At 38.1% G+C, this 144,179-nt stretch overlaps 1 protein-coding gene and 1 pseudogene across 1 annotated transcript; both read left to right on the forward strand.

Moving 5' to 3' along the window:
* Nucleotides 1-18,433: 18,433 nt before the first annotated feature.
* LOC148027013 (uncharacterized) lies at nt 18,434-111,641 on the forward strand (annotated as a pseudogene).
* Nucleotides 111,572-115,199, forward strand: LOC148027014 (uncharacterized). Its single transcript, XM_087691563.1, has 5 exons — nt 111,572-112,039; nt 112,506-113,221; nt 113,552-113,660; nt 114,052-114,375; nt 114,574-115,199. Exons 1-5 carry the CDS (start codon nt 111,887-111,889, stop codon nt 114,628-114,630), a joined length of 1,359 nt encoding a protein of 452 aa, XP_087547689.1. The 5' UTR covers nt 111,572-111,886; the 3' UTR covers nt 114,631-115,199.
* Nucleotides 115,200-144,179: the final 28,980 nt, after the last annotated feature.

A 144,179-nucleotide genomic window follows, 5' to 3' on the forward strand; every position in this document is an offset into this window, starting at 1 on the left:
AACGGATCTTAAGCAGATCCTAGAAGAAAGGATTCTTGGAAGTAGAATTGAATTTACATTAGGTGAAATTCTCAGAAATGCAAAATGAGGATTTCATGATGTAATAATTGATGTAATTAAATGAAAAAGACAATATGTTGGTGAGGAAACTGAAGAATCTGTGCATGCTTTTTTGCAAGCACTTCATGTGTATTTGCAGGATGAAGAGAAGCTGAAAACTCAAGGGATTCGATTAGAGGCAATCAAAGAATTGATTGCAGCCATAGAAGCCAAAGATGAAGACATCTATGAAGCAGAAACTAAAGAAGCTATTATGGTGGGGACTTCTCAATCTAAAGTGCAGCCCATGCTTAGGGAAGAAGCTCAACTTCACAACATGCAAGAAGAAAGTGATGCTCACTTTATTCCTAGTAGTCATTACTCCCCTACCCATTGGGCAAGGGCGATCACTGAAACCGTTGTTAAGATCGGAGAAAAAGAAACTCGATGCATTGCTCTTATAGACCATGGCTCGGAGATTAATGTCATGTCAAGAAGTCTCTACGAGAATGGCGGATAGCCCATTGATGTGGACCCAGGATGGTGCATGAAGGCAACCAATAACTCTTCTGGCGATCTTTATGCAGCATGCCCTTATGTACAAGTTACTATTGGTAATGTAAAAGATGAATTTCATTTCTTTGTTCAAGATTCCTGTAGCTATCCTATCATTCTTGGACAACCTTTTATTTCTGAGTCTTGTTTAGAGCCGGACCTCTATCATGCACTCAACAACCCCCCGGCCTCGCGGCCAGGAGCGTGGATGACACATACATCATCTTCCTAAACATCTTGCGTTTGTATCACGTCTCATAGTCCAACTCTAACCCAATTAACACTCCTCAGAGGGAGTCCCAACACGTTGCCAAATAGCACGAAGTACAAACATAGGAGGTCCTCCCATGGCTGACTGCCGCTACCTCACTGCGACTCTCCTACACCTTGGGGATTGGCCCCTCGATGCATCGCTAAATATATATAACACAATATCGCACATATTTCCACTCAAGGTACCAATTGATCGTATCCAGGAATGTACCATACCTCACTTTCTTTCCCTTTAGACCCAACGCCTAGCCTATAGCTTGGGATATCCTGTCTCTCACTCAACGTTGGTCATGATCCTCTAGAAAGCAATTGCCATGCATCCAAGAGGTATTGTCTGATACCTTTTATCATTTTATGCTTCATGCAAATTGTGAATGTCCATGTGCTCAAAAAATTAAGAAAATCAGCATTTGTGCACATGTGGAAAACATTTCTTTAAATGATTTTGACTATCACTCGTATACGACGTTGCATGAACCTAGCACCGAGAAACCCTCGTGCTACTAGGTTCTTAATTTTTAATTATCGACCAACCTAAATGATATGCATAAAAACCAACAAGATTTTCATCATTTCATTCAACATTTCAGCACCTTTTATACACTCTACCCCCTCACCCATTTAGGTTATGCATTATTGATCGGTTTAGGGTTCATTTCCATGTTTTTATTGTATAACAAGCCATAAAACTCACTAAAACATAAAGGTAGGGCTGAACTGAGGCTAAACCTCATACTTCAGACCCCCCATACATACACAAACATAAATCTTATTTTTCCTTAATTTTCGGCACTCAATATCCATTTTTCCCTTATTTTTCCCCATTTTCCCTATTTTTTGTATTTTTTTGCAATATTAAATAACTAAAAATACAAAATGAGTTGTGGGCTATGGCCCTTAGGTTCATTTGTAGTAAAAACACAAATTTAGTTGGTGTGTCTTATTATATCTTCCATTTATTTATCAAAAACGCCCAATTTTCCCTATTTCGCGTGTTTTATGGGTTTTACACCATTAATTTCAGTCACAACACTTATGATTTTCCAATTTTCTAAGCATAAACTGATCAAACTCATAGCAAGCAACAACATAATGCATAATCATCCCATGGGAACAAATATTCATGAAGCAAATTGCATACAACATCCATTTCCTTTGTAAAAATGAGATTACCGTTCTTTGCGGGTTGCGGGTTTTTATTTGCCATGGCTCGGGACTGATGTCTAGCAACCATTAATGTCCATGATAGTCCACAATCAGCAATCTTCATTCCTCTTGAACCACGGAGCAATCTGGTCTTCATTGGACAAGCATCCATCATTCATTCTTCTTCTTCTTCTTTACCACATGAATCTGCCCTTAGAAGAGAGAGAGGGAGGAGAGAGAAATACTGAAATCAGAGATCTTCATAGAGACTGCCATTGGAGGAGCGAAGCACAACGATATGACCGGCAGGCAGAGGGGAATGAGGGGCAATGATCATTTGCAGGGGTTGTATTGAGGTTGCATCTTCCCTCTCCATCCATCAAGCGCAAATTTCGGCACTCCTACAGGCATCATTTTCTTCCTCTCCAAGATACCACGATTTCATGCTATCAAAAATTTTGGCATAAAATGCCCCTAGCCCCCAAAGGTCACCACTCCTTTGGCCAAACTTATGTCCACCTTTTCAATTCTTGGCCATTTCCCCGTCCGGACTCCGAATTGAGCTCTGAAAAATCCTGGGCATCCGGCTTGACATCCCGCATTGGCCAGTAACTCTTATCAACCCGTACGATAGTCTAAAAAATTATGAAAAATCAACAAGTGTCTCTCGGGCGCCTTTAAAGTACTTTGATGCTTAAAATCGTCCTAGGTCGAGCCGCCGCCTTTGACGTTGAATATTTTTCCCTTGATATTCGTAATTTTTAGCTATTTTTAAGAATTTCTCAGCATCAAAATTCTGCTCTCATTGGCAACCACGGGATAGGGCAACTCAACCCCTCGAATCCCACAACAGATCTGCACAAAAACAACCAAAGGAAGTATCAAGCTGATACAAAATAGATACATACTAAACACAGCACAGTGCTCATCCTACCCCCCTGACAGAACCAAGGCATGACATCCACAAGGAGTAGGCCTAGCATAATCTGATAGAAGGTCCCAAGCTAGTCATTAACCAACTGCTCCAACACGGCCAAACTAAAAAGAACTATCAAAGAGGTTGCCCTAAGTGGTGGTCTGAACTACCTACCTAACTAAAGACAACACAACTAGGAGCTCCTATTAGGCAAGGACTCCTATAGCCTGATCAATAAGTATTTTCTTGTAGCACATTTCTTCTTTTAGGGTTTTTATTGTATTGACATACTTGGGCATGTAAAAAGGAGGGAGCTGAGCGTAGTGACACAAGGAGAACAGGGCATCGGCCTCAGGTCCTATCTCGGTACCCAAGAACCTACCAAGCCCTCACAAGGCGACACTTAATCCTTTTCTCACGCTCACTTTTATTTTCGCTCCAACCTTCCTTAATTTCTTCTTTTCTAGCAAGAAGCCACCCCTAGGAAGACAAGGCATCGGCCCCGGGTCTGACTCGTCCCCAGGAACCTACCAAGCCCTCGCTAGGCAATGATCAACTGCTTCTAAGATTTTTCCCCTTTCTTTTCTGTTTATAGGTGTTAGAACCCCTTTTTACACACCTCCGTATATATATTTGTTGTCTTTAAGATATTCAGGTTTTTTTCCCTTTACCAGCTTTATTTTTCTTTTGGCAAGCTTCTCTAACTGCCTCACAACTAACGAGAAATCCTAAAACGGCTGCCTAGCAGGCTAGCAGAACAAGGTCACTAGAACTTCCTTCTAAAACAGGTTCTTCAATGCCTGACAATGTCTTTATAGGAGGTAATGACTACTCCGACCTCCCTCAAACACACTGAACCTAGCCTTGGGTACTTCATGCCTTGGATGCCGGTCCCCAACAAGAAACAAAAAACCCCTTAACAAGTACACAACCACATATAACATAAAAACCACAATACTCATAAAGGAGAGATATCACCTGGATAGGGCCACGAGAAGCTTCCACGCAACAAAAGGCTCCTTCCAAGCTCTTCTTCCAAACCTATCTAGCACAAAACTGAAACAAGAAACCATTAACCGCACTTGCACTAAACAGACAACTGGCCCTCTTGGCCTAATGAAATAAAGCACTTCACTACAAAACTTAATCGGCCCTCTTGGCCTAACAAAATAAAACAAAATAGCACCTACACATCCCTCCCTGGAAGAATCTAGATATACAGGAATAGGCTCCCTTCCAAGGAGGAAAAACAGGCTCGTAGCCATAAACTAAATGCATAAGGTTATGACCCATCCCTCCTGCATAGATAGCAAGAGGTGTACGCATAGCATGTTGTCTAATTAACCTATGGGTCCAGGATAATAATGGTAGATTGGTCTCGACAACTCTTTGCATCACCCATATCAACCATCATCTGCCATATATTGCATGTTCTGATAACATACCCCACAAGCGACCAGGTCCTGTTTCATCATTGATCACAATATCCAAACTAGGACCACAATTAAAGAAGAGGTCTTTCTCATAAGCAAGATTTTCCAATGAATCCGCAAACTGATTCCAGTAACGTGGAATCAGCTGAAAAGACACTCTCTCAAACTCTTCAAGTAGGGTCATCGCAGTCCGATGATACATACAAAGAATGGGATTCCGCACTGTGTATGTCCCATCTAGCTGATTCAGGATCAACTGGGAATCCCCTTTTACTAACAACCGACGAATACCACCTTGTTTGGCAATATGCAGTCCCATAATCAAGGCTTTATACTCCGCCATATTGTTAGTGAATCCTACCCCGAGATAAGCAACTAACTTCATCGTCACTCTACGTCGGGGATCTCGGATTACTACTCCAACACTTCCTTTTTTATTAGGGTCCCTGGACGCTCCGTCAAAATATAATGTATACGTCCATAATGTGTTTACACAGCCTACCATCGCAAACCCCTCTACTCGTAATTATGGTAATCAAAGTTTAGCATGTTGAGAGGATGAACTGACGCCTCCATCCCACCTTCTTCATTGAACTCAATAGGAATACTCGTCAACAGTCGTAAGCAGTGATGGCAGAATACTTTAATCTCCCACATAAAGGTTCCGTCTTCTTGCTCCATCACTTTATAACCTTTGCTCCACCAGATGAGTTTCCCCTGATGGTATCTCTGCTCTAGATATGGGTGCTCCAAATAAGGGATTAACTGACCCATCAACCAACTTTAAGCTCTTTTCCGCAGGTCTCAGATCATTCCTAGCATGGACCTGCAATGCATTTTCTTTGTATTAGCATACTTAGAAATAATAAGGTTTAATCTTATTAAGATTAACCTTATTTTTAAACTCTACTCCCTGCAGATCAGCTAATAGGGCCATAGACCTATTCTTCCCTAACCTAACAATCTTGTAGGGGCCATCCCATTTGTTTCCAGCTTCCCTGGAAACAACTCCCTACGTGCATCATAATAGAGGACTAACTGTCCTTTTTTAAAGGTATATTTCTTTGCTCTAAGGTCATGCAACCGCTTCATCCGACACCTAGCTACCTCCTGGTGTAATAAGCTTTGCAACTTCAACTCATCCAGGTGGGCTAAGGTCATGAAATGTTAAAAAAGGGAATCCTTATCTCCCAAAGAATGGTTAATTGCAAACTGTATGGTCGGCAATTCGATTTCAAGGGGTAACACACACTCTTCCCCATAAACCAATTTGAATGGAGTATGGCCGGTAGCTCGCTTAAACATGGTATTATACGCCCATACTGCCACATACAGCTTCTTGTCCTAGTCTCGTTTCTTCTCAGAGACTATCTTAGACAAGATACCCACAAGCTGCTTATTAGTACTTACAACTTGCCCATTCGCTTGTGGATTATAAGGAGTCGTTTTATTGTGCTTGATTTGCCAAGCCTCAGTCAAGCTTTTGATCACCTTGTTTAGAAAATGGGTTCCACAGTTCGACACCAATTCCCTCGGTGGACCAAAGCGGCAGATAATCTGCTCTAACAGGAAACTTGCAGTCTCTTTTGCATTGTCCTGCCTCGTCGCCCGCGCTTCTAACCATTTTGGAAAATAATCAGTGGCTACTATAATGTACCTCTTCTGGGTAGTAGACGACGGGGTAATGGGACCCACAAAATCAATGCCCCACTTCTCAAATGAAAGGATAGCCATAATGGGCGTAAGTGGGCATTTCCTATTTTCTCTATTGTCATGTCTTTGACATGCATCACATCGCTTTACATATTCAAAAGAGTCTTGGAAGATGGACGGCCACCAATATCCAGCTCGTAACGCTTTCTGCGCCATCAACCGTCCTGCAAAGTGCCCTCCACATGCAGAGTCATGACACTCCTCCAAAATAAAAGGAACCTCGTCAAGCATCACACATCGACGATAGATATCATCAACACCTTGCCGATATAATGTCCCTGCGATCAAGGAAAACTTCAAAGCCTGTTGTTTGATCTTCCTCTTTTTAGACTTTGATAAACCAGCTCCCGTCTCTCCTATTGATAGATAATGCGTAATAGCAGCATACCAAGATGGATTAGAAGCTGTATCAATTTTAAACATTTCCTCAATATCACTTCCTTAAGCCAAAGTCTCTTTCGGCTCCCCGAAATCCACAAGGCATTCCACAATACCCTGCAACCTCGGTGGCTTACTCTTAATCTCATAATCGAACTCCTACAAAGTGATTAACCACTTTGCCAAACGATCAGGCGGCTGCAGCTTGTTCATAAGTAATCTAAGTCCTTCCGCCTTCGTATAGAACACTACCTTTTCATAGAGGATGTAGTGCCTGAATTTCTTAGTCCCAAAGACCATTGCAAGACACAACTTCTCCATGTAGGTATAATTGATCTTTGAAATGCCCAACTTCGACTAGCAAAAGCTATCGGATGATACCACTTTTCCTCCTAGATTTGGGCTAAACAGCACAGCTGATACTATGCATGGTGGCTCCTGAAAATATATAGAACACCTCATCCCTTTTAGGTGCTTTTAAAACAGGTGCTTTCACTAGCTCCTGTTTCACATCTTCAAATGATATTTTGCAAGCATCACTCCATGCAAATAGACAGTTATAGGATAATAAATTCATTAGTGGCAAAGTTCTTTCTGCCAGGGCATTGATAAACCTCCGATAATACCCTACTGATGATAGAAAGTTGTGTACCTCTTTTGGAGTACATGGCGGACTCATAGCGACTATGACCTTGATCTTTTCAGGGTCAATTGCTATCCCTACTGAACTGACCACATGGCCTAGCAATAGCCCATAAGGTACTCCAAAGACACACTTCCGTGGGTTAAGAGCGATACAAAATTGTCTGCATCGCTCAAAGCACTTTCTCAAAATAATCAACATCCTTTTCCTTACAGTGGCTGCCCCCAGGTCATCAATAAATACTTTCAACTCATCTAGGGAGATGTCATCAAAGGTCTTGTGTGCTGTTCGTTGCAACAATCCAAGTGCATTGCATAAACCAAAGGCCATCACATGGTATGTAAAAGTACCAAAGACAGTAATAAAAGTTGTTTTCAACTTGTCCTCTTCTGCAATTGCCATCTGGTTATATCCTGCAAAGCAATCCATAAACGAATATATCTCCCTACCTGCTAATTGATCCAAAATCTGGTCAATAAACGGCAATGGGTAGTAATCCTTAACTGTCTGCTTATTCAACTCTCTAAAATCCACACATAATCGGATCTGGTTATTTTTCTTCTTCCTGATAACAACGGGTGAACACCATTCTGTGTGTTGTACAGGGAAGATCAAACTAGCTTTCCTTAACTTCTGTAACTCTTCAAACAGCCCGTCCCTCAATTCAAAAGGCATACGCCTTACTTTCTGACGCACAGGACGACTGCCTTCTTTTACAGGAATAGTATGAACAGCCAAGCTGGGAGGAATACCTCTCAACTCATCATAACTCCAAGCAAAGATATCACGGAATTCTTGAATCAGGGACACATAGTCCTCCCTTTCTGCTGAACTGAGCATGGAACCTAATTTAATTGGCTGCGAATCATTCGGCATGCCAAGGTTCAACTCAATCACATCCGCATCTCTTATCCTATCTTGTGGTTCTATCGGCTCATTTAGATTTATCTGATAGATATCCTCTGTAGTGGACCCCTCTTTAGATTCATCACTAGATAATGTCTCACTACCAAATGGATCATCTGCTGTCTCTAATTCAATAGAAGATAAAGGAGCTCTCTCACTTTGAGGAGACTCAGGATAAGCATCGACTATTACTCGATTAGCACCTCGACCTAGAACTACTCAACCGGCGGGTATATCGACTTGACAGTCTGTTCGTAAGATCCAAGGCCTACCTAGCAAAACTCGATAGCTAGGGCGTCCTGCAAATCTTATCACTCTAAAGTCCAGGAAACATTCTACACTCGCAATGGTAACATGGACCTTAGTAACACAACCTTCTGGTTGTCGTAGACTATCATCAGCCATTCTTAAGAGGGTGGAGCTATCTTTCTGGATGCCTAGACCCAGCCTCTCCATCAATTCTGAACTCATAATATTGACAGAGGATCCTGTGTCTACAATGGCATGTTCCACTAATATTCCATCTACATAAGCTGGAACCCTAGGGCAGTTCTTTTCAGCATGGTCAAACCAATCTTCCCCTACTCATGCTATGCCCAGAGGTTCTACAATATACCCGATACGCAGGATCTTCTTAAATTCCTTGTGTACTCCTGGAGATAATTTAATCAATTGCAAGAGGTTCACATCTGGTTTGACTTCACAAAGAGAACTTGCTAAATCAAAGTCATGATAAGTAGCCAAAGCTCTCTTTTCTCGCCAAACCATTCTCTCTTTTGGTCTTTGGATCGGTTTTGGTGCTTCTTTCTTAGCTCTTGCCTTCTTTCTTGGCATCTCCTCATCCTTTTTAGGGTCTCCTTTTCTGTCAACCGGCTTTACCGGTCCCCCTTCTATGCTAGGACTCTGGACTTGAGTCCCCTTATCCCCTTGTTTAGGGTTTGCCTCAACCAGTTTCTCCTTATCTTTGTCAACCTCTTTAGCCTTTTGGCCTCTTTTCACGGCTCTTAAGTTAGAGGTTTCAGCATCATTGACTCGCACATCCTCAATAAGGCTGACTCCGTTGCCTTGTGGCAACTCTTCTATATTTGTTTTTCCCCTCTGTAATATTTGCCTAGGTGCATCATTCTGCTGCAAGTTATTTCCTTGCGCTCTATGATTCACTGGGCCTAGTTGTTTACTCCCTTCTTGGAGAGAGCTAATCTTACTCCAACAGGTAGCAACTAGATGACCCGACTTCCCACAAATGTCACATTTCACATTTGGACAGTTTCTGGGGAAGTGCTGTCCACCACACCATTTACAACTAAATCTAGAGGGTCCACCCTCTTCAGGGCGTCGACTCCCTATCAAATTTTGTTGCTTCTTCAAAAAATTAACGTCGACAGCTATTTGTTGATATTGCTCGGAGATCATATCGGTATAATGCTTCATCATGTCCTTGACTTCACCAAGGACATTAGATGCACTCGACTCGTAGCCTCGATCGTCGACCCGTCGTTCCATTGGCCTAACAATCTGATTTGGCATTGGCTATTGACCCACAGGAACAACGTTAGAATTTGAAACTTGACCTCCAACATTTGATGGAGCCAACTGACTTGCCATGGGCATAGTCACACTGGGAGAAGCCGGTAATAAAGATACATTCTGAACCACACTCCCTCTCCCAATAGGGTTAGTCATAGGCATTCCTTGACTTCCATTCGTCAATGCTGGATTGCCACTAGGTACTAAACCCCCATTAGCATTCATTCGAGAGGAGTAGGCCGTTTGTAATCGTGCTTCTACTCCCTCTGCCCGCGTAATAGCGGTGTCTATATCTGCTAAGGCCACACTGCTCGATTGTACTTAGATGTTAAAGTCCAACCCATGCAAAAAGTATTGCAATTGGGAAGCTAGTGGAATGGGAATGTAAGTTTCAACTTACGGAATACTTCCTTCAACTTCTTAGCATATGCTTTTACATTCTCGTGAGGATCTTGACGTGTTACATTCAAGACCCGCAACCAATATTGGCCACCTCTTTCACGGGCATATTCCGCTCGGAAAGCTGCATAGAATTGATCAATGGTGGTTATGGTTCCAGACTCTATGCTGTGATACCATACCGCAACCCTTCCTTTTAACGTCATATTGAAGAACATCATGAGATGTCCCTCGTCTTGGATGCGATAATTGAACATCAATCTTTGAAATTCACAAATGTGAAACTGCATCCTCTTCCGCTAACCCATTAAAAATGGTCAAGGGAACTCCTAAGGCTGGTAAATCCGGCGTCCCTGTAGGAATCGCAATAGATTGTGCCATGGTGACAATCGGATTAGCAATAGGAGCTTGAAGTGACGGATTCACACCCCCACTTGAAGTGGGTAGACTTGGTGGAGGAGAAGAAGATCTTACACTTCCTCCTGCACCTAATGGAATAGGTGGAGTAGTTAAACGACTAAGACCACCGCTTTGTATACGCACTGGACTACTCCTTTGGGGAGAATAACGGCTCACGATCTCTAACCGCCGTCTAGCCCTTTCAGCGCGTTCGGCTTTCTGAATTTCGGCTTGACGGTCCTTGTCAGAGGACATAAACCAACTTCCTTTTGGTTCCTAGAAACCCTGAATCCAAAAACCACCACTTATAAGTGGCTTCCGACAGACGCACCACTGATGGGACCTAAAACAGGCCGGCACTGGCTCATGCACTAGCCGGACCTCTATCATGCGCTCAACAATCCCCCAGCCTCATGGCCAGGAGAGTGGATTGTTAGCTATATATAGTCTGTCTATATATAGCGCCCCAGGTCCCCTCTATATATTCCTATCATGTGTGCTCAGTTGACACACTTCTGGGGTTCCACTTTTGGTGTCTCCTATCTCTCTTCTCTCCTCTCTTCTTTTCGTCTCTCGTCTTCCTCGCAGTTTCCAACATGCTATCAGAGCGAGGTTCTACAACATCACAAAGATAAGTTTTCTTTATTGTTTTATTTCTTTGCTCATTAGTAGACCTCTGTTTCATGATATTTTGTCAATTTCATTGATGGGTCGTGCCACTTTCGATCATGGTAATTGTTTTCAAGCTGATATTTTGTCAATTTCGTTGATGGGTCGTGCCACTTTTGATCATGGTAATTGTTTTCAAGCTGATCATGGTAATTGTTTTCAAGCTGAGGTAATAGTTTCTCTACCCACACCATCTGATTGTTCAGATGTTTTATGCCTCATGGTTTGAATCGTGGAAGAGCAAGAGATTGTTAAGATGTTTTATGCCTCATGCTTTGATTACTGGAAGCGAGAGAGAGGACATTCATGGAAGAGAGAGAGAGGACGAGGAAATGATCTCCTGGAACTGGAGAACATTTCTTGCTCCTTGCATTTGGCTTCAAGGAGGACAAGGATTTCTGTGTGCACCCAGTTCCCCTGCCGGTAGGCTCGGTCCCTCTCATCACTAGCATTCAAGTTCTGGGTAGGCTCATCTTGTTTCGCCTGCTCATCACTTTGCTTGGCTGGATGATCGGTGCTCTGTAAGAAAACCTTGGTATCTGCCCTGGTTTCTGGAGCCCAAGCCCTGTCTTCCCTCTGGAGGACTTTTCAGGATTACGACTAATTTGCTTGCATGGCACGACAGTTTGAAAAGCATCTCTATTTTCACATCTTATGCCGATTTTAGCCTATTGCTGTGAGGCATAGCTTTAATCCTGCTCCTATTTTTGCCTCTTCTCCTCTTTTGGTGTGTTTTTTGACCTTTCTAGAGCTTTGCTTCCTTGATTGATCCGTGCTTATCAGGCGTGGAGCCTTATTAATGTGCTCGCTTCTGCTCCTATGGCTAAACCGATGAGCAAACTGGACAGTTTCGCCAGCGAAAGGATGGCATCTGAGGTCAGAGGTTCCTTGATAGCATCCGAATGCAGCCGAGCTGGCTCATGCGTTGTCATGTTGGGCATGACTGTGTCTGTGGTGGTGGCTCCTTCCGGCTAGCCTAATTCGCTGGCGACTCATCCAGCCTATTTCGCCAGCAAAAGGAACAAAGTCCCCCTCACGGCTTCTCTGCGCTGCTGCTCCTTTTACGACCTTAACCTTCAGATGGACGCCTTGTCGCTCGGGGACCGCACGGCCACTCTAACGACTGCGCTGTAGCTTGGCTTCTTTGGCATTGCCTCGAATCACGTCATGGCCAAGGGCTCGATGCATCAGGCGGGTGCCTGCAAAACGATCGCCCTGGACCTCCAGCCGATTCTTGAGCTTGAGTGAGTCGGCCACTCGGCTGATCAGTTCCATCGTGACGTGCTTTGTGGAAGAGGAGCAGCAGACGAAGGCAAGGGAGAAGGAGAAGGGCCTAGTGCTTCTTCCATGGCCGCACATGCCCGCCCTTTTTGCAGGCTGTTCGACCAGCTGACTGTGGTGGTGGAGACTTCTATCCAGGCCTCTGCCTTTAACTCCTCTAATCCCGTCATTCGCTCATACGACTTGGTTGCCGTTCGTCCAAATCACTTTGCTTGGCTTCCATCTATGTGTGTGAAGCCCAAGGAGTCTTGGGCATTTCACCTCCATCTATGTGTGCTGCTTGTGTCCCTAACAGATCGTCCATCTTTTTCGTCTTCTTATTATTCAAAATCTTTATTCTCAAAAGCTTTATCCAAAGCTTTACATCAGTGTATCACCAAAGTGATTATAATTATGGTTTTGTCTTTCTACGTATAAACTACCTAGATTCGACAAGATACTCCTTGTCAGGCGATAATGTTAATATATCCAGGTTATTGTTAATAAGCTTCAGTATCAATAGCATCGACATTACGAAAAGAACCAATAATAGCAATGTCATGTCTTATGTTATGGATTCTTTGTCATGTCATTGTTTCATAAGTTTCATAGCTTATATTTTATATTTTTCATTCAATCAATGTTATTCAATTATTATTTCATTCAATGCTTTGGTATGTTGGTATTGCAATGCTTCATGATGCTTGCCCTCGTTCATTATTCTATTGATGCTTCATTCCCTACTTTTGGATGTTGATATTGCCGTGCTTCATGATGATCGTCCTCGTTCGTTATTCCATTGATGAGCGTCTATATTCTAGTTGATGATACATTGTTTCGTCTAAATTCCAACTGATGACACATTATTTCGTTTATATTCATTCCAGCTGATGAGCGTCTATATTCTAGTTGATGACAAATTGTTTTATTTATATTCTGTTCATGGGGCCCCACATGTGTTATGTTGTCTATAGAGCGGCGTCGCGAACCGTCTCTATAGACCTTGTGTTGTTCTAATGTCACTGTAACGTTTTTCTTTAAGTTTTGATGTGACAGATATACTACTTACATCCCAAGTTTAGTTGAAGGAATTTCTTGGAGATTTAATCTTTTGCAGTGATGTCGCTTATCCTTATTTTACATGTTGTATATTTAGGAGTGATAAAGCTCTTTTGATGCCTCTGAATAGACTGTTGTAATTCAGGAGTGATGTAGCTCCTTCTCTGTTGATGTTGTAATTCACGAGTGATGTAGCTCCTTTGACGCCTATGAATAGGCTCTTGTAAGTTCAATTTTGTACTTTTATATTTTGAATATTAATATAACAGTAGGCCTATATAGAGCTATGGGTTTTTCCCTTGAGCCCCCAAGGGTTTTTTCATCCATAGTAAGGGACCTTTATTTGAGTGGGGGTGTTAGCTATATATAGTCTGTCTATATATAGCGCCCCAGGTCCCCTCTATATATTCCTATCATGTGTGCTCAGTTGACACACTTCTGGGGTTCCACTTTTGGTGTCTCCTATCTCTCTTCTCTCCTCTCTTCTTTTCGTCTCTCGTCTTCCTCGCAGTTTCCAACATGGATGACACATACATAATCTTTCTAAACATCTTGCATTTGTATCACGTCTCGTAGTCCAACTCTAACCCAATTAACACTCCTCAGAGGGAGTCTCAACATGTTGCCAAATAGCACGAAGTAAAAACATAGGAGGTCCTCCCACGGCTAACTGCCGCTACCTCACTGCGACTCTCCTACACCTTAAGGATTGGCCCCTCGATGCATCGCTAAACATATATAACACAATATCGCACATATTTCCACTCAAGGTACCAATTGATCGTATCCCGGAATGTACCATACCTCACTTTCTTTCCCTTTAGACCCAACGCCTAGCCTACAGCTTAGGATATCCTGTCTCTCACTCAACATTGGTCATGATCCTCTAGAAAGCAATTACCATGCATCCAGGAGGTATTGTATGATACATTTTATCATTTTACGCTTCATGCAAATTGTGAATGTCCATGTGCTCAAACAATTAAGAAAATCAGTATTTGTGCACATGTGAAAAATATTTCTTTCAATGATTTTGACTATCACTCATATACGGCGTTGCATGAACCTAGCACCGAGAAACCCTTGTGCTACTAGATTCTTAATTTTTAATTATCAAACAACCTAAATGATATGCATAAAAACCAGCAAGCTTTTCATCATCTCATTCAGCATTTAAGCACCTTTTATACACTCTACCCCCTCACCCGTTTAGGTTGTGCATTATTGATCGGTTTAGGGTTCATTTCCATGTTTTTATTGTATAAAAAGCCATAAAAACTCACTAAAACATAAAGGTAGGGCTGAACTGAGGCTAAACCTCATACTTCAAACCCCCCATACATACACAAACATGAATCTTATTTTTCCTTGATTTTCGGCACTCAATATCCATTTTCCCCTTATTTTTCCCCATTTTCCCTATTTTTTGTATTTTTTTGCAATATTAAATAACTAAAAATACAAAATGAGTTGTGGGCTATGGTCCTTAGGTTCATTTGTAGCAAAAACACAAATTTAGTTGGTGTGTCTTATTATATTTTCCATTAATTTATCAAAAACACCCAATTTCCCCCTATTTCGCATGTTTTACGGGTTTTACACCATTAATTTCAGTCACAACACTTATGATTTTCCAATTTTCTAAGCATAAACTGATCAAACTCATAGCAAGCAACAACATAATGCATAATCATCCCATGGGAACAAATATTCATGAAGCAAATTGCATACAACATCCATTTCCTTTGTAAAAATGAGATTACTGTTCTTTGCGGGTTGCGGGTTTTTATTTGCCATGGCTCGGGACTGATTTCCAGCAACCATTAATGTCCATGACAGTCCACAATCAGCAATCCTCATTCCTCTTGAACCATGGAGCAATCCAGTCTTTATTGGACAAGCATCCGTCATCCATTCTTCTTCTTCTTCTTCACCACATGAATCTGCCCTTAGAAGAGAGAGAGGGAGGAGAGAGAAAGACTGAAATCAGAGATCTTCATAGAGACCGCCATTGGAGGAGCGAAGCATGGCGATATGACCGGCAGGCAGAGGGGAATGAGGGGCAATGATCATTTGCAGGGGTTGTATTGAGGTTGCATCTTCCCTCTCCATCCATCAAGCACAAATTTCGGCGCTCCTACAGGCGTCGTTTTCTTCCTCTCCAAGATGCCATGATTTCATGCTATCAAAAATTTTGGCATAAAATGCCCCTAGCCCCCAAAGGTCACCACTCCTATGTCCACCTTTTCAAATCTTGCCCGGTTTCTTGGCCATTTCCTCGTCCGGACTCCGAATTGAGCTCTAAAAAATCCTGTGCATCCGGCTTGACATCCCGCATTGGCGGGTAACTCTTGTCAACCCGCACGAAAGTCTGAAAATTTATAAAAAATCAACAAGTGTCGCTCGGGCGCCTTTAAAGTACTTTGATGCTTAAAATCGTCCTAGGTTGAGCCGCCACCTTTGACGTTGAATATTTTTCCCTCGATACTCGTAATTTTTAGCTATTTTTAAGCATTTCTCAGCATCAAAATTCCACTCTCATCTGTCTAAATATGAAGAAATTTTAGGGCTATTTTATGGGCTGATTTATAATGATACAATGGCTGATATATATGCAGCCGTTCATCCAGAAAATCGAGCTGAAAATTAGTCCATACAGGTATGCACATTGAATATGTATGACATAATTCAAGAATTTTTAGATCATGAAGCCTTTGGACAGCCAAACAAGGATGAAGTAAGAGTAGAAACAAAGTATAAAACAGTTGATAAAAAGGTCAAGCCGATGGCTACTCCTCTACCACCCGAAAGCGAAGGACTGGCAGAAAGGGTATCCAGCCAAGCCTTCGTGATCCCAAATATATTGGTCACCAATTTACAGCAAAAAGTCTACAAGAGCTTAAAATTGGTGAAGATTCTTTTCTCTTGCCAGCTGAAAAGCAAATCTTCATGCAGATGTTAAAGAATCATTGCAAAGTTTTTTCATTCCAGTCACATGAAATTGGCTGTGTGGATCCTAGCATTGTGGCACCAATGGTGATTTTTACGGTCCCACACGTTTCTTGAAATCTTAAACCAATTCCGATACCAAGAGATCATTTGCCTAAATTATTGGAACTTCTAAATGAGAAGATAAAAATGTGAATATTGGAGCCATCTTCAGCTCCATATTCCAACCGAAGGTTTACCGTTCCTAAGAAGAATGGATCTTTGCGATTCATTCAAGATTTACAGCCTGTCAATAAAGTCACTATTAGAAATGTTGGTTCAGGGCCAATTGTTGATGAATTTGCTGAAACTTTTGCAGGTAGAGCAATTTATTCCATGGGAGATTTATATTCAGGCTATGACCAATTTCAGCTTGCTTTGGAAAGCCGAGACATTACCACAATGAAGATGCCTCTTGGCTTAGTCTGCATGTGTACCCTACCTCAAGGGGCTACGAATTCAGTAGCTCACATGATGAATGCCATGCATAAAGTATTGAGAGATTATATTCCTCAATTAACTCTTCCTTTCCTTGATGATGTTCCAATCAAAGGATGTGAAGTTCATGAGAAGAATGACGAACTCAATGAACTTGGATGTCACAAGTTTGTTTCTGATCATATTAATGATTGTGCTCAAATTTTGTCTAAATTAGAAGAAGTCCATCTTACTCTTTCAGGTGCTAAATCTGTTTTTGGAATCGAAGAAATTCTTGTGGTCGGGCATATGTGTGGTCCATATGGCCGAAAGCCTTCTCCATCCAAGTTTGATGCTATTAGCAAAATGCAAGAAATATGTACAAATATTTCGGAGGTGAGAAGATTTCTTGGTACATGTCTCTTCTACCTTATTTGGATCCCACATTTTGCTCATGTTGCTGAAAATATTTATCAAGTGTTAAGAAAAGGCCAAAGGTTTATATGGGAAAAAGAACATACCCAAGCTATTCAGAAACTGAAGAAATTGCTGATTTTAGCCCCCACCTTAAAGAGGGCTAATTACTCTAATGGATAGCCTATTATACTCACAGTGGACACAAGTCCTATTGGAATAGGATGGACAGTTGGTCAAGACGACCTTGAAGGCAACAGATATGCAATCCGCTTTGGAGCAAAGGTTCTTAATGAACGACAAAGAAGGTATGCTCAAATTAAAAGAGAACTTTGGGGAGTAGTAGCTGCATTGAAATGTGACCGGGAGTACTTCATGGGTGCACACATAATAGTTGAAACAGATTGCCTTCCACTCTTGGGCATGATTGCCAACTGTTCCACTCCCGACATAGCCATGCTAAGATGGATAACATATATTAAATCCTTAAATCTTGATTTGAAACATATTGCAGGAAGAGATAATCCAGTTGCTAACATGCTTTCACGTGCCAGATATAAGGATGAAGAAGAAATGTTGGATGAGGACGAATCAGAGTCTGTATTTGCTAAAAATAATGTTGTAAATGCAGGTACAAATCTGAAAACAGCAAGTATAGCTGAACCTAATGATGGTTCAGTAGTCAAAAATGTAGGTACAACAATAATTACAAAAAGTACAACAGGTTCAGCTGCTAAAATAAATTTTACATCAGCAAGAAAGGAAGAAACAACTAAAGAAGGACAATGGGCAGTTGATAGACAGCATGCTCAATGTTTTGTTATGGTTTGTTCACACTTTAAAGAGGACTATTATGCAGATGATTGGCTAAAAATTGGCCAATTTTTGAATACTATGACAAAGAAGGAAGATTGGTCTAATGAAGAGTTCAAGAGAATCAAGAGAAAAGCTTATGGCTTTTTTCTTAAAGATGGCTACCTTTGGAGGCATGCGAAAAAGAAAGGAAGGGTGCCTATTCGTGTCTTAGGAGACAAAAAGACTCAAACACAGGTCATGCAAGAATTTCATGAAAGCCTATTGGCTGGTCATAGAGGCATATGGGGCACTTTTGCTAAAATAAAATAGAAATTTTGGTAGCAAAACATGTATAAAGACATTGAGCATTTTGTTGAGTCTTGTCATGTTTGTCAAATGTACTCTATGGTTAAGCATAGAGATGGGCTATAGCCTACCTTTCCTTTATCCATTCACTATAGATGGGTTATTGATTTAGTAACCATGCCTACAGGAATTTGGAACATGAGATATCTAGTACTTGCTAGAGAAGATCTCACAAATCAAGTGGAAGGAAAAGCCTTGACAACAAAGTCTACTCAAGCTGTTTGTAGATTTTTACTTGAAGAAGTATTTTGCAGGTATGGTTGTGTTGCCAAAGTAATTGCTGATAGAGGAGAATTGGATGCTAACGAGGCTCGCCATTTCTTTGCTCAATTGAGGATCAAGCTATCTCTTACATCAACCTACAACCCTGAAGGTAATGGTAAGAGCGAAAGAGATCATCAACCAATTCATAAAGCTTTAGCAAAATCTTGCAAAGGAAAGATGAGGGAATGGCCTAGAATGCTACCATTCGCATTATGGGCTGATAGAACTACCCATAGTGCAGTAACAGGTTATATGCCGGCTGAAGTAATATATGGATAGCCACCTATTATGCCTATTGAGGAGTCCATTGTCACATGGAGTATCCTACCATGGGATAAAGGCATGAATAGAGAAGAGTTGCTAACTCTGCGCATAAGGCAACTTGAAAGAAGACCAGAAGATGTCAAGACAGCCATTGAAAGGCTGAAAACAGCAAGACTAAAGAATAAGAAGCGATTTGACAAGCATCATCGACTCCGTCCAAGAGCTATTCAAGAAAATAATTGGGTACTTGTCTATGATAGCAACCTAGACAATCAATATAGTGCTCATAGAAAGTTAGCCAAGCGATGGTTTGGACCATATGTAGTAACAGTAGTACATAATAATGCTACTTACTCCTTGGCTGAAATGGATGGAACCATGGTAAAAGTACCAATAGCCGCGAAACGAATTAAGCTCTTCAAACAAAGAGAATCTTCAACTTATGAGCTTGATGACTTAGATATGAGCCATCTACTTGAAAACAAGCAGGAAGAAAAAGACTTAGAGGATGAAGATGAAAATATATCAAAAGAAGACCCTCCTTAACCTGTATCTTATGAAATGGCACATGCCGGAGGATGTGTAGGTTAGGAAGGGGTGAATGCATGTCAAAGAGTTTATTGTTCATAATATAAATCATGGTATTCTTATAAACACAAAAGTACTTCACTAGGATTTATATGAGGAATTTGCATACATAATTTAGTCATTGTTACCCAATAACCAACTTAGTTACATAAGTTCCTTTGTATTTAGCATAGAATTTTCAGTTGTACCATGTATATTGATACAAAATAAGTCCATGGGAACCTACAACTTGGTCAGCTAGAAGTAATTGACAATTTGCAGGATAAATCACATTGATTCAACTTGTGCAAAATATGGTTAGAACTCAAGGAAAATGCCAAAAGTCCACTAGGTTCATGGGGGACCTGGAGTAATGGACTAATGTGACCAACAAGTGACCTAAGTAGGTCAAAAAGCAGTGTGGAGCTGAGCAGGATGCAGCCCGCATTTTTTGGCACAAAATGCGGGCCTGCACCACCTGATGCAACTGGAGAAAGCTGGGAGCTATGGTACATGCTTTGGAGCATGCAAACTAAAGATTAACAAGAGCTGAAGATGAAGATACAACCAAGGTGAGAGCTCCACTGATCCGTCCATTTGGTCTGACGAAAATGCATGGTATGACAGTCTATAAAAGGGGAAAAACTGAGAGAAAAGTATTTAGCATGCTCTTATGTACATCTTCTCTCATTTTATCTACCTTATTCATGGTCCAATGAAGCCCGACTTGTACCCAAGTACTTGAGTGACTTTGGGGCAAGCAAAGGGTGAGGATTTTGAAGGTGTATGGGCTGTTATGGGCTGAAAAAACTAGTCATAAACAGGGCAGCCCACTGTTCTTGTCCATTTTTATGAACAAACAAGTGATTCATGTGATTGTAATAGAAGAAAATGACCTCTTATCATTAGGGCTTTACCCATTAATGATTAAAGAAGCTTATTCATGAGTTTATGTACTCTTATTGAGCTTGATTATGGGCTGGAATTTTCTATTTTAAAACAGGGCTGAAGTTAAAATTATGCTCCTTCAATACATTTCATGTACTATTGGTCCATATCTTGAATGTATTTGAATCTACCATCCTAATACTTGTTTCCTCGAGTTGAAATCCGTCTATGTACATGAGATAAAAGCCATTTGAGCTTGCATTTGGAATTTGCATTTGGATTAAAAATCTGAGAATATCCTTCATGTTATGGTTTATGTTTCCAAATGCATTTGATGTAAACAAGATAGAGACATTTATTCCGTTCATGTATGCTAAATACACAAAAAAAGCTTGAAATCTTCCTCCTCATCTAAGTCTTTTCTGAAACCCGAATCTTGTCAAACCCCATTCTTTTTCCCTTCCCCGAATCTTGAATCCCATACTCTTCTTCTGCGTTAAGCCCCAGTGGTAGACCTTCAACCTTTAACACGATGACAGTGTCATATAGGGAGATGTATCATTTAAGTTTTAGGAAACTAGCACCACGATTAAGTTCGGTGCTACTCTCTAGCAATGCTTCAACAACACATAGATTAAAAATCATTGAAGGGCTAATTTTTACACTCCACTTTGTCGATTTTTTTAAAAATAAAATGTTTGATATGCACAATAGGCATCCATATTTGCATTTTATATGCCACATGGTACAAAATCCTAGATGCATAGCACCTGTATGCCGAACATTGACCAATGTTGAGAGTGTGAGGAAGTCCTTGTTGTAGGTTAGACGAGCAGTTCCTTGGAATAAGTTTAGTGAGGAAACATCAAATCTTGGATTTTTTGATAAATCAAAGAGTGGAGCTTGTACGCTTGTTCTTTATGTTTAGGCAATGCATCTTGGGGCCAATCCCCTTGATGTAGGAGAGCTACAATGAGGCCACAGTGTTTCAGCCGAGAGGTTGTCTCCTGTGTATGTGATATGAGGTATTGTACCTATATGTTATGCGATCTCCCTCTAATGAGGAGTAGGAGAAGGCAAATCTCGATTGTGTCTTATTACAAACACAAAATCAATATTAAAGTTTGGTGTAGTGTGAGCCTTAGACACTCCTGGCTGCGAGGCCGTGTGGGGTGTCTTATGTGTCTTAGAGGTCCGACTGGTGCTAGAGAGCTAGTGTCAGGCCAGTTTTTGGTCCCGACAAGGATTAAAAAGCTTATAATTGGACCATGCAATTACATAAAAGGCTTAAAAAAGTTAGTCTCAATAGTGGGAACAAAAGGACTAATGAGGCTTGTCCCTCTGTTCTTGAGTGTCTTCTTCTTCATGGTCTTCTTCTTCTTTGGCAATTACTAGATAGGACTTCTATGATCTTTTCCTGACATAACAAATTTTTTTAATATGTCCCGTTCTTTTGTAGAAGTCATACAGAATGTCTTTCTTATATTTGTACTTGTTATTGACATAGAGAACCCATTCTTTCTTTGAAGTGCTTGCATTTTCTTTTCCTTTGAGCTTTTTCTCTTAATCTAGGACTGATTCTCTAATGTCTACGAGCTTTGGATTTGGCATATTAATTAGTGTGTTTGGTGGAGACATTACCTTATTCTGGAGGAAGACTCTTCAGTAGAACTCAAATGTATACATTATCCATTTTTAAATTAATCCTTGCAAGTTGAGCTAGCAGACTTTTCATATAATTAAGATGGTTTCAATGGATGTATTAGCCTTCATATCCAACCTAAAAAATTCAATCAACAATCCATATTTTGAAGGTTTAGATTGGCCACCAAACAATGTGTCCAACTGTTCCCAAGTGGCATGAGATATATTACATGTGTCTACATGGTGGATATAACTGTCATTAAGCTCAAGCTTGATGATGGCTTAGGCTAACTGTCATCAAGCTCAAGCTTGATGATGGCTTAGGCTTTGTCATCCTTCTTTTGCCATACTATTGCAAGACTAGTATCTCAAAGTTTCTTTTCTTGGCCACTGGTTATTAACCAAAAGCCATTTTTCATCAGGATCAACTTGATCCTTCTCTGCCAAAGTGTGGAAGCCCATTCCTTTCAACTAGCATGATGATGAATCTTTCCCCATACTAGATGGTAAGAGCAGTAGCAAATCAGCTTCAAAAATTGAGGTAAATCCAGCAATAGAGTTGGAAAAGAAAAAATTGTGCCAAAAGATACAATAGCTATTAACGTTTAAACAACATTATTTAGTATCAAGAGATACTATCTTGAAGCTTAATGTTGAAATTCAATGCTTGTTCTTGAACCTTCTTCTTGATGAGTTTGAGGGTTGCACTTGTTGGAACTTCACTGGTATAGTGGATCATAGTTGTAGTGGGTTGTTTGAGTCAAGGGAGTTAGAAAGTGAAGTAATTTTTAGCTTGAGATCAAAATAGCTATGACTATCCTGTCAAAATAGGGACCAACGACTAGTAAATTAGCTCCCACGAGCTCCATAGATTGAATTTACTCAAACTCTTTGAGATGGAGTACCTTGGCTAATGGTCTAAGTCCCCCTAAGAGGGTTTATACTTGTTTTGCTTGAGTTGAGAGATCTAAGTATTCAAAGTGGTCGTTGTCAAAACTACATCCAGCCTATTTGGGGAAATGCAAATGTCGGGTATGATGCACATCAATCTCTTCAATTTTTGTGCCAAGAACTTTCCCCTTGACCTAAAGAACAATTGTGAGAAGAAGGCTTGAAGAGATATGGCTACTCCAAAAGAGGTAGGTGTTGTTGGCTATAGAGGTCAAGAATCATAGAGTGAAAATAAAGTGAGACATGAAATATTCTTGTGGAGCTAAGCTAACATCTAACCATGGATCTAATACCATCTTGAGAAACATGGATCCTTGAGCAAGGTCTAGCTATGGAGGATAGAAGTCAATGATAAGAAGCATGATGATTGAGAGTAGACACACTAATTGTTACTCAAGTGAATTAGGTTCGAAGTTAGATTGGCTTGGACTCATAAACATAACCTTGAGTAGAGAGACAAGATTGAAAGTACAAAGTACAATAACATTCATCATTTAACTCAATGTCAAGTACATGCTTTTATAGTTGTAAGATGGTTCCCCTTTTCTCACTACGCCTATGGGATTCGAGTAGCCCCTCCTAGACTATTGCATGTCCCTTGGCCTAGTGCTCCACGCAAAGAGGTTGTCTTAGGAGTGTGACTGCATAAATCTCAAAAATTTCAACTCAAATAAGTTTGAAGTATTTTTCAAGAGCAAATGGATTAAGTATCAATCGACGATGCCTCATGCACCTCAGCAAGATGGCATTCTTGAATGCTAAAATCGCACCTTTGTGGAAGTGGAAGGTGCACTCTGAAGAGCAAGGGTTTGCCTAAGTAGGTTTCACCAAATCTATTAATACTATAGTCTCACAAAGGCTCATAAGCTATTAATACTATAGTCTCACAAAGGCTCATAAGGAAAAAACTCATCATAAGACTTATATTGGTAAGAAACTATTTGTCTCACACTTTAAAACTATTGGATGTGAATATTATGCACATGTTTCAAAGAATAAAATAAATAATTTAAAACCAAAAGCTCCAAATTTATCTTATTGGGTTATTGTGATGGGAAAAAGAATTATAAATTATATGACAAAGAGGTAAAGAAGACCATAGTAAGATGTTGTGATGTGGTGTTTAAGGAGCAACCACATATAATAGAGGAAAAGGCAAGTTCTTCTACTTTATCATCAAGCAAAAAAGTAGTCTACTATGAGCCTATCCACATATCTATCCCTAACCTCAAGGACAATGAATCATCATCTTCAAATGATGAGAAGAAAGTTGACCAACCTATAATCATGCCATTAAAAAAACCATTATCTCAAAGGATAAAGTGACTCTATGATCCTATGCATAGAACTATTGAGAAAATTCTAGACCAAGGAGTTCTTAGATAATAAAGGAGAAAATATTATCAATATGGCCTTGATGATGGCTAAAATTATGAGAGAAGTAAAGGTGCCAATAGACTTGGAAGAAGAACTTACCAATCTAGTATGAAGAGTAACTATGCAAGCTAAGTATAATTGCACAATGAAGAATGGCACTTGAGAGTTAGTGGATTGGCTAAAAAGAAAAAATTTACTAGCACCGTGAGTGGGTCAAGAAGCTAAGATAGAGCTAATGTTAGCTTAGAAATGTACAAAGTTAAAAGGTGTTGTAGGGGCTAAAACAAGCCCTTGGAGCATGGTACCAATGGTAGATAAATAATGTTTTTTAAAGCTTAAACTTTAATAGTTGCACCTTAGATGCTAACTTCTATGTTTACAAGGATGGTAAAAAGTTTATAGTGATTGTCATATATGTGGAAAAACTTCTTATTACATGTAACTATGAAAATATGATCCATCATACTCAAAACGCTTTGAGCTATGAATTGGAAATGACAAATTTCAGCTTGCTATAATATTGTTGGGGACTGAACTCTATCAAGAGCCTAACAAAATATTTAAATCTTTGAAGAAGTATAAATGAGACATCTTGAAAGCATTTGGCATGATCAAGTGCAAGGAGAAATCTACACCTATGGATGTTAATGAGAAGTTATCCATTGATGATATATCAACACTAGTAGATATTAGGAGGTATAGGATGCTAGTCAATAATCTCATCTACTTGTGCAATACTAGGCTAGAAATCAATTTTGTTGATGGTATTATGCAAGCTCTCAAATAAACCATGAGAAAGTCATTGGAAAGCTAGGATACATGTGCTCAAATACTTGAAGGGAACTCTTGAATATGGTAGTTGCAGAAATTATCTTGTATGGAACTATAATTTAGACTAGGTAAGTGACAATGTTCCAAAAAGTTAGTTTCTAGATAGTTTTTCTCTTTAGACTTAAGAATATTTTCTTGGATCAGTAAGAAATAACCAATAGTAGCATTCTTCTACCAAAGTACAAATACAAGGCAACTTGTTTTGATATATGTGAAGTAGTATGCTTAAGGAGGATCCTATGGCATATGGAAGTGCAAGATAAAGATCAAAATGCTATTAGATATGACTATTAGAGTTGCATCACCATAGCTAAAAACCAATGTTTCATGCATGTACCAAACACATTGGAATCTAATATCACTATGTGCATGATTTGATTGAGGATGGGATACTGAAACTATCTACTGTCCAAAGAGGAGAATGGAGCCAATATCTACACCAAAGCACTTACAAAGGATTCAAGTTCATATTCAAAGACTCAAAATTGGGTTGAGGATGTAGTCAGACATTGAGGAGGGATATTAGATATGTTCAATGACCCACCCTCCTGAGGTGCCACCAATGATCAATGGTGCTCAAAAGCCATATGTGCACCTAGGGGTCTTGACTTGTATGTTTGTAATTGGATGGAAAAAAGATAACCTAAGAGTTGCATTTTAGGAGCCGACTTTAAGCCTTTCAACTTTCGCTCGTTTTAAAGCGGAAACATGGCCGAGACGAGTCAACAAGTCAATTTTCATGAAAAATCAAACGAAGGTGGATGGTCGATCTAGAGTTTTTCTAGATGCATTTCGACATCAAGAATCCAATGCAAGTCTCAGCTCGTCAATCGGAGGTTGTTTGACCCCCCATTTAATCCGTGCAAGAAGGTTCGGCGTTATAAAGCAGCTATCGGATCGGGAAGCCGTAAAGTGCGTGGGAGAGGCCAAGTTGATGGAGTTCAATGCCATGAAGCGGCATGTCTAGTCAGATTGCATTAAATCGGAGTTTGTTTGCCCCCTCAAAACCAAAATATCCACTTGTGGGACAATGTGAACATAAAAAGACGAACCGGTTATTTTAATGTTTTAAACCTTAGGCTTAATAAAAGCCTTGAAACTAATATTTTTGATTTCAACATTCATTTGACACTTATCTTTTTTTACATGTGGAGATTGAAGATTTCGATAATTTCTTGGGACGGGGTAAAGGGACAAGAGTTGGTATTAGTTCATTGAAAGATGTTGCACTTGGCCATTACTTAGTAAGGATTGATCCGCATGTTTTCTTGGTATTTCATAACATCTTCTCAGAGGAAGCAACTTGGCCTATACTATGTATCAAGGCACTTACAAGGCTACTTGGTTTTTCTGGATTACAGTACAATGCACACAATGTGATGTTTTTGGAGAAGAATGTAGCAATTAGGATTTTTGGTTATGGTCTTGGTTTCTCTTCTTCTAGAGCAGGCTACTTTCTAGCCCTCTCATCTTATGCTTTGGCAGCAAACCAAACTGATATAAAACTAATAGTTGGCTATAAGAGAAGTAAATTTATGTGTTATAGAGAAAATATGCCGGAGGGGGAGGATGATATAAAGGCTCCTTAGAGCTAGCTTTGTACTTTTCTTTCTTGAAAAATACTATGAATTATCAATTTGAAGTATTCATTCTTTGAAGTTTTCGTCGAAAAAACCAATTGAATAGCTCCTCAAGAGCATTGCTTTTTGTAACTCCTCCATGTCTTGTGCTTTAAACTTGTATGCGCTTGATAGTGAGATTTTTCCATGCCTTGGCCGCTATAAGTTGCTAGGGGACCTTGCTCCTCCACAAAGTAAGGCCCATGGATATAAAGGATATGCTACAAATTCATAAGAGTAACAATCATTTTATGCCATTGATGGAAATTTTATCGAAGAAAGCTTGGATTAAATATTCTCTCTTACCAAATAAAGTGTGATATCTTTTTCTCCCCATGCCTCCTTTATTGCTTGAACAAGATTTGTAATGGCACATTTGAACTCTTCTGGATACGTATAGGTTTTGGTTTGTTGCTTGAGGAGCTTTAGGAAGACATCAAGGTGTCTCCAAATCTCCATCCTTAGAAACGCAAGTCGTGGTGTGGTTGCAACGTTTATCGTGATCCCACATAGCTCTCTCCAATTCTCCCAAGTAATGCTCACCTGTTTTCGTGTATGGTTACCTAAAAAACGTCTAGCTTTTGAGCCTCCCATTGAGACATCAGTCAAGACATCTCTTTTTTTCCTTGAAAGTGTTAGATATTTTCTTAAGTGTACTTGACCTCCATGAAAACCCATTTTGGAGAGTAATGCCTCACACTTGTCAGTACACTCATCAGATAAAGACAAAGTCTTAATTGAGTATGCACAATCGAGATGCAACCTGAGAAGTTTATCAATAATTCTAATCTTTGCATGCAAAGTACATATATGAACATTTGTAAGAGGAATTGAAAGAATAGGATCCCATATATGTTCCTTGTTTTTTTTAAACTTAGATATATAGAGTCTCTAGTTGGGGCTCTTCTTACAGGGTGCAAGTTGCTCCAATCTTTTGACCCAACACTTTCCATGCAATAAATACAAGGATATTTTGCATTTGCCCCATTACATATTCCAAGCATTTGATTGTTTTCAAGTCAGCGCTCATGTGCCATTCCACATTAAAATTGCCAACCCTATCAACAACCAACATTTCTTCTTCACTTTGAGACTTAATAATGTTTGGAATACCTGTATGAGTAAACAACCATTTCAGTGTTTGATGATTCTCAATTGGTACATGAGCTACACCAACCCACCAAATCTCTATCTCCGATTGGAACTTATGCACTGGTGCTTGACCCCCACCATTGGTGTATTCCAATACCCTGTTCATGATCCAATACCCTGTTCATGATGCAAATGCTGACTCTTTCCATCTTTTGTCCTTTTTGAATCTATGCTTCATCTAACTTCAAGAAAAACTTCAAAACACCGTGACATTCCTCTAACGCGAGTCTATACATCTGAACCATTGCAATCTGCACTCTTCTTAGATCAACCCATATACTATTAAATACATTGTATTCAAAACTAGATTTTCCTTTCGAATTTTCATATGGCATAGATGCTTCAGTATGAATGTATTCCCTGAAAACTTGTGGAATCTTATGATTCCTGCCAACACCTAAATATATGCCATTTATTGCACCAATTTTTTGGCAAAACTGTATACAATTGACACCTTATTACTAAATTTTTACATGAATTTAATGCAGATGCGGTGTTCGTTGTTGTTGTCTTTGGAGGCCGTGTCCTTGCAGTTTGGCCAGGAAATGTCGGTCCAAAGGAATTCTTATTGAGAGGTCCCATGTTGGTGTTGTAATTGATTTGCATGTGTGCAAACCCCAAGATTTCACGCAACTAAAGCTAGATATAATTTGCTAGATATAATTTTCATTAGGGGGTCAGGATTAGCTTAAGACATAAGAAATTTGGAGGATGTGGTGCCTATGAGCAAACTTGGCCATCTAAGTCTAGAGACAACCAGAAGAAATGGATCATTAAGGTAAAATACAATAGCAATGGTGCTACACCTCTTGCAAAACAGTCACATGGATCTATTTCCTACAATTTGAGATCAATGTGTGTGGATACCAAAGGAGAATCAACACTAAGTTGTGATAGTTCCTCAAGATCCTATTGTGTGCCTAAGGTTATTATATCAATAATAGATGGGTTTTGCTACCCAAGCTTCAATGACTATCTACTCCTTCTCGAGCTACCAAGACATTCTTGTCGACAACTCAAACATTTGCACGCTATCAATAACCGCGTCAATAACCACCCTAAGAGACCACACCATCTTAGGTGGGAACTTTAAAAAAATAAAAAATAAAAAATAACAAAATGGACCTACTAAACCTATGATTCGAGGGACCTATGGTATTACCCACAAAGGCTTTGATGCAATTCCCTGCTACTTGGACTTCTAAACAAAAGCAAGTATTCCAATCATGAGTATGGATCCAAAAGAAATCCATTATTCTCGACAGTGTTGGGCACATGGGTAGGCAATTCAGTTAGAGATCGGGCTGTGCCGTTACAGATCTGATTCTTGCTGCTATTTTTTTTTTAAAAACTGGCGTAGAATGGTACAGGATATAATCCGTAGGAAGGAAAATGGTCTTGCAAGGGGCACAATGGAAAGTCACAAAGATGTATGCGATGTAAGTAATCACAATGCCAAGAAGATGCTCCGACCAGTAATGCCGCGCAGAGACGTATGTATTTGTATGCTGGAGTGATCCGCCTGAAGAACTCTACGACATACGGAATGGTCTGGTGAAGAACAACGTGTGAAGGACCGATGATGATGGACGACTATGTGCTTCTTTGTAACCCATCGATGTCTCATGGAAGAATTGCCCTGAATGGACACCACCTTCGACCGACAATGGTTTGGTGAATTTCTAATATGCATTGCAATTACATTGTAATTATGTATGATGTTGCAATAGAGTGCTCGTGTTCAGAAAGAGAGAGAGAGAAATCAATGGCAAGAGGACTGTCGCAGTCGACCTTCATCGCCACCTTCGACCGACATAACTCGCAGTATAATGAGCGCATCGTTGCATCATCCCTGTGATCTTGCCCTTTCACCGACTAGGAAACGGGGAAAGCAAAAGAGAGAGATATATATCTCATCTCAACATGAACAGGAGGGCGCCATCCTGCGACTGTAGGAAGTGAGAGAGAGAGAGATAAAAGTATCTCTAAAGCAAGAGCACAATCAAGAAGAGAAGGAAAGATGAATTGCTCCATCAATGCCTTCATCACACGACGCCATATCTCCCTATGAGAATTCGGAGCTTCCATATACTTGCCTAATCTGAAGTGGTAGGCTGGATGAAGATTGTCTTCTCATTCTATCGCCTGGGCTCGCGGACGATTTGGCAGACAGATCAGAAAGATATTGCAATAGTCTCCTTGGCCATTGAGAGTCGACGCCTTCTTCAATTCCAAACCTTAGCAAGAGTTTCAATTAACTCTTGATTAAGAGTTAAATCCTTAACTTAAGAGAGAAGGGGCATTTCTATAGTCATAGACTAACAGTCGTGCGAGGAATGGCGAGGGAGTAAAAAATTGGTGAGCTCACGGTCGAAACGAGTGGCTGGACGACAGACCTACCTTGGCCGGACTGCAAGAGGACGCGGACCCCAAAGACGCAATCACGACTCGCGGGTTTTTCAAGTAAGTGTCCAACTGATTTATCTAAAATAAATAATATGGTATGAAAATTTCTCTAGTTTATAATTTTTAAAATATGTCTTTAAACCTGTTTTCTCATGCTACATGGTTGTTTGCATTTATCTGAACTGGTTTTTATTTATTAAAAATCAAAAACAATCGAAAACACTAAAAAATGACTCAAAATTATCATAAATAAAATTTTATAAAATTACTGACTGAAAATTTATAAGTTCTAATATTTTTCCTATAAAGCTTATGAGTCAGGAAATTTACTGAATTTCTATCAAGATTTTTAAAGATTTTTTGTTATATTTAAAAATTAGAAAAGAGTTATATTTAGGGAAAAAGCATAGTTTTCCTTTACGTAAAATGTGTTATTTATTGATATAAATTATGGATTCTTAGTGAAAGATTGGAAAGATAATCTTTGATTTGTTAGTGCATTTATGTTGTAAGGGTTAAAGTAAAGAAACAACAATTTAATAATATTTTACTTAAGAAATGCTTGTATAAAGATATGGTGTTTTGGTTTTGATAAGAGAAATTACACATGTCGTGGACATTTATGAAACATGGGAGGGTCCAAATAAATTAAAAAACTTAACAACACTTTATAATAATTAATAATGTTATGTTGCTATTACAAAATTTAGTTTAAATTAAAACCAAAATAAAATCAAATAATTTAACGATTGGATTGCATGGGAGAAAAAAAAGTCTCAGCATTTATTAAATTTTTACATGTTATTCATTTTACAATCAATTTCTTAAATACATGGAGTGGAGAGCCACTAGGATAATTTAAAGAAAACTAAGGGGATATATGGGATTTAAAATGAACGTTGTATGTGAACCATAAGAGTGTGGAAAGAACTTGTTTTATCATGCTTGATACTGGTTATAGAAGAGGAAAAGAAAGGACGTGATTTTCGCAGAACGAAAAAAATTATTTAAAAATTAAAAGCAACGACGAAATTTATATACGGAGTGGGAAACGTCTACCAAGGGAGATTAAAATTTAGGGGTTTATGGTACGTCAGAAAATTTGATTTGAATGTTTGTTTAAAATTAAACAAATAAAAAGAATTAATTTTAATCAGGTGGAGAAAAACATAAAAATGAATTTTAAACAGAGATATACAAATAGATCTAAGAGATCTATATCCCTGAAACAACCTTTCCAAAGTCAAACATTAAAAATATTTCCTGGATAAACCGCCACTAGCATGGCAGGAGAACATTATGAGGAGCTGCCCCTGAGAGATGGGGAGAAACCATAGTCATCTTAGGTTTAGCAATTTAGTGCCCAGTATAATTTATTGAAGTTTAGAATCTTTGCAGTTGGACTACTACAAACAACGTTGTAGATATTAGGGAAGGCTAAGTCGAATTAAAACAATTAGTGCAATAATCACTTGTTTAGTGCAACAATTCTTAGGAGTTGGCTTGCTAACCTGGGTAAAAGTGGCTTGGTCTTTGGCCAGTCATTTTTTGGTGCGTTTGCCGGGAGCCAAATGCACTCTAGCGGGTGATTAATTTTCCTAGGGTATTCAAACCCTAGGTGTTACTTATGAGTGAATACGCAGTCTCTTTTCTAAGGGACTATTTTCCTAATTTGCCCCAAGAATGCCAAACAAAAGTGCTAGATTGGGCGAGGGATACGGAGTTAGTAGAGGGAGGCACATATTTTGGGCCACAATTAACTGTGGACGTTGAACAATTATCTTCTTGGAGCTGGGGTTATAACGACTGTGCGCAAACCATAGTTCTACTAGCGACACACTTTGGGTTAATAGACGCGGTAGAGATAAATACAATCAGTGTATCGTACCACTTTGATTGGTATCACCGCACAGCTTATCGGATGTTTAGAAGAGTAGTGTGGGATGATGTGTTGCCTTGGATACGTGTATCCAGAGGTTTAAAAATTGCTTTCGACACAAAAGACGTTAGAGAGGTTGCTGAAATTCTAGGCTTAATCCCCGAGCAAGAAGAAAAGTTACCTTTTGGGGAGATAGACCCAGAGTTGCCGACTATTTTGAACCTTCTAAGTGCGCATACAAGCGACAACCTAATTTTATAGCTTCAAATAAAACGAGCGTAATTTTGGAGTATGATAGTAAAAGCTAGTTTAGTACTCGTGGATGAATTCAGAAGAGAGACGGAAGCAGCAAAACGAAGCTAGGGATCAGCGAGTTAGAGAACGAGCAGTGCGGCAAGAGGCTTGGCTATTAGAAAGGCTAGAGAGGGTCAACGCATTGCTGAATTTGGGAGTAGACGCTGTGTCTAACTCAACGGTAGAACCTCTTCAGCCTAGCTTATCAACTGATAGAACACTATCAAAGGAAAGTGAAGCAGCTTCATATCAATGGGATCAAGTTGTCTCCAGTACTAGCAGTGTCACTGGGGAAAGAGGTAGGCAAAATAGTGAGAATAGGGAGAGTGAAGCTAATGCTACGGTTGGGAGTATTGAACTGCTCTTTGACTGGGATTTAGAGTCAAATTTCGGATTGCGTCAATTATTTAAGAAACCTCAGGAACCTCCGTGGTTTGATACTATCAACGATTTAGGGTTAGGGCTACTATTTAGAGAAACAATGGCTCGCAACCCAGTCAGATTAGCTGATTTCACGCAATTCGGGGGGCTATGGGACGAAGATCCCGATGCCCATTCTCAAAGATTTGAGGTGACTTGCGTCACTAATGAGATAATAGATGACGACCAAAAGCTTCATATCTTCCCTGCAACATTAAAAGATGAAGCAGCGAAATGGTATGGGAATTTAGATGCTCAACATAAAGGGACCTATGATGCCTTATCAAGAGCTTTTCTAGAAAAATTTAGACGACAAGGTTTTCAAGATAGATTGGCTCTTCAAGTGGATTATCTGTCCCAAGGAGCAACTGAAAGTGTTGAACATTATATTGAGCGCATGGAGACAATCATTCGTAAGATGAATCCTGCTCCTGACGATCCCACGCAAAAACGTAAGTTTATTGATGGACTTAATCCTGAAGTTCATCAGCATGTTAGTTTACAACGACCAGCTACGTTGGCAGATGCTAAAACACATGCTAGATGGTGGGAAGAAGTGCAGCTTAGTCAACAACGACGGAGAGATCTATTCAAAGAATCTCGGATAGAATATCCAAGCACTTCAGGTGGGGTACCTAAGAACGTGTCTTATGTGACCGTTCCTTTAAATCCCTCGGTAACCGTAAGCTCAAACATGTCGAGTGTACCTCTAAATCCGTACACTTCAATTCCAGCCTACATGATGCAGACAGGAATGCCTTCTATGCCGCAATCTCAATCTCCTCTGGATGAAGCAAAAGTAGCAGATATTATTGCGAAATCTCTAGGAAAATTAAAGGAGGAAATTATGACTGCAGTACAAGCGCCTTTGAAGGAAATTTATTCGATAACGACACAAGGATCTAGTGCTCCACAATCGTCGGGAAATTCGACTTCAAACCCACCTCGATCTAATATCTGGTGTGGTAAGTGTCATGGTTACGGCCATGTGGCTACAGAGTGTCCGACGCCTTCAAGGTTAATGCCCGATCATCCACCGTTTTGCTCTTTTTGCCACAAGACTGGTCATTTAGATACAAATTGTTGGCATAAATTAGGTCAAGAGCAACAACAAGCTCGTTCAATGCAAACGAATTACAATTACATGGATCGTAATAATAGGACTTATGAGATTGGACCACCCAATCAACCTTTTAGGCCACGAGGATTGTCCACCCAGGGTAGACCCCCAGTGCCTCGAAACAATTACAACAGTGATGGCAATCGAGGGAGAAATTCTCCTTTTAGAAGAAATAATGGAAATTTTCATAATCCAATGGGACAAGGTGGTCAACAAAGACCTAGGGGACCAGTAATTTGTTATCGATGCCAACAAGAAGGTCACATAGCCACATATTGTCCAAATGCGCGTAAAAATCAAGACTATACTCCTCTTTGCAGGAGGTGCAGTGGTGAAGGACACTATGAAGAGAATCGCCCTAAGCAAGAGGATAATAAAATTTCTGACAAAGGGAAACAAACCTCTAACGAACCTTCAACGTCTGCTGCAAATTTAGTTGAAGTAGAAACAATAAGGAAAGATATTGGAGTTAAGTCAAAATTTATACCTCGCAAGGTGACTTTTAGAGCTGACCCGATGATTGGTGTCATTACGAGGGCACAAAAGCAACAACAGAAGGAGCAAGGTTCAGAGGAAGAGAGTCCACAATTAAACGGAGCAGTGAAGGATAAGTCTAAGGGCATAGATCCTAATATAGAACTACCTAAATCAGATTCTCCGCAGCATTCCTCTGACCATCCATTATTACCTGTGCCCTTAGCAAATCCTAAGATTCAAGTGGGAGTAGCTCCTTTTCCCGAAAGATTGGTTCCTCCTAAGGAAAGGAGTAAAGATTATGTAGAATCCGTAAATAAGACCTATGATCTTTGGGCTGCATTAGAAGAGATATCATTGACTATTAACCTTCGGCAATTGCTAGAAATAGCGCCCGTTTGTCAGAAACAACTTTACCATAAATTAGTTCGGCGTCGAAGGAAGAGGATTGAGATAAATGCTTCTAAAGTCAGTGAAAATTCCTCCAAAGGAAAAACAACTAAGGATGTAAAAATAGTAGATTTATTTGGGGACCCAGGAGCTCCAGTTATCGATACTACTATTAATGGCCACTTGCTACATGAAGTGCAGTTAGATGGTGGCTCAGCAGTTAATTTGATGACAGAACAGGCAATGCAAGAGTTAGGGTTGAAAGCTCTAGAACCTACTCATATTGTTTTACGGGTGGCTGATCAAAGGAAAGTAACTCCTTTGGGGTTACTGCGGAATGTGAAATCTGTAGTAGCTGGATTAGAATTTCATGTGAACTATTTGATCGTTCGTTCGCAAACAAATATTTCATCATATTCTGTGCTGCTGGGAAGACCTTGGTTATACCAAGCAAGATGCATTCAAGACTGGTATAAAGGTTCAATTGTGATTGGTCCTCGAAATGATAGGGTTAAAATACAAGTTATTTCAAAAGGATTTTTGAAAGAGTCAGGAGATGAGGCAGTTAGTGAAATGGATGAGAAATCCAACAGTGAGTTTTATGATTCGGATATGGAGGGGACTGATCATGAAGGGCCTTATGCCTGGTTATTTAAAACACCACATGCAGCAACAGTAGAAAAAGTAGAGGTCAATATAGTACATCAGCCTCACCAGGTAGAACAGACGGGTATTGGTGAATATGCTGTAGCGTTTTCATCTGACAATGATTCGGATAGCGATATTACTCAGTGGTTATCTACATCCGAAGATACAACCCTAGACTGCTTAATGCTTTCTACAGAGGACGTAGAATACGTTGATGATTCGCTTCAAACATGTTTTCAATTATCTACTGATCAAGAAGGGAATAATCAAGAAGATGCATTTTTTGCATACAGCAGGTCGGAAGTGATTTCTATGGATGAATTAGAGGAGGAAGAAATGCCTGAGTTAATGATATCTGATGTGGCTGATATTTCAATAACCTCTTCAGAAGGTATGGGAGAAGATGATGTTACTGATAATCATAATAGTATGCTTGAGAGTAGGATTTTAGAAGCTCTTCCTTATGGGGAAAATGCTTTACCCTTTGGATTTGGACAACTGCCAGATAGAGCTAAAAGGATTTATTACTATCAACTAGAAGCGAAGGAAAGAGAAAGGAGAAGTAGGCATAGGTGCAAACCCTTACAAAGACCACTATCTCGTGAGGATGAGGATGATTCAGCTTCAGCTTTTAACAGGTTTTCACAGACTTCTCGTGAACATCATGGTAATTATGCTAGGATTATTAGAGAATTGAACGAGGCATTGGAAGTAGAGCGTGAGGCAGCGTTGACTGCTGTAAATGAAGCAATGAAGAAGATTACTGAGTTGCAAAAGGAAAAGGCAGAGTTTCAGTTTAGAGAAAGGCGATATCTAGATGAAATCTCGCTTTTAGAATTTTATTTAGAAGAAGAGAAATCTAAATTCAGTAGGGGTGAGTTACAGATGGACCAAGCGTTATCTATGGATACAAATTATTGGGAAGAACATGAAAACACTAATAGGTTTTTGGAAAAAAATAAATCTAAGAATACTTTTGAGCCAGAGACTCAAGAGAAAAACCCTACAAATGTTCCCTGGTTGTGTCATTCTTTTAGGCGTTCGACCGGAATTGCGCAGAAGATTTATCGCCGTTCTAGGGGACCGATAATTGGTTATCAACGAGTCCAATCTGAACCTACTAAGGTTAAATTGCACAATATGCAAGCGGTGGTGTTGCCTCATCCAAAAGAAAGAGTAATGGATTTTACTATTTATGGGGATGGGCAAGAGCCACAACTTAGATGGTTTGAACCTGCAGCACCTAGGAATTTTGTGGAATTGAAACAAGTTATACATTACTTGGGCTGTCGAATTCAGGGCAAGGAGGATGAGAATCTACATTCATTAATTCTCAAGCTTGAGGATAATCAATGGTTTTGGAGTTTAGATGATCAGGAATGTCTAGAAAAGAATAACAAAATTTTACGTCGATATCGCCGTAGGTTACATGCTCAATATCCATGTAGTTCAGAGCAGATACCTAGCGTAATTGACTCTGTAAGAACCTCATTTACCATGAAATCTCGTAAAAATGTAAATGTCAATAATGGCGGTTTAGATAAATATGGGAAGAGATATACTGAAAAATCCTTTCCTGAGTTAGTAAATGTTTATGGAATAGAAGTTGATGGTGCTACGCAAGATAACCTGGCTATTATTCCTTATAGGGCTTTACCCTTAGCAAATTCTGTGAATGTGGGAGAAGAAGCACCGGAATCAAGTACTAAGAATAATCTGCTTGAAAATGTATTGATGCAGATATCCGAAGATGTGCCCACAATTAAGCCACGAAGAATAGACTCTCTATTTATTGAAGAGCCTGAAGTTGAAGTAGTTAAGCTTAAAATGGCAGAAGGAAAATATTTAAATTTAGGAGACCAATTGGAATCGCCACATCGTGAAAGATTCGAAGAAGTCTTACGAGTGCATGTTGACGCTTTTGCTTGGTCATATAGGGACCTTAAGGGTATTAAAGCTGAATTATGTCAGCATTTTATTGATCTAGAACCAGGCACAAAACCTGTATGTCAACGTCAACGATGAACAAACCCTGTGTATGCAGAGTTAGTGAAAGCTGAAATTACTAAGCTTTTAGATGCTGGATTCATTTATCCTGTTGCATACAGTGAATGGGTATCTCCTATTGTGGTAGTACCCAAGAAGAATAGTAAGAAGATTCGCATTTGTGTCGATTATAGAAAGCTGAATAGCAAAAGACATAAAGATCATTTTCCTTTGCCATTTACTGATCAGGTACTTGATAAGGTTGCTGGTCATGAGCTGTATTCTTTCATGGATGGATTTAGCGGTTACAACCAAGTACTAATTCATCCTGAAGATCAATCCAAAACTACATTTACTACTGAATGGGGTACATTTGCTTATAGAGTAATGCCTTTTGGTTTGTGCAATGCACCCGCAACATTTCAGAGAGTTATGATTTCAGCTTATCAAGATTTTTTACGTCAGTGGATGGAAGTTTTCTTGGATGATTTTTGTGTTTATGGTACGGCAAAAGAAATGCCTGAGCTACTAATGCAAGTATTTGAACGTAGTGACGAAGTAGGTATATCCTTGAATCCTGATAAATGTGTTTTTGGAGTACCAAAAGGAACCTTATTGGGGCATATCGTTTCTAAAGAAGGTATTGCCATGGATCCAGCTTAAATTATTAAGATTTCTGCACTTCCACCTCCAACAAATCTTAAGCAATTGCGTGGATTTTTAGGACATCTAAATTATTATCGGAGATTTATTTCCGATTTTGCAAAGGTGGCATCACCTTTGACAAATCTACTACGAAAGGATACTCCTTTTACTTGGGATAATGTTTGCCAGAAAGCATTTGAATTTCTTAAACATAAGTTAATTGAAGGACCAGTATTAGCACCCCCAGATTGGACAAAAGAATTCCATATTCATGCTGATGCATCTATGTATGCTATAGGAGCTGTTTTGTGCCAAGCAGATGATAATAAGGTGGATCATCCAATTTATTATGTGAGTCGAAATTTAAGTGATGCAGAAAGGAATTATACCACCACTGAGAAAGAATGCCTATCAATGGTATTTGCGGTGGAAAATTTTCGTCATTATTTATTAGGGAATAAATTTACCATATATGTTGATCATGAGGCGTTAAAGTACTTGCTTAATAAAGCAGAACTTTCAGGACGTGTGATCCGTTGGATGTTGTTATTCCAAGAGTTTGATTTTCAAATAGTTACTCATCCTGGTAGGGCTCATGTTCTAGCAGATCATCTATCACGATTATTAACATCAGACAAGGAGGAAGGTGTGGAAGATTATTTGCCGGATGCATCACTTTTTACTGTGGAGACACAAGTTCCATGGTATGCTGATATTGCAAATTTTCTTAGTACTACTCGATATCCACCTGGTCCTGATAAGCGCAGGAAACGTCGGATATTAATGCAAGCACGCTCCTATGGATTATTAGGGGGTTACCTTTATAATTTTTTTCCACGCGAAGGTATCTATCGACGCTGTGTAAGGGAAGATGAATTGCCAGTGGTTCTTAAGGCATTGCATGATGAGCCGTGTGGTGGCCATTTTGCCGGTGAATTGACTGCAAGGAAAGTTCTATTAGCTGGTTATTGGTGGCCTACCCTATTTAAAGATGCTTATTATTATTGTCGCAAATGCGATGTATGTCAAAAGACTGGTCGTCCTTCTAAAAGTTTTGCAACCCCTTTGACACCCATATTAGCATTAGCACCTTTTGAGAAGTGGGGAATTGATTTTGTAGGCCCAATTGATCCGCCTACTAGATATCGATCGAATCATTATATCTTAGTCTGTACTGACTATATTACAAAGTGGGTGGAAGCGAAAGCGCTTAAAACGGATAAAGCCATTGATGTGGCTAAGTTTATGTATGAGAATATTATTACACGTTTTGGTTGCCCACTAGAATTAGTAAGTGACCAAGGTTCCCATTTCTTGAATGGTCTTATCAGCGAGTTAATGGAAATCTATAAAACTAAACATCGCAAATCAACACCTTATTATCCCAGAGCTAACGGTCAGGTGGAAGTAACCAATCGCATTATCTGTGGGATTTTAACTAAAACGGTTGCTTCCCACAGGAGAGACTGGGATGAACGTTTATATGAAGCGTTATGGGCCTATAGAACTACTTATAAGGTGACAGTGCAAAATACACCCTTCAATTTAGTTTATGGTACTAATGCTATATTCCCTATTGAGCAAGAGTTGCCCACTTTACGAGTAGCTCTATCATTACGACTAGGTGAGGTAGAATCTTTGAAACAACGGATTTTACAATTGGTAAAGCTGGATGAGGAAAGATTATTAGCTCTACAAAGTCTAGAAGCAATGCAAAAACGTCGTAAAGCATGGCACGACCAGAATATTAAAGTACAAGAGTTTAAAGAAGGCGATTTAGTTTTACTTTATGACAGTCGTTATTATAAATTTCCTGGGAAGCTTAAAATTCGTTGGTTGGGACCTTTTAAGGTGATTAATGTTTATGATAATGGTTCTCTTGATGTGCAGGATATTAATGCTGAAAATGAGATATTTAGGGTCAATGGCCTGCGCCTTAAACATTTTGTGACTTAGGCTAGCTAGGTATAGTTAGGTTAGTAGTTACAATAATATTTTGACTAATCCACCTTTGGATGTCTTTTCTTTCTTTGGGGGTTTTTAAATGGGATGCAGGTATGGCCTTTTTGTGGATGGATGCGCTTTACCCTCGTATTGATGCCGATAGTACCGATCCTGTTCATGCTGGACCTTACGATATTCTGCATTTTCAGACGCATGACAGGTTTTTATATGCACCGAGAGGGGAGGCCTGTTGTGGTTCTTCTTTTGTGATTATTTTTTGTTTACAGTATCATCCACCTTTTGGTTGTAGGTCCTGTCAGCGGCATTTATTTGTGCGTGCTCAGCTCTTGTGTTGGCAGTGTCGCACATACTTTCGACGCTATGGTACCACTGCCATGCAGGAAATGATTGGTTATACCTACCAGCGTCATGATTATAATAGTGTTTTTTCTCCTGAGCGCGGCGCTGGTCAGTCTAGGGTAGGCCGAGAGCAAGCAGAATTTGCGAGATATCGTTCCACTGTCTACCGCCTTACTCCATCTTACCATGATTTGCAGACTAGTGTTCCCTGTCCATGTTGGGATTATATTTGTTGGTATATGGATGCGACCGAGGGGCATTCCTTAGATGCTTTACCAGTGGCCCCTATGCCCTACTATGATGATGCAGCTTCGGCTTCGCTCCATGATGTGATGGAGGTTCTTAGCAATGCACCTGATAGCGGATCTGTGACTTCTGATATGTCTACGCTAGAGGCTATTCTTGAGCATCCTATAGAAGATAGTTTAGTTAATAGGTTTGACTTAGATGGAGTTGATGATTTCGGATTAGGATTATTGTTTTCACTAGAAGATCTCAGAGACTTTGAAGATTTTAGTCTAGATATTTTGTTTTCTTAGTCTTTTACGTTTTTCTTTTATTCTACATTTTGAAAAAACAAAAAAACCAAACAAACAAACAAACAAATATATATCGTTTAATTTAAAAAAAACATACAATGCTTTGAGTTACCGATATCCTGTAAGTTTTCATGCACTTTCGTTTTATTTTTTTTCACGTAGTTAGTAGTTAGTTGCACGCACGGTCAGGATATTCCTTTCAGTGCTGGAGTTTGGGATATTTAAGTTAGTAAGATGGACAGTTCTATATGCAAGAATGGTTATCAAGTGGAGAAATATACTGCTTCTTAAACAACCAAGCAGTGGGAGCGTTACGACAGTCTAGTTGATCGAAATTGTGACATGAGTATTTGACAATTCTTTTGTACAGGGAAAAGTTTTATTAGGGAAAAGTTTTATTATTTATCTAACCCTTTAACATTTTATTGGCTAGTGTATGTTTCATGTGCAGATTTGACTATGATTTTGCGTTACACACTGTTGTATGTTTCTGTTGATTCTTGGAGTTGTAATATCCACGAACATACAAGGTTGTTTCATACCTAAACTTTTTATTTCATATTCATTTTGGAATAAGTACAAGAATAAAAAATTTATGGAACGAAATTAGAGATGTAAAAAGAAAGAGAAAGAAAAAAAACAAAAACAAAAAACCTTAGTAATTACAGAGGAATTATAAATAAATATTTTAAACAAATATGAATGATATATATATACAATTCTCTCTATATGAAGTCCACTCACAAGGGATGGGACTTAGCATTAGGGAGTGATTAAAAAGGGGGGTGATGTGTGTGCATAACATAGTGAATTTCATTGTATGGGTGTCCGATTAGGAATCCTATAGAGTTTTCCCCTATCTTTTGGTCGCTTTTCTAGCGATATGTGGGGTAGTTGAATAACAAGGTTCTCTCCACGAAATTTTGACTAGGAGTAGCGTGGAAGAAAGATGCTGAGCTGGTGAGTATTCTTTGCTTATCATTTGCCTAGGCAGAGTGACTAGTATTATGCGTTAGATTAGATTCCTCGAGCAAAGTTGTTGAGCTGAAATGTTTGACCGTTCAATTAAGTAATGTATTCTTAGCTTTCTAGCTGATCCTTTAAAATAAAAAATTACTTAAAATCCAATCCAACTACTAAAAATTCGGAAGAGTCTATATATTTATTCTTTTAAAGAAAGAAATAAAGAAGAAAAACAAACAAGAAAAAAACACCCTGAGACTGCAGGGTTTGAAAAAAAAAAAACAGCCAAAAGAAGATAACCATCGCCTCTGAGGTCCTGGTAGGCTGTAGGAATTTCCTTGACGGGTGCCCTGCGTCCGATGCCTTGTATCTCTTTGGGGTGGGACCTTTTGGGAAAGAGAATCAATGTATATACTCTTTTGACATTTTTTTTTTTTAAAAGCCATTAAAACATAAACTTAAAAGAAGACGCCTTGGACAGTTAGAAGTTACGAACCATTGGCTGGTTGTTCTAGTAGAACATGGAGGGTTAGCAGCTAAACCCTAGGAGTCCTATTTAGTGTTGTAGTATTAGTTTGCCTTGTTTGGGTTCTTTGTTAAGTAACGACCTTATCAGTGATGCTATTTCAGAAGCAATATTTTTAGTAGGATAGTAGTGTGGCAATTTATTGCCTAGAGGGATTATTGTTGTTTAGCGGCTCTAGACAGCTTCCTAGTTGGTATATTCTATGCAATGGATGAAGCTCTGTTATGCATTTCAGTGAGGAGAGTGAGTAAGGGAGAATGTTAGTTTGCATAAGTTTTTATACAATTTACTTGGAATGTTTGTATGATTTGTGTTTTAATAGGACACCAACAAGTATTGTTCCTATCTTTTTAGTGTCTACTAGTTGTCCATGTGCGGTTTTGCAGATCTTGTAGCTGTGCTCACGAGGACGCTTCGCAATTAAGTGGAGGAGAGTATATTTTTTCTTTCAAAGTTGCGTAGCAGTGCTCGTGGTAGTAGTGTTCGTGATGCTGAATGTTCGTGATGTAGCTGTGCTTGCGAGGACGCTTCGCAATTAAGTGGGGGAGAATGACAACACCTAAATATATGCCATTTATTGCACCAATTTTTTGGCAAAACTGTATACAATTGACACCTTATTACTAAATTTTTACATGAATTTAATGCAGATGCGGTGTTCATTGTTGTTGTCTTTGGAGGCCGTGTCCTTGCAGTTTGGCCAGGAAATGTCGGTCCAAAGGAATTCTTATTGAGAGGTCCCATGTTGGTGTTGTAATTGATTTGCATGTGTGCAAACCCCAAGATTTCACGCAACTAAAGCTAGATATAATTTGCTAGATATAATTTTCATTAGGGGGTCAGGATTAGCTTAAGACATAAGAAATTTGGAGGATGTGGTGCCTATGAGCAAACTTGGCCATCTAAGTCTAGAGACAACCAAAAGAAATGGATCATTAAGGTAAAATACAATAGCAATGGTGCTACACCTCTTGCAAAACAGTCACATGGATCTATTTCCTACAATTTGAGATCAATGTGTGTGGATACCAAAGGAGAATCAACACTAAGTTGTGATAGTTCCTCAAGATCCTATTGTGTGCCTAAGGTTATTATATCAATAATAGATGGGTTTTGCTACCCAAGCTTCAATGACTATCTACTCCTTCTCGAGCTACCAAGACATTCTTGTCGACAACTCAAACATTTGCACGCTATCAATAACCACGTCAATAACCACCCTAAGAGACCACACCATCTTAGGTGGGAACTTTAAAAAAATAAAAAATAACAAATAACAAAAGGGACCTACTAAACCTATGATTCAAGGGACCTATGGTATTACCCACAAAGGCTTTGATGCAATTCCCTGCTACTTGGACTTCTAAACAAAAGCAAGTATTCCAATCATGAGTATGGATCCAAAAGAAATCCATTATTCTCGAGAGTGTTGGGCACATGGGTAGGCAATTCAGTTAGAGATCGGGCTATGCCGTTACAGATCTGATTCTTGCTGCTATTTTTTTAAAAAAAACTGGCGCAGAATGGTACAGGATATAATCCGTAGGAAGGAAAATGGTCTTGCAAGGGGCACAATGGAAAGTCGCAGAGATGTATGCGATGTAAGTAATCACAATGCCAAGAAGATGCTCCGACCAGTAATGCCGCGCAGAGACGTATGTATTTGTATGCTAGAGTGATCCGCCTGAAGAACTCTACGACATACGGAATGGTCTGGTGAAGAACAACGTGTGAAGGACCGATGATGATGGACGACTATGTGCTGCTTTGTAACCCATCGATGTCTCATGGAAGAATTGCCCTGAATGGACACCACCTTCGACCGACAATGGTTTGGTGAATTTCTAATATGCATTGCAATTACATTGTAATTCTGTATGATGTTGCAATAGAGTGCTCGTGTTCAGAAAGAGAGAGAGAAATCAATGGCAAGAGGACTGTCGCAGTCGACCTTCATCGCCACCTTCGACCGACATAACTCGCAGTATAATGAGCGCATCATTGCATCGTCCCTGTGATCTTGCCCTTTCACCGACTAGGAAACGGGGAAAGCAAAAGAGAGAGATATATATCTCATCTCAACATGAACAGGAGGGCGCCATCCTGCGACTGTAGGAAGTGAGAGAGAGAGAGATAAAAGTATCTCTAAAGCAAGAGCACAATCAAGAAGAGAAGGAAAGATGAATTGCTCCATCAATGCCTTCATCACACGACGCCATATCTCCCTATGAGAATTCAGAGCTTCCATATACTTGCCTAATCTGAAGTGGTAGGCTGGATGAAGATTGTCTTCTCGTTCTATCGCCTGGGCTCGCGGACGATTTGGCAGATAGATCAGAAAGATATTGCAATAGTCTCCTTGGCCATTGAGAGTCGACGCCTTCTTCAATTCCAAACCTTAGCAAGAGTTTCAATTAACTCTTGATTAAGAGTTAAATCCTTAACTTAAGAGAGAAGGGGCATTTCTATAGTCATAGACTAACAGTCGTGCGAGGAATGGCGAGGGAGTAAAAAATTGGTGAGCTCACGGTCGAAACGAGTGGCTGGACGACAGACCTACCTTGGCCGGACTGCAAGAGGACGCGGACCCCAAAGACGCAATCACGACTCGCGGGTTTTCCAAGTAAGTGTCCAACTGATTTATATAAAATAAATAATATGGTATGAAAATTTCTCTAGTTTATAATTTTTAAAATATGTCTTTAAACCTGTTTTCTCATGCTACATGGTTGTTTGCATTTATCTGAACTGGTTTTTATTTATTAAAAATCAAAAACAGTCGAAAACACTAAAAAATGACTCAAAATTATCATAAATAAAATTTTATAAAATTACTGACTGAAAATTTATAAGTTTTGATATTTTTCCTATAAAGCTTATGAGTCAGGAAATTTACTGAATTTCTATCAAGATTTTTAAAGATTTTTTGTTATATTTAAAAATTAGAAAAGAGTTATATTTAGGGAAAAAACATAGTTTTCCTTTACGTAAAATGTGTTATTTATTGATATAAATTATGGATTCTTAGTGAAAGATTGGAAAGATAATCTTTGATTTGTTAGTGCATTTATGTTGTAAGGGTTAAAGTAAAGAAACAACAATTTAATAATATTTTACTTAAGAAATGCTTGTATAAAGATATGGTGTTTTGGTTTTGATAAGAGAAATTACACATGTCGTGGACATTTATGAAACATGGGAGGGTCCAAATAAATTAAAAAACTTAACAACACTTTATAATAATTAATAATGTTGTGTTGCTATTACAAAATTTAGTTTAAATTAAAACCAAAATAAAATCAAATAATTTTACGATTGGATTGCATGGGGGAAAAAAAAGTCTCAGCATTTATTAAATTTTTACATGTTATTCATTTTACAATCAATTTCTTAAATACATGGAGTGGAGGGCCACTAGGATAATTTAAAGAAAACTAAGGGGATATACGGGATTTAAAATGAACGCTGTATGTGAACCATAAGAGTGTGGAAAGAACTTGTTTTATCATGCTTGATACTGGTTATAGAAGAGGAAAAGAAAGGACGTGATTTTCGCAGAACGAAAAAAATTATTTAAAAATTAAAAGCAACGACGAAATTTATATACGGAGTAGGAAACGTCTACCAAGGGAGATTAAAATTTAGGGGTTTATGGTACATCAGAAAATTTGATTTGAATGTTTGTTTAAAATTAAACAAATAAAAAGAATTAATTTTAATCAGGTGGAGAAAAACATAAAAAGGAATTTTAAACGGAGATATACAAATAGATCTAAGAGATCTATATCCCTAAAACAACCTTTCCAAAGTCAAACATTAAAAATATTTCCTGGATAAACCGCCACTAGCATGGCAGGAGAACATTATGAGGAGCTGCCCCTGAGAGATGGGGAGAAATCATAGTCATCTTAGGTTTAGCAATTTAGTGCCCAGTATAATTTACTGAAGTTTAGAATCTTTGCAGTTGGACTACTACAAACAACGTTGTAGATATTAGGGAAGGCTAAGTCGAATTAAAACAATTAGTGCAATAATCACTTGTTTAGTGCAACAATTCTTAGGAGTTGGCTTGCTAACCTGGGTAAAAGTGGCTTGGTCTTTGGCCAGTCAATTCCTGGCAGTCCTTGCAACCGATACTCTTAGGGCTCTAGGTAACCCAAATGTAGTAATTCTATTACATTTTAGATTTTTAAACCATAATCTTGAGATAGCCTAATAACTTTTTTTTACTAATGCCCACAATATCACATGTCTCTACAATTTCTTTTGGTTTTACTGTGTCCTTTAAGTCCTTGACCAATTCTTTGAGAGTTGGGCCTCTCAAATCCATATTTTGAGGTGACCTAAGAATCCTCAAAATATCATTCTTATTCATGGTCTCTTTTAAAAAATTGATTCTCACCTCACTCTCTCAAATATTAATACCTAACATGTTAGAGAAATATTTCTTTGCAAGATTCAATCTTCTTTTCTTTACTCTCTCACACAAGCTAGTTATATTTTTTAATGGTCTCTTTCTCTCTTTGAATCCTATTGGAGTTTTCTTCAAGTGTGCTAGCTTTTCTTGTAATGACTTATTAGCATTTTCCAAAAAGTCAATCTTATTTGTTAGCTCAGAAATGTTTGTGTGTGCAATAAATAATGATTTTCTCATTTCATTCATCTGAGCCATGTATGTGTAAGATGTAGAGTATAACCATTTACAATAGCCAAGCATCCCATTATAACCTTCCCTGAAATATCTCACATGAATATTAAAAAAATTAGGTGGTTTACATGGTGAAGAATCCTTCAGATAAATATTTCCATCCACCCATAAATCTATATGTTTCTTTCCTTGAGTTCGTAATCGATTGGCCTCCATCTCATCTGTTAGTACTCGATGATGTATTCTTCTCCAAGATGAATAAATTGGATCTAGTTGGATGGTAAGTTTGTACTTGCATGTGCTCGCATCTGTATTACTTATAGAGGTATTGCTAAACATTTTAGCATATCAACGATCACAGTGATAAGAAAGTGAGCACAAAGAAGAGAATCGCGAAAGAGCATGTGAAAAGAAGAAGCCGGAGTAGACAAACCGTGATATGTGGACATTTCTCAAAAATACTAATTATCCCAAGTTCCAAGACAAAAAAACGGCCGAAAAGGTGACCGTGACATAAATTAAAGATGAGAGACAATTAATGACTGAGCTTCTTAATGAATTCAATATTCTCTAATTAATCACATATGAGCAAACAAATTTGGTATTTTCATTTTTCCAAAAGCTCAACTAATTAGCAACTTAATCATTTTCTTACAAGTGCCTTTATTGAAGCATTTTTTGCCGTAATGCATGTCCCCCCCTTTGTTTTTTAAACTATGTAAACATAGTTTCTATGTCTATTTCCATAAGGCTATGTGTCTGCTTAATTGTATGACAAGCTTCTTTTTCTTTCCCTGCAACAATCTGACCCTTTTGTTGCAATCTAATCTAGATAGTTTCAACCATATTAAAATCAAGGGGCAATTAAATGTGTTAAGGGATTCCCATAACTTTTCCCTCTTCTAGAGAAGGGAAAGGAAGCATACAAAGATACATCAATTTCTTCAACATCTTGAAATGAGAACATCCATTGATGAGAGAGGTCTATGCATCATAGTTGATCATGTCTAGGAAAGGTTGCAAAATATTATTTATCAAACTCTAGAAGGTAGTTGGAGCATTATTAAGGCCAAATGGCATCAGTAGGAAATAGTATAGCCCATGATTAGTCCTAAAGGAAAATTTCACTTCATCACCCTCTTGCATATGGATCTGATGATATTCAGACCTCAAATCAATCTTAGTAAATAATCTAGCCCCCTTGAGCTCATGAAGCAAATCATAAACTCTAGGTATTGGATACATGTTCTTTACTGTGATCTTCTTTAGATCCCTATAGTTAATGCACATCCTAAAGGATCCATCTTTCTTTTTCACTAACAAGACTAAAGAAGCATAAGGTGAAGAACTAAGCTCAATAAATCCCATCTGTAAAAGCTCTTTGATTTTCTTGGCTACTTCCTCACGCTTGCATTTTTACAATCTATAATGTGGCTTATTGATTGTCTTTGAATAAGGCTCTAAATCAATAGGGTGATCCATAGCTCTCCTAGAAGAGGTAGTGACGTAGGTACTTCAAATAAGTCCACGTCCTCCTTGAGTAGAGCTTTCAAAGCAAGATACTTTGTTGAATCTTGGATTGATCTTCTATCTCTTTATTCAAGTGCAATACAAAAATATGTGAGTGCTTCTTGTATACCTTCTTAAGTTGTTTAATGGTGATAAGCTAAAAATCAAATTTACTTGGGATTCCCTATAGATGGATAGGCTACCCATGAATGGCAAACTCCATGTACAATTGCAAGACATCCACAGTAATCTTCCCTAAAGTCATCAACCAATCACAATATCTATGGGTCCCATTTCCAAAGCAATTAAGTTCACTTGTACCTCATAATTTTTAGCTAACTGTATGGGAACTTGTGGGCACATTTGAGTGCGGATTTCACCATTAGCTACTTTTACTCTTATGGGTTGTTGTAAATCAACAAGAAAATAGTGTAACTTGTCCACAACTAACTTATTCACAAAACTGTGTGTATTTCCATTGTCTATCAAGATAAATACATCCTTTCCATGAATGGTATCCTTCATATAAAGTGCATTAGGGCTCTTTGAACCTATCCAAGCATCCAAGGAAATAGACAAAGGGTAGTGATAATAAGAGGTAAATCTTTCTCACAAGGATCAAAAGGAAATATCCCCACCATGGTCAATTGAAAATGAATCTACAACCTCATAAGATTGATTGGGATCAAGATCCTTATCATGCTCTTCAAATTTAGCTTGTGCACTCATTGTTGGTTCATCAACAATCTCATCATCCACATTCTCAAGTACTATCATATTGTAATTCTTAGCCTTGGTGTTCTTGAAAGTGCATATGGATGCATGATTAGCCATATACTTTTCACCACATTTGAAGCATAGACCCTTTTATTTTCTTTCCTTAAAAATATCCATAGGTATGAACTTGCCATTTTTTTCTAAATTATTCTAGATATATTGTCAACTTGCCTAGGTTTCACTTTATGGTTGGTTGTTTGCTTTGAAGCACTTTGCTATCTTGAAGCATTGAAAGTAGGGTATGTAGGGACTCTCAGACTACCAAATGAAGTATTGGATCCTCCATAATTTCCACCAAATTTGCCATGTTTAGCAAGAACCCTTTGGTATCCAAAAGAAGCCTGAATAGAAATATACCTCCTATACTTGAGAGCATACCTCTCTGCTAGCTCAATGGCATAGAATAGTATGGAAAGTTTCTGGGCCATAACATCAGCTGACAAATTAGGCTCCATACCATAGATATACTTATGAAACTGAGCATCATCACTTGCACTGTCTATATACATGGTAAGATTCAAAAATTTATGTATATACTCTCTAACTCATAGGCTTCTTTGATCCCCCAACTGATATCATCTTCTGGCCAAATTTTCTATCTCAATGGGAGATACAAAGAGCAAAGCCATCTTATCTTTGAATTCCTCCCAACTATCAACTTGATGATTTTTTTCTCTTTATATACCTCCACCATGTATAAGCAAAGGCCCCTCAAGATGAAGAGTAGCAAAATAAATATTTTGACAATTTGACTTAGGAAAAATATCAAACGTGGAAGTCCACTCCTCCAAATTAGCCGTCGCTGATTATGAATGACCATTAATATTTGCTTAACATAATCTTATCGCAGAGTTCTCTCTCAACAAAGCCTTGATGTCCATTAGTTACTTGGGGCTATGTGTCCATGTAACTACCATTGGGATTTGAAATATTAGAGGTGCTCCTATGATAGTTGGTTTGTAACCTACCTAGAGGAACATGTGACTAATTTGTAATGGTTTGAGGAGGATTTAACCCATGAATACTCAAAATAGGCTCATCAGGTCCCCAATCTCATAGGTGTTGTGTGGTATCCCTTTCTTTCTAATAATACGTAGTTGAGGATTATTATGTGATGGTTGAAAGGTCTATTTATCTCTACTCTTTTTGTGTACCATTTGTGCTGCCACAAGCATAGATATTTGAGTACTAAGTTTGTCCAAAGAATATTGAGTAGAAGAAAAAAATTCTCCAATAAATCCTTAGTAGATTGGGCCATGTGCTCCATGAGCTCCTTGGTTTGCATATGGGATTGAATCAACTATTCAACAACCTAATCCAATTTAGAAACCAATTTCATGTGTCTAATAGAATGCCTAGTCTCATGGTTACAAAGAGTGGCATTAAGAGTACTATATGCACGATATTCTTGTGAATGTTCATCATCATGATGTGCCTTAGGTATTTCCTCATGTGCTTCCCTAATTTTTTGTTGAATATCATCATTAGGCTTGTTCTTTTCCTTGTTTTTAGCCATTTTTTCTCACTACTACAATGCAGTCCTAGTAGACCCCCTAATACAAAAATGAATATAACTTTTGACCTCAATATCAAAATTAAGAACTTTTGTATGGAAATCAAAGCCCACAAATAGCTCTTCATGATGAGCTAAAAGAGATTTGAGTTCAAAATCAAAATAGAATATTCTAAAAAATATTCTTTCCTACTATCCACAACATTCCTGCACCCTATAAAAACATTGTTATAGTATATTCACCTCCCGTGAGTCTAAGATAAGGTCTCCCAACCCTATGGTACACTGTTATGGCCTATAGGTGCCAAATACAACCTGAAATATCCTATAGAGGTCCTGAAAATCCTTTGAATTACTCTATAACCAAGTAAAAAACCTTCCAAAAGTGGTCCCAATTCACTTTTTGAGTACAAATTATACTCTCTATATGACCTCTAACCAATCTAGAATGAATTTAGCATTTATAGATGACTAAAAATTCATCCAAATGAAGAACTAAATGCCCAATTTCCACTAAATACACCCATTCCATGTTGTAAGGAGTATAATGGGTGAAATTTCTCCTATAGTAAACTTGTATAATCCCTATTTCCTTCTCCTTTAAACTCCATGCATAGTATGGCCCTCTTCTATAGGCCATGAGCATGCTCAATTTCTCACATAGCTCTCCATTTCATCATACTCTATGACTCTTTCTGATGAGAGCCTCATTTGGATTAAATGCTCAATTCTATTTTAACATTTTTAACGACTATTCAATGCGGTGATTCTAATCATGATGTGTTTCAATACCCCTTTTGATATCCTACCTACATGTTCCTTTATTCCTTTGTTTTTTAAGGATAATCTATTAGCCTAGATTGATTTGTTATATCTATGATTTTAACACTTTTGTTCTTTGTCAATTTTAGGAATAGATCCATAGACTTTGAATCCAAATTTCAAGCTGCTCCTTTTTCTTTCAATTTTCACTCTTCTTGTTTTATCCATTATGCTTAAGTCACAAACTGTATTGCTTCATAGCTCATCTTTTATTATTGCTTTTAGATGGATATAGTCATCAAAACCTATCAACCCTCCTCTAAGTTAGATCTAGGTGGCTGATCTACTATGGAAGCTTCCCACATAACATACATACTTTTGTATTCTAACTTAGTTTTTGAGCATTAGTTTCCTACATGTATAATGTTTTATAATTTTATTTCTATCTACATATTGACATGAATACTTTATTTTATTGCACTATTATAGCCCTTAAATGATAAAGTATAATTTTTTTCTTAGAGTATGTGATAATTATAACTGATAATCTAAACAATTAAGTGCATTATCTACCTCTTTTGCTTGGAATTTTATGTATTCTTCAATGATTCTATCAAGAAGAGGGTTGCAAGATGAGACAAAGGAGAGAAGAAAGAGAAAAGAGGAGAGAGAATAATTAACAAAGAGAGAGAAATACTAGAAATATAGGAAAGAAGAGAGAGAAGTCATGAAAGTTGTGAACAAGAAGGTGAGATGAGAGATAGTAATTGTATTATTGCAAAAAGTGCTCCAAAATTACATGTACTTCAATAATCTCTAACTAAAATATATATGTTCCTAACTTCTTACAATCCATCCCTTCCTAAAGGTTTTTGCCCACAAAAACAAACTTACAATGGCTGAGAAGGATGGAGAAAATAGAGTATTACTCTAATTTTAGCTATATGAATGATGGAAAATAAATGAAAATTTTGAAATTTATTGAGACTAAAATGAAGAAATAAAGAAAATCCTCTATTATATACATAATCAAGATATCTTCAAAAAGTAATTTGATCCTTTAGATATTTAAGAAACAAATTTTGTAATGAATAGACAACTTGTTGTAAGAACAAGCCTTGTTGAACAAAAATTGTTATAACTGTTGATGAAATTATCCAAATGAAGTGTGCCCACTACAAGGATACGAAGGCATAGCGACGGCGCTTTTCGACACAAAATAGTGGCATCGCTATTAGCATCGCAAATGCGATGCTAATGGCGATGCAAATAGCGACGCAAATAGCGATGGTGCTCAGACGAAAAAACGCGGGCCAAAACCCGAGCGCATTATTTTGTGCGAACAAACGAAAGAGAGAGCAAACTCCATCTTGCATTTGAGAGGGAGAGGGAGAGAAAGAGAAAGAGGGAGAAGGAAAGCTTCTCACTGCTGCCACTGCCATTTGCGAAGAAAAGGAGGAAGTGTATGAAGGGCGAAGAGGAGCCGCCGAATCCATCCTCTGGCCTTTACAGTGAGTGCATTGTTCCTTCTTGCTTTGTTTTTGCTTTTTCTCTTTTTCTTTTCTCTTTTTCTTTTACTTTTTTTTGTTAAAAATCATGTGTATTGAGAGAGGGAGAGGAAGAGAGAAAAGGAAAGAAGGAACGAGAGTGAGAGAGAGAAAACATTAAACATAATAGGGAAAGAGAGAAAGAGAGGGAGAGGGAGAGGGAGAGAGAGAGAGGGAGGGAGGGAGAGATTGTGTTGTTGATTTATTTCTTCTTTTCTTTTTTTATTGTTTGTTGTTGATGTGGTAGTGGTGATAGTGGTGGTGGTGGTGGTGGTAGTGGTAGTGGTAGTGGTAGTGGTAGTGGTAGTGGTAGTTTAATTTCTTATTTTCTTGTTTGTTGTTTTTGTAATAATCATAGTAGTAGTAGTGGCAATGGCAGTGGCAGTGGCAGCGGCAGCAGCAGCAACAGCGGTAGCGGTAGTGGTAGTTGTTGTTTAATTTCTTATTTTCTTGTTTGTTGTTGTTGTGGTAGTCGTAGTAGGAGTAGTGTACGTAGTGGTAGTGATAGTAGTAGTTGTTGTTTAATTTCTTCTCTTCTAGTTTATTGTTGTTGTGGTAGTCGTAGTCGTGGTCACGTCATAGTCGTGATTGTAGTAGTAGTACTAGTAGTAGTAATAGTAGTTTTCTTGTTTGTTGTCATTAGGGCCAAAAATATTTCAAAACGGAACTTATAAGAAAATGATTAAGTTGCTAATTAGAAGAGGTTTAGAAGAGAAAAACCCTCTAAATTTGGATGCCTAAACGTGATTAATGAGAGAATGTTTGATTCATTTAAGAGGTTGGGTATTAAATATCATCAATCTTTAATGGATGTTAAGTGTCACCTTTTCAATCTTATTCTCTTGGAAATTGCAAAATCTTGTATTTTTGAATTTTCGCACCAAAAGACGTCACTCGTTTATTCCTCAACGTTCATTTTCTACACCTCTCTTTCTTGTGGTTCTACTTCCTTCTCTGTGATATTATTGCCATGTTTAGGGTTCCCTACCAAAATGTTTACCAGTACCTCTTCTAGCAATACAACCACAGCCCCACCATGCAAGTATAAACGTACTATTTAGTTAGATCCTATCTATTCATCTTGAAGTATACACCATCGAGCATTGTTGGACAAGGATGAAGCTAATAGGTTGCGATTACAAGGAAAGAAGCATGTAAACTTATGGATGGATGGAAATAGATATCCTCCGGACCCTTCTAATGGTAAACATCCTCCTTTTTACAATATTCACGACTACATAAGGTATGTTGGAGATGGTTGTGATGGGATGCTTGGCTATTGCATGAGGTTATATTCTGCATCTTTTACATTTAGAGAACAAATGCATGAAATGAAGGAAGCATTAACATTGGCATAAAAAACTATTTCTGAGCTAATGGACAAGATTGATAATCTAGAAAACTCTAATCAATCATTGCAAGAAAAATTGTTGCGGTTGAAAGAAACTCCAATAGGATTTAGACAGACAAAAAGACGACTTAAAAATATAATGGACTTGTGTAGTCGTGTGAAGAAAAGGAGACTAAATCTTGCAAAGAGATGTCTTTAATATTTCAGATATTAATCTTCGAGAGAATGATGAGAGGATTAAGCTCATTAAAGAAACCATGAAAAAGAAGGACATTATAAGGATTCTTAAATCACCTGAAAATGTAGACTTAAGAAGCCAAACTCTGAAAGAGTTAGTGAAAGATTTAAAAGGAATAGTTAAACCAAATGAAATAGTGGAGACATGTGACAGTATGGGTATCAGTCATAGAGGTTATCGTGCTCTCTCTAAATTGTGGTTTACAAATCTTAAATGTCATAGAATAAGTGCATTTGGTTTGCCTCGGCTCTTGCAGTTTCAATTGCTAGGACAGCTATGAATCGTAGGATTCCAGATGTTTTTGGAGAGCATATCCATATAGAGGGATCTATGCCCTATGAAAAACATAAAACAAAGGCATGTTTTTAATACAACACATTTAATAATATTTGGATTGATGTTGAAAGAGTCCAAATTGCAATGGTCTATATGTATAAATTTACTGTCCAAGAATGTGGTGGTGTTTTGAAGTTCGCACTAAAATTCAGATTCAAAAGGAACAAAAGATAGAAAGAGTCAGCATCTGTATCATGAACAAGGCATTGAATTATAGTACTGGTAGGGGGCAAGAACAAAAGTTTAAGATACAATCGGAGATGAAAGTCACGAAATCTTGAAATGGTTATTCTCGCATACAGGTATTCCTGATATTATAAAGTCTTAAAGTGAAGGTGAAATGTTGATAGTCAATGGTGTTGGTAGTTTTAATATTGAATGGCATATGAGTGCCGACTTAAAAAGTATCAAATGTATGCTTGGATTAAGTAATGGGGCCAATGCAAAATATCCTTGTATTTATTGCATGGAGAGTTTGGGATCCAAAGAATGGAGTACTTTGTGACTAGCAAGAACAACCCTGACTCAAAACTCTATAGATTTGAGCAAGTTCAAAAACATGGATGGCTTGTGGGATCCTATTCTCTCAATCTCTCTAAGGAACGTTCATATTTGTACATTACATGCACATATTAGAATAATTGATAAGTTGCTTAGATTGCATCTTGACTATGCATATTCAATAAAACCAATATCTTTGTTAGATGAATGCATTGATAAATGTGAGGCTTTACTATCAAAAATGGGTTTTCATGGAGGTCAAGTTCACCTAAGAAAGGATCCAATAGCCTCACGGAAAACAAGAGAGGTCTGAGCAAATGTCTCTATGGGGGGTGCAAAAGCTAGACGATTTCTAAGAAATCATATTTGTAAACAAATGAACGCATTGTGGGAGTGCTAGAGAGAGTTGTGTGCAATCACAACAAATGTGGATAGCACACCACCAATTGCATTCCTACGAATGGAGGTTTGGAGACACCTTGATATTTTTTTAAAGATGCTCAGGGAACAAAAGATAACATCTAACTATTCAAAAGAGTACAAACGTTCAATTGTGGATATTATTCAAGCAATTAAGGAAGCTTAGAAAAGGATATTACTTTCTACTTGGTAAGATAGACATAATTTTGAATCTTTTTGCTTTGAAAACAAGGTTTAATGATTTAAAATGATTATTTCTTGTTGGGTTGTCACATCATATTCTTCTTGTTCATGGGTCTTATTTTGTGGAAGAGCAAGGGCCCCTAGTAACTTACAATAGCCAAAGTATAGAGAAATCTCACTACCAAGCACGTATGTGTTTCTTTCGGAGAACTAGACATGGAGGAGGAGCAATGCACCATTTTTTCACAAGATGCCAACAACCCCCATATATTGCACTGTAGTCACTTGGAACACACAATACATCCATGGATTGAAGTTGCCAACTTCTAGCAATCTTATGGTGATTGGAACTAGTCCCCCATTAATGAAAACATCACCAACAACATCTACGCTCTCTCCTCACCCTCTCAAAATGGTGCCGCCTCCTTATATAGCCATCCTCTCAAAACATCACCAGCAACATCTACGCTCTCTCCTCACCCTCTGGAAACGGTGCCACCTCCTTATATAGCCATCCTCTCAAAAAATCGAAACTCTATGTTTTGAAAGCTTTCATAAGATTTTTTTTCTTATTTTAAAATTAAGGTTTAATATCCTTAACTAAAAGATCTATGTAGTTTTCCAAATAGCTTAAAACCACATATGCACTATAATGCATTCATCCTAATGTGGGCATCTTGACAACTAAAATGACTTGTCCTTAAAGACCCATATTTTGACTATGTAGATAACAACCATCCTTCTTCCATAGGATATATCCAAACTACACTATGACTTTACATGTTCATACAATCATTGAAGCATGCTAATAAGATCCATAAAATCTTGTGATACATGGCTCCCCTTATTCTCAAGGGTAAGACTATCCCAAAAGATAAATGCTTTATATTGAAGAAAATCAAGATCAAGGAAGTATACTGATACTTGAACAAAATCCAAGCATATATCCTAGAGCGCAAAGCAAGATAAATCTTTCTCTAAGAAAAAGCTCAAGTATCCCTTTTGTCTTTGAAGAGTATCACCTTTTTTTATATACTTGCTCTTGATTCAATGCACTATGTCATGATCCAAATTATGCTTAGAAGATGTATGCAATCATAATAGCAATGCCACACATGAAAAGATGGATGCACTGATAGGATTAGTGCCTAACATGTCTACAAGTACTAGTGCATCATGCAAGATATAAACACAATTCCTTCATTAAATTAAGCTCTTTATTCTCACCTCTCATCACTCAAGTGAAAAATAATAATTGTTGCCATCATCTCAATCCACCTAGTTCTCACAATGTCTCAAGAAAATAATGGTCCTCATGATGCTGACCAACTCACAATTGAAGGAGTCCTACACAATCCTTAAACTCACCCAACCACTTTCCCCTCTTAGCTTGAGGTTCCTAATTCTAAGATGATTATCCCAACTCTCTTGCATGCAAGGAATAGCGTATCCACAATAAAAGGTGCTCTCTCAAATGTACATGCATCTAAAATTTACTGCATATAGCTACAGTGAGAATCATGCCATACTAGTTCTCAACAAAGGTGCAATTGTGCATTAATCCAATACATGGCATGGAAGTAATTAAAGAGAATCAAGAGATGACCCCTAAGTGTAGTATATCTGACAAGTGTATTTCTCTGTCATCTACTCTTTCTCTCTCTCAACTTTTTCTCTCCATATAAATATTTAGATGTGTGCAAGTGTATATGTGTTTTACAGAGGTGTATCCATGTGTGTGGTCTCATAACTATGGGTACTCCCCTCTCATTACTCCTCTCTTTCTTTTCTCTCTCTTGTCTCTTCTTTCTTTTTCCCTCTCCTATCTTCCTTCTTCTTCTTCTTCTTCTTCTTCTTCTTCTTCGTCTTCTTCCTCTCTCTCTCTCTCTCTCTCTCTCTCTCTCTCTCTCTCTCTCTCTCTCTCTCTCTCTCTCTCTCTCTCTCTCTCTCTCTCTCTCTCTCTCTCTCTCTCTCTCTCATATATGTATGTGTGTATGATACACACATACAATTTTTCCTTTTTACCTCTTGTTTTTCTTATGCTCTATTGTGTATGCATGTGTGTGTGTGTGTGTGTGTGTGTGTGTGTGTGTGTGTGTGTGTGTGTGTGTGTGTGTGTGTGTGTGTGTGTGTGTGTGTGTGTGTGTGTGTGTGTGTGTGTGTGTGTGTGTGTGTGTGTGTGTGTGTGTGTGTGTGTGTGTGTGTGTGTGTGTGTGTGTGTGTGTGTGTGTGTGTGTGTGCACATGTATGTCTCTTTGTGCGGTCTCGTAGATGTGTGTCCCCTCTCTCCCTCTCACTATTTTTATTTTTTCTCCTTTCTTTTTTCTCTTGTCTCTCATCTTTCTTCACCACATATGTGCATGTGTATATATGTATATATGTATGTATCCATGTATTGCATGTATGTAATATGTGTATATTTGTGAATGGATATGTGTGTCTACATATGAGCATGTGTATATGTTTGTAATTGTATGTTTAATAAGTATATATCCATTCTCTCTCCTTCTCTCTCTCTCTCTCTCTCTCTCTCTCTCTCTCTCTCTCTCTCTCTCTCTCTCTCTCTCTCTCTCTCTCTCTCTCTCTCTCTCTCTCTCTCTCTCTCTCTCTCTCTCTCTCTCTCTCTCTCTCTCTCTCTCTCTCTCTCCATTTTTCTCTCAATCATACATGTTTATGTGGACTTGGGCATATATGTGTACATATACATATGTGTTTGCATATATATGTGCACGTGTGCATGTGTATCTGTGCATGCATTGTTCATGTATTTTTGTAATCTATGTCCATTCGTGTGTGGTTTTTTAAGTATGTATACATTGCATGAACATGTTCAACTATTAAAATTATTATCTCATCTCATATGTTTAATTTAAAAATCACTCTTTTTTATCATGTATGTACATTTGTAGATAATTTAGAGTATGTACACATTACAACATGTAAATGTTCAACCATTAAATATCATATAACTTCATTCTATATATTATTGAGAGCTTTGCCTTGGGGATCTTGAACCAACTAGAAGGCTCCCAAGCCTACATAGCACAAGGAGGAGTTTTGTATTCAAGAAATAAAGATGGCTTATTCTTGAAGGGTGAGTGGGGGTTATATTTATTAGAACACACTTACATACACATTTTATACTTACTAGAACACACTTACATGCACCTTTTCTTTCTCTCTTTTTTTAAAAATCATGGAAGAGGGAAAATTTAGTCTTTGGGGCATTATATATATATATATATATATATATAATGATATTTTGATGGTTGAACATGTGCATGCAATGTGTACATACTCTAAAAATGTCCATAAATGCACACATACACCATAAGAAAAGAGTTGAATTTCTTTTTTAATTGAATATTATAGAATGGGATAATAATTTTAATGGTTGGACATGTTTATGCAATGTATACATTCTCTAAAATCATAAAAAATGTACATAGACTATAAAATAACATGAATAATACATGCACACATACATGTAAGCATGCATATACATGTATGTATATATACACACATGTATGCATATAGATAGACATTCTCATACACATGTAAATATATATGAGTGAGAGAAAAATGGAGAGAGAGAGAGAGAGAGAGAGAGAGAGAGAGAGAGAGAGAGAGAGGACTGCATATATGTAGACACACACATTAAGCTACCCGCACCAGTCTAGCAGAACCTTTATGTGGCTCTACACATAAAAATATGCATATACATATATATGCAATGTATATAAATATATGCATACACATGTATATACATGTATACACATGCACACATATGAGGTAAAGTAAGACGAAATACAGTACATGTATTAAACACACATACGTACATGCGTATACACACATATTATTATGCATTTTACTATAAACTGAAAACCCCTAGTGAAACCTCAGGTAGGAATTTTTGTGCTTAGTTATTTGCGTGACTATTTATCCTTTTTTTTTAGTTAGATTTTTTGGGTTTGATTAGATTAGGACTTATTTTTATCATTATTTTCAATTTTTTGTGCTTGAGAACTTAATTGTCTTGGTTGATATTGTTGTCTTCATGATGAAGCTAACTAAAGCAAGCTATTGACATCCTGAATCAAGTGTACATTCTTATCAATATCCTTACACATCATAGGAATTATGGATTCACGAGCATACATATGCATATACACATGTGCATACCACATATATATGCATCCATAAATAACATCACATGTATGAGATAAAGAAATATGAAAGACGAGAGGAAGAAAAATAAAGGAGAGGCAAAGAAAAAGATGTGAGTGAGAGAGAAAACACACATTTATGAGATCACACAAATAGATACACATGTATTGAAAAAATATGTACATATGTACACAGACACACATAGTACACAACACATTAAAAAAGCAAAGATAAAAATAAAAAAAATGTATATATATGAGTGTAACATTCACTTATATGTGGGCTTATACCTATACACACATACATACATATATATGAATGTGCATATATTACACACACACACACACACACACACATATTTTGTATGTATATATGTATATACTCTATACTTATCATCAGAAGGTTTTAGGGGTGCTACGTGGTGGTAGCCTCTCATTACCCCCTTAAACCTTCTCTTTTCTCTCTCGTGCTACATCATGCATTATATGTTTAGGAGTAGGCTACACTATAGGCTTTGGTTGCTTAGAGCTTCTTCCTATCACCTTCTTTGATGTTCCTTTTAGTATCTTCATCTCTTTTTCTCTTATCTTCTACAATCACGTTTGTATTATGAACCTTATCCAAGTATGTATATACTAAATAAGAGTCCATTGGTGAGTTCCGACTATCATAAAACTGATGCTTCTCCTTGTGTCAGTCAATTTATTCTTTGAAATTTTTCTCTTTTCAGTTGCATGCCAATCATGAGAACATATTTTATCTTTAAGGATAGCAGTAACCTTTTCAGATACCTTCTCTATCTACAAACCAAAGGTAGCAACATGCACTATTGCATAAGCATTCTAAGGAGCTAATCCCTCCAAGAATTTTTGCATACCACCTTTTCCAAAGTTCAGTGTAAGAGGTAGGATAGTCTTTTGTCCATGGCTTTTCCCATCCTTTCAAAAGATAACTTGCCTTTCTAATGCATCATGATATGAATCACAATCTTATCTCTCACTAAGGGTTGTCATACAACATGCATCTACATATAAAGCCCTCACATGGAGGCTTAAGGGCTATTTCTTGGCTTTTGTCATCCAATTGTTTGACCTTTAGTTGTAGATCACACATTTCCCTTCACCAACTTGCCCATAAATTCCTCTTTTACTATCAAAACAATAGGTTCAGAATTAAGAACATCCACAGATACAAGTAACTTAGCTGCATTTTCACTAGTGTCTTGCTAGAAGCAGTAAAGTAAGGCCTTGACATGCAATATTTTCCTTCTTCTATGCTTCTTGATAAGTACATTAAAAATATCTATAACATACCACCATTTAGTTTTAGGCCCCATTTCAGTAAATTGATATTCAATAGATCATCTAGCTTCTCTTGCAAAGCAAGATCTACAACCTACAAAAACATCCCAACTTTTTGGAGTTTAAGAGCTTGTTTCTCTACAATATCCAATTGATTAGATCTACTTTCAAAATTTCAAAGTAATTCCATAGCTATGAGTCCTTTATTTAGCCTCGTGACCCACTTTTGAAATGTTTTCTGCATAACCAAATTGGCATCTTTTGTGTAAAATTACTCTCTGAGGGCCTTCTTAAACACATGCCAATTAGCATCCTCTACATACAATTTCATAATATGTACTTTTAGTTCTTTCACAATCAATCGTACAAAATATTGGCACCATGCAACTTGAGCCACCCCATTGAATTCCATCCTTAGTGCATACAAATGCAAATATGTGGTACATTCTAGACATTACACAATTTCATCTTCTGCTCTACACCTTGTAGACCATTTACCAAGTCAACTCTACTTTTGTAGATTCATGCATTATTTGTTATTGTTCTTGCTATTAGTGTGGTGCCTACAAAAATATATTCATATTCTGCATCAACTAATGAATAACATCACTTGAATCCAATTGTGCTAAATCTCCCATCTTGCACCCTATCGACGGCTTCCAAGTTGAGTTCACAAGGGGATAAAGAGAAGAAAGCTAAAACCATGGGGTTTTCAAAAATATGGATGTAGAGAGCAAGGTTTAAAGAGAAGAAGATGAGCGAAAGGAGAAACAAATCACAACCCAAATGAATTAGATGCCAAGCTTTGCATTATTGCCAAGTATAATAGTACCCAATCAATTCAACCCTTGTTGGGATAACTAATCAACTCAAAACCAATTTCCAAACATATACCCCGACCTTGAATATGAATATATTGGTATCTTGATGTATATGAACCTATGAAGAAGGAAAAAGCATCAAATCTAAATGCAAATATGGATAGAGAGGTGTCAAATCTTGTATGAGCCTAAATGTTGTACTTCATTACTATTTTTATTATGTCTTACAATATAAAATAAATGAATTTAATCTAATTCAAAATCCCTCCAAAATATATCCTTGACAGGTGTAAAGTGTTCCCTTAATCACCCAGAAGCAATACCAATTGATAGAAGTGACTGCTATACAGATGGAGGAAACTTTGTATAGACCTCTTTTTTATGGTACAACCTGTTTTTTCCTATTTATTATGGAAAGTAATAAAATACTAAAAAATGCTTCAAGTCTCTCAAGACTCGTTCTTTGATAGTAGGTACAATGCATCCCCTATTAATTCGAAAGCAATACCAATTGGTAGAAGTGACAAAAGATAGAGGAAACTCTGTATGGACCTCTTTTTATGGTTTTGCCCTATTTTTCCCTAATTATTACAATAGTAATAAAATACTCAAAATTTTCTTCAAACCCTCTCAAGATTGAGTCTTTGATAATACAAAGCATTCCCTAATATTAGAGAGTAAGATTCTTTGTATAAATGCATCCAATATCAATAGAAGGGGTCTAAATCTTGATGGACAGCAAGTTGCCCTATTATCTTGCATGTCAATCACTATTCTAGACAACATCAAGAAGAAAAAGAGCTTCCCTTTCTCAAGCCAAGACACAATAATCCCCTCTCCTCTTGTTGGAGCTTACCTTTCTCTTTAGTTTCTTGAGTTTGTATGCCTCTTCTCACCCTTTTTAGTCCATGACTGATGCTAGGCCCTTATTGCCTATTTGTGCTTGATTTATAACCTCCCATATTGCCCTTAAAACTCCCAACATTTCTCATCTTTTCCCCCCTTTTTTAAGTACCATAAGTGTCCTTAGTCTCTTACAAAAGGACATATTCCAACACTCCCCTAGTATGACTTCACTCCGTAGTCTTCTTGCTCTCAAACTTCACACTAGTCAGTAGACATAAAAATGAGTCATTGTAGTATCTCTTCAACTCGTAAAACCCATCTTCCTCTAACCCACATGTATTCCACTAAAAGCATAATGGTACAAATTCTCTTACAATTTCATGACATAGATATAAAGTTGCATGACAACGTGCCATCTCTTTTAGTCTTCAGCATATTGAGGCTCTTCATTTTCATTGTCTTCTTCATCTTTTACATTGTCATGAAATGAACATGCTCATGGTATTGTTCTTCTTCTTCATGGATATCTGCACCACTTCTTTTGAACATCTTGATCCTCTTCCTAGAGCTACAAGAACCTTTATCTCCATATCATCAAGCTCACGTAGAGAGTATGCAGCATTCTCATTTACGTGTTTCATAGTGTAAGGGCCAAACCATCTCTTTCAAAACTTCACAAGCATTAGGGCCAAAAACGCTTTTAAAAATTCACTTTTGTTAATCACGTAATTAAGGAAAGGGCCAAAGAGAGTTTTCCATATGTGCAAGAATATGGTATAATTCTTTTCTCCTCCTTTCTAGAAATAGTAGAGTCCACTTTATGATTATCTCCTCTCTTTTAGCCAAAATCTCCAAACTCTGACATCCTTTGGTAGTCCCGAAGTCCTTATTTACTTAAAAAATCTGACAAAACTGATTATGATAAAGATGTTGTGAAGTTAATAATGACTTTTTCGAAAGTCGAGAGCTTTTGGGTGCCCCAATATATTTTCATTAGTCTTTTCAGTATTTCTTCTTTGTTCATTAGTCTTTCTTGGTGAGCTTCTTTCTTTGCTCATTTTCCTTTCTCAGTGAGTGCTTTTCTCTGCGAATTCAATCTAAGTATGGCATCCAAAAGTGACTTGTCTCGTTTAATAAACTCCTGCATTGTCTATAGGCAAGGAGTAAACAGAAATTGGGAGCCCAAAACCTTTTACATAAATGATTGGGTGATCATGTTGCCCTCTTGCAAAGGCTCTCACAAAGTCAAAAGAAGAAAAAGAGAGGATATAAAACATCACTGGAAAGGGTGTATCATTGCTTTCAAATTTACACATAAAGGATGGTTAGTCAAAGTGTAACATGTTTACATGGCCAAGAATATGCACTTGTCTCCTAACAAACATGTTTGCCAGCAAACACATTGTAAGCCTTAAGTTGATAACATATATGATAATTTTTTTCATTTAAGAAAGCATTAATATCAAAATCTTGGTTGTAGATATATTTCCATCAACAAGTACTGAATGGAAAGCTGTGGAGAGTTTGAGTGGAACTTTCAATATGATTCATAAGGAATTTGCAAACATTATATATGCTTATGAGACTGTCGGTTCTTTTAGTGAGAGAATAATTTTTATATATTATACACAATACGTGGTTACGTCTAAAGAGGGTACATATGGACATATCGAGGATTTTCCATTACCAAGTCTCTCATCTCTAATTTGGGAGGTTCTTGATAAGGCAACCATGCATAGTTTTGAATTTAAAATATGTCAAGATATTCAAAATTCCATGACAGCTTGAAGGATCTCAAGAAGAATACACATGCCATGGTTTATCCCCTTACATATCTTTGTGGGCCACTTCAAAATAGCAAACTTACAAAGAACAAAATTATCTTGGCTAAGTAGAAATTTTGCAGAAGCAAAACTAGATAACATTATAAGAAAACTTTGGAAATCTAGAGAGGTTGACCATAAGGGCGACACCATGAGGTGTATTGTATGCCCCCAATCCTTGTCTCTATGTTATAATATAGCACCGACAAACTCTTTCTTTGGGCTTTGATTATAGGAGATACAAACTTAAACTAGGTATCTAGATTCCCTTGGATTCAGATACAGGTTGCACGACCTTCAATCTTAAGGTTCAAGTTATAGAGAATGAGGTAAATATCACTTTCAATTGGAATCTTAAATATGTAAGAGATACCTTGGAGATGCTAGACTGTATATCCCTAGAATATAAGTTCAAAGTAAATGGTAAAATAGTTGGGAAAAGAGTTGAACACTCTTTCTCTTGTATGAGTTGCTTGCCTCCCACAATTGTAAGCTTCGAGCCATAAATATGAAAACATTGATGACATTTACATTTGACAAAAAGTGTTTCATTGAATGAAGAGTTAGAAAATTGAAGTGTAGATATTCAAGGATCTTGCTTCATTTGCATCTATTTGTCTTCTTTTAGCTTTGTAACTTCTTCATCACTTTCTAAAAAGATATCTAATCTCCTTATAGTGGCTTTTTTCTTTAGTTGGTTGAAGAATTTGACTTGGACAGGGGGGCCTCTTCTCTTTAGGGGGCTGATGAGGAGATGGATGAGAAAGTGTTGGCATTTCTATCTTTTTGGAGCTTACCTTACTTGTCTTTCCAGATGACTTTCCTTTTACCTTACTCTTACTCTTAGTTAAGGATTTAAGTGGAGAAGAGTCGAGGTTGACTGGCATGATTGCCCTATCCAAAATTAACTCGATGCATCTCTCTCTTATCCACCATTTGTATGAATCATAGTAATCTTGGAAATGCAAGGAAAGTTGTAATAAGTTGTTAGGGCAGTGATAGTTTGTACTTGTAGGGAGTTAAAACAAAGAAATGGAATGATTATAAAATTTGATGATAATGCAGCAATTGTGAAAACTAAAAGACATGTTGCTCAAAAAAAATGTGAAAGATACTTACATTAACCCCATCTATCTTTAGAATCTTTGAATGTATTGTTCTACAAACATTTGAAATCACTCTCCACCCACAAGAATACGCATCATTTTGCAAGGGCACTTGTTGTATAAGAGAAAGCTATATGGTTTTTGAGGATCAGCAAGATCCTTATATGTGGTGTCCAAAAAGGTAACCACCAACCTGCCAGCACTGTAAATGGAAACATGTTACTAAAAAAAGACAATCAAATAAAATAAAAAATAAACCAAAAAGTGAGGATTATTGTATTCAATGCACATTTTTGCTTGATCGTGGATACCACTAAGAGAGTTCATAATGATAATTTTTCTATTGAGAATATCAATATATATTAAGCTCAAATGTCCTTTGCAAAGTAAAAAGTTAGTAAGAAATACATACTATAAAGAAGTATACATTAAGCCCTTTGCAAAATTGCATGTAACGTGCCATGTCCAAGCATGCTTTAGCGGTCCATCAAGAAACAAATCTAAGTGTCGCTGCCCAGCACTCCCAGGGAATGTTTCAGGGTTTGTCACCTAGGGTTTTCCGAGTCCGCCTCTCACAACAAAAATATTCATCATCGAACCCACTAGGATTGACCTAAAATCTGGGATCCTAGGTCTAAGATCTCCTAACAACATTCTAGCATCAAGTTTTGGACATCCTACTTTATGCGGAGATACCCAATCCAAAGCAAATCCATACCGCACTTGGTTCAAAGAGAATGGGAAACGAGAGGGATGAGCCGCTCAACCTCTCTGCCCATAGGACATAGTCCCATTCTGATCCTCTAAAACGGCATGAATCGGGTCCTAACTTAACAATACCTAAAGTCAAACGGCGATAAATCCTTGTGAGAAGCCTCCCAGTTCTCTAGGACCACCCTGCCGTAGGATGGATCTGTTGAGGATTCTATCCACCCGCTTCCCTTGATAGCTTTATTTTTCTAATTAGGTCCTACCATATTTATGTGCGACATTTAAAATCAACTTCATTAATTAAGCCTTTTAGGACACAGGATTTGTTCGTGTAATTTACAGAGTACAGACACGAAAACAAAATAAGGAGTTCTTTTTTCAAACAAGTTCATTAACTTATCTTCAAGTTAATCTTTGTCTCCTGCCCATACAAGAGAATTATGTATCCATTCTGTCCAACAGAAGTACTCGGTCCAAATCACATGGCACCAAAATTTTCATCCTTTATCTAGAATAGGATCTTCTAATCCCCTAGACATTGGGCTCATGGCAGTCTACAATTCTGTTCTGGTCTAGACAAGGGGTGTCCAGAGCTCCACTAACCCCAGCAACCTAGCAAGCACTGAGACACAACTTTTGTGGTTGGCCTTTTCACCACTCGATCTTTGGCCTGTGAATTGAGCACTATCCTCTTGGGGTAATCCGCGGTGCGATCTTGGAGATGATCCACCCATGCAAATATCCTTCCTTAATTAATGCAATTAAGAATCAAGCATAATCAAGGAAATCGGTCTAATATCATATTCCAGGAAATCATTTATTTATTTTCCATGGCAATGCAAACTCAATGCCATGCATTTACCATCAAACACAAGCACTTGGAATATTTATGCAAATCACAAATGCAATAATCACTTGATTGAAAAAACATTTAGGGTGTTGTTCAATCAACCAACAAAACTATTTGTATTTTTCCCAAATAATACAAGAATAGACACGATAATAATTCCATCACATATTCGCTCTCCCCCTTGGAATCAAATAGCGATTCTATACAAAATTTACTTAATACTTGTATCCACAATTCCTAATGTTATTCTTTTTATGATTATGTTATTCATAACCCCTGACCGATTGCTCTATCAACGAATAAGCCATACAAAGCTAAGTGCAATTAACTTTCCTTAATACATGAACTTTGCAAACTCCCTCTTTCAAATATGTGAGAAGAAGCAAATCCCTTCCCACGAACTATTCTCGTACATCATAGTATGGAGCCTAATGTATCTCATGCGAGAATCAAAGCAACTAGCATCTATCAATTTAGAAATACATTACTTACAATCAGAAACACAATTGGATTGACAGTGATGCCTTCGTCTGAAGCTTTGTTTACTGGTTGTAGGATTACCATCCCACACGACATTCTTTGCTTGGAGGCCATCATCCACAAGTAGACTCGAGAGATTAAGAAGGCAGAAGGGGTAACTATTCTCTCTCTCTCTCTCTCTCTCTCTCTCTCTCTCTCTCTCTCTCTCTCTCTCTCTCTCTCTCTCTCTCTCTCTCTCTCTCTCTCTCTCTCTCTCTCTCTCTCTCTCTCTCTCTCTCTCTTGGAGGGTATCCTTCTCTCTACCTCTCTCTCACAGCCTCTCGAGGTCTACTTATGCTCTCTTGTGCCTCCCCATGCCTCATATTTATAATGAATTAGAGAAGAGGGGATGAGGCTAAGAACAAGAGTTCTTGGTGGACGGACTCTTGGAAAAATCTGTAATGTGATGCTTAACTCATAAATATGATGGTTCCATTGGCTCCAAAAGGGGGGTTAAACTCCAAGACACTTGGTTGGAAAGCTTTCAGATCACTCCTTCTTTCTCTCCCTCTTCGAAGTGTTGTCTACTGCCTGTAGACTGCAACCGCGGCGCGCATGATTTCACCAATCACTCTCTTTATCTTTTTTCTTTTTATAAAATCTCCAAAACTAACTAAAAAATCACTTGTCTTTTCTTTTCAATGACATCCAATTCTAGAAATCTCCATATCTTTTCAGGATAATATCTAAAATATGTAGAATATGCTAGTTTTTCCCAAAATCTAATATTTTTCGACCATTCAAACTATACATATAAATACTAGTGATTAATATGGCTCATAAGTCTCGTTCACGTTGTAACTTCCTTGAAGGGTGGCTATGGTCCTTATCAATCTGAGAAAAGTATCGGATTTATGACTCTTGATTTTTTTAATATATTTTAATTAAATAAAATGTTTTAGCTATTAACGTTAGTTAGTTTTTACCTTAGTTAGTCTTTAGTTAGTAATCTTCCTAACTTATTAATTGACTAACTAACTCTCAAACTAACCAACTAAATTTTCTTGCGTGGAAATATTACATCTTCCTCCCCTTAGAGAAATCAAGATGTCCTCATCTCGAGAGAAACTAGGCAGCAAGACAAGCATTAATGGGGCTTAGGGCCTATGGGTTAGGATCCACCATACATCCGCTACGCTACTCTTAATGTTTCAAGTAGTGCACTCAAATTATTCCAATTAACCATAGGTACAAGAGTAGGATTTGTTCTCAATTGTGTTACATGTCGATTAAGCTCCTAGGATGTTTTGGTCATCCTGATAAGGTGTAGTGGGCTCTAGGTCTTTTTCTTCATCTGATTTACCTATATATCCAAAGATTGCACTTGTGTAGCTTAATTTTCTTGGAGGCCCAATGTCTTCTGGTCTTAAGTCAGGGAAGTCTACTTGGACGTGTCCTAGCTCATTGCAATGGAAGCATTGATGGTAGGGACATCTCCTATGGATGTCCCCTATCTCTCTACACATATGGCATCTCTTACCCTAATCTCAGGAGTCATCTTTGCTACAATTGCCTGATTTAAGTTCTTGGACGATTGGATTCGCTCAGAATAATGCATCTTGCCATCCATTGGATGCATTGCTTCAAGATGCTAGTTCAAAGGAGTATTTAGGCCATGGCAAAAATTGGATACTTATTGCGCAATATCCCTAGGTGATGCATATTTTAGTAGGTTACAAACTTTGAGTAGTAAGCTTACAGGGTTAATTCTAGCTGCTTGAGCTTGAAGAATTCATTCATCTTCAAAGTTTGGTACGTCGGTGGAAGGTATCGTCCATGTACAGTATCTTTCAGCTGAGCCCAAGTGACAACAGCTTTAGAGACACTTGGGTCTTTGCACCATTGTTTCCACCATATCCAAGCTTGGCCAACTAACTTGATTTTGGCTATCATTGCTTGATTCATGGAGGAAATTCCCAAAGCAGAGAAATATTCATCCATCGACTCAATCCATGTCTCAGCCTCTACTGCGATGTCTAACCCTTCTCCATCAAACTCAGGTGCCTTAATTTGCTTGAGAAGGAATTTATTATCTGGCATGTCACCATTCGTGGGTGCAGAAGGTGCTTGACAATCAAGCCATATAACTCAAGTTATTTCTGTTTAGGATATGTCTGTGAACCAAATATTAATAAATCACACATCATCATGAAGTTTCGCTCTGATACCAACTATAATGTGCTCGCCAATCGGCTGTCCAAGCACGCTTTAGTGGTCCATCGAGAAACAAATCTAAGCGTCACCGCCTAGCACTCCTAGGGAATGTTTCAGGGTTTGTCATCTAGGGTTTCCAGAGTCTACCTTTGCAATGGAAACATTCACGGTCGAACCCACTAGGATCAACCTAAAATCTGGGATCCTAGGTCTAAGGTCTCCTAATAGCATCCTAGCATCAAGTTTTGGACATCCTACTTTACGCAGAGATACCCAATCCAAAGCACATCCATACCGCACTTGGTTCAAAGAGAATGGGAAACGAGAGGGATGAGCCGCTCAACCTCTCTGCCCATAGGGCATAGTCCCATTCTGATCCTCTAAAACGACATGAATCGGGTCCTAACTTAACAATACCTAAAGTCGAATGGCGATAAATCCTTGTGAGAAGCCTCTCAGTTCTCTAGGACCACCCTTGGACCTGTCGGAGATTCCATCCACCCACTTCCCTTAATAGCTTTAGTTTTTTAATTAGGTCCTACCACATTTATGTGTGACATTTAAAACCAACTTCATTAATTAATCCTTTTAGGGTGCAGGGTTTGTTCGCGTAATTTATAGACCACAGACACGAAAACAAAATAAGAAATCCTTTTGTCAAACAAGTCTTTTAACTTATCTTCAAGTTAATCTTTGTCTTTTTCCCATACAGTAGAATTATGTATCCCTTCTGTCCAATAGAAGTACCTGGTCCAAATCACATGGCACCAAAATTTTCATCCTTTATCTAGAATAGGATCTTCTAACGCCCTAGACATTGGGCTCATAGCAATCTACAATTCTGTTCCGGTCTAGGCAAGGGGTATCTAGAGCTCCATTGACCCCAAGGGACCTAAGAGTGAGACACAACTTCCGTGGGGTAATCCGCAGTGCAATCTTAGAGATGATCCACCCATGCAAATATCATTCCTAAATTAATGCAATTAAGAGTCAAGCACAATCAAGATAATCAGCCTAATATCATCTTCCAAGAGATCATTCCTTTATTTCCCATGGCAACTTGTCATTACAGACCCAATGCCATGCATTTACCATCAAACACAAGCACTTGGAATATTTATCCAAATCACAAATACAACAACTAGTTGATTGAAAAAAATATTTAGGGCGTTAATCAATCAACTAGCAAAACTAATTGTATTTTTCCCAAATAATACAATAATAAACGCGATAATAATTCCATTGCATATTCGATCTCCCCCTTGGGATCAAATAGCGATTCTATACAAAAATTACTTAATACTTGTATGCACAATTCTTAATGTTATTCTTTTCACGATTATGTTATTCATAACCCCTCACCGATTGCTCTATCAACGAATAAGCCATATACAACTAAGTGAAATTAACTTCCCTTAATACATGCACTTTGCAAACTCCATCTTTCAAATATGTGAGAAGAATTCTATCCCTTCCCATGACCTATTCTCGTGCATCATAGTATGGAGCCTAATGTATCTCATACGAGAATCAAAGCAAGCATCTATCAATTTAGAAATACATTACTTAAGATTGGAACCGCAGTTGGATTGACAGTGATGCCTTTGACCGAAGCTTCGTTGCTAGTTTTAGGATTGCCATCCGCACACTACATTCTTCGCTCGGAGGTCATCGTCCGCAAGTAGACTCAAGAGATTAAGAAGGCAGAATAGATTCAAGATGGAAGAGTGTAGGAGAAGATGGCAAAGACAAGGATCGAGATAGAGGGAATTGAGCTAACTTTCTCCCTTGTAGCCTCTCGAGGTAACTATTCTCTCTCTCTCTCTTGATCTCTTGGAGGGTATCCTTCTCTCTACCTCTCTCTTGCAGCCTCTCGGGATCTCCTTATGCTCTCTTCTGCCTCCCCATGCCTCATATTTATAATGTATTAGAGAAGAGGGGATGAGACTGAGAACAAGAGGTCTTGGTGGAGGAACTCTTGGAAAACTCTGTGATCTGATGCTTAACTCATAAAGCTGATGGTTCCATTGGCTCCAAAAGGGGGGTTAAACTCCAAGACACTTGATTGGAAAGCTTTCAGATTACTCCTTCTTTCTCTCCCTCTTCGAAGTGTTGTCTACTGCTTATAGACTGCTATCGCGGCACACACAATTTCACCAATCACTCTCTTTATCTTTTTTCTTTTTATAAAATCTCCAAATCTAACTAAAACATCACTTGTCTTTTCTTTTAAATGACATCCAATTCTAGAAATATCCATATCTTTTCAGGATAATATCTAAAATATCTAGAATATGCTAGTTTTTTCCAAAATCTAATATTTTTCGACCATCCAAACTATACATATAAATACTAGTGATTAATATGGCTCATAAGTATTGTTCACATTGTAACTTCCTTAAAGGGTGGCTATGGTCCTTGTCAATCTAAGAAAAATATCAAATTTACGACTCTTGATTTTTTTAATATATTTGTAATTAAATAAAAATTATTAGCTATTAACGTTAGTTAGTTTTTAACTTAGTTAGTCTTTGGTTAGTAATCTTACTAACTTATTAATTGACTAACTAACTTTCAAACTAACCAACTAAATTTTATTGCATGGAAATATTACATCTTCCTCCCCTTAGAGAAATCAAGATGTCCTCATCTCAAGAGAAACTAGGCAAGACAAGCACTAATGGGGCTTAGGGCCTATGGGTTAGGACCCACCATACATCCGCTACGCTACTCTTAATGCTTCAAGTAGTGCACTCATATTATTCCAATTAACCATAAGTACAAGAGTAGGATTTATTCTCAATTGTGTTACATGTCAATTAAGCTCCTAGGATGTCTTGGTCATCCTGATAAGGTGTAGTGGGCTCTAGGCCTTCTTCTTCATCTGATTCGCCTATATATCCAAAGATTGCACTTGTGTAGCTTCGTTTTCTTAGAGGCCCAATGTCTTCTGGACTTAAGTTAGGGAAGTCTGCTTGGACGTGTTGAATATCTTTCTTGACAAGCATAGATTTTCCTTAGGGGAAATACTAAGATAGTCTTCTTCTAAAGAGGTGCAAGAGACATTCACAACCATTTGCTCGTATACCTCCCCCATTCTCTTCAGATTGATAGGATCAAGGACATCGATTTTCCTCTTGCAAACTTCATCCTCTAACTCTGTAATCTCTTGTGGTCGTTCTTGTTGGGCAAATACTTGTTCAGGGGCGGTCTTTGTAGGGTATAAATGTGTCACCTGCTCAATAACTGGTCCTTTTGCTCTCCTAGATAATTTTGGAGGAACGCTAAGGATCTCAAATGCTTTATTATCAATAGTGGGCAAGGGCCTCAATACCTTGTCGATTCTACTGACCATACTAAAGTCTTTGTTCATCAAAGTCACTCTATGAGCGTGGATAGCAGCAATGTAAGCATCATTCATAAAACCAATAACGAAGTCTTCAGCAGCTTCCTAAAGGCAAATAATGGCTTCAAGCTGTCTTTTTTTTTGTATGCCAGCTTCAGTAGACACCCTTGATAATCTATAAGAAATATATTTGACAACTCTATAAATGTTGTCTTTGGAATCACATGTTGTGTAGCTCTTTGTGCCTTCCTTATCTCATTAAAAATTTTCTAAACATAATAAAATCTAGACTTTCTCTTTCTCTTGGACTTGGAAGGGTATTCTTCTCCATGGGCATAAGAGGGTCCAGGTTGCTATGTCTATTGAATAGGGGCTCTAAGGGAGATTGGAAACTTGGCAGTTGTAGGGGAGGACTGTACATGATGAAGCTTAGTATGGGTAGGAGAAGGCACTGTCTCTACATTAGATTGGTTAGATTCCATGGAAAGAGTCTCAGGGCAACCAGGGGTAGGAGGGATCTCAAAAGGGAAAGATTAAGGAGTTGATGGCCTTGCCTCTTCCCCACTCATTGTTATCTATATACACCTTCCTTGCAATCTGCTTTGTCCTAGCCATGATCTGCTGGAAAATGAGACAAGTTAGAATATTTTAAAACCATAAGTAATTAGAAACCTTAAACCCCAAATACAAACAACAAATACAATGCAAAAGGAGTGAAGCGTAGGTTTGAAATCAAGCTACTCGAGCTGTATTTGCAGATGACCGATACGCACGATAGTAGTGAAGCGCGAGTTCAAAATCAAGCTACATGCACCATATTTGCAGATGACCAATATGGCATGATAGCAGTGAAGCGCGGGTTCAAAATCAAGCTACTCGCACCTTATTTGCAGATGAGCGATATGGCATGATAGGAGTGAAGCACGCTTTCGAAGGGGTTTTTGTCAAAAGGTCGTATCCACCGCGGATCAGAGATAGAAGGAAGTAGAGATAGGAGATGGAAGAGAAGAAAAAGAACAGACAAGAGGTAAACACTATAAAGACAAAGCACAAAGAATCAAATCAATATGTATTGATAAAACCTGAAATCCCTTGTCTGGCACTACTCAGAAGTAATCTCCAAGCATTAGATCTCATGGCGCTCCCTCATAGACCAAAAACATGCATCAAACAATAGCTTCCTCTCTACTGCTTGGAACCCAAATCTGATGGCTCTGTTGGCTTTGAAAGCGGGGTAAAACCCCCAAGATACCTGGTCCAAAATCTCCTAGTTTACTCCTTCTTCTTCCAGTTCAAAGTGTTGTTTTCAGACTATCAACTATGATCGTGACGCGCGCAATTTTCCCCATCTTTCTTTTTTATGCAAAATCCCAAAACTAGCTAAAAACGCAACTTGCTTTTTGCATACCATCCTAATCCAGAAGCTTTCCTAATTTTTTAGGATTTTTTACAATAAATAATATCAAAAATAGACTAAAATTGTTCAAAATTATAGTATTTTTGGACCATCCATGCCACGAACACTAGCACTAATGACTCAGATCGCATTGACTCTCTACATCAATAAGAAAGTCGGATGATGATACATTCCAGAGCTTTTGACACTATGCCTGCATAGTGGAACGACATCCACGCCCTCTAAACCTGCACATCCTCCGATATGTGTCAAAATCCTAGTTGTCACCAGATTCTAAGTCCTCCTCGTCCTCTACAACCATATCCTTTGCTTCTTCATCTTCCATATCTTCCTGGCCAGCCCCTGTATCATGGCCACTATTTTCTTCAAATTGTGGCAACTCATAGACATTAGATTCCTGCCTCTTAAATAATTTGATTATTTTCCCTACTACTTGAATTTTTATGGCTGTCCCATCGAGCTCATTTAATGCATAAGTAGCATTATCAAACACATGTCTTACCACATAGGGTCCAAACCATCTTTTGGAAAATTTACGCATGGCACATGCTAGTTGTCTAAACTCCTATCATAAACCAATACCCAATCTCCATCTTGTGTGGTTCTTGGTCTCAATCTATGTCTTTTGTTAAACCATTTCTTTCTGTGTCCTTTCTACCCTTAGTTTTGCAACTATTGCCTCTATGCCTTTTGACTTTCTTTCCAACTATCTAATGCGCAAGGCCAACAACTCCTCTCGATTCAACTGCTCTTCCCAAGGTAGCACACTCCATGTGACTATCATCTATTCTATCGACATGATAGGTTTTTCAGCAAGAATATATCCTATAACAGCACTATGTGTTGTTTTGGCAGCCCACAAAGGATAAGGAAGCAATCGTGGCCACTCTTTTACCTTCTCTCCACATGCTTTTGCCAATGCCTTCACAATAGGTGGATGACCTATTTCGATTTTGCCGTTTCCTTCATGGTTATAAGCTAAAGTTAAAGCAAGCTTTATCCCCAACCATGCAAAGAAATCATGAGCTTCATCTGCATCCAATTCACCCCTATCTGCATTAATTTTTTCCACACAACCATACAGACAAAAGATCTCTTCTAAGAGAAAAGTATACACTGCATTTGTTGACTTAGTACGTAGAGCTCTTCCTTCCACTTGATTAGTCAAGTCTTCACGGGAAAGTACAAGATATCTCATTTTCCAAAGACATGTAGGCATCATGACTAAATCCACCACCCACTTAAAATGAAGAGACAATGGATATGTGGATATGTGGGGGTTGCAATCCATCTTGATGTCTCACAGATGAATACATTTGACATGTCGTACATGATTCCACAAAGTGAGCAACATCCTTATACATACCCTACCACCAATATCTTTCTTTGATCTTTGCAAAAGCTCCCCAAACACCTCTATGGCCAGCCCACAAGCTTTCATGAAATTCTTGCATAACATTTACTTGTGAAGCTTTGTCACCCAAAACTTGCAATGGCATACCCTATTTCTTTTTAGCATGTTTCCATAAGTATCCATCTTTTAATAAAAACCCATAGGCTTTCCTCTTGATTTTCTTAAACTCCTCATCTGGCCAATCATCTCTCTTTGTTAATGTACTGAGGTATTGACCAATTCTCAGTCACTCTCCTACATATTTGTCTTCCAAAAACACTTCTACACAAGATACAAAACATTTAAAGTATCCTCTTTGTTGTCCAAGCTTTTGTTAATGTTGTAGTAACTCCTTGCATTGCTTGCTAAATTCACTCTTACAACATCATTTTTAGCCACAAGAAAGTCATCTTCTTCCTCCTCATCCATCATCCCATCTTCATTCTCATATGTGCCCAAGATAACATGTTTGCCACCACTAGGTTATCTCTTCTTACAATATGCTGAAATTCAAGGCTCAAAGATTTGATGTATGCAATCCACCGGAGCATAGCAATGTACGGGGTAGCACAACTAGTAATCATAACCAATACCGACAAACAATCGATCTCAATGGCTACACAAGCACCCATAAAATACTCATTATCACATTTAAGGGCTATCACAATTCCCGATAATTCTCCTTTTACCTATGGATACCTTCTCTGTCATTCAGTCAATACTTTAGCACCAAAATGAATTGCATATCTTTGCCCTTCGTCATCATCTTTCCCAATCTCCCATCCAGTCCTGATTGGGCTTGTATCAACAATAATAATGATAGGCTTTCCATGTGCATAATCAACATTTCTCAATGTAGGAGCAGATTTCAAGAGCTGCTTCAATTTCTTCATTGCTTTCTTATGCTTTCTTTCCTAGTGAAACCTTTGATCTTTCCTCAAGAGTTGATATAGAGCATCAGCTACATGTGCAAAGTGAGGGATCCAAATCAAATAGAACACACATGCACCCAAGAATCTACACACCTCTGATATATTCGTGCATACATCTTGCATTCTATCAATCCCATCTATTTTTGTTGGTGATGGTATTTGCCCATAGGGCCGACACATATGCCCAACAATCAAAACCTCTTCAAATCCAAAGAGAGACTTTTGTCTAGAAATATTTAAATGCACCTCTTCTAAATGTGTCAAAATCCTCTCACAATCCAAAATATGGTCTACAACAAACTGTTTGTACCCATGAGCATCCATCTCTTCATTATTTTCATCCATTGCACACCCTTTGATTGGAACATCATCCAAGAATGGCATTGTCAATTGTGGTATAAAATCCCTGAGTACTCTATTCATAGCATTTGTAATGTATCCCACTGAGTTTGTTGCACCTTGCACGAGAGTACACATCCGTACTAACCACAAGGGAGTCTTCATGGTTGTGATATCCCTGTTTTCAATTGCAAGCTAAAGTTGATCATACCTCGACTAAAGATCACCCAAAGAATAGATTGCTCTGTCTGCAAAAGCCTCTTCAAATTCATCAACCATAGGACTTACACCCACATTTCTTATGGTCACTTTATTGACCGATTGCATGTCTTGAATAAATCTCAAAGCCCCATTATTTTTGGGCACAGTAAACCAACAATGTGAGTATGAGGCTAAAGAGGGATCCAAGATCTTCATGCGAATCTTTTCATTTAGCAAATCCGTTAGCTTTGGCAAGTAAGCTTTAGGCACTGGAATAGGCCTCAAGTTCTATGATACATGTGGCACGGTAAATATTACTGTGCCACATGTTCTATGATACATGTGGCACAGTAAATATTACCATAGGAGAGATAACATTTGGATCCACACAACCTATTTCAGTTGGCTGAAATGCAAATGCCTTTCCATGCCTAGCCAACATCTGCATAAAACAATCTCTTTCAATAGGCAAAAGAAACCCTTCTGCACCAACTTTCAATTCATGTAATGTTTCAGATGTAAATTGATGACCTATATCTTTAGGATCGTGTAAGCTTGCTACCTTGACACTTTTTCATACAGACCCTCACTTTCTAGTGGAAGTGGCAAAGCAATTGGTTTCACCTTTTTGTCAACTATCTTATACTTTGTCCCCACAAGTGCTTCAGACCATTGTAATCCTTCTTATTGAGCAAACAATGCTATAACATCTTACATGTCCAAAGAACATACTAACAACACTCTGTTTTTAGCCTCATTTTTTGCATGTATAGTTGCTAAATTTTTTGCCAGTGTCATTAAAATTCATCCGATAAAAGATGCCTAAAATGACTTCATTTTCAACTAATAGCCCCAATACTCTTAGTTCCTTAGTAGCCCGTTTCATAGATATGCGTTCAGTCTTGCACATCGCTTCCATAAGCTTAAAAAAACATGAACTGTTTGCTGTAAACTGAGAATAACCAATAGTAAATACATGCTTCATTCCATCAAGAGGTGAGTATATCCTTAGAATAGCACTAGTGTAGCCCCACATTACAATAGTATTTAATGAAAATCTAGGTCTTTGAATTCCCTTGCATTTGGAGGCAAAGGAGACTCTTGAAGCATATCCCAATTTCTAGGATGATCAACACAAACAGTAAGAAATTGGACTGCTTTCCTCCCATCCTTGCTTATGACTCTTGCATAAGAAGGACCATCATCAAGCACCTTTGTTTCCATATGCACTCCTGTAATATAGGGCTATCCCAAAATCACTGCATATGAGGAATTATCTTGCACAAAGAAGTGTTTCTCTTCTTATACATCACCAATCCTCACTTTTACATTAGGACATGCTGCATAGAGCTCTCCCAAAGAATTATTTGTAGCCCTCATATGCCAACCATGATTAGTGTCCATAGGCCATGCACCATTCTCATACAATCCACGCTCAATGACATTAATCTTAGAACCATGGTCAAGCAAAACAACACAAGGAGTTTCACATTCCCCTATTTTCACTACCGTTTCAGTGGTAGCCCTGGCCCAATGATTTCTTGTGTAATGACTTTGAGGAATAAATCCTAGAGTCTCTTCCCCATATTGTTGCATTTGCCATACTCCACCTTGCATATTGCTACAAGACAATGCATTTTCAGCCACTTTTTTCTCTTTTTCACATGCTATCCACTAATTAGTAGCATCCTGCATAGATAATATAGTACTTAATTCATGCTCATATTCAGCCCGAATACCCAACAAACTAGTTTCCTCTTCAAATTGCAGCAATGCACTAGAGGTATCACCAAGAAACTAATGCTTCCTCTTAATTATGTAATGATCTCATCATGAAATTCTTGCTTGGCGATGCCAAGTACCTCTCCCAAGGTGAATTCCACCCAATTGTTTAAGATCCATTCTTCAAGAACCCTCTTAAGATCTGTGGCTGTCTCAATGTCAGACTGCAACTTATATCCTCGCTGCTTGCCCTTCTTTTTCCCCTCTTGTTTGCTATCCTATTTTTGCTCCCGACTAACCTCTTCCATAACATTCTTGGGAGGTGGCTGATTTGTAGCTTTAGACTAATCCACACTTCTTCTTGACACTCTTTTTTATGTCCCTTCATTATCTTCATCTCTCTTTTGTTTCTCTTCCACAATTACATATGTGTTTTGTACCTTTGCTAAATATCCATACAGTGAATATGCATCTACCGGTGATTCCCAACCAGTTATGTCACGAATGTCTTGCCTTGCATGAGACATTTCACTATTAGTAACTTTTTTCTTTTTAGCTGCATGCAAAGCATGTGTCCATATTGCAATCTTTGGACCAACCATCAGTTGGCCATGCATTCTATCCAAATGTAGACCAAAAGGAGAAGCATGTATAGCGGCATAAGCATTTCCGATAGCCAAGTCTTCCAACAAATTTTGCATACCTCCCTTTCCAAAATTCAAAGAAAGAGGCAATCTTGTTTCTTGTGCATGGATCTTGCAATCTGTCCAAAAGATGAGCTATCGTGCCAAGACCTCCTCATAGGTAGCACAATCCTTTCTCATGCTGCAAACTATCACACCACATACATCTTTTTCCTAGCTTAGGGGCTACTACTAGTCCCGTTTCCTCTTGTCCTTTTTCATCTAATCAACCTTCAACTGAAGTGCCACATACCTTTGACCAATTCATCTAATACATCTTCCCTAACAGTGGAAACAATAGTAGGTACAACCATATGTTTAGCCATAGAAGTGGGTGGCTTCCTTGAGACATCAATTGTTTTTCCCGTAACAATGGGCAAGCTAGATATATGCAATCTTTCTCTTCTTCTATGCTTTTTCACAAGTGCAGTAACAACTTCCTTGATATGTCTCCACTTTTTTTATGTCATGAATGTCTTGCCTTGCATGAGACATTTCACTATTAGAAACTTTTTTCTTTTCAGCTGTATGCAAAGCATGTGTACATATTTCTCCACTTTTTTTATGTCACGAATGTCTTGCCTTACATGAGACATTTCACTTTTTTTATGTCACGAATGTCTTGCCTTGCATGAGACATTTCACTATTAGCAACTTTTTTCTTTTCAGCTGCATGCAAAGCATGTGTACATATTGCAGCCTTTGGACCTTAGTTGGACATGCATTCTATCCAACTATAGACCAAAAGTAGAAGCATGTACAGTCGCATAAGCAGTTTTAATAACCAAGACTTCCAACTTTTGCATACCTCCCTTTCCAAAATTCAAAGCAAGAGGCAATCCCATTTCTTGTGCATGGATCTTGCCATCCTTCCAAAAGATGAGCTGTCATGCCAAGGCCTCCTCATAGGTAGCACAATCCTTTCTCTCATGCTGCAAACTATCACACCACATACATCTTTTTCCTGGCTTAGAGGCTGCTCCGAGTCCCCTTTCCTCTTGTCCTTTTTCATCTAATTTTGTGACCTTCAACTGAAGATCCCACATGTCTTTGACCAATTCATCTAATACATCATCCCTAATAGTCGGAACAATAGCAGGTATAGCTATAGGTTTAGCCATAGAAGTGGGTGGCTTACTCGAGATATCAATTGTTTTTCTTGTAACAATGGGCAAGCTAGAGACATGCAATCTTTCTATTCTTCTATGCTTTTTCACAAGTGCAGTAAAAGCTTCCTTGACATGTCTCCATTTTGTTTTAAGATCTGTCTCTATAGTCTGATCCTCTAGCAAATCATCAAGCTTCTCTTGAAGCTCAGGATCAGCTACCTGGGAAAAATTCAATTTTTTGGCTTGTAAGATCTTGTTGTTCTGCAAGATCTAATTGCTCAAATTGACTTTCAAATTCTCTTAACAATTCTATAGCCACAAGACCCTTATTGGGTTGTAAAACCCACTCCTAAAAAGTCTTGCGCATAATCAAACTGGTATCTTCAATTTAAAATTCTTCCCTGAGTGTCTTCTTGAAAGCTACCCAGTTAGCATCCTACATGTATAATTTAGTAATTTGTGCTTTCAGTTCATGTACAATGATCCAAACAAAATACCAGCTCCATGCAAGTTGAACCACTCCAAAGAATTCCATATTTTGAGCATAGGTATGTACATATATAGATACATTCCTGCCATTGAACAACTTCATCTCACGCTCAACTGCTTCTAGAGCATTCATCACAACAGTTTTCGTTTGAGCAAAAGCTTGCATCACCTGTTGTTGTTGTTGTACCTGCATAAGCATGTTCATATTCTGCACTAGTTGTTCCAAAACATAACTAGAAATTGTGTTCGAAGGTTCCCCCATCTTGTCTTTCCTTCTAACGACCTTTCACATTGGGTTCACCAATGTCGGAGGGCTTTTCATTGAAAGGTTGTATCCAATGGGGATCAAAGATAGAAGAAAGTAGAGATAGGAGATGGAAGAGAAGAAAAAGAATAGACAAGAGGTAAACACAATAAAGACAAAGCACAAAAATAGAATCAATATGTATTGATAGAACCTAGAATCCCTTGTCTGGTACTACTCAGAAGCAATCTCCAAGCATTAGATCTCATGGAGCTCCCTCGTAAACCAAAAACGTGCATCAAACAATAGCTTCCTCTCTACTGCTCAGAACCCAAATTTGATGGTTATGTTGGCTTTAAAAGGGGGGTAGAACCTCCAGGATACCTAGTCCAGAATCTTCCAGTTCACTCCTTCTTCTTCTAATTCAAAGTACTATTTTTGGACTATCAACTGCGATCGCGACGCACGTGATTTCGCCCATCTTTCTGTTTTATGAAAAATTCCAAAATTAGTTGAAAAAGCAACTTGCTTTTTGTATTCCATCCTAATCTAGAATCTTTCCTAACTTTTTATGATTTTTTACAATAAATAATATAAAAATAAACTAAAATTATCCAAACATCTAGTATTTTTGGACCATCCATGCCATGGATACTAGCACTAATGACTCAGATCACATTGACTCTCTACATCAATAAGAAAGTCGGATGATGATGCACTCCAGAGTTTTTCACACTGTGCCCCCGCATAGTGGCATGACATCACGTTTGAAATCATGGCACGATAGGAGTGAAGAGCAGGTTTGAAATCAAGTTACTCACGTCATATTTGTAGATGATCGATACAGTGCAAAAGGAGTGAAGCGGATATTCCAAGTTAACCTACTCGTGTCGTATTTGTGGATGATTGATACGGCACGAGTGCACTAAAGCGTAGGTTCAAAAATCACTTACTTGCATCGTTGCCGATGACCGATACAAGGCGATGCAGCAATCATTGAACTCAATGTTGCTGTGTATTTGCACTTGTGGATTCAAAAAGTTGACCATGTAAGCTGGCATCGATCTTTTATACCTCCAGGATGCAACACGTGGCACTATTTTATTGGCTAGGGTTTGTGCCGGTCATCCACACGGCTATCTATGTAGCTTTCCATGTGGCAAATAGTTGTCGGTATATATAAACAAGTAATTAGAAATTTATGATTTTTTTGGCAAATTATCAAGCCTAGCTAGAGTTGAGGTCCACTTTCAGTTTTTCATATGTCAATTTGCATCATTTTGTGTACCCCTTGATACAAAGAGAGGAGGTATCTTTCTTGAGGTTGCTTGCTCACTTTTGCGTCGTATCGTAGATCTACAAATACAAAGTGAGGAGGCATTTTTCGTGAGGTCGGGTGCACACTTTCGCATCATATCATGCTTTCACTCATGTCTGAATCTAAGAATGTTGCAGGCTCCCAAGAGCACGTAAATAAGAAAAGAAAAAGATTGTCATCGAGGTCAACAAGGGCTTCTGGTTGTGCTACCTTCTCCCCTGAAATTCCCACTACTTCCTCCCCTTGTTGAGTAGCAAGTGTGGGAATTCCTAGGAAGTCTCCAGTCAAAGGCAAGTCACCATTGAGGGTTTCTGGATTGTCTAAGATCATAGAGATTTCTCCATCGGAAAGGCTCTTAGACTTTCTTCTTCAGAATGGCATGGAGTTATCTTATTACGGAACTGCAAAAGACATTTTCAACCCTGACTGGGATATTGACCATGTATTGAACTCATGCAAGAAGTTTTTCCTAGAGGATTTTGCTGAGTTTGAAAGTCTTGCATTTCCGGTAGTTGAAAAGGATGCAAAGAAATATGTTCACATACCTATTGGGAGCTCACCTTCAGAGAAGGCTTTGTTTTCAAGAAAGTGTACATCTCATTCTCTTGACCGATTTTGTACTTCAGATTTGTTTTGTTCTGCTCATTCTAGGAAATGCAGGCTAATGTCCAAAACAGTTGCATTCATTGCGTATAATCTTGTGAAATATCCTGTTAAATTTGATGAACAACAATTAGAGGGTCCAAAATGTTCTAGGTTCTGCCTTTTGGACGAGGTAGCAAATGACAAGGATGTAGAGGAATGTTTGGACCCTGAGCAAGAAGAATATATTGTTGGAAAACTAGATATTGCCCAATTCAAAGCTCAAACCAGTATTGAAGAAAACCATGCAAATGTAGATCTTGTATGTGACTCCTCTTTTTATACTGTTGCTTTACTTCCAACTTTCCCTATCAAGGACAAGGAATACATACTGCTAGCAGACATCCAAAGGCTCTTCAATCTTAGGGAGGATTATTTTTTAGCCAGCATTGCAAAGGCTTCTGATGCTGCAAATGGCATTGTTAACATTGAAAATGAATTGAAAGAAGAGTTACTTAAACTTGACACCAAAATTACAGACGACAAGTTTATTGAAGCAGGGGATACCCTTTCTCTTTGTTTTTATAAGGCAAAGAGTGCTGAGAAAGAGTATGGGATTACTGAAGAGGAGTTCTACAACCTTCAAGACTGCGACTTGGAATCCAACTTGGAATTTTCAATTTTGGAAGAGAAGAATCACAATATGTTAAAGAATTGGAAGATACCAATGAGGCACAATGATCAATCAACATATGGAATCCAACTAAGCTAGAGAATGATGAAAATCAATTGGTACTATAAGATATACATTAATATGTTTGATTTCAACATTCATTTGATTTATAGTTGGAGATTGAATATTTTGATAACTTATTGGGACTGGGTAAAGGGACAAGAGTTGGTATTAGTTTACTGAAAGATATTGCACTTGGCCATTACTTAGAAAGGATTGATCCGCATGTTTTCTTGGTATTTCATAACATCTTCTCAGAGGAAGCAACATGGCCTATATGATGTATCAAGGCACTTGCAAGGCTACTTGGTTTCTCTGGGTTACAATACAATGCACACAAGGTGATGTTTTTGGAGAAGACTTCGGCAATTAGGATTTTAGGTTATGGTCTTGGTTTCTCTACTTCTAGAGCAGGATACTTTCTAGCCCTCTCATCTTATGCTTTGGCAACAAATCGAAGTGATATACAATCAATAGTTGGCTACAAGAGAAGAAAATTTCTACGTTATAAAGGAAATATCCCGGAGGGGGAGGGTGATGTCAAGGCTCCTGAGAGCTAGTTTTGTACTTTTGTTTCTTGAAAAATACTATGAATTCTCAAGTATTCATTCTTTGAAGCTGTTGTCGAAAAAATCAATTGAATAGCTCCTCAAGAGCATTGCTTTTTGTAACTCCTCCTCCATTTCTTGTGCTTCAAAAAAAACTTGTACGTGCTTGATAGTGAGATTTTTCCATGCCTTGGCCGCTATAAGTTGCTAGAGGGCCTTGCTCCTCCACAAAGTAAGGCCCATGGATATGAAGGACATGCTGCAAATTCATAAGAGTAATGATCATTTTATGACAATGGAAATTTTATCAAAGAAAGCTTGGATTAAATATTCTGTCTTACCAAATAAAATGTGATATCTTTTTATCCCCATGCCTCCTTTATTACTTGAATAAGATTTGTAATCGAACATTTGAACTCTTCTGGATACGTGTAGGTTTTCATTTGTTGCTTGAGGAGCTTTAGAAAGACATCAAGGTGTCTCCAAACCTCCATCCTTAGAAATGCAATTCGTGGTGTGCTTGAAACATTTGTCACTATACCACAGCTCTCTCCAATGCTTCCAAAGTAATGCTCATGAGTTTTCTTGTATGGTTACCTAAAAAACGTCTAGATTTTGAGCCTCCCATTGAGACATCAGCCAAGACATCTCTTGTTTTCCCTGAAAGTGTTGGATCTTTTCTTAAGTGAACTTGACCTCCATGAAAACCCATTTTGGAGAGTAATGCCTCACATTTGTCAATACACTCATCCGATAAAGACAAAGGCTTGATTGAGTATGCATAGTGGAGATGCAACCTGAGAAGTTTATCAATAATTCTAATCTCTGCATGCAAAGTACATATATGAACATTTGTAAGAGGAATTGAAAGAATTGGATCCCATATATCTTCCTTGTTTGTTTTTTAACTTAGATCTATAAAGTCTCTAGTTAGGGCGCTTATACATGGCGCAAGTTGCTCCAATCTTTAGACCCAACACTCTCCATGCAATAAATACAAGGATATTTTGCATTTTTCCCTTTACATATTCCAAGCATACATTTGATAGTTTTCAAGTCAGTTCTCATGTGCCATTCCACATTAAAATTATCAACCCCATCAACAACCAAGATTTCTCCTTCACTTTGACGCTTAATAATGTTTGGAATACCTATATGAGTAAACAACCATTTCAGTGTTTGATGATTCTCAATTGGTACCTAAGCTACACCAACCCACCAAATCTCCATCTCAAACTAGAACTTATGCACTGGTGATTGACCCCCACAATTGATGTATTCCAATGCCCTATTCATGACGCAAATGCTAACTCTTTCCATCTTTTGTCCTTTTTGAATCTGTTCTTCATCTAACTTCAAGAGCCAAACTTCAAAACACCGTGACATTCCTCTAACATGAGTCTATACATGTGAACCATTGCAATCTGCACTCTTCTTAGATCAACCCATATATTGTTAAATACATTGTATTCAAAACTAGAAATTCTTTTGGCCTTTTCATATGGTATAGATGCTTCAATATGAATGTATTCCCCGAAAACTTGTGGAATCTTACGATTCATGGTAGTCCTTGCAATCGATCTCTTAGGGCTTGAGGTAACCCAAATACAATTATTCTATTATATTTTAGATTTTTAAACCATAATCTTGAGATAGTCCAGTAACCTTTTCGAGTAATGCCCACACTATCACATGTCTCTACAATTTCGTTTGGTTTTACTGTGTCCTTTAAGTCCTTGACCAATTCTTTGAGAGTTGGGCCTCTCAAATCCATATTCTAAGGTGACCTAAGAATCCTCAAAATATAATTCTTATTCATGGTCTCTTCTAAAAATTTGATTCTCTCCTCACTCTCTTGAATATTAATACCTAACATGTTGAAGACATATTTCTTTGCAATATTCAATCTTCTTTTCTTTACTCTCACACACAAGATAGTCATATTTTTTAATGATCTCTTTCTCTCTCTGAATCCTATTGGAGTTTTCTTTGAGTGTGCTAGCTTGTCTTGTAATGACTTATCAGCATTTTTCAAAATGTCAATCTTATTTGTAAGCTCAAAAATGCTTATCTGTGCAATAAATAATGCTTTTCTCATTTCATTCATCTGAGCCATGTATGTGTAAGATGTAGAGTATAACCTTTTACAATAGCCAAGCATCCCATTATAACATTTCCCAACATATCTCACATAGTCATGAATATTTTAAAAATTAGGAGGTTTACCTATTGAAGGATCCTTGGGATAAATATTTCTATCCACCCACAAATCTATATGTTTCATTCCTTGAGTTCCGCAATCTGTTGGCCTCTATCTCATCCGTTAGTCATCTATATTACTTGCAAAGGTATTGCTAAACATTTTGGCAGATAAATGATCATAGTGATAAGAAAGTGAGCACAAAGAAGAGAATGGAGAAAGAGCGTGGAGAAAGAGCATGTGAAAAGAAGACATGGGAGTAGACAAACTGCAAGATATAGGTGGACATTTCTCAAAAATACAAATTCTCCCAAGTTCCAAGACAAAAAACGACGGAAAAGGTGACCCTGACATAAATTAAAGATGAGGGACAATTAATGGCTGAGCTCTTTAATGAATTCAATATTCTCTCATTAATCACATCTAAGCAATCAAATTTGGCATCTTCATTCTTCCAAAATCTCAACTAATTAGCAACTTAATCATTTTCTTACAAGTGCCTTTTTTGAAGCGTTTTTTGCCTTAATGGAGTGCTATGCTGCATGTCAAGGCTATTATCATATAGTAGCACCCACTTCCCTTCTTCCACTAGCTTTGGATGAATCCTATGCTTCTTATCATACATATCCTTATTCTTCAATTCGGTCTCTCTCAAAGCACATCACTCTACAAGCTTAATATATTTAGGTCGTCTTTCTAACTGTTGAATATGTAGAGAAAAAAGGTCTTCCCTAATCATATCTTTCTCCCAAGGTAGCATACTCCAAGTAGTAGCAAATTCATCAATATGCATGTTAGGCTTCTAACCATACATCAAAATTCAATAGGCATATATGTAATGGTCTCACTATGTGTAGTTCGATCAGCCCATAAATCATAATGAAGTAGTCTAGCCCACCACTCACAAATCTCCCCCCTACATGCCTTAGCTGAAGCCTTAATGATAGACAAGTGTCCCCTCCTACTTTCCCATTTTCTTTTGGATGATAAGATATAGTGAGAGAAAGCTTGAGCCCCATTCTTGAGAATAAGTCTTTTTCCTCATCTACATCCAATTTTTCTCTATGTATAATTACTTTCCCATCTCATCCATAGTGATATATCACATCTTCTAAAAGAAATATGCAAAAATTGTTGGTAGTCTTTGTTCCTAAAGCTCGAGCTTCCACCTCATTTATGAGATCTTCTCATGGAAGTACAATTTATAGTGCATAGTCATTGGATATGTTGGATATAGGACATCATGATGATGTACAAAAGAGTATACCTAACAAGTAGCACAATATCTTTGCATATCCCTTTTCCCCACCATCTTTCTTTCACTTTTCTAAATGTGGCTTGTACACCTTGATGAGTAGCCATAAACTCTCATGAAACTCTTTCATAATATTCTCTTAAGTACCTTTGTCACATACTACTCTCAATGGAGTCCCATTCCTCTACTTTGAATGTTTCCATAAGAACCCATTATTTAATAAATATCTTTATGCTTTTCTTTAGATATGTTAAAGGAAATGATAGTTAGTGGCCTTTAAAGCCAAGAGCCCCCCCAACGGTGCATTGATGAGTTGATGGGCATAGAAGTAGTAAAGAAATGGCACATGGGCAAAGAGAATGTTGTTGTTGTGGGCATAGCCTATATAATGGAAAGGAGTGAATCATTGTTTTTTTAATTGTTCAAGCATACACATAGCCCTAGAGATCAAGTATTAAAGGGTTCTCTTGCTTCGCTACCATATCCTTCCCGAGTCCCTTCAGCTAGTCTCTCTTGGCTAGAATCCTAAGTGCTCTCTATTAGTAGAGCCTACATTGTATCATCTACAGTTGCTACATAGTTGCTACATTCTGTAGTAGTATTGCCTTAGTCTCGTATCTTACAATTCTTTAGTACTTATGATCTTGCACTAGTTGTTCCCAAACTCATGTGTTGTGACCATATCACTCTCTAATAGTTATATTTCCTTACTTTGACAATATATTTTGGATTAATCTTTGAGTACATTTAGTGTTTGAACTCTTTGTTGTGATTATGCCTTGCTCTGCAACCTAAACATTGATTGTTAAAAGTGATGTCAATGTTCGCATGTGTGAGTTCTAAGTATGCAGGGTCATCTATCCTATAGCAGTAGGGCTTGGGACATCAATTACACATGGAAACTATGATTACCATTCCTTCGCATGCTAAGTTGAATACACACGTATTTACTCGGTCTTCGTGAGACAATTTTGGCTTTAGGCCCCACACAATGGTTCAAATCTCGATAGTACCAAACGATACCATCTTTTGAGGTTGTTTTGATCCTCAATGAGGCTGTATCTAGAGTGAAACAAGCTTAATCAAAATTCTAGAAGTGTCATTTGTGTTCCACTCCTCTAATCAGTAGCAAACCTAACCTTTTTTTCATTCCTCCCACTATGCCCTTGAACCTAATAAGTTGTTTCCTAGTTTCACTTAACTTGGTAGATATCCCAGCAATAGCCCCAACTCTACTCTCACTTTTGATTTCAAGGGCACACCAACCGCGCATATCCTCACCAAGTTCTCTAGATCTTCTAATGAAGATCAGGATGCTTTTATCCACTAGTTCAATGTGTCGTACACAGTCAACTACCCTAGCTAGGTCAACAAAGCCCACAAGGTTGTCATATTTGAATCCTCAATGTGGAAAAACGGTTGCAACTTGGCTCTAGTGGCATAACATGGCTGGCCAACATGGAATGAAGCACTAAATGCCTTCCATATCCAGTTCTAATTAGATTGAATAGATGTGTAGAAACTTGAAAGAGTCCACCACCTTAAGCAAGGTGATAGATTTGTCCAGGCATATACCACCAAGTTCACAATACTCAACAACTGCATTGATTCCAATGCTTAGCCAAAAGATGAAATGTCGAATACCCTTTATGTTCAAGGTTTCAATAAACCTATTCAGAAGATATTTGCTTTTGATGATCTATCGAGTAATAGCATTAACCCTTTTTATAAGAAAGCTCTTCGATCAAAGCAGTTTCTATCAAAAGAAAAGTGAAGAAAAGGAAAGAAATCCAATAAGTCCATCCCAAAACATCAACATGATGACAACAATAAATCCACTTCTAATTTTGACTTGGAAGCAGAATCCAACCGTGCAAAATCTCACTCTAAAGAGTAGGAAGAAAAAAAATCAAGAAGAAGGATAAAGGAAAGAACACAATGGAAAACACAAAGAAGAATGAGGTTTAAAACCTCCAGTACACACAATGCAATCGTCACGTGCATGTTAAGGCTTCTAGCACACTATTTGATGCAATTGAATTGGCTAAAAGATATGCAAGGAAGTACCATAAGAATAAGAGTTTTTAGTAAGGTTTTGGATAGCCCTATAACCATTGAGATCAACCCCATATGGGGATGGTTTTAAAGGAAATTACATGCCTAATAGCAACCCCAAAATACCCACTAACCCCCCCTTCCATGCTGAAATAAAATAGGAAGCTTTTTGGACACCATTTGGCTCTAATGCTGAGAGTAAGTATGCTAAAAATAGACACTCCACTACATCATGCTCCAATGGCTCAAGTGGCCAATGGTTCATTTCCTCGAATGTTGTGAAGGAACAGAAGGAAAAAGGTCTATGTTTTAAATGTGGGGATAAGTACACTGCTGACCATGCCTTTAAGTGCCCTTATAAGATAGCCAAGGTCAAGGTTCATAGCATGTATATAATGGAATATTTCCACAATTATGAGGATTACTTATCTATTTGACAATGATGAGCATGCTAAGGATGTGGATCATGAGCAGTTCTATGACCTGGAGGATGGGTTCTCCTTTGACCCGGGCATTTATCCACCATCCCATGCACTTGATTTGACATCCCACCTGATTACCACCTCCCTTTGCTCCATCACCTTGGATGCTTGGATGGGTTCTAGGAGCCCCAACACCCTACACATTCAAGGCACTATTCATGGGAAGCATGTCTTTATCCCTATAAATAGTGATAGTACTCACAATTTTGTCAATAAATCAGCCATTGAGCGATTGAAATGCACCCATGGGAATTACAACACCCCCTAAAAGTTAAAGTAGCAAATGGGGAGGAAGAAATCAACACACATGTATGTCTTGCATTCCCCCTATGCTTGGTTGAAAATCATGTGGCATTGGTTGGCTTAAATGCCTTAAATATGGGCCCCATTAATGTTGTCTTGGGTTGTGATTGGCTGGAACAATTGGAAAAATTTTCTATGGACTTCTCTTAGCTCTACATGAATTTTATGATGCATGGATAACTCATTCACTTAGAGGGAATTCAAGATAATGCTGATTTTCTGCTCAATTATAGCAAAGAAACTCAAATGGGAGTTTAAGAAATGCTCATAGATCTTTGTCTTGCACTTGAATAAGGAAAATTTAGATCATCCCTCCAAAATATCTAAGGATTTATCCTTACTTGAGGAGTATAGTAATTTATTTCAGATGCCTACATCCTTTTCCCCTAAGATGCAAGTGGACCTCCCACTTGATTTAGAGCCACATTCCAAGGCAGTGTACAAGCCACCTTATGGACTCTGCAAGTATGAACATGAAGAGGTTACAAAGCTAGTCAAAGAGTTGCTTGAGATGGGTTTCATTGAATCGAGTTCTTCCCCTTATGCATCCCCTATCCTCTTAGTCAAAAAGAAAGATGTCTATTTCTGCATGTGCATCGACTATATAGACCTGAACAAATTCACAGTGAAGAACCGCTATCCCATCCCATGGATCGATGACTTGCTGAATGAGTTCAAAGGATTATGCTTTTTCACTAAGATTGATCTATGCTCTGGCTACCATCAGATCCGTATATGAGGGAGGGTGATGAGATCAAAATGGCTTTCAAGACTGATCGTGGGCTTTATCATTTTCTAGTGATGCCTTTTGGGTTGACTAATGCCCCCGCCATATTTCAAAGCCTTATGAATAAAATTATTCACCTCTTCTTGTTCAAGTTTGTGCACATTTTCTTTGATGGCATCCTCATTTACAAAAATTCATAAGAGGAGCATTTGTCATATGTCAAAAGGGTGTTTGATATATTGAGAGAGCACCAACTCTTTGCTAAGGAAAGTTAGTGTATCTTCATGCAGACATCTATGGAGTACTTGGGACACATTGCTAGCAAAAATGGCATGCATGCTGACCCCAAGAAGGTACAATGTGTTAAGGATTGGCCCACTTCATCCACCACTACTTTATTATATGATCTCCTTGGTCTCTCCTCATTTTATAAATGCTTTGTTAAGCGTTATGCCACCATTGCAGCACCTTTGATTGATTGGTTAAAAAAGGAATCTTTCTTTTGGGATGGCACTACTAATCATAGCTTCAAATAGTTGACGAAAATTCTTACCTAAGCCCCCATCTTCGTATGCCCTAATTCCTCCAAGATGTTTACCATTTAGTAAAATGATAGTGGTAGGAGTATTGCTGCGGTCTTGTTGTTGCAAGGGCATGGTGTGATTGCTTTTGAGAGCCGCAAGATTGATGACAAGGAGATGCAAATGAATGTGTATGACTAGGAGATGTTGGCCATCCTCTATGCTATTAAGAAATGGCACCACTATTTGTATGGCATCCATTTTCAAGTAAAGAGTGACCATCGAGTCCTCTAGTACTTCTTGACTTAGTCTACTTTAACTCCTAAGCAAAGGAGATGGGTGGTGACATTTCAAATCTATGATTTTAACATTTCTCACACTCGGGGAAAAGATAATATTATGGCTGATTCGCTTTCTCTTGAATGTGAACATGCAAAGTATCCTCCATTTCAAAGTTGCATATAGATTGGATTGAGGATCTTTAAGAAGCTTATTTTTTGGATGAGGACTTCAATCACATCTTCCAAAAATTACAAATATCAACTCAAGCATAGCCTTATTTTGTCCAATTGCAAGATTGTCATCCCCCACACTTCTCCTTTCACATAGAAGATCATGAAATAGATGTATTCTTGCCCCACTGCTCATCACTTGGGCGTTTTCAAAACATAGGATAGGATTTCCAAGAGCTTTCATTGGAAAGGATTATGAAGGGATGTCAAGAATCTTGTGACCAAATGTGTTCCATGCCAACAAAAATAAGGAGAGCATGCTTAGGTTCTCTGGGCCCTTCATATTTTTGAAGGGAAATGGACACATCACCATGGACTTCATCATGGACCTCCCTGTTACCAAGAAAGGATGGAAAAATATATACGTGGTAGTTGATCACCTCACCAAAGCTGCCCATTTTATCCCCACTAAGACACGATATACTACCTCTCAAGTGGCCACTCAATTTATGGAATATGTCTTCAAGTTGCATGGCTTGCCACAGATCATAGTGCACGATTGGGATGCTAAGTTTATGGGCAACTTTTGGCAGATGATTTTCACATCTATAAGCACCAAGCTTGCTCCATCCACTGCATATCACCCCCAAATAGATGGCCAGACTAAAAGAGTAAATAAATGGCTTGACGTACGTGCGCCACTTTTGCCATGATATATAGCAAAATTGGGATACGTGGCTCCACTTGGCTAAGTTTGTCTATAATAACTTCACCCACTCTAGCATTGGGAATTCCTCTTTTGAGGTATTATGCGAGTATAAGGTTCCCCTCCCTACAGTCTTATTCAATGATAACATCAACTCTTAGAGCAAAGCCAAGTTGGATCGCATGCATGCGGGCCCTGCTTCAGGAATGCAAAGTGAATCTTCAAAACTCACATGAAACTCTATGTTGATGAGAAAAGAAGGCATTTGGAATTCCAAGAAGGGGAGTCGATCCTCTTGAAAGTGCCTAAGTCTTGTTACTCCACTCTCAAAGAGGGCGGCAGTAGCGGTAACAAGCTAGCCCACCATTTCTATGGCCCTTATTAGATCCTTAACAGAGTTGGTGATTTGGCCTATTGATTAGAGCTTCCCCCTACCACCAAGATTTACAATGTGTTTCATGTCAGCCAATTGAAGCCCTTCATTGGCACCTCAGTGGACTATGTGGAAGAACTTCCCCCCATAGATGAAGAAGGTATCACTTAGTATATCCCTGAGGAGGCAATCATTGGGCAATGAGATAAGCACTTGAGATCTTGATCCATCAAGGAGCACTTCATCAAATGGCAAGGCCTACCCTTAAAAGAAGCCTTATTGTAGGCTAGCCAATTATGCCCCTTTTGACCACACCCTGCTTACACACAACACATTGTTTTAGAATAGTTTTGTACTTGTCCAGATCTCAACAACATGCTTCCTACATAGGCTGAAAGTACACATCATAGACTCCATTTCAACATGTGGCACGCCCCATTTGGAGCAACCTATTAAAAGTTATGACAATTTTACATCAGCAAGCTTGTCATGGATAGCATAATGTCCCTAGTGTTTACCCACCCATTTTATTGTAATGTGGCTCAAAGTAGTACTTTGCACCCAAGCCCTTAAGCCAATCTATCACTCCCCTCCAGTTGTCTTTTTCTTTTAGGGCAAAGACTTTCAGAGTATGGGGATGGATTGTAATGAGTGAGATACATAGGAACTAGGGTTAGACACCCAGTCACACTAAACAAGGTATATAAGGTGTAAGAGTCCCATTTTAGGGAAACCAGTTATAATCAAGAACGTACTCTTCACCTTCACCTTCAGCCCCCATGGCTTCCTCCTCCCTTCTCCCCTCTTTTTTGTCTTTCTCTCTCCTATTCTAGTCTTTCTTTATCTTCTTCCTTCTCTCTTTCTCTCTCTTCAACTCATTCTCCTCTTAGTTTCATTCATCACATGGATAAGGAAATGTATGCATTTTCAAAGAAGAAGACATGGGATATAGTTGAGTTTCCTTATGGCAATGAGGCAATTGGTTGCAAGAGGATGTATAAAGTCAAATACAAATCAAATGGCTCATTGGAGAGATACAAAGCAAGGTTGGTTGCTAAGGGTTACGCACATATGTATAGATTGGACTATGAGGAGACTGTAACATGCCCGATCCTCAAATCACGGGACACGTCTTAGCAGTCCATTGAGAGATATATCTAGAAGACGCTGCCCGGCACTCCCAAGGAATGACACGGGCTTTGCCAACTAGGGTCTCTCCAGTCTGCCCACAACAAAACTTGTCCGACCATTCCCACTAGGATCGACATGAAGTCCGGGTTCCTAGTCAACATTGTCTAAGGTCATAGACCGACTTTTTCCTAACCTTACTTGTTAACATTTCCTTTGAGGAAAGCTCTCGGCTAACCGAGGCCACCCTTCCATAGGATAGACCCATCGGTCACATCCACCACACTTCCCTCGAGGGTTGTCTTAGTTATCTAATTACCTACCACATTATGTTTGACATCTAACGCCAGCTTCCTTAATTAACCTGTTAATCACAGGTTCCTTTACGTAATTTAGGCCACAGACACGAAGACAAGATAAAACAAGATCAAACACTTCCTTAACTTATCTTCGAGTTAATGTGTGCCTCCTGCCCATACAGGAGAATTAAGTGCTCCTTTCTGCCTCCGCAGAAAAATCCTCATGTCTTCCAGCAATAAAACTCGAAGGTTTATCCTTCCAAGATTCCTCCTTGTAACTAGTATCAAGGCCTCGAGATCCCATCCCGAGTCACGTAGAATACTTGTGTAGGGCCCGGAGGCATTGGGATTTATGGCCAAAGCCCCCACTGGCACCCAAGCGTCCTCCTACGCCAAGTGATTTCCATGAAGAGACCTCTCGTGGCAGGTTCAATCCACATTCCCCGCGCGGATTCATAACCCCCTTGGTTAGGGTTTGGCGGCTCGCGGGGGGGGGTAACTAGCGCCATCCTTCCTTAATTATCCCTTTAGGAAATCAACCACAGCTGAACCAACCAACATAGTAACAATTGCTAAGGAAAGCATCCCTTTCGTTTCCATGGCAATCAGTCATCTCAGACCCGACCATGAAATCATCAAACACTCCCCACTTGGGTTAACATCCAAAACCACATTAACAAACAGTTGAATGCACAACCTCTTGCTTCAAAACATCGCAATCCCATTGCATGCACAATCTGAATTTTAACTGGATGTATCAAAACAATTGCTTAAGGGATTTACAACCTTTTCAAACTGCCAAGCATAACTTGGGTCAACAATCCATTTAGGGTTAGGTCACTAGCTTCAACTAAGCTAGGAGCATATCCATTTGCGATAGTCCACAGCAAGATCGATAAAATAATTCACATCAATTTTACTTATTCCTAATGCACCGGATCACATGTGACTTGCGTCTATGAAAGTCTAGGGTTTTGTCTAACGATGCAAGTATATCTCATAAACATAAATTAACATTTCATGTGTTTCTTTTAACCATGATTGCGAAACGTGAATTCTAAATGACTATTCATGCACTGAATTGGTTAAAAAGCTATCATTTTATGTGAAATAAGGCGATAACCTTATCATTTTATGTGTGTAAAAGCTATCATTTCATGCCTAAAATCTTGTGCGAATTCCAAACTCAACCGTTTCGCACATGAAACTTAATTCTTAGAGTAAACAAAACCCTATGCACGACATCAATCCTTTCATCCCTTCCACGAGAAATAATTCCTAAATTAATTTTTAACGCTTAGAACCTGGGCTTGATTCATGTGTGTTGCGTTGGTCGTTCCGCTCGCCCCTCCAACATTACCGGTGGCTTGGGCACCTATGCTTCCCGTGACTTTCTTCTTGGGAGCCATCCACCTCACGGAGATTGGGCAGTCCGGACCTTGATGGGTTTCGGGTTGAAAAGTTCAAAAGAAAAGACCGCTGGATGGGGCCCTTTTCCAAGAGGGTGGTTTCACGAACACGACTCCTCGAGGCCACACACCAACTCTCACTCCCTCTCCTTCTTTCTCCCTCTCTCTCTCTCTTCTTCCTCTACTTCTTTTCTTCTTCTTCTCCTTCTCCTTCCTTCACTTCTTCTCCCCTTCTCTCCTCCCCTTCCTCTCTTCTCTCTCTCCTTCTCCCTCCTCTACTTCTTCTTCTACTTCTTTCTCTCTCTCCTCTCTTCTTCTCTCTTCTCCTCTCTTCTTCTCTCTTCTATCTCTCCTTCTCTTCTTCTCTCCCTCTTCTTCCTCTTCTCTCTCCCTCCTTCTTTCTCTTCTCTCCTTCTCCTTCTCCTTCTCTCCCTCTTCTCTCCTTCTCCTTCTTCTCCCTTCTCACTCTCCTTCTCTTCTCTCTCTTCCTCTCCTCTCTTACTCAGCACGACGGCCTATTCTTCCCCCTTCCTTTTTTTGGGGAGGGGGATCATTGCCTTATATAGGTTTTTTTTTTTTTGGGGGGGGGGGGGGGGGGGGGGAATCCCCTCACTCTTTCTCTTTGCGTCGTTGTTGCAAGTCGGCGTGCACCCACATGATGGTCAAGTGTTTGGTGAGTCGCACGTGATGATGATGACGATGATGATCGTGACAGTGCTTAGGACGTCCACGATGATGATGCAGGAGGGAGTGATGGAGATGGCGGCACTGATGATGACATGTTTGGAGGGAGGATCGACGGTGATCCACGACGGCAGGTACGTCTTTGCTTTTTTTTTTCGAGACATTACAGAGACATATAGTCTAGTAGCAAAGATGACTACAATGAGGATCAGTGAGTGCACTAGCTTCTAGCTATGGCTAGAAATTATAACAAATGGATGTGAAGAATGATTTCTTGAATGGTACATTAGAAGAGGAACTATATGTGGATCATCTAGTAGGATATATACATTCAAAATATTTGCATTATGTGTGCAAGTTGAGGATGGTATTGTATGGAATGAAGCAAGCACCTAAAGCTTGGTATGAGAGGATTGGAAAGTTCTTATGTAGCATGGGATTTTAGTAAAGCATGACTGATTTAGACATACAAAGGATGGAATGGTTGTTGTGGTCATCTATGTGGATGATCTTATCATTACAAATACTCTTAAAAGTGAGATTGCTAAAGTAAAGCATGGACTACACAAGGAGTTTGACATCAGGGACCTTTATTTATTGAGGTACTTTTTTGGCATTGAAGTGATTGACACTTCACATGGAATTTTGGTTATGCAGAGGTAATACCCATTGGAGATGTTAAAGAAGCATGGGATGACAGCATGTAGGCTAGCGTATACACCATTGGATCAAAACATAAAGATGGTGGATGATGGTCAATATGTTGAGGATGTTAGTATGTTCAAGAAGATGATCTACCTAACCATAACAGAACTAGACCTAAGTTATTTAATGGGAGTGATTAGCTAATTCATACAAAGTCCATGCAAGTCGCATTTGAATGTAGTTAGGAGAGTCTTGAGATATGCAAAGAAAACAAATAGCTTTGGCTTGTTCTATGAGAAAGGGATCAAGCCTACATTGTTTGGATATACAGGTGCAATCTAGGTAAGAAGTACCATGAATCTAGGTAAGAAGTACCATGAATAGGAGATCCACCAATGGTTATACTTTTTCATTTAGTTCATCCATGGTGAATTGGAGTAGCAAGAAGCAACCCACAGTTGTTTTATCTAATATAGAAGCTAAGTATAGAGGTATGACATTGGCAGTATGTGAGCAAACGTGGTTGAGATTACTATTATGTGATATGGAGATAGAGATAGATAATGGAGTTATCATGTAATGTGATAATATTAGCAACATTGTGTTGGCAAAGAACCCAAATTACCATGCAAGGATGAAGCATATTAAAGTGCACTACCACTTCATCAGAGAGAAGGTTACTTGTCTCACTAACTTATGATCAAGTATTTTTCCATTCCTTTTTCTTAACAATGTTAACTCTTTGTTATAAATTGCATTTTTTATATAGGTTATGAACTGGCTTTTACATAAGGCTTCTAGGTAGAAATACATATTTACTTTTTTATGTGGTTTCCCATAAAGCAACTAATTGTTATATAGATTATTTTATCTTATCCTTTCAACCCTAAGAAGGAGTTTTCTTGATTTGTTTCATATATAAAGAATTGGGTTTTCTCTTAAGACAAGGGGTTTTTAATATAGTTTCCTAAAGTGGTACTTTCCTCGAAACCAGTGAATTTAAAAAGTGATATATTTACTTTAAAGTAAGAGTTACTATATGAAATATTTGATATGATTTTATCATTGCCAAAATCTATGCTTTTACCATAGATGATGTATTTAATGAAACTAGAATCCATGCATTTATCAAAAACATAACTATGTATTGAAATAAACCAAAATCCATGTATTTCCCAACAATGTAGCTAATGCATTTATTGAAACCATAATGAATGTATTTTCCCCATTTATCTCTTATAAATTATTTAATTAGAAGCATATTTTTTTAATTAAGAAAGAAATATGGTACAATGCATTTACCGAAACCATAACCAATGCATCAAATCTTCTTCTTTTTCTTTAAAAACAAATGTCCATTGGTTCTTTCTTATCCTTTTTTCACTCTAATATACATATACATCGATAGCTTGTTAGTAAATATTATGAGATAGAGAAACCATCCATCAACACATTGAACAATATGAAATAGTTTGTTAGCTTGTTTTGGTAAGATATAGAAACAATGCATCAACACATAGACCATCATAACCAGGATCAATTTCAATGTTTTTGATTTTTCAATTTAGATGTTTAGTTTGTGAAAATAGAATCTTTTCCTAGGGAGGTTAGCTTACTACTCTTGCTTACAAAATGGACAATTGAATAATTTTTTAAAAAATAAAAAAATGCAACTAATTCATGACTCCTAACATATAAACCTAATCTAAATGAAATCTTACTATGAATGAAAAAACCCATTACTCATATAATAAGACAAAGCTTTAAAAATGAAATTTACTAGGCCTAAGATAAAGTGATCGAAATGATTTTCAATAAATAAGGCACATTAATTCTAACTTTCAAAAATAAGGCTAAACTGGCCAAATTTCAAAAAAATACCAATTAACAATGCACCAGCCAAAAAAGTTCCAAAGATTCTATGAAGTATTAATAAGATCAAAGGAAGCGATGGCTTATGAATAATAATATGGGGTGATAAAGGTTGATCAATTTACATGCTATTGGATTTGGTTCAAAAGGCTAAAATTCTTTAGCACTTAAAAAAGACACTTGTGTCATCTTTACAGGCACAAAGCATGTGCTCCACATTCATGAAAATTGCTATGTCCATCATAAACTAGCGAGACTACATTCTCAATTCTTGCATGCAAATTCCTAAATAAATTCATTATCTACCATTTGATTGAAATAAATTAAAATCCTCATGTCTATGTGTTTGTTCGGGCATAAAGTGAATTCATTAGCCATAAGCATTGATAGTTTACGATAATATCTAAAATCGGTGCACCAACAAGTTGATTTGCCTACACCTACCTTCAAACAAAAACTATACTAAATACAATATTTTATATCATAGCTAAGTAGTAGCCACACATTTGTAATTTTCAGACTTAATCTCATAATTTTATTATTAAACACCTTTTTTTGCACCCACTTTATGAAGTGGGCTATGTCATGCAATTATGACCAATAAACAAAATTCGTTAATGCACATAGCCTATGTGCCACTAATCTCATCACTTCTCAAGTAGTTGACAAAAGCACACCATCTATCTCAAATGAAATCTATTCCGTTGCCACACAAGCCATCCAACTTATGGGATTCCCTTTTCTTTGCCCATTCTCACTTTTGTAAGTTTTTAAATAAACACAATATCTGCAAAAATCATTACCCATATTTAACCATTTCTTTTACAGGTGTCTACATATAACGTGACGTGTTGCTTCAATGGTTTAATATAAAATACAACCTAGCAAAATAATAATAATACCACAAGGCTTCTCTATCCATGCTAATTAATTGTAACATCTACATGTAGGAATTTTGTGTGCACTCGTTTAGTTACGGTACCTTTGGAGTATCCCTAGGCTATTTTTTATTTTTTATTCAAATGGATATTTTGAACAATATATATTGCATGTATATGTGGAATTCTTATGTAGAGCTTTGTTGATAGTTTCATTGTTTTCAGATGGATATAAGAGGAAGATATATCCGGCATATTATAGGGATAAAGAAATTAAAGTTCTTAGATTCCATAAACATTTATATATATATCATAAAACTCTCTTTTAAAGCTTACGAGTTTACATACTTGTTTACTTGATATGTTGATTGAGTTATTTCTCTTTCTAAAGTATCTTTGTTTTTATTATGTAACTAGTTTTCTGTAAGTAGATATGGATTCATTTTTAAAGGTCAAGTTAACTCTTTTGAATGCAAGTTATGTAATGCAAAGAAAATGTGCTTATTTTCTTTTGTATCCATGAGGCATGATCACAATTACATAGATAATCTTAATAGAGAAAATTCAATATCACAATGAGTTAGGAGATTATATTATTGTTTTTTAATTTGATGTTTATCTTTATATTATAGATATAATAATAAAAAATACCACATAAATTATTTTTAGATTTTTGAGTTGAAGAATCATAGAGTGTGAATAATCTCTAAGTGATTGTAAAGTAAGCATAATGCTATGTTAGTATGTATATACATGACATTAAAATATATAAGTATGATATTTTGTAGTATTAAAAGTATTAACTTATCAATGAATAATAATTTTAATCTTCTTTAGTCATAATGTAATAACATTATTCATTTTAGTATTATTAATTTATTTAATTTGATCTTTAAATATAAATACATGTGAAATATTAAATCTAGATAGGCTTTTGTTTTTTTATCAAAATAAGCTTTCTTTATGCAATGCTTTGCTATTTTCTTTGTCCAATCTATTTTTAGATGGATTTTCTAGCTTTCTGTATCAAAGCAATAGGATCATGTGCAAAACTAGAGAACATGGTAAATAGATAATTTTGTTGTTTCTCCCTCATTCGAAAGTAGAATTTGGAGCAATTGGTGTCATTTGGGAATTTTAGCACGTTTTGGATGTGATATTGATAATAAAATATCATGATTTGCCATATAAAAATCTACACATCTATTGCAACAAGCTTCAAAAGACCTCTTTATTCATAAAACTTTGTAATTTGATATTTTTTAATTAGCATAAGTTATTGTTTTTTGGTCCTACTATATAGTAAACCAAACTGAAATAGTATGGGGAACTCTCGCACACCATCATAAGTAGTAGAAATTGAATAAGAAACATAATAGAAACATCACACATAGTGCATAGAAAATAACAGAGAGGTAGTGTAAAATAGATCACTTCTTCATTCATTCCATTGATACAAAATGACATTCTGCCTGAATAACTATTTTTCTACTAATTCTAAAAAAGAACAAATTTCACATGACAACTAAAGTGCATTTACATCGAAAATAACTAAGCTACAGATCATGTGTGTCTAGTCTAACCAAACCAGTGGTTAACACCTAGCACGGCATGGTGGATGGCTGCAAGGCAACTAAGACTTGAACCCACATATCCCTTAACTAGCACGCATAAGTACTATGGCAAAGCGACTATCTAAGCCCCACCCAGAGCCTTGCGCCTTAAAGTGAGCTATACCAAGCTGCTAAGATCAGAGCCTAGATGCAATACCAAGGGTACTCGAAGCCCTCTTGCATGGTTTCCTAGACAGTGCAATACATAGATAATAAAGGGAAACTAAATGACATGCATAACAAGGGAAAAAGAAATCATGCTGCTTATTCAGTAGAAGTGGAAACAATAATTTCCAAAGTAGGACTAGTAGAGGGATTATCAAAATTCACTGCCTCCCCAACCTAGACATTTTCTACATCCATCTCCTTATCTTGCATGAAAACCACACCAACTGCAACATTGCAGGCATCCACAAAAACATGAAAAGGGAGATGCCCCTTAGGAGGTTGTGCAATAGGTGCAACCACCAACATTTTCTTCAATGCATCAAAAGACTTCTACTAAGAATCTCTCCATACAAAATGTACCCCCTTGGTCAACATGGTAAGTCGGGCACAAATAACAATTAGGTAGCAAAGATACTTGCTATGCCATTTAATCTAACCAACAAACCGCATTACCTCTAAAACTAACTTGGGAGGCTAAACTTTGCTCACCACCTCAATCTTTTGTGGATCAATTGACATGCCATCCTCAGAGATAATATGTCCACGTAGAGCTCCATGCTTAGTTGCAAATACGGACTTGAAAGGATTCAGGGAAAGCCCAAACTAGTGATGCCTTTTAAAACACAACCTAAGATGTTGCAGATGGTCCTCCTTCCCAAATACACATAAATAATCAACAAAAACTTTCATGAAAGTAGTCAAGGTTCAAAAAATTTCTATGCTACCCCCCTGAAACTCTACAAGGCCATTTTTCAGGCCAAAATTCATAAACAGTGCTAATAATGACACCCCATTTCGTTGTGAATGTTCTTTTATCCATGTCCTCTGGATGCATGTGAATCTAGTTGTATCTGAAAAATCCATCAATACATCTAATGACCTGCTATGTCATCAAGTAAAGAATCTGTAAAAGGAAGTGGAAATAGATCTACAATCATGGGTGCATTTAGCTTTCGATAATCCACATATACATGGATTTTCCCGTTCTTTTTTGGAACTACAACAATTGGAAAAGACCAAGTAACCTAACTAATAGCCTTACTGAATCCAACACATAACAATTTATCAAGTTTCTCCTTGACCTATTTTGTATAATTAGGATTCATCTTGTAACAACACTACAATATAGGTTTGGCATCCTTCTACAAATTGATCTCATGTTGACAAATTTTAGGGTCAAGGCTCCCATATTGGTATACTCCCAATCAAAAATATTTGTAAATTCCTTGCACAATGCCAACAACTCTTTCTTAAATTTAGGATCAATAAAAATGCTAACCTTAATAGGTTTAGGGACTTCAACAAAACCCAAATCCCCTTCGTCCACTTCATCTTTTATAACACATGCTGAGTGTCGCATTGTATGTTCGAATTGTGCCTCTACCTCAATTATAGTTTTATTGGCCATTTTCTCATGTTTCTTAGTAGTTTGAAACTCCTTTATTGTCTAATCATAAACATGTTGTGCCTGTAGGATAGAATTCTGCATGTTTGGATCTATTTCCTCAATGTTTGTTTCAGCATGTAAATCTTGCATATCAAAAAGAGCAGAGTATTCTTGTACTATCTTTTCCACATCTATTTCAAAAAAAGGGACTAATATAACGTTAGCTTGGAGGAAAAGATCTTCCTCGTCATCCTCAACTTTGGGATGTAAATTAATTGTCTGGGCCACTATGGGCCGATAGTTGGGTGCTTAACTAGCATCTTGCCTTGAGTACATAGTTTAATCTCTTTTTTTCCATGTAGAATGATCACAAATCCTAAATAGCAATCTTGTTTCATCCTAGTCAACTTAAACTAAGGTCCTCCAAGAAACATTTGATAAGCATCCTCAAACTAATCTATATGCAACACTACAAAAGTCACCTTGAATTTCAAACAAGCAACTTAGATTAACTAATTCATCAAAATGCCTAATGTTTGTAATCTTCATTGATAAGCTATCTTCACCTAAAATGGAGTTGGAGCCAACTTTGAACATCTATGAGATAGGCAAACTACTTCTGGAAGAATATTAACTAAGGATCCACCATCTAAAAGAACTTTAATAAATATCTTTCCCATATACTCCACGTGAACTGTGGGGATTTCATAATCAATCACCAATTGTTGACTAGGGATTACAGCATGATATACAATATCCACGGGTTTTTGACCAGGTTCATGATTACTAAGACTCCCACAATGTTCATTCAACTTGTGCAACAAGTTCTCCTTGAAACCAGGAATCAGGTGGTATAAAACCTATTCAGTTTATCAACTGCAATGATAACATAACTAAGGGGCCTGGAATAATGCTTCAAATCCACCTACTTCAAGTGCTATTTTTTTTGAAACAATAGGTTTCCTAAACTGAAATTCTTCAAGATCTTTCAAGGAATCCTCCTCTTGAACTACATTATCTATTTCTACATGTCTTTCCTAACTCTCAACCATTCTACTTGGGAAACTACTTGATTTCGGACATCTTTTTGCACTTCCCAATCTAAATTATCCTTCTTTTGGGCTCTTGTCATATCCATTGCCTCAACATCATCTTGGCAATCTTCAACTACCATACAAGTGGAACAATCACACTAAAGATGAACTTGTGGAACACCATCCACATTCTGAGCTGATGCCGCCCTAAAATTTAGATCTTCAAGGAATTCCTAAAATAATTTTGTATGCTCATCTTCTGAAAAGTGTGACATGTTTGCCTCCTCTTCAAGAAAATATGTGATAACTACGGCGATTGGGACTAGTGGTTGTAGATGAGGTGCTCTTGCAGACGGTCCTTCATTGTGGTTCTTCACTATCAACATTCTTCCTGTAGCTCTATGCCTAACCCATAGTTCACATTATGGCCCCACAAAATGTCCACCATGGACTCCACATTAGTGACAACCTCCTTATTGTTGCCCCTCCATTAGCTCTCGAGAAGATCAAGGCCATGCTAGTCTATTTAGAAATCTTCGAGGTTCCCTAAACCCCCTTTGCATCCTATTATCTACAACAACATTATGAACTTCTACTGGATGTTGTACTCTAGCAGGTGGCTATGGATTTCTCACATTGGGATTGTACCAACAAGTTTTAGCTTCATGACCACTTCTATTATAGATCTAGCAAACTTTCTTCTATTTCTCAGTCCCAAAAAACTCCTAAAGCTTTCAATCTCTCATCTGTTTCTGATCCAATTTTCTATCAAATTTCTTTTTGGATAGTGATTTTGATTTGGAGGTTTTATGGAAGGACTTCTTACCTTTGGATTTCTTGACATGCTTCTTCTTCTTTTCTTTTGGCCTTCATTATTAAAGTCATCATAGTCTAAATCAGATTCTAAGTCATTATAGTCACTTTCATATTCTAACTCCTCATCATCATCCTCCTCACTATCTGTATCACTTTTTGAATCAGATTCCACATCTGTCTTTTTACAAGTATGAGAAAAACTGAGCCTTTTTTCCATCCATACTATTGTTGCAATCAGAACATTCAAATTTTGCTACGATCTTAACTCCACATTCACAATTGCAACTAAAATCTTACCATTCAATTCCTTCAAGAAGTAATATGTTTGCATATCCAATGACAATTGATTATTGGTATCCAGTCTATTTAACAAATTTTTAAATTGCTAGGCATAGTCTTCCACCAACATCTTTTTCTGTTTAATAGCTTTTATTTTTTCTAAGGTATCACCAAGGGTTTTATCCTTACAGACTGCAACAAGAAAGCATTCTTCAAATCACCATAATTGTTAAATCTGGACAACCCATAGGCATTGAACCAATTCATGAACTTATCTTGCAGAGTGGCTACAAAATGAGTATTTTTAATCTAATAATTGAGAATGACACATGACCGCTTGCAACCCAATGGGTTTAGTTGGTCTGCTTAACTATAGGATTAGATTGAGCCATATTGGTAAGCACTAGTTTCTTAAATGGTTTGGATGCTAACAAATTAAATTGCAAGTGCTTTCTAGGATTAATAATTTGATTCAAAATGTGACTTCCTAAAATAGGCTACTACAAGTGTAATACATCAGGAGGTGTATTCATGAAAGAATCCACATAAGTACCCGAACTTGAAGCCTCTCTTGACAAACTACCAGTTTGCGCTTGCACTTCAGATTGTCTACAATTGTTTCTCCTTGGCCTCGAAGATCCTGGGACAAGCTACAATTCTTCCCATCTGCAGAGAGTGCATGATCACAAAGCCTCTTGCTTTGGAGCATGTAAGAATGACATTTGATGTAAAGGAAAACCACTCCATCATATGCAGATTTGCCAAATGCACCCCTTGATGGGCTACAACTTCCAAAACCACTAACACATCCCATGCATAACAAAGCACTGCATGAACCTGCATCAACATGACATAATTGAATGGATATCTTCCACATTCAGCCTACATTTGTTCCATACAAATAAATCGAGGCAGGATCAGCAAGTGTTTTTTGGTCTTGCTACATACTAAACCAAACACAAACACATCTTGAAAATAGAACAATACAAGGAACTTTGGCACATCATAAACAATAGAACTTGAATAAGAAACATAACAAAAACACCACATATAGTGAGATATAGATGTAAATAGGTATGTAAATCGATATTCCATCATGGTGGATAGCAAACCAAGACCTTGATCATGGGAGAGATTGGGTTCTACTATCTATTTTCTCTCATTCTTTTTTAATGTGTTAAGTTATTTAATTTTTTAAATATTTAATAAGGTTCTTTGTATCTAATATTTGAGATGCTAGATTCACCATGTGATCTACTTCATAACATCTAAAACTAAAACTTGATAAAAATGTAACATAATATTAATACATAAACAAAAACAAATTTATATAGTTTCAAACAAGGAAGAAGGAAACAAAAATACATTTCTATACATGTTTCCCTTTGAGTTCTTTACTATTTCTTCTCTTCAAGATATGAAGAACATATGAAGAATAAGAAAACAAAGAATAAGAAGGCTAAGAAGAAGAAAAATACTAAAATTAAGTTACCTTCTTTTTTGTGGAGAAGATGAAATTGTGAAGAATAAAATATACTCTCCCCATGATAGCTCTCAATCATGACAACTCTCACATGTGAGCTCGTGATTCTCATCTTATGTCTAGTCTATATATCATGCTTTCACAGCTCATCTCTTCTTTCTCCTTTTTTATCTCGAAAAGACATTGAAAATTGAGACAAATTTATGGCAGGTCTAAATATTTATTTGTATTTCAAGTGCATTTAGTATCATGTTGCAAGATGAAGGCAAAACATATAGATACACATTCATATAAATGGGATTGTAGATGCGGTGGTAAGAACACTTCTATCAATTGCATCTACAATCCCATTCTATTGTAGTGAATGCCTTAAATCGCACAAGTAATACATATTAATAGTAAGGCAAAGAGAGAACCTATTAATAACCTCTCCAAAAATAGGATAAGGATGTAATGTGCCCGCCTATCGGCTTTCCAAGCATGTTTTTAGCGGTCCATCGAGAGACAAGTCTAAGCGATGCCGCCCAACACTCCCATGGAATGTCACATGGTTTGTCACCGAGGGTTTCTCGAGTTCGCCTCACAACAAAATGTTCACAGCCGAACCCACTAGGATTGACTTGAAACTTGAGTCCCTAGTGGTCAAGGTCTCTTGACACCATTCTAGCGTCGGGTCTTGGACATCCTACTTTGCGCAGAGATACCCAAGCTGAAGCAGACCTATGCCACACTTGGTTCAAAGAGAATGGGAAGCAAGAGGGATGTGCCGCTCAACCTCTTTGCCTATAGGACATAGTCCCATTCCAGTCCCCTAAAACGATGTGAATTAGAATTCTAACCTAACAAAAAACCTAAAGGTCGAATGATGGTAAAAATTTTGAGAAGTCTCCTAGTTCTCTGGGACCACCCAGCCGTAGGACGGACCCGTCGGAAGTTCCGCCCACCCACTTCCCTTGATAGCTTTAGTTTTCTAATTAGGTCCTATCACATTCATGTGTGACATTCAAAATCAACTTTCTTAATTAGGCCTTTTAGGGAACAGGGTTCGTTTATGTAATTTATGGCACCGACACGAATACAGAGCAAGTAGTCCTTTTGACAAACAAGTTCCTTAACCTATCTTCAAGTTAATCTTTGTCTCCTGCCCATGGATTTTGAGTTTTAAGAGCATAAGAGAAGATGACTTAGTCGAAGACTGGGATAGGGGGAATTGAGCTAACTCTCTCCCTTGTAGCCTCTCGGGGTAACTCCTCTCTCTCTCTCTCTCTCTCTCTCTCTCTCTCTCTCTCTCTCTCTCTCTCTCTCTCTCTCTCTCTCTCTCAACCTCTCGAGGTCTCCTCGTGCTCCCTTGTGCCTTCCCATGCCTCATGTTTATAGTAAATTAGAGAAGAGGGGATATGGCTGAGAAAAAGAGCTATTTATGGAGGGGATCTTGGAAAAATCAATGATCTGGTGCTCAAATCATAAATTTGATGGTTCCATTGGCTCCGAAAGGGGAGTAAAACTCCAAGACACTTAAGATACTTGCGTAGGAATCTTTCATATCACTCCTTCTTTCTCTCCCTGTTCAAAGTGTTGTCTACTGCCTATAAACTGCAATTGCAGTGCACACCTACATGCATGCATGCTCACACTGTGTGTGTGTGAACACTAGCTTGCATTAAGATGACATGTTATCTTACATCTTGCATATATTGTTATTAAAAGAGAGAAAAGTGTATATGGTTTGGAATCCTCATTCTTTTAATTATTTTATGGAGAGTGGGCAATATCTCCAAATGATGCAAAACAACATTTGTGTCATTTATAGTGACTTATTTAAATTCATTTAGCTTGCATTTCCTATTTGGTCCTACTTTGAGTATCATGTTTTAAACATATTATAAATGTGTGAGATATAACTTTCAGACAAGAAAAGTATATTTAATGTGAGGAAAGTTGGCAAGACTTTTCAACTTTCTTGTTAGATAAACTTTATTAGATTATATACTTTGAGACTCATGTTACTCAATATGTTAGTAAACATGGCATCCAAGAAAATGTTTGTAGAAATACCTTTCATATTTCATTATCAAGCATCATACATGTCTCTCTTTCTTCAATGCTTACCAAACAAAAAATAGAGTTTGATGATTGACTTTGATAATAATGCTACTCATTACTTGAATAAAGATGTGACTAAAGAAGTTGTTACTAGAAAAGTTTGATGTGTCTTAGCATATAAAAATATTTTGAAATGTACATGTCTTCTTTCTTTGATGACATTGATAAAGATTGACCAAAGTTTAAAAAAAGCATGAGTTCTAGAAGTTAGAGAGAATTAAGGTAACTCTGGATGGTGCTATGTTCAATTCTTTTTGGGTAATGCAAAGTTCTCTTTTGAGATGTACTGCCAGTGCTACTCAAGGTTCGCACTTAGACGCTCAGTTAACTCAACCCATGCACCAACCATTGAGCTACTAGGCCACTATCTGTAAGTAAGTTATAACATTGTGTGGAATGATAGTTTGCCTCCTTAGAGTCCCTCCACATGAAGGTCCATAGACCTATGCATTGGTTGGGGTAGACTTCCATATTTTTGTCCATGTGCAAGTTGATGCATGCCGTGGACCTAAGGTTGTAACGGCAAATGTGAGGAATGAGAATATGTTTGCACCACAATGATCAATGATGATGCTTACAAAGTCAATAAGTTGTTGCCACATCATCCACACTTGTATGTAGAAAGCTTGGTACCTCGTTTTGGAGGGTACTACTGTGACTTCATCTTCTGCACATACTAAGACTGGTTACACATCAAGCTACGGATGGACATGTAGTGGAATCATAGCGGAGAGTTTTAAAACCAGTGGGCTAAGCTACTTTAGTGCCATATATAGGTGTAGGTTTGGTTTGTAAGCAATAAAACAGATATATTGCACACAACCCCAATTGTTCGGGGCTATGTGTAACCATCCTAAGTTGAAATTTCACAGTCGTGCACCTTTGTCCGGATAGAGTTGACTTGCTCAGATCGAAGGGATGTGGAAGTGTCATGGCTCTTACTGAGGACTAGCTTAACTCGCGCTAGAGTACTCTTGGGGTAGAGTCAAGTGGGTGGGTCTGTCACCACTCTTATGTGATTGTGTGCGTCTGTTATTTTTGTTCTTTGAAGTTTGGATATGAAGGTGGCCCATATACGATCTGGCAGGCAACTCAGGTCTGAGGTGAGGGCGTTGCGGGACCCTTCGGGGCTTTTGGCAGGTCGACCACACGGTGTGCACCGTGTGGGCATCTCTGAACTCTGAAGACTCGGGAGTCGGCAATACCCCCCGCCGCCCGCGGCCCGCCCCCTTCCTTCTCTCTTTCTCTCTCTGTCTGTGTCTGTGTCTATCTGTCTCATATATTTAAGAGTATCGGATCCATCGACGGTCGGGGACTGTCCACTGGGTTGTCGTGCTCTGGCGGCTGTCTGTATTTAACTCTCTTCTTCTTCTTCTTCTCTCTCACTCTCTCTCTGCCTCAGTTTTGGCCAATATCTGGCTCCCCTCTCATGGCCTCATTCTCTCTTGAAGAATTTGTGGGCAATGGGGCCCTGCGCGAGCTCCTCCCCACCCTTGTCGAGGAAGGCTGGGACGACGTCCCCACCCTCAAGATGATGAGCGCCGACGACATGGAAGCTCACAAACTCACTCAGCAGCAGCGGGTAAGGCTAAAAATCGCTCTCGTTATGTTGCTCAAAGATGTTAAAGATGAAAACCTGTTGATGAATTCTTCTTCTACCTGTCAATGAATTCATTGTTGATCTGTTAATGAATTCGTTGTCAACTCTGTTAATGAATTCGTCTTCAATCTCGTATCTTTTATGTGTTCGTGAATTTGTCGTCTATTCATCAATGAAATGTTCTTTAATCTGTTAATGAATTCATCCTCAATTTGCTCCATGGACATCACAAATTGATTTTCATCAGTCTTCCAGTTCATCCATCTTCAGTCTGTCAGTCTATTCATCTTCATGTCAATGAATATCATTTATAATCCCCATCTTCCGTCTGTTCAATGAAATTCTTGTACCATGTTTCGTGTCATGACCTTAGGATATATCATTTATAATCCCCATCTTCAGTCTGTTCAATGAAATTCTTGTACCATGTTTCCTGTCATGACCTTAGGATGCGTTGGAAATCCGCACATACCTCCATGACCGCTCTCTCATGCAATATGCTGATACGCTGGAAGCCTCTGGACATGGACTGCCTGAGCTTGTCAATACCAGCCCTGCCATCTTGAGTTCACGGTTTGGCATGAAGAGGGGCCATGTCGCCCGGTTCATTGATCACACTTCTGCATGCGGTGTTACCCTTCCCCCATCCCTCACCCTGCCTGCAAGGAGAAGGTTAAGCGGCTCAACAATGAGATCTATGGATGCAAGCAGTGATAACTCCAGCTCACGCGCATTCTCTGTCAAGAATGTCCCAAGCCCTCCTCCCTCAATAGTGGGTGGGAACTCCACCACATCCTCAACAAGCAGCTCAGAACAGTCGTTGGACAACAGATCACCCGAGGCTAGGCATGATTTATCAACCTTTAAAGCTAACAAAGTCAAGCAGACACCACTGGCAACTGCTCCCGCTCCAGTCTTCAAAGGCACAGTGGCTGCAGCTCCTTCTGAGCCTAGGCTATGTGGATTTGTTAAGCCACCCCCAGTTCCTGATGATGTTGCTGCCCTGTCAGTGCTTGAGAAAATCACAGTGCAAAGGGTGGCTCCAGAATACAGGCCAGGAGTTAATCCATGGGGAGATGGAGAATTGAAGGTACCTCCACCCATGAAAGCTTCTGATATATGGAGTTCAAAACCTACCATTATCTTCTGCATACGGCGTCCTGGGTGAGTGTCTCGACACATGCACACTTCAAGTCTCTCCTTTGTTCTGCATACATCATCATAGCTAACTGTTCACATTCACACACACACACATCCTCCTTTTTATGTCAACCTGGGTGAGCGTCTTTGGCTTACATGCACACACACATTTTCTTTCTTTGTTATGCATAAGTTGTCCTGGGTGTGTCCCTGAATCCTAGCACACTCTCTCTCTTTCTTTTTATCTGAGGTGCAAATTCTTTGCTGGTTGAGCATGTTATTCAAACATTCTGTGTACTATGGTTTAGCAAAAGCCACTGCCCCTTAGCTTATGCAATTGTGACTGCCCTCCAGATGCGTTATGTGTCGAGCAGAAGCTCACCAGCTTTACTCAAGAAAGCCAATCTTTGATGCCTTGGGTGTGCAACTGGTAGCTGTTCTAAACGAGCTCATAGATTCCGAGGTACGTCCTCCCTTTCATTTCTATTTATTTTTGTTCCATTCTGTTCTTTCAGCTATATAAGATTGTGGACAATGGGATGTTTGAGCCTATAGCATGAGGGTGGAAAACAGGTGCCTTTGACATTTTGAGCTGGGTAGGATGTTCTCAACCTATTGGAAATTGTGTGCTGTTGAGATTTGCATTAATTCTTCACCTGTGTCATATTACTGGCCATTTACTTGGTAGCATGTTCTAGACCAATTGGAAGTTCTGTGCCAGAGAGATCCACAGCAGTTCATCTGTGTTTCCATTGTGTGCTTGGAGAGTTCAAGTATGGCATAGTTCCACTGTCAATTGATATGTTACTGGCATCTAAAATGTGTGGACATGTGTGCCTATACATGCTTGGCAGGTAAGATCATTCTGGCCTCGATTTTGGGGTGGCATGGTATTGGTTGACAAGAATCGTGAGTTTTTTAAAGCACTGGGAGGTGGAGTCCTCCCCAAAGATAGCTTTATCATGGGCTTCGTCTGCAACCCGGTGGCCAGAGCAAATTACAAGCGTGCCAAAGCTACAGGGATTGGAAACAATCTTAATGGCGACGGAACAATAAAGGGTGGCCTGCTTATCATGAGGCCAGGAAAGGGTGGAGCTGCTTATCAGTTTGTGGAAAGGAATTTTGGGGACTGGGCACCCCTTGAAGAAGTTTTAGAAGTCTGCGCGAAACTGCAAACGGTATCCATCTTCCCAACAATATGTTCCTGATCTGTGCAAGTAGTGAAGGGGTTAAGTTTGAACATTCAAGGATTCTAACCAGTTTTGCTGTCAAAAGATTTCTGTATTTTGAGTGCTTGAAAAAGCCCCTTTTTGATACTATAAGATGGTAGCTATGAAAATGCCACTAAACTGTGGTTTGGTTTCATGCTTTTACAGAGAACTGATACCATTGTGGAAGAGTCGCCTATTGAATATTATATGGACAGATATTGAGATCATATGGACTGACACCATGTACTTGTGTAGGTATTGTATATTAGCCATGTTATAGTCTCACATACATCCAAAATATCTGGAGTTTCTTACAACATAATCCCATTCATCCCCCATAACCACAGCAGAAAGACTTTTTTCCAGCTTATGCAGCTTGGGGATGTTCAGCAGTCTTCATCAATTTTGAAAGCAAATTCTGATACCATCATCATGAGTGTGTTTGGTCCTTGAATGAGAGTGTAAACCATAGGAGACTCTCTCTCTCTCTCTCTGTCCGAATTCTCTAAGACTTATCTTGTTCTTGGGGAAAGTAAAACAACACACCAACACATTATTCTAAACATGACTTCTCTTGTTCTTGGGGAAAGTTAACAACAAACAACCAACACATTATTCTAAACATTGAATAAGAAGGTACCAAGTGGACAAGAAAGTGTTTTGTAATGTGCTACATGTGAAGGAATGTGTTGCTGGACATATGGTAGTTATTAGTTGTTACATCTTTGCCATGTGAATTAATTCTCTAGCATATGTAAGAGTCATTTTTGCATTTGACCTTCTCTACAATTATTAGCATGTCAAAATTCTAACATTTCGAAAACGTCTATGTGTTGCCTAAGGATCTTCATTTGTTGGTTTATATCCCATGTACCTCACACAACTGTGACTAACCATGAACATTGCATGAGGATTATATTATTTGCACATTTACTCCAAACAGTTGTTTTGAGGAGATATAATCACTTAAAGTTTGCTAACACATTCTCTAAAAATTCTCTCTATTCTAAGAGGGTCCATGCATGCATATATAGAAGTCTCAAGTTGATTGTGCAATGTACATATCGCATGGCTGCCCACCCTAACTTAAATCCTTTTGTGGGGATCTCACCTACCAAGGCAATTTAAGTGGTGAAATGTGTTATTGATAGAGGGCAACATGATACGCCAATAGAAAGGAAGCATCAAGTTTGTGTGAATGTGGTTCGAGCTTGATTATGTAGTGTTGATAGTGATACAAATTTTAGCATTGGCTTGGTGGAAGTTGAAATTTGAATAATGGTATGAATTACTATGCCTCCAATCAAATTTAAGTGGAGCTTTAGCTTTCTACTAAGTTGAGTGTTTGCACAACAAAATGTTGAGATTACTCAAGTGTCATGATGCTTCATAGTTACTGGGAAAAAAAGTTTTTGGGTTTTTTGTTGAGATTATTAAGTGTCATGAACACACGAGGTGAACTCTTTAAAAAGAAATGGGAAAAGGGAAAAAGAAAATGAAGGTCGATCAATAATTAGATTGGTTGTCAACCTCATGATCCTGAAACCCCCTACATGACTAGTCTCTCCTCATCCTTAACCCCCATCCCACCCAAAAAAAAAAAAACGAAAGGAACTCTATAAAGGTGGTCCCATCTCCACCTTTGAATAGTGCCCCCTTCCTCTCTCAAAGACGTATGCACATGCATGCATGTGCGTGTGCAAGTGTGCATGTGCCTACGCAAATGTGAGGAGATATACAAAACATTAGCTTTGATATAGAAAAGCACTAAAGTAAGCAATAGTATAAACTCCAAGAGTAGAAGTTCCACGGAAAAAGGCAACAAAAGTCTTGATGATTGTAGAGGCATAACATAAAAATCTTAAGATATTGCATATTTCTTCACTTGCTAAAAAGCAGGACAGCTATAGGAATGAAAAAACAAATTGCAAGTTTTTATTAATATGGAAACATACTTGAATTCACACCATGTAACTTTGTGCAAAATCACATATTTATGAATATAGAGACATACTTGAATTCACACTGTGTAACTTTGCACAAAATCACTTGGGAATTCTTAAATTGTCATTGTATCATGTAGGAGTTTGATATGTACACGCTTTGATAGATAATTTTGGGTAATATCCGACACTTAATCCTACATACATTCATCATCATCACCATCATTATCACCACAACTTCAACCTTCATCCTCAACATGGTTGCTTGCAGATCAAAGACCAAAGACCTCATCTTCTTGATTTTAGAATATACCATGATATATGTTGATAAATATCATTTCTTATACAAAAACTAGTGCTTATATTTGCTTGATTAATTCCATATCCAAGCATGTTGGGAGGGATTTCTCTATTAATTGCATATACAAGCATACTAGGACGACTTACTCTATTAAGGGCTTGTGCAACATATCATTGTTGTGATTCTTCATACTCATGTGATGCACCCCTTCCCACCACAATATGCTACTAAACAAAGCTTAGTAAACCACAATAGCTTTGTAAGCAATAAGCAAGATCAATAGTTACAAAGTAGCTCTTAGATTAGCTTTGCACACTACTTCCAATACACAAATCACCAATTGTGTCCCACTACATGTGATCCTCTCTCATTGTTGGGAGAAATGACAATGATTATTGTAATGCTCCTCTTGCTAAGAGAAATAATAAGGATGGTTGAAATGCTACTCTTTTGCAACTTCCTACAAATGTATGGATCACCATGGAGACCAAGACTTTTGCACTACCATGACATTCGTCACATACCTATGAGAAATCCACATATGTCACATATAATCAAGCATCCATGTCTCACTGAAAGAGGCATACCTATGAGAAATTTGCATATGTCACATATAATCAAGCATCCATGTCTCACTAAAAGAGGCATAGTGACCATTAGGCTACTCACATTCCATAATCCAAATGAAATTAACTTTTAATCTTCTTTTTCACCTACATTCATCCTTTAGAAAGTTATTAGTAAAAGCTATGAAGAGAAGCAGCATATGGGTCATAGTAGCTTCCCTTAATAATCTTACACTATAGATTGATCATTATTGTATGCATTGTAAATGGTGATGTCAAGTGCACTAATTTGGTAGTGCATTCCACATTCTAGCTTGTCTTGATCTTGAAATGGCTACCAATAGTACTTCTTCCCCCAAATCTTGATGGTTATATAGCATATCAAAGAGCATAAGTACACTCTCACTTTCAATGGTAGTCATTATCTTGCATTTTTCTAACACTTAATAAGGTTTACCTTTGTATGGTTCGATTTTAGCATTACTTGGCACAAGCTTGGGATGTCCAATTTTGCTTTAAGAATCATTAATAAGGGTATCACGATCTGCACCTCCACAATGAGAATGTCCAATGTGCACTCTCATTCACCCATTTGTCCCAAGCATCATGGGTAAGGGTGTTATGATTTGCACATCCATGAATGAGAGCATTGAATGTGCACTCTTTCTTTGCAATCAACCTCACCCCAACTAAGTGGCAATAGTGTTGGTTCATCTTTGGTATCAATATCTATTATGTTTACAACTCTTACAAAGTCTTCCATGTTTTTTCTAACATTAGCAAGGGTACACTCTCAATCTTGCTTTTGGATTCCAAGCTTGATTCTACAGTGACATAATGTACAAGTGCCGATGGTGTTGAGTCTTCAACACTCAACTTAGCATTAGTCCGTTCATATTCTTCCTTAAATGGTAGTCCAAGGTACTATGATATGCACAGAATCTCATTCTTCCTATCAAAAGGGAATGAAGGCATTTGGCTCGCTAATTGTGGAAACCTATTCTGTGTCCCAACACAATCTATGATATAGCATCTAGATTTACAAAAGAGGTTTTCCAAGTTTACATTTCTATGTGCACTACCTCTATCCTATCACCAATGAATACTAGACTATCACCCCTATCTTCTATGAGTCTTGCATTCCTCATCCAAGGTCTTCCTAGTAGAAGATCCTAATCAATGTCATTCATTACCACAAGGGTGATTGTAAATTATACTTATATGATTATCAATGGTTGATCCTTTAGAACTCTAGTGGGTTTAACTTTTGATCCATCAACTAGAGGCAAGTCAAAGTGTACATCTTTGATGGGTGAACTCAATCCCATACATCTAGCACTCATATGTTGATTGTGCTAACTCTAGCACGTGAATCTATGATTTCTTTTCTCGTAGTATCTCTTGAGGCTAGAACCAAAAAAACTATGTGCCTCAATTCCTTCCCAAAATTGATTGAATACTAATGCATCTAGGGTTTGCCTTGGTGTTGGATTTGGTGTCTACAAGCTAGGCTAGACTTCTCTTTACAATGCATGCTTCTTCTTTCTTACCTTAGATCCATTCCTTAAAGACTTTTCCCTTAAGTAATCCTCCCATTGGAATGGTGAGACTAAATGAAGCAATCTCATTATCACACTTGCATATACCCCTTCAAATTGGTTTAGTGTATGCCACCTACAAGTGTAGTGATAGATAGTGCGTGGTAAGGCTCTTCACGCTCAAGAGGGATGGTATTAGGATCTTCAAATGATTTGGCTCTACTAGATCTGTAGTTGTATTCATGCTTAAGAGCCCATAATCATTGTTGTCCATCTCTATTATTACCACTAACAAGTTTTGTGCTTCCTTGACTTACTCTTTGGATAGTTTTTTAGATGTTAATGGGGTTGGTCTAGATACACTCCCCACATTTGATATAGTTGTCTTAGCAAGCTCAGTCATCTTGCATTCATGGGGTTGGTCTAGATACACTCCCCACATTTGATATAGTTGTCTTAGCAAACTCGATCATCTTGCATTAACTGTTTAGAATGAGCTTTTCATAAGCTTTTATTTTCATCATTTTCTTGGATTTCTTCTTCCCAATGATGAGCAAATCACCATTGATGGCCCTGGTAGCCTTGTGCTTGCTCACTTGCTATGAGCTCTAGTTTTAGTTTTCAAAGAAATAGGGCTTGGCCCTTACATAGTCATTTCAACTCTAAAGAAATTCAAGGGTGTACATGGTACTATGGCTTTACTTATGAAAGTTCTCCCTCTAGGGAAATTAGGGTAAAAATGAATAATTCCATATTTGCAACATCTACCTTGTTCTTTGTCTTCTAGTTTTTCAGACATCTAAAGAGATGTGAGAAGACATGGCAAAACTCTAGCATGCTAACTTTTCTCAAACTTTTCAAATGTGTATATCTCTACCTTGACCTAGTACAATGAGTGGCATAGGTTAATAATCTATAACAAAAGGGTAAAGTAGGATACAATGTACATGCTAATGGGTCGATTTAATACTCTGCTAACAAATACTATATGTTTGATATCTAGATAATATTTGAGTTAAGACATTCATAAATTCTCATATACAAATAGTAAGTTACCTTTTTCAAAAAATCTTAAGTTGCAAACATTTGATCTCTTGAATCTCTAAGCTTCTAAATCACTTCATTGTCACACTTTAAAAAAATGGGAGACATATAAGCTTATTAGATCTTCATAGATTGGACCATGGATTTAAACCAATAGAGGCTACTTACTCAAGTTTTACCTTAGATTTTCTTAAACTTCTTATACCCTACATTAAAAGGTCCCTCTCATGCACACTCACACACATATTCACACACATCTTCTCTCTCTCTCTCTCTCTCATGTTTGACCACTACCTTGTCTCGTTTACAGATTTATGTTGTTTCAATGGCTAATTTATTTCACTTTATTGTATTATTATTTTACATCCATGTCTCCAAAGAGAAACATAAGGTCGGCAAGAAAGACAAATAAATCAATGAGAAAAGAGAACGGGAAAGGGGAAAACTTGAGCATATGTAATTTTGGGGCAAGCTTTTCTTGGAAAGCACCAAGTTTTAGTCCACATAGTTCACTTGTTCCACTTTTTCTTGCTACCACCCCCTTTATGCCAACCTTCAATTACACCACTCCTAGCACCGCCACCACCTTCACCACCAACATCTCCTTCTCCTCTTCCTCATCACAATACCACAACCACTAGCACCACCAATATTGTTAGCCTTCATCACATGAGAGGGAAATTTTGAAAGAAAATAGAACTTGAATTTTTTTCAAGAAAGAAGATAAAATCCATAAAAATTTCACGACATACGATTGGGTACAATCTCCCTCCATGCATGGGTGAGTAGCTTCTCCATGCTTATATGTATAAATCTAAATTAAGCTTTTGTGCTCAAAATACATTGAAGGCATAGTTTTGTATTCTTTTTTTTTCCTTTGTTTGTGTAGCTTTCATTTAGACAAATAAATCTAGCACACCCTATCCTAAAAAGCTTTACATCCAAAAATAATAGTTTAACCCTTCTAAAAATAAATCTATTATGCATGTGCACATGTAAAGTCCTTGTGCTTTTATGAGTGCCTACAAAATACAATATTTCCATGCTCTAAAACATACACATTTCTAATAATATTCCCATGATATGAAGTGTATAGTTTTCAAGCATTAAAAATGAGCATCTAAAAAATAATACTTTTGCATAACTCTATCTAATAATCTTCTCAAACACACATTAGTTAATCTTTTCAGTCACTTCCTCTAAACATTTTCTATAGTCACTAGCCAACTTGTCTCAATAACTAGAATATTAGTAGAAATTGTGGTCATAGGGATATGTAATTTATTTCCATAGACTACTTCAAGGGGGGCTCTACTAGTAGCAGAATGTGGGGCATTATTGTAAGCAAACTAGAGGATAATCCTAGTTATTTGGTTGATTAATTGTATATGATCTAAGAATGTTAAGAATGATACTACTTTTTGCTTTAATCTAACCATTAATCTCAGGGTGGAAAGTTTAGGCGAAATCCATCTTAGAATCTCAAATTTTTAATAATGCTATCTAAAAATGATTACAAAATCAGCCATTAGGATAAAAAAGTATAATGTTAGGAAACCCTTGATGATGAGAAAAGATAGTGTTAATGAAAACTTTAGTAACTTGTGGCACAAATAGGGTATTTTTGCAATGAATAAAATAAGCATGTTTACTAAATCTATCCATAATTATCAAAATCATGTCATGGTGTACAGATGTTATGGGAAGACCAGTAATAAAATTCATAGAAATTTGTTCTCATGGGCCATTAGATATGGATAGAGGCATAAGCAATCCATACAATTATTCATGATGACATTTTATGCATTGACACACAATGAATTCAAACACAAATTTTTCTATATCAAGCTTCATTGGAGGCCAATAAAAATATTATTTGCATAAAGTTCTTGTAGATTAAATATCTCTATGCCCCATATAAGTAGGTGCATGCATTTCTTTCATTGCAATATTTTCTAATGATATAGTAACACACAACTTTCTTTGATAATATAAAAATCCATTCATATAATGGTAATTACAAAAAATAGTAGCATTAGTATTGTAAAATCTTTGCTAAATAAATTTTTTTTGGACTTGAAGCATACGTATGAATCATGGCATCAAAAGTTTGAAATTCAATAGTAAAGCATACATAGGAATTAGGGCCTAAAGCATATGTAGAAATCATGGCATCAAAATTTTGAACTTCGACAATGGAAACATGATTTAAATACACATTTTCTATCTTATCAAAACCAAGTAAATTATGTGATGCAAATATTCTCCATTAGCCTACAACTTAATGCATCGACAACTACCTTTATATGATCTAGCTTATATGGAATTATTGGATGAAAATTTTGAATGAAAGAAGCCCATTAAATAGTGTGTCAGTTAGAAATTAAAGATTAGTTCAACAAGTGTTTTATGGCCCGTTGATCAATTTTTATGAGAACCTTGGATCCCATAAGGTAATATTTCTAAAAACTTAAAGCATGAACTACAACCAGTAATTCTTTGTCATAAGTACTATAGTTTTTTCTAGAAAGTTTCAATTTCCAACTCTCATAGGCAATAGGAGGATCATTCTACATTAAAACTATGCCTATATCTAAACTACACTACTAGCTTCAATGTAATGACAAGAAATAAAGGTTGAGAAAAATTGGCAATTGAAGGATAAGTGCATGGAGCAAAATATATTTTAAAGTGTCAAAATAATTTTTCTGATTAGGTCCCTAATGAATTTTTTTAAAATACAATAGCATAGTCAAAGGCAAAGCAATTGATACAATTTTTTAAATAAATGTTTTGTAGAACCCCATCTAATCTTACAAGAGATCAAACTTTGTATACACTCTTAGGATTAGGCCAATCTTTTGTTGTTTGAATTTTCTTAGGGTCAAATATAATACCTTTAGTAAAAACTGTGTCCCAAATATTCAATTTGATTTTAAAAGAATTAACTCTTATCTCAAGATTTGCATACATATGATTTTTATGTAGTAAATCAAACACAATTCTAAGATGTTTCTTATGTTCCTCTTCTGCTTTATTAAAAACAAGTATATCATCGAAGAAAAAAATTACAAAACCTTGATATTCCAAAAAAAAAGTATATTCATTATCTATGAAAACATAGTTTGTGTATTAATAAGACCAAAGGGCAAAATAATAAATTCATAGTGATCAAATTGTCTCCTAAATGTGGTCTTAAATATATCAACTAAATCCATACAAATTTGATGATATCTTGATTTGAAAAGTATATTGCCCCTAAGTTTATTAAGCAAATCATCATCTCTTGAAATAGGATATCAATTTTTAACAAACACTTTGTTTAGAGCTCTATAATCAATGCATATTCGATATATTTTATTTTTCTTTTCAACCAACAAGATAGGTGTAGTAAAAGGAGAAGAACTATGACAAATTAGATCCTTACTTAACGATTCAATTACTTGTCTTTGGATTTCTTTTTTTATGCAAAGGACTATGTCTATATGGAGCTTTTGCAATGGAGAAACATTAGGGAAAGTTTAATTTTGTGATCTAATTCTCCTTAAGATGGTGGCAGTTCAAATGGGTGATCATTCGAAAAACAATGATTATACGAATCTTTAAATGTTTTAATATGTGTGTAACAATGCAAAAGCTTCAGACTTTTCTACTTTAGTCACAAAAATCATACATGCCTTGCATTGGTTTCTAGTCCACCAAAATGACACTTTATATATCAAATAGTTAGTTGTGCTTTTGATTTTATTCTTCTCGGAAAAGGATTCTTCATCAAAACAATCATCGAACTAGCTCAACCATGATAAAACCAAAATTTTACATCCTATTTTTCATCAAATGCAAAAAACTAAAAAGACTCACGACTTATTTTCTAGTCCTTCTAGGTTTGTTGTGTGTCGAAAACTCCTTTTAGAATTCAAGCAATGCAATTGTATTTATCTTGCAATGTAGAATTTTACTGTTGTTCACACTCCTTAAGCCCTCTCATAACTACGTTCAAATTATGTTGAAGAAGATTGATTTGTTGTTGTAAAGAAGTTTCAAGAAGAGGTGATTTCATATTTTCCATGTTTATATTGCCCATGCTCAATGGTCACAACATAGTGAAATAAATCATATGCATAAGAACACTTTAGAAATCCCACAACAATAAATTTCATATGTGTGCACAGGGCCTTGAGTTTGGAATATAAGCTGTAATTTCCTTGTGCATGGAAACATGGGTTGAGTAGAAACCTCTTGGCCTTGAAAAATGGATCAAAGACTTTCACACTAACACCCACATGTGAAGGATCTTTATGTAGCAAAAGAGGGTAATGTGAATGAATCTTGTGAGAAAGGATTTTATTAATGCACTCCCACTTCCCCCTTAAAATAAGCATCTAGCCAAGAAGTAAATAATAAGCTTAATGGACTTGGGCAAGATTGAAAAAAAAAAAGTCCATCAACCATGTGTCACAACAACATAGGTCGTGCATTTTGCAGACATCAAACACTTTTGAGCAAGCAATCTCGCTCATCGTGATATCCATCTACACCCAAGGTGCTAATCAACAAGACATTTTCAATTAAAAAGTATTATGCACCTAACAAAAATACAATCCCCCACCAACTAGTATGCATAGAATTATTTAATATCACTAGGCAATGCTTTACTTTTTGATGAATTGGGTGCCATTTAGTGTGTAAACATGGAGTTAGATTGTTTTGAGGGCGAGCAGGGATCAACGCTTGGTGTGTAACCACCCTTATTTCTTTCTAGAGCTTTAGAAAGTAAGCTTTTAAAGGTTTATTGGTGTGAGAAAAGCGAAACGACAGTTTGAATATCATCGTGCAGTAATCTGCGACCGTGGATTTGATGGCAACCAACAACTAATCGATAGACAAAGGATAAAGGTTGGTTTGGAATCGTCATCTTCTCCTCCTCAAATCAAAATGACCCAATGATGCTATTGTGCCTGGCTTAGGAAAACTACCTTACTCTTATCAAAACTATTAGATGAGTGGTTTTGCAAGAATCCTAGATTTCTAGTAAATTGTGTTTTGAGTGAGAAAATGATTGGACAAAGTGATAAATATAAAATTCTATAATTATTAATCTATTTACTTATTTATTTATATGGAGACTTTTTGGTGAAGAAGACTATAATTTGGACACTACTATTGCACGTATCTATTTATGCAATCATGTGCGGAATGAATTATTATTATTGTAACTTTTGTACCAAGATTTAAGGGCAAGATAAGTATTTTGTAAAGTTAGAAGTATTAGATATGCTAGAGGAACATAATTAGAAAAAAGCACGTTGTTCATGCAATAAAAGTAAAAGGCCCAAAATGATATTTTTCATGATTTTTTAGCACAAAAGCTAAGAAATAAAAATCCATAAATACATGCATGAGGGAAGCACTCACTCATGCACTATGGACATTCTACCCATTGTGTTGTCATGCACTTTTTTCTCTATCACTCTCTTATCCAACATTTTTCCCTCTCAATGTTTTTTAGTAATTCAACACATGGTGTATATTCTCAATTGGAGGATTTCTCCATCTTTGAAGTACTTCAAGTTTGACTATATTAACCCCTCTCCTATATCTATGCTATTGCAAATGGGTTTTGATCTCCTAGGATTGGTATTTGAAGCATTGTGTTTCACCATATGGCTAGGTTTCCTTCTAGTAGCAACATTAGCAGATGTCCCTTAAACATTTTTTGAGGTTGTCTTTGTGACCATAATTGCATCTACATCCTTGAATCTATTCTATTGGGGTTACCTAATAAAATAGGTAATGAGTTTTGTGCAAGGTGATTTTTAAGCAAGGGTAAGATACACCCCCTCCTTGGGGTCTAGATTCATCTAAATTGCATGAACCTCATGTAAAATATGTTTTTGATTACGATCAGGCTTTAAATTATAATTATATCTTAATCTTGAGGAAGAATATTAAAGTTTATTTCAAGCCAAGGATCAAGGATTTTTCTTACTGGAAAAGATTCTATATGATAATAAGACAAGTTAATAAAACTTTTTGCACCATGCAAAGTCTAGCCTAGGATATGCCAAGCAACTTAATCAAGGCTTAAAGATATGAAAACTCTATCCCTATGACATGTTAGGGAAATGTTAGCAACATGTAAAGTCTAAAATAAGATAGCATCGACCAAGACTTAGGGATAAAAAACGATATGAGAGCAAAGAGCCTTAGAAACAATATACATATCAATCTTTACTTGCAATGAATCAAGGGATATAAGTTGATGATGAAGATCTTTGGACTTTGGTTGATGGATACCTTGATAAAGAGCTAATCACCATAGTTTCTTCATGATACACTTGATAAGACATGGGCTTTTCATGTAGATAGATTATATATTGCAATTGGAACTTGACATGGCGAGAGAAAAGAATGAGATAGCATGTTTGTAGATGGACCTATGATCCCAATGTGACCAGATACCATATTAACAAAGAGATTGATAATGTGCTTATGACTTGATCTTTTAGAAGGTTGATGAATGTTGTGTTGAGATATAACAAATGATGTATGCTCCAAGAAGAAATGTCCTGAATCCCATATGCACAATGAGGATAGTGGAGAAAATGGAAAGCTATAAAAGCATGTACTTGGTTCATTTTTTAAAGCAATGCTATTGTACTTTGTACGTAGAGTGTGTAACTCTATCCACTCAAGATTGTGTTTATGAGTCCAAGCTAATCTATCTTGGAACCTAATTCACTTGAGTGAAAGTTTGTATCTAGTCATCAGTCTTTTTCATGTCTCTTGCTTACGATTTCAAGCCTCCATAACTAAACTATGTTCAAGATCCATGTTTGTCAACAGGGTATTAGAGCCATAGTGAGCTCAGTTTAGCTCTTCCCCCTACGTCTCTAGCTTCTCATAGCTCAACTCTAGCTCAGGAAAAGTGGTTGAGCTCATCTCCTACTTTATTTTCACACACCTCTTCTTGGCCACCATAGCCAGTCTGCACCTACCTTCAGTGGAGCACTTAGATCTCATAATAGAGATGATTTTAGATCGAGGTATCTTTTGAGAAGCTCTTCCTCTACTCCCAGCGCAGCTTCTTATCACATCAAAGTGTGATATTGTCCACCGTCGAGTCCAGAATTATGAAAATTCAACATTGCTGTCTCTGTTATGCCCTATGATGGTCGTATTGTCTGCATGATGTGTGGAGGCTACGATTCGTCCTGCCCATATGGGGCATTCAAAGCCTATACTATAGGCTATCCTCCATCCAATTCTTGGCCCAAATGCTTGCGTCTAGCTCCTGCTGCAATAAAAAAATCAGGGCTATCTGAAACCCCAAATAGTGGAAGCCATAGCCACAAACTTAAAAAATTCTTAGCAACCTTGTCTTTTCTCATTGCCATCATCAATAGTGACCTTGATCACTCTAAAATTATCTCTGAAGCCTACTACAAATCTGGAAGTGTCCAAGGAAGTTCAAAGATTACCTAGCAACATTGAGCCAAATATCAATATCTTCAAAACATAGTATCTATTGATACTCAAATAGTGCTTCTTGGCACTTGAGCTTTTCAGCTTACTCAAAAGTAACTCACCTTTGATTCTTGTTTCGAAGAATATTCTCATGTTGTGTAATGATTTAAAGTCACATTGATCAAACCCCTTGTAAATCTCAATCTTCTTGTAAAAGGATAGACACTACCCAAGAATTCTCGTGGTAAGATCTCCTACTAAGATGACTGAACTAGAGTAGATATCAAAGTTTAATGGTGAAGGCTTTCATGCCTGGAAGGAGAAAACCATGTACCATCTCATGAGGAAAGACCTTTGGGATCTCTTTGAGGAAGGTGATGCAGATGACAATGCTAAATAAGAAGATGCTACAGAAGACCAGCCTTAAACAAAGGCATGGAAGAAGATGAACAACAAAGCTCTAGGTATTATTGCTTGGGGTCTATTCGATGATGTATTACATCATATTTTTGGAATAAGGGATGCAAAGAAGGCATGGGAAGAACTTGACAAGATCATTGGTACACAAGCAAAGAACTCAAAGGTAAAATTACTTATGCAGTTTTATAAGTTGGATGTAAAAGATAGTTCATTTATGACTGTACACATCAATAAGTTCAAGAGCCTTAAAACTTAACTAGCAACTCTTAAAAAGAACATTTATGAGGATGAGGCAATAGCAATTCTACTCGCCAGTGTTAATCATGAACCGTATGAGAACCTTGTTTCAACACTAAGTAACGTTCCCAGTTTCTGACTCAAGAACAATGAGCACTCACTGCTTGATGGAGAAAGCAAATTTAAAAGCAAGGATGTAAAAGAAACCAGCTCAAGGGAAAATCTCTTATACACCAAAGGAGCTACTAGACCCAAAGGAAGAGGTCAAGGATTCAACACCGACAACAAAAGTCGGATGATATGTCATTATTGTGGTAAGACTGGCTATATAGCCAATGCATGTTTTCACAAGAAAAGAGCACAATAGATGCAGAATGACCACCACCAAAGTCAATTCATGAATGAAGAAGAATAAGAAGATGCTTCCGCTACCATCAACAACTCTAACAGATTTTTCTAAGGAATTTGTTCCCATAGTGAATCTCTATGTTTCCCTTAGTGGATTTGATTTGTAAAAACCCTTGCCAAAGATGTAAAGTCTCAAGCTTTAACTTGACTAGGCTACTGATGAGCTAGTCTCTTGGGCCCTGTTATTATGTAGGGGGGAAAAAGCTAGCAAGTGTAGAGACTCGTCGTTTGAGGGGGCGTGTTGAGAAATAACAAATGATGTATGCTCTAGGAAGAGATGTCTTGAATCCCATATGCATAATGATGTGAGGGTGAGGGATCAAGGAGAAGAAGCTCTCAATCATCCCCTCTCTTCTTATCTTCTCTTCGATTATCTTGTCTTGCGCACGGTTATGGAGGATGGAGATTGAAGGTGGAGGCTTTAGGTTGCTTGAGCTCACATTACAAAACCTGGAGCTACCGGTGTGCACAAGGGGGGAGGGTACTCAATCAGGCATCGAGGTAATCTCACTACACCCCGCTAGGATCAAAGGTGCATCGGCTAGGTGAGAGATAGCCATAGGTATTCACTTGAAACGCTTGAAACAATAGGCGGTCTGTGGGTCTTGGTGGTTGAGCATGAGATCACATCTACAAGGCCACACTGTTTAACAAAATAAGCAAAAAAAGAAAAAGATTCAATAGGAAATTTGTCTTCTTTTTCTTATTCTTCTCCTCCCCTCTCTCTCTCTCTTTGCATTTATATGTGTTGTTGTCATAGCTTTGTAGACCACATTGTTGCCATGGCTTGCATGTCTCTATGATATTTCATTTCATTTCTCAACAAATGCTTTTGGAGGTTCTTTACTATACCATTTGTGTCTTTATCTGGGTATTTATTATTATTCCATTTTCCCTTGATGATATGCTTTCCATACACCAGCTTTGGACTGTTGTGAAGGCTTGGTACCAATGAGAAGCATTAAGAGAATCTACACACAAGGGCTTAGTAATGATAATAATAATACTAATAACTAAGGCCTATTGGCCTTGCTTGAGGCCAACAACAATTGTCATGTTGCAAAAGGCCCAAAGACCTTGTAATAAATGGGAAAATTGCCAATTAAATTCTCTTAAATAGCTTGCACAATTGAAAGGCATCATGGAAAAAGGAATTAAGGTCTATCAAAGGGCTTGATGGTATAAATAAACAAAGGTTGATAGATGAGGTTTATGGCCTAAAGGTCTTGTAGAGCAGTTAGTCTCCAACTTTTCAGGCCTTGATCAAGACTTGCAAGCCTTATGTTAAACCTTTATGGTTGAAGGTTGCTCTTCTAGGTCAAGAACTGAATAACAAGGTAGAGAATAGTGAAGTCAAAATTCATCCTACAATCCAATTGAGAAAACAAACAAATAAAGAAGAAAGAAAATGTGAAAGACATATCTATCCTTTTATTGAGGACAAGGTAGAGAATATCTCTTGATCACTCATCTCCCTCACCTTCATTCTATACACACCTTGATCTGTAGTCTCTTCTCACTTGTATGTTAGAATTTTTATATCTTTTCTAAATGATTAGAGTTTGGAAAAAAGGACAAATACAAGAGCACACAAGTCATTCCCTAAAGGTGATAGTTGAACAAAGAGCTAAAATCTCTGCTATCCAAGCTAGGGATTCTTAGCAAGCCCCTTGCTTCCTAACATCTTGCTTTTATATTTTCTATCTATCGACATATAGACTTAAGGTTTTATATTTTTAAAAATTTTAACCTTTGAAGGTTAACCCTTTTATGCTTCTAGCTTACTAGAAATTATACCTTCCTAAAATTCCAACAAAAATTCACACATATAAGAAACAAATCGACTGCCTTTTGACCCACTTGTTCTAGGCTAATCTATGTGTGACATTTCGAAGTGCAAGCTCTTATTCCACCATTAGGTGCAGAGACTATGCACCTAGTTGCTTGATTTTGTTGGTCTTGGATATTGTCACTTTCACAAGCCATGCATGTTGGACTTAATCAAATGCTTATTGTTTCAAGCACCTTAAGCAACATGATATGGCTACCACTCACATAACTATCACAACTCTCCAAATGAATGTAGTGAAGTCATTGATTTACCTTCTCATTGTAGACTATTTGCAAAGGGTTGTGAATGGCTCCACAATCCTTGCAATGTGCCTCAAGCAAGCCCCACCTCCATAGCTTCAATCATTGGGCAAGCTCAATGAAGAAAAATAAGAAGCAAGAGCTTCTCTTGCATTGTCCTTCACTCTATATTATAGTCTTACTCCCTCCCTCCCTCCCTCCCTCCCTCCCTCTCCTCAATTTCTCCCTCTCTCTCACAAGCAAGTTCCATGCAAGAAGCAAGAAGAGAGCTCACAAGATTGCACACCATAAGAATGAGCTTATTCGTTAACTTTCTATTTTTTCTACATGGAGTTAGTTTTCTTGGGCACTCTCCCATTGCATTAGCTTAGATTGACCTTCTCTCATCTTGCACACACTATTTTATATTTTACAACTACTTTTCAACTTATTAGGTAAAGATCCTTTGAGCTCATGCCTCACTTGAATTTTACAAGTTCCATGGCCCTTTTATAAAAATAATTTTAAAACAACATTCTTGTCCAAAAATTGCATGCACTAGATAGTCACTTTGTTTTTTGATTCTCTTTTCTATGTTATTAAAGTTTTTATCGTTCTTTGCATGCTTGCTTTGTTGCACCTTCCTAGAAGTGGTTCATGTAGTGAAAGTGATGGTGAGAGAAAGAGAGAGAGAATGAGACAACGAGATGGAGAATGAACCACACACTTGTATTGATCATTTGCTTACACACTCCTACTCTGGAATAGGTGAGAGTATACATATATATACAATAAAGGTATGGATATGGTAGGTTCTCTTAGTGAAGTATCCTCCACATATTCTAGATCCATCTTATCTAGTTCTCCTAAATATCTAGATATTGTCTTCCTAGATATTCTCTAAGTACATGTTCATATGAGTACATTTCCCCTCTCTAGAAAATGTTAACAATATCTTCTAACATTCTTCCCTCCTCAAAAGAAAATAGGATTTACTTTTGTAGTACAAAGACTTTTTGCCAATCATTTTGGCTACAAAAGAAGTAAGATTACAATGATGAATACAGCATGATACCTTGTCCTTGTTGTTGCAAAAATATACATCAATCTTTTCTTGCAATGATTTTAAGGGATGTAAGTTGATGATGAAGATCTTTGGGCTTTGGTTGATTGATACATTGATGAAGAGCCAATCACCATAGTTTACTTCATGATAGACTTTGGGCTCATTATGTAGATAGATGATGTATTTCAATTGATGCTTGATAGTTGTGGAGTAAAATAATGTTGAGAGTATGTTTGTAGATGGAAATATGATCCCAATGTGACTAGATATCGTGGTAAGATAGAGATTGATAAGGTGCTTGTGGCATGATCTTTGGGAAGGTGGTTGATGAATACAAAGTGTAAAATAGCAAGTGATTAATGAGCAATTTTAAGCATTGTCTTTGAGATAACTCCAAGAGTTGAGCATAACGTATTTATTAATAGTATACTTAGTGGCAATGTGCTCTTTTATCCATAAAAAGTAGTTTGTGCAAATGTGCACGAGTATTTCTTTATGCTTTATCCATTCTTTGAGAAAGAGACAATGAGATGGAGAATGACTCAACACTTATATTGTACACTTGCTTACACTCTTCTACTTTGGAATAGGTGAGAGGACACATATATATACAATAAAGGTGGGGATATGGTAGGTTCTCTTAGTGAAGCATCCTCCATTGAGAAATGTGCAATCACATCCACCATAACCTCTTTGAAAGGAACAAACAAGGAAAAGAAACACATTGCAAATAAAGCCTTAGACTAGGTCTTGTATGTATGGTTTATTAAAACCATAGTTGGTGAATACAATGGTCACTTTCCACCTTTCTTCACCTTACCAATACCACTTACTGTAAGCCTATAAAAGGCACTCATCCCCACACTCATTTCATCAATCATTATCATTTAGTTGTACTTGCATTATGCTTGGATAATATCAATTTTTCTTCTTTGCCATTACTTATGTCACATTATGATTGTCTATTTGCTCATCAGTGATCCTCCTTAGCATGCATTCTCAATATTCTAACATGGTATCACAGTGGGTTTCAAGTTAATGATTCATTAGGCCACTGATTGGGTCATTCTAGTTTGAATGTCTGGCTCCCTCCACTTTCCCATAAATCTCTTGTTGAAAGAGAGGGAGAGAGATAGAGTGGAGCAGCAGATGAGCCTCAGCTCATTGTTGTTCTTCTTCCATTATCCTTCCATCATACTAATTGAAAGAGACTTACACATATAGGTATGGCTAACCAAGACTAACTGTGGTTAAGTCACTAACTACATTGACTTATTGAATCTCACACACATGTATAGTTGTATCCAACTAATATCGGTCACACACATAAAGAAAGATTGACTAAAGAGTAGCAAGAGCTTGATATTCTAACACTCCCCCTCAAGCTCAAACCATTTGATAAACTCCAAGTAGTTGTCTCAAGTATATGAACTTTTCTTTACTAAGAGACTTTGTAAATATATCTGCTACTTGGTCTTTAGTCTTCACATGAATCAAGTCAATCTGCCCTGTAAGAACCATTTCTTTGATGAAATGTTAGTGAACCTCAATATGTTTGGACCTAGCATGGTAGAGAGGATTGCTAGCCAACATAAAACTGTTGAGGTTATCACAATGCAATCTCACTCTGCTTTCTAGTTGTATTCCCAAGTTTTTTTAGCAGTTTCATCAACCAAATTGCTTCACAAGCCGCTATGGCAGCTCCTCCATACTTAGCTTCCACAATGCAATAGTAGGTTGTTCCTTACTCTGCTAACTGATCATACTGCTACCCAATCCAAATGCATAATCAGTGATTGACCTCCTGTCATAGGCACAACCAGCGCAATTAGCATCAGTAAACCTTGTTAAGTCAAAAGGTTTTCCATATGCATAAAATAGCCCATAATATGTAGTACCCTTAACATATCTCATAATCCTCCTGACTGCATATAAATGTGGTTTGTGAGGTTTTTGCATAAATTGACTAATCAGCCCCACTGCATAACATAAGTCAGGACGGAAGTATATCAAGCTGTCCACCATCTGTCGATACATGGTCATATTCCTTATGTCATTCCCAACATCAATCTGTAACTTAACATTTTGATCAAGAGGTGTCACTATAGGCTTGCATTTAGCCATACCATACTTTTGTAACATGTCATGAGCATACTGTTTCTGTAGTAGCCATATACCTTGAGGCATAGAGACTACCTCAATCCCAAGAAAATACTTTAGCTCACCAAGGTCTTTGACGCTTAATTCAGCTTGTAAACATGATTTAATTTCAGCAGTGCCCTCTTCATCATCTCCAGTGATGATAAGATCATCTACATAAACCATTAGAAACACATATCCATGATCTGTCTTCTTCGTGAACAGACTGTGATCTACATCACCCAATCTAAATTCATGTTGTTGTAAATAATTGCTAATCCAAGCATTCCATGCTCTAGGTTATTGTTTTAGTCCATATTAGGTTTTTTTCATCTTACATACATGTGTAGGAAAGTCCAGGTGAACATAGCCTTCAGGCTACTCCATATATACTTCCTCAACCAAATCACTCTTCAAGAACACATTCTTGACATCCATTTGCCATAATTTCTAGCCTTTGTATACTGCCAAAGCAATGTCAGTTCTGACTGTTTCCATTTTAGCCACTGGACTAAAAGTCTCCTCATAGTCAAGGCTATACTACTGCACATACCCTTTTGCAACCAGCCTGGCCTTATAGCATTCTAACGAACCATCTGAGTTGCACTTAACCTTGTACATCCATTTGCAGCCAATGGGGACTTTGCCTTCAGGTAGCTCAACTGATTCCCATGTCTCATTTTCAGTCAGGGCTGCATACTCCTCATCCATGACAGTGTCAAGAATCGCGTGGTGGAGGGGGTTGCTCAAGATGTTGCGCCGAACACACACAGAATGCACAAGGAGAAGCTCACTCAAGAGACAAGAAGAGAGATGGAGGCCAAAACGTTTTCTTGCTGGTTTCTTCTTCTTCTTCCACACACTTACAATGTACTCAAAGTATAGATAAGATACAACATAAAAGGAAAGTGGCCTACTAAGTCAAACAATGCATAACCGACTACACTAGTTGACTGGCGCTATAACTATGCCAGCTGTAAATAGGTGTAACAACCTGAATATAATAAGTAATGAGTCAGTGGCCATGTGAGAGTCATAATGACCACCGACGTGCTAAGTGTAAACGTGTGGACCCATCTAACCAGGCGGTCCATCATCCATGTCCACATGTGTTGAGCTTGCCATCTCAACACTCCCCCTCAAGCTCAACTGCATCTCTGCAACTCCAAGTAAGCTTCAAAACTTTTGAAGCTTCTCTGTACCCAATGCCTTCGTGAAGATATCAGCTATCTGATCCTGTGTGCTGACATACACCAAGTCAATCTCACCTGCTAGTACCTTCTCTCTCACAAAGTAGTAGTGTACCTCAATATGTTTTGTCCTGGCATGGAACAGAGGGTTCCTAGCCAACTGTATACTGCTCATGTTGTCACAATAAATGACAATTGGACCTTCCACCTGCACATCCAAATCAGCCAGTAACTTTTGCAGCCATACTACCTCACATGCTGCAACAGCAGCACCTCTATACTCAGCCTCTGTACTCGACAAAGCAACTATAGATTGCTTTTTGCTGCTCCAAGCAACTGCTGCACTACCAAGAGAGAACATGTATCCACTGGTAGATCATCTATCAGACATACTACCAGCCCAATCTGCATCTGTGTATCCAAATACTTGTATGTCTGTACCTGCCTCATAGAAAAGCCCATAATGTAATGTGGACTTCACATATCTCAGTATGCGTCTCACTGCATCCAAGTGTGGCTTTCTAGGTACTTGCATAAACTGACTCACAAGACCAACAACGTAGCTCAAGTCTGGCCTTGTAATGGTCATGTAGATCAAACTCCCCACTATCCTCCTGAACATAGTAGGGTCTTCTATCTCATCCCCAACATCAGCACTCAACTTTACATTTTGCTCCAACGGGACTGAAAGTGGTTTGCATGCTGTCATACCATACTTGGACAACATATCCAAGCCATACTGTCTTTGGGACAGCCATATACCATCATCACATCTAATCACCTCAATGCCAAGGAAGTATCTTAGCTCACCTAAATCCTTCATCTCAAACTTCTTCTTCAGAAAGTCCTTGACTTCAGCAATCCCACTATCACTGTCACCTGTAATAATCAAGTCATCCACATAGATGACTATGATGACCAAACCTGCATCTCCCTTTCTCACATAAAGTGAGTGATCAGCATCAGAAATATAAAAGCCAATATTGACAAGATACTCTCTGATCTTGTCAGACCATGCTCTAGGTGCTTGCTTGAGCCCGTAGAGTGCCTTCTTCAACCTGCACACATACGTGGGATGCTCTAAATCTTCATAAGCTGCTGGCTGATCCATATACACTTCTTCCTGCAAATCACCATGCAAGAAGGCATTCTTTACATCCATTTGCTGCAACCTCTAACCTTTGGCTGCTGCCAAAGTAATCACACATCTGACAGTTGCCATCCTAGCAACTGGACTGAAGGTTTCATCATAATCTATGCCGTATGTCTAGGCATAGCCTTTTGCAACCAGCCTAGCTTTGTACCTGCTAATAGAACCATCTGCATTGTGCTTAATCTTATAAACCCACTTACATCCAATAGCTTTCTTTCCCTTCGGCAATGATACTAGATCCCAAGTCTTATTGGCCTCTAATGCAGCCATCTCCTCATCCATTGCTGCATCCCAATGAGCATGACCAACAGCCTCCTCAAAACATGTGGGCTCAACATCCTCAACTAGTTTCACCATACAAGCATAATGGTGAGCTGCATAACCTTCAAAACCAAATCTTTTAACAGGGTATCTCACCCTGCTAGACCTGCGTACCACTGGATCACTCAATGGAGTCTTTGCATTAACGCGTGCTCTCTGCACACCTGGAGTCCTCACTGAAGGAATGCCAAGCTCATCATCCAAGCTCTCTGAGCCACTGGAGTCTCCATCAAGAACTGCATCAATGCCTTCTGACACCTTATTCTTTCCTTTGTCTTTACCTGTAGTGCTACTAGATGCACCCGAAGATGTAGAGGTACTCCTTAGTCTCCCAGACCAAGGACTACCAGATGATGTCTCTGGTCCACTAAGAGTCCGTGATTCTTGCTTTTCAGCCTGCACATGAGTGTCATGATCATCATCATCATCCAATGCATCACCACTAGATGCATACCAACTGCTCATTTCATCAAAGATGACATCCCTTCTCACTCTGAACTTACATGTGACAGGGTTGTAACAGCGGTACCCTTTCTGCTCTAAAGAGTATCCAATAAAGACACACTTTTCAGCCTTTGGATCCAGTTTCTTCCGCAACTCATCTGGCACATGAACATACGCAATGCAGCCAAATACTTTCAAGTGTGAAACATCAGGCTTCTTACCTGTAAAACATTCTTTGGGGGTCATACCATGAACTGCAGCTGAGGGAGTTCTGTTCATAATATAAACAGCAGTATGAACAGCCTCAGACAAAAAATGCTTAGGCATATTCTTTTTATCCATCAAGGCGCGTGCAACTTCTGCAATATGCATGTTTTTCCTTTCTGCAACCCCATTTTGCTATGGGGTATACCTGCATGTGAACTGTCTCTTTATCCCATGAGACCTCAGAAAATCACTGAACTCATTGGAGAGGTACTCTCCCCCTCCATCTGACCTCAAGCACTTTACTTTCAAGCCTGTTTCTCTTTCAACTACAGCCTTTAAAGTTCTAAAGTGCTCAAAAGCTTCACTCTTTTCCTTCATAAAATATACCCACAGCTTTCTAGAACAATCATCAATGAATGTGACAAAGTATGAACTGCCTCCAAGAGATACATTTTGTGTAGGCCCCCAAATGTCTGTATGCACAACATCAAGGATATTTATGCTTACATCTCTATCATGTGAAAAGGGTTGTCTTGCATGCTTACCAAACTGACATGCTTCACATACCTTCTGAAATTCTGCAACTTTAAATGTAGGCAAACCTATAACCAACCCTTTGGACTGCATTAATTTCAGCCTTTGTACATTTGCATGTCCAATGCGTTTGTGTCAAATTTCAATGTCTGCAACAACACCTTTTCCTTTGGCATACATAGCAGCATTCATAGTAGGAATTCCAGCATCTAGAATGAACATACGTCCAACTCTACTTCCCTTTGCTACCAATCTGCACTTGTCATTGAAGTCTTCTACAAAGCAGCCCTTTGCATTAAATCTGACTTGCAGCCCTTGCTCTACCATTTGATCGACTGACACCAAGTTCTTTGTAATAGATGGCACATGCAATACATCTGAAAGACTCTTTGTCTTAACATCATGCAAGGACAAGGAAACTTTTCCAATGTGTGAAATTGGGTGGCATGAGTCATCACCCGTCTGCACTTAACCTGCATTCTGCAAATCCTGTATCTCTCCAAACCATTCTGCATGGCTGGTCATATGATTGGATTTTCCTGAATCAACATACCAAACATCTTCATGTGTTCCCTTTCCTGTAACAGCATTCAACATATGCTGCATAACGAACAAACGTTCATTTTTGTCTTCATTCTGTCGTGAAGACGATGCATAGTTTCCTTGCTGCAACTTACCACTGCGGATATCATCTTTCTTAGCATAACATTGGGCTGCAATATGACCTGTTTTGCCACAGTAGTGGCACACAATACCAGAGTTTTTAGAACCTCTGTTCTGCCATCCACCTCTTCCTCTAAAGCCCCCCTGCCTCTAAAGTTACCACCACCTCCTAAAACCTGCATATCGCCAAATTGCTGATTCAATCTGTTTTGCTGGTTGTCACTACCACGTCATGTACCACGGCCTCTTGAAGAGAACTTGCCACGTCCCCTTCCAGAACTGGAGTAGAAAGCTTGGACCTATTCACCACTTCTTTTAGATGTCTCACTCTGCATGTTGATCTCTTCAGTGATCATAAGGGAGACCAATTCATCGAAATCTGGAAATGGCTTTCTGACATATACGGAAGTTACAAAAGACTTCCAAGCCTTTTCATTGTTAAGTCCACCCAAGGTAGACGACACCAAATCATCATCATCGGGCATTGCATCAATCACTGCCAATGCATCTGCAATGCTTTTTACTTTCAGTGCATACTCATTGATAGACATCTTCCCTTTCTTCAATGTATTCAACTCTTGCTTGAGTTGAATCTTTCGTGCCTTTGTATTTACAGAAAACATACTTTCAAGTATGGTCCAAGCTGCATATGCATTCTCTGCATTTCTAATGTGTCCCAGCATATTATTGTCAATTACTGCAGACAACCAATACATGACCTTCTTGTCTTTTGCATTCCATTCCTTTCGTGCCTTTGTCTCTTCTGCAGTTGGAGGATCACTCACCTCCGGCTCCTTTTCTTCACTTGAAACGAACTCGTAGAGGCCTTTTCCAATAAGGAAGTTCGTGACACGAAACTTCCATGATGGGTAGTTTTTCTTGTCGAGCTTCTCAATGATGGGGCTTTCACTGTTTGCTACCATTATCACAAAACTAATACCAAACAGCAAGCAAATCTTCTGCAATCCTTGACCTGTAGTGCATAGCAGTACACCAGACAGCCTTTTTCACTGTCTGCTCAACAATACATGCAATCTGCAACTAGTTTGCTGATAAACCTTGTGTTTACTCACTGGTAAAGGGCTTATCTACAGAATATACAGTGCTCTTCACGCACACCAAATCTCACTGCAATCTGAGATTTTTGCTCTGCCCTGCTTCCGGTGCCTCCACAGGCACTATCCAAGAGAAGGAGTGGAAGAATGGGAGAGATTCTTACCCGTAGCTTGCTTGCTCGAACCTTGCTTCTTCTCCTTCACTTCAGCCTTCGAAATCAGCCTCTCTCAGTGGCGCGGCTCTGATACCATGTCAAGAATCGCGTAGTGGAGGGGGTTGCTCAAGATGCTGCGCCGAACACACACAGAATGCACAAGGAGAAGCCCACTCAAGAGACAAGAAGAGAGATGGAGGCCAAAACGTTTTCTTGCTGGTTTCTTCTTCTTCTTCCACACACTTACAATGTACTCAAAGTATAGATAAGATACAACATAAAAGGAAAGTGGCCTACTAAGTCAAACAATGCATAACCGACTACACTAGTTGACTGACGCTATAACTATGCCAGCTGTAAATAGGTGTAACAACCTGAATATAATAAGTAATGAGTCAGTGGCCATGTGAGAGTCATAATGACCACCGACGTGCTAAGTGTAAACGTGTGGACCCATCTAACCAGGCGGTCCATCATCCATGTCCACATGTGTTGAGCTTGCCATCTCAACAGGCAGCACACCAAATATCATCTGTAAAACTATATCACCAAACTTTCTAGGTTCTTTATAACATGTCATACTAGCCATAAATGCATAATGGCGGGTTGAATAACCAGTGTATGTAAACCTGTCAACTAGTCTTCTGACTCTCTCAGATCTCTGTAATTGTGGCTCACTCTCTCATGAGGCAGTACATAATGACTCTGCCTTGCTCCAGGAGTCATAGCAGATGGAAATCCCAACTCACTATCCAAACTGTCATTGTTAGATGACTCAAAACCTCCTGTAAGTGAACCTATCACATCCTCAAGCATATTTTCTTTTCTCTTATCCAATCTCCCCCTCATTAACATATCCGTGTCAATGGACGTATGAGTATGACTCCGCAAGCGTCCTAACCAAGGACGTATTGTAGGTGACCCATCACCTGTAGGACCACTCATAGATGTACTCAATGTAGGTGTATTCTCAACATTACTAGTGTTGCTTGATCCATCAGTAGCCACTGCAATAGGATTACCATACCACGATGCTAGCTCATAAAAAACAACATCTCTACTAATTAATGTCTCATGTGTAGACGGTACATGATGGGACCTAACATGGTCCGGCACTGGCTAAGGCACCACTGGACCTCATGCCCTCAATAAACAACCCCACCACACGGCCTCGTAGGCTAGGAGCGTCTGTCGAGGGACACACTATCCTAAACACTAATCAGTGTGCGTTTATAGTCTTTAATCCAACGAATGTACCCTTTTCCGTCTCCTCATAGGGATATTATATCCATATCTTTAATAAATGCCACATATCATAGACACTGGGGTACCCCATCGGCTGATTGTTGTGGCCCTACCGTAGCTCTCCTACATCTTGGGGAATGGCCCCTCGATGCGTTGCTTCCACATATAGACACATTCGAAACAAACTCCCCTCCTAGTGCCAATATATTTATCCTTCCAAGAATACACTGATCCTCACTTATCTGTCCCCTTGGACCCACCGTCTAGTCCTACAGTCGGGTTGCTCACTCTCTCTACGTGGTTCAAGTCCTAAAGAAACCAAGTGCTATGCATTCAGGAGCTTATAATTGATACCATTTAACAATGCTTGATGCAAATGTGTATATGATTAAGTGCTCAAACAATTAAAAAATAGCCTTGTGCATTGTGCAAATCCATTCTTTTCATGTTTCCATACACTAACATGTGATTGCTGCGATGAGAGAAGACACCGAGCCTTACACTCATGCTGTACTTTCCTTTATTTAACTTAACGTCATCCTATATGAATAATGCAGCAAATACATCATATTGTATATTATATTTCGGCACTCAAACTTTCCTCCTCCCCTATTGTTTAAGGTTTTGCCTTGTTGCATAGGTAAAGGGGTGATTTCATGTGTATTTCGCACGAAATAAGCAGTAAATACTTACAAAAATATATAAATGGGGATAACTTGAGGCAAACCCTCATGCATTATCCTCATTAGACACTCACAGACACATCCATAATTTTCCATAATTTTCATCGTTCATTCCCTATATTTTTCCCTTTTAAAAAGCACTTTTTTCCATTTTTTCCTATTTTTCCTTATTTATTATCAATAAAAATGGAAGAAAATTAGCATTATTTTAGAACTATGACTCTTGGTTATTTGAACAGCAAACATGTAGATTTTATTGGTGTTTTGTTTCATGCTTTTCCGATTTTAAGCAAAAAAATCCCATTTTCCCTCTAAAAACCATGCTTTTCGGGATTTTCCAATTTATTTCCCACACTTTAAGTATATGTTTTTTGATTTTTTTATTATGAAAGACTAAAACCAGCAGCAAACAACATGTCCATCAATTTTCAGCCCATAAGAACATTGTTAACCTCATCACATGCGGAAAAGGAGCCATTTTCTTTGTAAAAATGCAATTACTATGTATTTTTTTAAATTATTTCGAGTTTTGAAACTTGTTGCGGGTTCGCAAACCAGGCCCCATTTGATGCTCAGCCCCCCTCCACACTGCCATCTTCAGCCCACCTTCGGTTTGGAAGCGATCCGGTACCGCATCGGACAAGCATTCACCAACTGGGCTTCATTCTTCTTCACACGCATGAATTGCCCCTTGCAGGAGAGAGAGGGAGGAGAGAGAAATAATAAAATCTGATCTCCATAATAGGTTTGCCATTTGACGTGCGGTCTAGAGTGATGGGGAGCGAAGATCAAGTGCATCTCAAGCATCTAGTTGGTCGGGGGGGGGGGGGGGGTTTGCTTACAACCCCCATAGCCTCCCTCAATGATTGGGATGATGGCGCCTTCTTTTTTATCATCCCGAAAAAACATCCCCCCGGTCAAATTCGTTTTTTTTGTCGGGCTCCCTAAAGGGAGCCTTTAAAAGGCATGCCCTTTGGACTTATTAAGTCCCATTCACACTTGCCTTTGGTTCTTAGCCTCCCCGACTTCCAATCTCCCGCATCCAGTACCCAATTCGTAGTCTGAAAAATCCTGGCGTCCATCTTGAAGTCCTCCACTACCAAGCATCTCTTAGGGTCCCATTTGACATGCCAAGAAATTATGAAAATTCATCAATTGTTGTCAAGTGGGTCTTTTAAGTCTTTTCCGGGCATTGCCACTTAAAATCGTATTGATTGCCACCACAGCCTTCGACGAAGTCTATTTTTTCCCTGAAATTTGGAAATTTTGGCTATTTTTAAGCACTTCTCGGCATAAAAAATCATATGTTATTGGCGACCACGGGAGAGGGTGACTCAGCCTGTCGAATCCCACGGACAAATCTGCACATAAACATAATCATAAAGAGCATAACACTGATACAAAATAGATACACAACATAACACATCACAGCTCGCACCCTACCTCCTTGTCAAAACCAAGGCATGAAATCCATGAGGAGTATGCTAGGCATAATCTGACAGAAAGTCGAAAGCTAGTCACTAACCAACTGCTCCAACACAGTCAAGCTAAAAAGATCTATCAAAGAGGTCATCCTAAGTGGTGGTCTGAACTACCTACCTAACTAAGGACAATGCAACTAGGAGCTCCTACTAGGCGAGAACTCCTATAGCCTGATCAAAAAATAGTTTCTGTTAGCACATTAGTTCTTTAGCCTCTTATTTTCCATACTTGGGCATGTAAAAAGGAGGGAGTTGAGCGTAGTGACCCAAGGAGAGCAAGGCATCGGCCTTAGGTCCTGTCTCGGTACCCAAGAACCTACCAAGCCCTCGCAAGACAATACTTAATCTTTTTCTAACGCTCACTTTTATTTTCACTCCAACCTTCTTGTATTCTTTGTTGTTCATCTAGATGCCACCCCTAGGAAGACAAGGCATTGGCCCTGGGTCTGACTCGTTCCCAAGAACCTACCAGGCCTTTGCAAGGCGATAAACAACAGCTCAAGGATTTTTCTTTCTTTCCATTTCTATTTTTATAGGGGTTAGAACTGTTTTTTACACATCTCCGTATATTCATATATTGTCTTTCAGATATTTAGGGTTTTGTCTCTTTCCATAATTATTTTAGTAGGCTTCTCTAACTGCCTCACAACTAATAGGAACTCCTAGAACGGCCGCCTAGCAGGTCAATAGAACAGGGTCACTAGAATTCCCATCTAAAACAGGTCTTACAATGCTTGACATTGCCTTGCAAGAGGCAATGGCTACTTAGACATCCCCCTAGACATACAGAGCCTAATCTTGGGACTTCATGCCTCGAGTGCCGGTCCCCAACAAAAAAAAAAACCCTTACACGCACATATATCATTAATTGCTTAAGGGAAAAGACTCGGAAAGGGAACAAAACCACTTGGAATGGCCACAAGAAGCTCCTTTGCAGCAAAGGCTCTCTCTAGTGACTTCATTAACCTGTATGATTCAATCATACAACAAAAAACCATCAACTGTACCTACACCAAACAGACATAGGGCTCTCTTGGCCTAAAGAAATAGCACATTTCGCTGCGAACTAGCTGGCCCTCTTGGCCTAAGGAAATAGATCATTAAAACCTGAAAAAAATTGGCCCTCTTGGCCTAAAGAAATCAAGCAAACATGCTCATATAGATCCCTTCTTGGAAGAAGGAAGATATACAAACATATGCTCCATTCCAAGGGGAAAGACAGGGTGCTCAACCCTAAACTAAATGCATCAAGTTATGACCCATACCTCCTGCATATATAGCAAGAGGTGTATGCACAACATGTCGTCAAATCAACCTATGGGTCCAAGATAATAGTGGTAGATGGGTCTTGGCTACTCTTCTCATTACCCATATCAACCATTGCCTGCCATATAATGTGTCGTCAAATCAACCTATGGGTCCAAGATAATAGTGATAGATG

Source organism: Lygodium microphyllum, chromosome 13 (assembly GCF_053477565.2).
Source record: "Lygodium microphyllum isolate KBCC chromosome 13, Lygodium_microphyllum_v1.1.10, whole genome shotgun sequence".
NCBI classification, from domain to species: Eukaryota; Viridiplantae; Streptophyta; class Polypodiopsida; order Schizaeales; family Lygodiaceae; genus Lygodium; species Lygodium microphyllum.

Coding starts and splice junctions, on each gene's coding strand:
- LOC148027014 (XM_087691563.1), top strand. CDS start 111,887: ATGGCCTCATTCTCTCTTGAAGAATTTGTGGGCAATGGGGCCCTGCGC. Junction 112,040..112,505: donor AACTCACTCAGCAGCAGCGG/GTAAGGCTAAAA, acceptor TCATGACCTTAG/GATGCGTTGGAAATCCGCAC. Junction 114,376..114,573: donor TCTGCGCGAAACTGCAAACG/GTATCCATCTTC, acceptor ATGCTTTTACAG/AGAACTGATACCATTGTGGA.